The sequence below is a fragment of the Macaca mulatta genome, chromosome 11 (genome assembly GCF_049350105.2).
Source record: "Macaca mulatta isolate MMU2019108-1 chromosome 11, T2T-MMU8v2.0, whole genome shotgun sequence".
NCBI classification, from domain to species: domain Eukaryota; kingdom Metazoa; phylum Chordata; class Mammalia; order Primates; family Cercopithecidae; genus Macaca; species Macaca mulatta.
Window position 1 is genome coordinate 13,133,625 of NC_133416.1, and position 143,521 is coordinate 13,277,145.

General features: G+C 49.8%; 1 protein-coding gene and 1 long non-coding RNA gene across 20 annotated transcripts; one reads left to right on the forward strand and one right to left on the reverse strand.

Moving 5' to 3' along the window:
* The first annotated feature begins 262 nt into the window (after positions 1–262).
* On the forward strand, positions 263–5,804 carry LOC144332793 (uncharacterized). Of its 2 annotated transcripts, XR_013400904.1 has the most exons (3): positions 263–699; positions 879–993; positions 2,125–5,804. It is a non-coding gene; the product is annotated as an uncharacterized LOC144332793 (long non-coding RNA). The 2 variants fall into 2 exon arrangements; XR_013400905.1 differs by lacking the exon at positions 879–993 and having other exon boundaries at positions 478–699.
* Positions 5,805–17,104: 11,300 nt separating this feature from the next.
* On the reverse strand, positions 17,105–82,460 carry LOC144329480 (SH3 domain and tetratricopeptide repeat-containing protein 1-like). Of its 18 annotated transcripts, none has more exons than XM_077953640.1 (8): positions 82,224–82,356; positions 41,912–41,953; positions 38,621–40,209; positions 35,901–36,051; positions 34,471–34,591; positions 33,634–33,783; positions 32,371–32,606; positions 29,285–29,674 (listed from the first exon to the last, which is right to left on the reverse strand). In XM_077953640.1, exons 4-8 carry the CDS (start codon positions 35,937–35,939, stop codon positions 29,345–29,347), a joined length of 876 nt encoding a protein of 291 aa, XP_077809766.1. In that variant the 5' UTR covers positions 35,940–36,051; positions 38,621–40,209; positions 41,912–41,953; positions 82,224–82,356; the 3' UTR covers positions 29,285–29,344. The 18 variants fall into 18 exon arrangements, with proteins under 18 accessions (XP_077809765.1, XP_077809764.1, XP_077809763.1 ...); XM_077953642.1 differs by lacking the exon at positions 82,224–82,356 and adding an exon at positions 78,203–78,319; XM_077953641.1 differs by lacking the exon at positions 82,224–82,356 and adding an exon at positions 51,809–52,017 and having other exon boundaries at positions 38,621–40,228.
* Positions 82,461–143,521: the final 61,061 nt, after the last annotated feature.

Below are 143,521 nucleotides of genomic sequence, written 5' to 3' on the forward strand. Positions count from 1 at the left end.
TCCTGGTTCCCATCTGTGAGATAAGGGCCATGAGATGGCCTAGAAGGTTCAGACTGTGGAGATTGAATGGATCTGCCCACTCCTGGGAAGCCTCGAGTCTAACTCGACTTGGGCTGGTTTTACGGAGATGTCGGCAGCGCTGTCCTCACGGGTCACTGGCAGGGGCTCTGGCACCGTCCCCGTCAGGTGTCTCATGATCAGCCCAGCTTGCCCATCTTAGAAGCTGCTGGTCGTGTTCTCGTTCCTGTTGTTTGTTGCTTAGGTTCTGTTCATGTGGAGACCTAGGAAGTTCCACAGTGAGAGGAGAGCTGCTGAGCCGCCTTCCTGCCTGGACGCCAGCCCCACAGAGGACCGTGACTGCTTGAGGTTGGCTTCTGCCCCCGGCGTCACCTGTGGACGCAGTGGTAGTTTCTAAGCTCCTGGGGCACACAGCACGGTTGTGTGGATCCACAGGACACTCTGGCGTTCAAGCTCGTGCCTCCCGGAGGAGAGGACCCTGTGGGCGCTGATGCTGGGAGCTGGCCGAGAGTCCAGTGCGTAAGACTCCCTGTGACGTGCACAGCTGCCATCTGCGCAGCCCCTCCTGATACCAAGATGGTCGTGCGATAAACGCACAAAGCGCATCTCCAGCAAAAGGCCGCAGAGTTTCCACATCCAGGATATCTACCGCGGTGGCTTTTTGGTGTTAATACGATGAATGTGAGCAGCAGGTGGCCTGCGTTCTGGGGGGGTGTGACTGTGCCACTGCAGTTTTGTTCTCATGTCTTGATGAGCATGAACGGCTCCTGACGAGGGTAGGTAGGGATGCTGGGACCGGAGACTCTGCGGGATTGTAGCTTCAGGAACAAAAGAGGTTTTCTCTCTTGCAAACCCTTCAGGGAGGAAGTTCCAGGCTGGTGACTACTCCATGAGGTATTTGGGGATCCAAGTTCCTTCCAGACCCCTGCTTTGCGTTCCCAAGGACACGGCTGTCCTTGCTGTGGTTGGGACTGGGTGAGTGCCACGCTGGCAGAGTGGGGTGTGGGTGTGAGGCTTAGGGTGAGAGTGGCCATGATTTGCCTAATCTACATAATGACAGGGAGCTGGGAGTAAAGTGTAGCCATGGTCTGGAGGACGGATGTTGGTGAAGGACTGGCTGCACTCACTGCAGCTGGCCCAGGGATGGGGAAGGATGGCTGATCATGCCACTCAACGGTGCCTGGTTCTTTCAGATTTGACCTTCTTATGGATTTTCTGCTATAAAGAGGAGAGAGCCTGTGGTTCTAGGCCAAGCATCTCACTCATCTCAAAACATCTTATATCCCTTAGCCAACATTTATGTCAAGTTTTAGAAGTCCTACAAACTGGCAAGCATTTCTCAATCTGGTTTAACCATTGGATTTTATATCTGTGTCTGCATCTCTATTTACATCTATGTGGTTATTTGACACTCTGTAGTACATTTGTAATAGGTTCTATTCGTTGGAAGTTACTTTCAGCAAACCCTTGCTGCTGCTAGAATTTTCAAGGTTGCAAGTAGAAAGGAGAGAATAAAAACCACATCTTCTCTAATTTTAAAATGTGTTGTTCCTCAAATCACACCAGAAGTACAAATATTACAAATTACAAAAGCAGCCAGAATCAAGAGATTTCTGGGTGATTCTGGCTAATCAGCAGTATTTGCTGAGGTGTGTGAAGCAGAGCAACACACCAAGAAGCCCTGGATGGGGGAGAGTTGGGAGGCCAGGCTGTGACTCCAGAGGTGCTGTTGCCTCAGGGAGAGGAGCTAGATGCAGAGAGGATAAATGGCCGCAGGTGCGACCACCGCCGTCCTTGCTGCGGTACGGGGGCCTTTGTACGGGGGCGTTTGTATGGGGGCCTTTGTATGGGGTCCTTTGTGAGCTGGGTTATGAACCAGGTGAAGGTCGTGCAGGCGTCAGAAAATCGAGGCCAGACATGACGGGTGGAGGCTTGGTGGAGGTGAGGAGCCAGACAGCCTCGCTAAATGTGCAGTGGCTCACTGCAGACAGCGTCCATCAGTCGCTAGACAGGCTTGATCTTCAGCCCCTACGACAGCTGCCTTTATCCTGTCTGCCTCCACCTTCTGAGGCCTATAGGCATCTCAAATGTGTGTTTCTTAAACAGATTTGGATGAGTTGCTTTCTGCACAACACACCTGGACAGACGGAGGCTGGTTCTCCACAATGGCACCAGGGACTTGGCGGAGACTGGCGGGACAGAGGCACAGCACCAGCTCCCTGGGAGAAGGCAGTGCCTGCGGGATGGAGGAAAGAAGAGGCACACAGTGCTGAGGTGTGAACTCTAGTTTGCTCTTAGACATGACACACATGCTTTCTGGAGGTTTCCACGAAGCACCGTTAAAGCCACCAGTGTGGACAGGTCCTAAGATCAGGAGACCCAGAACATACGTGTATTTGAAATCCTTCATGTGCTGCAATCTCTTCAAAGAGGACCACAAGTCATCTCTAATAATGTTGTCAAATTAATTTTTTAATAAGTGCCATGGCTTTTTTTTTTTTTTTTTTTTTTTTGTGGGGTAGGGCTGGTCTGTGACAGTAAAACAGATGCAGTGGCACAGCTGGTGGGTGTTGGTTCTGGGCCCCAGTTAGGCAGTTGTATGAAAACAAACCAAAAAGTCTCCACAGTGGTATGAACCGAAACACCTGGATTACGTGTTTTCATGTATTTAACATAAATGCACACATTTGTATTCTAAACACACATTTTTCTATATGTAATAAAATTCACACCTTTAAGTATTTAGCATAGAAACAGCTGTGCAGCATCTTCTCCATGCCCGCAGACACCCGGATGTTCTGAGTGGAAACCGCACTGCTGTGGACTTTGTGAGTGGTGAGCCGTGCACAGATATGTGCTGTGTTTGCTGTGTCCGCTGACGCAAGCCCTGGTCAGTCCTGTTTCAGGTGGATGTTTTCCCTTGTAGTTCCCTTCTCTTGTTCTGTTGTAAGTTCAGTAAACTCGGGACCAATGGTGAGAGTAGGCGTAGAGGAGCACGGTGTCGGCAATTAAGGAAAATCCACGCCAGACCTTGCAGAAGGAGGAGGCGTGTGGAGTTCCAATGCCTGTGTGAGCCATGACTGGTGAGGGTCTCTGGGTAGCAGCTCATCTGGGCTACTTGGAAATGCAGATTCCTGGGCACAGACCTGAGAGGCCCTGGAGTGACCACCCTCCAGGGATTCCGCCCAAACTTGGCCATCTTGTCTTTTGGCAGATCACCCGTGCCCAGCTGTCTCATTGAGATGCCCGGCTATCACAGTTATCTGCACAGCTGGTGTGGGTGTGCCGATGGGTGTACGGGACTGGCCTGTCTTCCTTTCTCCCCCTGTGAAGTGTTTGAAGGTCTGTTATCCTACCCTGTTCTCTCCCTGTCCTCAGTGGGCAAGCAGGAGGTTCATTTTCACTTGCAGATGAGGAAAATTCTTAAAGTCTCATAAAGCAGGGAGGATCATCTTCAGAATCTTCTTTGTTGCAATCAGCTCTGATATTTTCAGTTGGAAAGACTTTTCCTCAAACACTTTGCATTCGTTCTGTATGAGAAGTGCTGTAGACTTTCCTGTTGTTTTAGTAATTAGGATCTGTTCTGTTGTCCATTACAAACGTATATATTTTCATTCTGAGACACGCTGAGTCAGTCTTTGCAGTCCAGAGGGATTTCATGTGCATTCATAGAAGCTTCCATCAGAAACCACATGCCAAATAGCTGTGGACATACAACCTGCTTGTGACTTTGGGAATTGCCAAAGTCAAATTCTCTCTCGATTTGAGGCTTTAGGAGCTTTAGAAATCTTGAAATTATAAAATGAAGATGTGACAAAATTAAGTGTATGTCAAACAAAAGAGATACTATACTGCGGGTTTTAAGGGCTGTGGTACATTATTTGGTTATCTTTAAGGATGTCGTGTTCCACCCAAGTTACAAATACATGAAATTTAAATATAAGGTGACCCCTTCAGAACATCCTGGATTTGGTCTTGATCTTCTGCCCTTGAAAATGAGATTTTTTTTTTTCTTGAAAATGTAATTCTTTTTTTTTTTTTCTTGAAAATGTGATGGTCTTAAACTGTGTGTCTAGACCATCTCATCTGAATTGCTTTGGAAACATCTGCACGGGCATCTTTCTATTCTTGGGTATAGAGAGAACGACATCATTATGCTTTAAAATAGCAAAAGTCCCGTAGAGCAGTTTTTCTTAAACTAATGAGCTATTGTTGGAAATCAGGGTGTGTAGCAAGTTATAGAATCTCTCAGTGAAAGTGATTATTTAAAATAGAAATCTTAGTTTTTAAAATAAAATGCTAATAGAGAACCTTTTGTTCACAAGAATCTAAAATGTTACGTCTTTGTTTAGAATTTAAGGATAGTAATTTGCTTCTGAGATCTTTAACTACGGGTTATCAATGTTTTATATATATGCATGTATGGATATATATATGTAAGGTATATAAAACGAAAATAAGCATGCATGTATTTACATTTATATACCCTTCTATAATGTGTATACTTCTAGTCACACAGAGGTCTAAGTGACTATGACTTTATTTGATGACCAAGAGGATAATTAAATAATTTTCCTGCTCTTAGCCTTGCTTTTGCATCTGATCAGGGACCCTGCGAAGTGTGCCTCCCATGTTCCAGGCCTCACACAGCCCGTGCCAGGTTTTGGAAGCAGGAGTTTGTCTGCAGCCACTTCGGGAAGCAGGTGGTTGCCAGGATTGCCTAGAGCTCCAGGCTGTCTCCAGTCCAAGCCTCCCTGGGTAGAAGCTGCCCCACTAGGGGCCTGGACATGGATGTTGGGGCCTGGAGCCAGGGACTGCTCCGGAAGAAGCGCTCCTGTCACTGCTGGGCATGAGAACCGAGGACAGGAGGTGGAACCAGCCTCGGGCCAGTGCACGGCCTCCCGGGAGTGCTTGCGGGAAGCCCCAACCACCCTTTCCTGACTCCAAAGCCAGCACCAAACTGTGAGATCCCCTTGGCCCACCCCTCAGGTTCCTAAAATGGTTAGGGTTTCCTGGGCTGTGAATTTTTAAGTCTAGGCTAAAAAGTCCTGGGACAGACTCACTGGGTTCTTCATGTAGAAACGACGAGGGTGCTGGTGACTCAGAGCAGGCACTGCACCTCACTCCAGGGTCCTTTGCGCCAGGTGGAAACGAGCGTGTGGGTCACACAGAGTCCCTGTATCCTCGCTCCAGGCATTGCTCTTTGGTTTCTTAATTAATAAGCCTTGATAATGAAAATGTGTTCTCCCCAGAGTAGAGTTTCCGGTTACGGAGGCTCACCTGTAAATGCCGTGCCAGGTCACATATGCTGAGATCTGGGCCAGGTCCTGCTTCCTGCCCATGGCCAAGGCAGGTGCTTCATTTGGGAGGTGACCCAGAGGGACATCTGAGAGGCCTGCCTGTCCCCGAAGGATGAAGCCGCTGGCCTTCACACTCTGCTCCGGCCTCCATCAGCTCCCTGCTATCTGCAAACTGCCTGCTTTTATGTTGCCATCGTTGGAGATATGTTAGGAACTTCGTATGGAGAAACCCCCTTAGGACGAGCAGATCGTGGAAAGGTGGGAACCAGGGCTGGGAGGGTGGTGACCACGGCCAAAATGAGAACCGCGGTGGGCTGGGAGGTCCATCTTCTGTCTAAAATGTTTTTTAAAATAGTGTCTCAGGAGCATGAGAGGGCAGGCCACAGACGAGGAGAACGTATCTGTAAAAGACTCATCTGATAAAGGCTGTTATCCAAACCGTGCAAGGAACTCTCAAAACAAGAAAATGAACAACCTGATTAAAAATGGAGAAAAGACCTGGACAGATACCCCAACAAAGAAGATACACAGATGGCAAATCTACACGTGGAAAGATGGCCCGTGTCTTATGTCATAGGGCGAGGCGCCACTGCACACCCACCAGCCTGGTCAATACTGGAACTCCGACACGACCGTGAGCTGGTGGATGTGTGGGTGTCAGGACCGTCACTCGTCGCTGGGGGAAGTGGGGCAGCTGCTGTGGGAGGCAGCGTGGCGGTTTTCCATGGAACTAAGCACTCCGACCACAGGAGCAATGACAGTCCTGGACGTTCACTCAGAGGAGCTGAAAATTTACTTCCACGAGGAAATGTGCACACAGATGTTGACAGCAGCTTTATAGCTTTATTTACAATTGCCAAAACTAGAAAGCAACCAAGATGTGCTTCAGTAAGTGAACGGATAAACTGTGTTACGTCAGAAACTGGGATATTATTCAGCACTAAAAAGAACTGGACCACTAAGCCATGAAAAGACACGGATCTTAAACGCATGTTGCTAAGTGAGTCTCCAATCTGGAAAGGCTGCCTGCTGTGTGAGTCCAACCGCAGGGCAGTCTGGAAAAGGCAAAGCTGTGGAGACAGTAAAATGGCCAGCGGCTGCCAGGGGTTGGGGAAGGGAGGGATGAATAGGAGGAGCATAGGGGGATGTGTAGGTTGGGGAAGCAACTCCGGATGGGGCTTTCATGGGGGATCCATGCCGTTCCATGTCTGTGAAACCCACAGAGTGAGCAGCAGCAGGCCGAGCCCTCATGTGAGCTGTGGACTCTGGGTGGTGGTGCCGCGTTGATGCGGGTCTGTCGGTCATACAGAAGTGTGCTGCTCCGGTGGGGGCAGGAGAATGATGGAGACTCTGCCTGTGCTGGGGAAGGAGATATGTGAGGACTCTGTACTTTCCTCCTGATTTGGCTTTGAACTGAAAACTGCTTTTAAAAACGTCTATTGAAAAGGCAAACAAGAAAGAATGCTAGCCAAAGAGTGCTAGCCAGATAGCATCTGTGTGAGGGTGTGGCCTGTGTTCTACGTTCAGGATTTCCGTGTTAGAATACACATATCTGAATTACTCAGAAGTTAAACCTTTGCATTAAGTAACTCACTACAAAGTTACAGTATCAGCTTGAGCACTGCCAGGATAGCCAGGATCCTGTATCCTGACCAGCTTCTCCCCTTACAGGTGCAGTGACACCCACAGCCGCACCCCAGTGAGCAGCAGGGCTGGGACCAGGAGTCAGGCTTTGGGGGGCGGAGAGGAAGTGAGATCTGTAAGCCCATGGCAGGGAGGAGCCCATGGCAGGGAGCCGGCATGGATGATTTTTTTTTTTTTTTTTTTTGGCTAGTTTTCCTTATCACTGAGGCCTTCTTAGACTTGGGGAGTCGGGAGTCCCCACTTTCGGGCACCTCAGAAACCAAAGACTGCTCCTAATTCTCATGTTCCAGATGCCTCAGGGGGAGGTACCTGGGTTGTTGGGTACAGTTCATTATTTGCTGCTCGGTGGAATTTGCCCCCAGCATTTCTGGTGGTTTTTAAGAGCTGATGCTTGAGCTGCTTAAAATCACACATGGATATTGATTTACCTGTAAAAGTTAAGAATGGAATTTTGAGTTCAAAGGTTTGTGAAAATGTTCAAGTTTGTGTACTAATTATATACGTTACATTTCTGGAAATATCTAAAAGTCCAGGATTTATATTAAACACTTCTCTTGATTTTTGTAATACCTACCTCTCATATTTCCATTTGGATAATAGATGTCAGAGGGCTTAAATTTTGAGTGCCTGAATTCACTGAATTTAAGACTTCTTACCTCAAATGTAATTAATCTGAATGTAGCCAACAGTATTATAAGTTTTGATTAAAATATATATATAAGCACATATCCATGAGCATGCAGATGGGGGCAACATATTAAACCATGGAAGTAGAATTAGTGTTCTTTGTTTTCTGAGAAGACAAATTTTTAAAAAACCAAGGGGTCTTACAACTTTTTAGTTTCCAACTTATTTACCCTAACGTGAAAGTTTGGCAGGAGAAGATTGACAGCAGCAGAAGAGTAGATCCTGGGCAAGTGTAGGCTCTGGGAACAGCGGGGTGAGTGCTGGAAGGAGCTGGCTGGAGGCAGAGCAGGGAGGTGCTCAGACAGGTCAGGATGGCCTCAGGGAACGCGGCTCAGTGAGAAAGGGTTCATATTTCCTGGAGAGCCCTTGTCTCTGCCCATGGAAAACCCAGACTCCTTCCAACTGGGATGTGCATCTCATGTAAAAGTTACTACTCCCAGAAAGGAAGCCAGTGGATATAGAATTTTTTTTTGTATGCAGAAATTACTTTAAATTTGTTTTTAATCTTATCCTTTTCTTCCCCCATCTTAGTGTCTAGTGACTTCCTGCAGGTAACGTACACATCTTAGGAGAGCGCTGTATTTCAGTTGCTGTTGGCTCTGATGTGACTTTGTGGTGTCAGAGGTTCTGCCCAGAGCGAGGCGCTCTCTGCTGAGCGTTGCTTGTTGAAGGCCCGTGTGGAAACTTTGCCTGTAAGCTCGTCGACCCCAGCAGTCTTGGTTCAGAAACCTTTGGACTTGCTGAGACTTCACAGGGCCTGCTAAACTTTCTTGCGTGACCTTTTCGTTTTAGTGTTCCCTATTAATTCAGATGTTTTCCAGAAGGTAAGTAAGCTGCTGAATGCAGGGTGGGGGGGTGTCCTCCATTAGCCCTGGGGAGAAGCATCGCTGTTTCTCCGGGTGGAGCTTCCCTCCCACCATGGTGTGCTCCAAGATGGAGTAGGGTTCTTTGGCAGAAGTAACCGTCAAAGGCCCGCCTCTCAGCGGCAGTGTGGCTGTGGGTGTGCGGCCTCGCGGCCATACGGGCCCCTCCCTGTCAATGGCACCAAGGAGAGGAGCAGGGGGAGGCCTGGGATCTGTGCTTCCCAGACTGTGTCGTCCGTTTGTAACTAGACGTGCAGAGAAAATGTTGGAGATAAGCAGGCGACAGTGTCTGTCCCTAATGAGCTCAGGCGTGCCGTCTGAAATGGCCCCCTTCCCAGGCTGGCTGTGCCAGCTGGGCGCCCAGGCCTGACCTCCCGCCAGAACAGAGGCCCCGTGTATGTGGTGGGGGGAGGGTGGGGGTGAGGGTCTTGCTTTATTGCGATATCCAACGCCACGGGGGGTCAGCGATTGAGTTCAGAAACCTCAAACCTCAGCAGTGCAGACTTTGGACATGACCCGTCCAGCCCTGGGGCTCTTTCTCTGAATTTCCTTCCATGGCATCCTCATCCCAGAGGCTCCTGTCCCCGCACGGCTGTTGGCAGCTTCACAGCTTCCTCTGCCTCCCCTCCCAGGCCCTGGTGTGGCTGGGGCAGCTGGTGGCTGTGCAGACCCCACAGCCAGTAGGTGGTTGGTGCCAATGGCTTGGGTCTGGGTTACCTGAGCCAAGGACTCCAGTGCACGGCTGAGCTCACCTTGAATGGCTGGATTGGAAGGCCTTGGGTTGTAGAGAGGCAACCAGAAGATTGCGGATTGAAGGACAATCTGCAAAGGAGAAGGGGAAATAGGTGTGCTGGATGGGCAACTGGAGAAGTCTGTGCAGAGCCTGGGACCCGGTACAGATGCAGAGCTGGCATGGGGAATCCGGTGACACGGCCACCGTGGAAGTGGACAAAGTCAAATGCTTCAGACCGACATGGAGGGGCTGGTCTAAAACGATCCTCCTTTTCCTTTAATCGTAGCATCTGCTGGCTTACGGGGTGGGGGAATGAGATCTGTGGTGGCAGCGAGGAGAGACAGGGATTTTAATTAAACCCCTCTTTCTGGGAGAGGGGAGTAGCCGTCTCTATAGGACGGTGAGTATTGTCACCTCAGGCAGCTCAGGCTGCTGCAACGAAACACCATTGACTGAGTGGCTTATGAACAACAGAAATTTGTTTCTCGTAGTTTTAGAGGCTGGAAGGCGGGATCAGGGTGCCGTACGGGTGGGTTCTGGTGTGGGCCCCTTCCTGGTTCACACACACCTTCTCTCCGGCCCTGACACAGTGGGAGGGTGACAGATTTGCTGGGCTCCTTGTCTGAGGCACAAACTCCATTCATGGGGCTCCAGCCTCGGGAACTCATCACCTCGCAAAGACCTCCTGACAGCATCGCACTGAGGGTGAGGATTTCAACCTGTGTTTTGGGGGACAGGCAGGCGGTTCATAACCGTCAGCCTCTTTGTGTATTTCTGACTCAACATTGAGTCTGCATTGGGCTGTCCAGGGGACAGAGCCTATGTGGACACTGAGCGAGGTCAGAGCTGCAAGCATGTACACATCGGGGGTAGGGGAGCTGCCAGGGCTGTGAGAAGGGGGTTTCAGCGTCAATCAGAGCTGCTTTCCTGGTAAATGTACTCATAAGCTATCCTGGCAACATTTGCTTTTCATGAAGAGTCGGTCAGGCAGGGCAGCAGGCAATGTTGCCAGAAGCTTAGAACTGATGGGCAGCAGAGAAGGGGGGCAGAAGCCATGACCTTGGGGTGGTCAGCAGTGCCAGGTGTCTGCCCTCCAGGCCTCACACCTGTGACTGCAGAGACTGAGCCGACCGGGGCTTGCCGGCCAGTGTGACTCTCATGCAGGTGATTATCGGGGTGTGCTTTCTATGTAATGTTCCCTCAACCCTATCCCCACCCTTCCAGTTTCTGTGCCTAGCAGAAATCATGCTGCTCTCCTTGAAGAAGCATTGAGTTTCCTGTGGAGGTGTAGGAAGAGCACGATTTGGCTCACGTCAAAATACTTTGCAGTGAAGCTGCACGGAAGAGGATTTTAGGCTTCCATTTGACGTTTCAGACAATGCCTGAGTGTTACAGGATCCTCTTGCTTGTTAAAAAAGCACCAGATGAGAAAGGCTACTGGTTAATAAGGGACACTTTTTACATTAGCACAGAGAGGGTGGCTTGAGATAAATTCAGTGTAACGTAGGTGTGTTTGTAAGCCGTGAAAGGGACCATCTCTCTGCTGGCGACATATGTTTTCTGGTATGGATTTTGTTCTGAAAAAGGATGACTGGCATTCGGTAGAATCATTCCAAAATTCACCTGGAAGGCATCCACATGGTGCCTTGTTTTCTCCTGACATTCTGGGCACCACGAGGAATTATTCTTGTCTTCAGCACTAGCAGGAGACTTTTCCTGAACACCTGCTCCTCTTTGGAGTTGTGGGTGCGAAGGGGTCAGAGTGACCCCGTCTTCATGGAGCTTTCGGACACCATGGGGACTGTGTGGCACGATGTCGGGCTTGGGTGGGATGGAGGCTTTCCCCAGAAAACAGCTGCCGATTCCAGGGCGGCCCTCGACCCCTCCTCCCTCTGTTCCTCCAGGTCATGTCTGAATTAAGGCTGTTCTATCATAGCGGGGGTGTCATGTTAACTGGAAGTGTGCTTTTGTAAATAAATTAATGGTACATTTGCCAAGGACAGCGAGATGTGATTTGATGAATCCAGTGTGGAAAAGGAGAAGGGGCTTGGCGGGGTGGGGACATGTGTGATGGCAGCAGAAAGGAGCAGCCATGAAGGCTGGTGGGATGGAGGGGTCGCGCCCGCATTTCCATGGGGTCTGTCGATGTTTGTGCCACTAGACCTGAACCTCTGTCTCCACTTCTAAAACCTGCATGGTGAGGAAGCCCCTGATGGGCCTGAGTTGTTACTTCCCATGGCCATTGCTGGGAAGGGCCCCAGACGCCTCTCCTGGCCGGTGACGGCCCCGGGACTAGACACTGGCTTCGTCCTGACCTCTGCGAGGGGCTTGGGCTCCACACACAGCAGGTACCTGCGCATGCCTTTGGACGTGAGATGTTGGCGCTTGGCTTGGAGGCCACCGCGATCTGGTTGTGGTGAGGACTGGCTCATCCTTTGGGGAGAGAGCACCTGCCCGGGGGCTTCTCTGAGGTGCATAGCCCTGCAGTGCCCTCACAGGATGCCCTGTCCTGCGGGGACTTCCTGCCACTCCCCTGGACCCTCAGGTGTGGAAGCCAAGTGTGGTGTGTGTGTGTCCCGGGTGGGGGTGCTGAGGACACCACGTGCCTGCTCGTGCGAAGACCCGAGGCACTGCATGGGCTCATTTCCAGGGGCCTGTTGGCATCTGGGGGCCTGTGGGTGTCTTTCCACTGGCAGGAAATAATGGGTGGCCCATGTTACCTTTTTTGTCTTTTTTTTTTTTTTTTTTTTTTTTTTTGCCAAAAAGCCCTAATGCCAACGTTGCAGTCCCGCTGTGGGAACCACCCATCTCAGGCTCACTGGCCCTTCTGTTTCTGGGCTGTTGCAGTGTTGTGTTGGGATAACTGTGTTAACTTCGTTTGAGTTTTCTTCCTGTTCCTTTGGAATAAGTGTCGATAGTTTGTGCTGCTTGTTCACCCCAGAGGCAAGGGTGTCCTTTAGGCCTGGCAGAGCACAGCGGTGCAGGGAGGTGCTGGGCCTCGGCCTCCCTTGTCCGCAGCCTCCCTTGTCCGCAGCCTCCCTTGTCCGCAGCCTCCCTTGTCCGCAGCCTCCCTTGTCCGCAGCCCTCACTGCACGTCTGCTCTTCGCTCCTCGTGCACACGGCCGGGGTCACGGGCTGCTCACTCTGCTGTTTGAGATCCTCTGAAAAGGAGATCCACTGAAGGGAGATTGGGGGTGTGCGGCTGATTTTCAATAGGAGGAAATGACGGTAACAGAATGAGCAATGCCTAGCACTTAGTCTCAGGCCTGAGAAATTGTGTTTTAGAAGCAAGGTATCCTCAACTCCGGTTTTCTTCAAATTAAATCTTTTAAAGGGTCCACAAATAACAAATAGTTAAAGCCTAAAACTATGTAACAGAGGGCCTAGAGCCCAAGCCACTGCCACCTCTGATTCCAAGACACCTCAGCAACTTGGTCCTCTTCCTCAGAGAACCCCGCTTCTGCTCCTCCCTCCACGCTCCTCTTCCTCCCCCTGCCCCTCCCTTTCCCTTGGACAGCCCTCCCCTTCCCCTACTTCCTCGGACAGCTTTCTTCCTCTTCTTCTCCCTGCCTGTCCTTGGGCAACCTCCTTGGAACTCCAGTTGAAATTCCCTGGTCTGTGGGGCCGCCCATTTGACAGACGAGCATGCTGAGGCCAAGGCACAAGTGAGTGACTCAGACCTGCCCAGAGGCTGACCCAGAGGCCGTACCAACGGGTTGTCCCTAATGCAAGAGAAGCAATGATGCGGCTTCACTGATCTCCAGGGAAAGCAGGTCGATAACAGGTTATAAACATGGGAACATTTTGGAAAAGCCGTCGTCCACCTGTCAGCTCCATCTCTCTTGCCCGGAAGATGTAGGGAGAACCTGCCTTCAGCCCACCCTCATCCCGTAACAGGACAGAGGACAAGGGCAGAGACCCAAGTCCTGTCAGTGCCCTCAGGAAACCCCCGTTTCCTCCTCATGGTGGAAGTGGAAACCATCCCGCTGGATGATCTTCCCGGGGAGACCCTCCACCCTCAAAGCGAGGAATCTGGTGTGAGCGCACACACATTCTTGGTGCCATCACTTTCTGCAGCTGAACACTGTGTACGTGGCCCATTATTCTTGCTAGTCCGGTGTTACTGGGTCCTGGGAGTTTCTGTGGGCTGATGGCAAGTGTTTACCATTGTGTTTAGAGAGAACAGAACTTTTTTGTGTCGAAATCAGATGATAACCATTGCCATGTGATTCCTTGGGTTGATTGGGGCGGGGGATGCTCAAGTTTTTTCTGAGGTCTAAGTGCTTGTTTGAGACAGTCTCACTTTGTCACCCAGGCTGGAGTGCAGTGGTGCGATCTTCGCTCGCTGCAACCTTTGCCTCCTGTGTCAAGCAGTTCTCCCTGCCTCAGCCTCCCGAGTAGCTGGGATTATAGGTGTGTGCCACCACGCTTGGCTAATTACAAAAATTTCTAATACAAGAAGGGTTTTGCTGTATTGGCCAGGCTGGTCTCGAACTCCTTACCTCAAGAGATTGGCCCACCTTGGCCTCCTAAAATGCTGGGATTACAGGCTTGAGCCACTGTGCCCGGCCCAATCCTGACATCTTTTAAAGCTGCCTTCATGTACCAAAAGGCAGTCTATGTTTGAAAATCAGCCTTGTTGAAGAGCCTAAGAGGAGAGGGATATACTTCAGCTAGGTAAATAACTATGCATATGTTAAAAATATGAGCCAAAATCTATCCCAAATATTAACTCTTCTGCTTTGTGTTTTATATCCATTAATGGTTATTCTTTCAGTATTAAAGATTCTTTTGATAATTGTGGACAAATTACTATTAAAACTCAGCTGCATTTGTAACACTTTAAAGAACTAACTGATGACATTATTTTTCTCGGAGGCATTTTGGATAGTTATATAATTGTTTATCTCTTTGCCAGAAATCTTTTTTTTTTTTTTCCAGAGCAGAAACCTGAAAAGAAACATTCCTTTGCATTAAGTGCTATTTCACTGTGTGACAATCAAGTTTTGAATGTGAGAACAAGATCATCGTGTATTTTTGGGATAATTCTTGCTTAATAGTGATAATGCTAAGTGTTAAAATTATGGAACAGTTTGTTTCTTTGAAAATTACTATTTGCCTGCTCACCAGATGGGAGCTGATGAGAATGTGGATGTAAAAATTAAATTGTATTTAGCTTGTATAAAAGAAGTTTAAAAAAGCTTTTTTGTTTTGTGCTACTACTGAAGTTGCTTAGCTGTGGAAATGAGGTGATTGCAGGCACCTAGAATTTGATCTCCTTCACTTCCACGATGGGAAGAAATTCTCCAAGAAGCACAGGAATCTGACTTTCTGATATTGAGACTCCTAGGCGTCAAGCCCCATGGAAGGGGTGGTGATTACATGAGCGTTGGCGTTGATGTGGGCATCCTCCAAGCCGGACGCAGGGAGCAGGGAAGGGCAGAAAGAACAGGCCCCTCAGGAGCCATGAGAAAATAAAGTGTTGGCAGCAGTGGTGAGGGTTGGTGTCAGGGGCCAGGAAGAGGTGGCGAAGGGGGAGCATGTGCCTCAAGGCAGCCCTGGAACCCGCAGCCCCTGCAGTGAGGTCTGATCTGCAGGGGACATGGACGGCCAAGCGGCAAGGCCCACAGACAGCCTGGACTCTGCTGCCTCAGAACTCTGGTGGACGTTGCAAACGGCCCCACAGGGTTGCAGTGCACATTCCTCGGACAGAAAGAAGACGCTTGGAACTGTTCCCGGCACGAAGCCAGTGCCCTGTGAACAGTGGCTGCTGCTGTCGTGACTGAGTGCCGTCCAACTGGGGACATTTGCTCTGCTCAGTTCACTGCCTTCAACAAGCTTGACGCATTGAACGAGGGCTCAGTCGATAATGTACTCTGTAAATACTCTCTCCCGGCTAGAGTGAGCAAAGCCCAGGGAGCGGGTGGTTCTTCAGTATTACTCAGGTGTTTGTGGCAGGGCCAGCTGTGCGGCTGCCAGAGCGAATGTGACCAGGAAGCCTCTGTCTCCCCGAGGTGGTCAGCGATCCTGTTACATGTGCCATAGGCAGAAGGTGGGCACTGCTGGGGAACTTGCTCATGTTCCTGTTTTCTGATTGGAAATTCAAGGTTTCTGAGCATCCTACTTCGAATTTGTACATTGCTGAGACTTGTACACATTTCAACGCTTGTTTTTCTCTGCTTTTCAGATCTATACAACCTGGCGTTTGGCCGTGGCTTCCAGGACAGGCTGGATGCAGAGTGAAGTCCTCTCCTCACTGTCAATGTTTGAAGATGTCTTCTTGTATAAACTTCGTATTTCTTGAGACTTTCAATTAGGTTTTTACTTAACTGGACTTGTAAAATTGCCATGCACATAACTCTACCAGTTACAATCTTGAGCTAACATGGGTTTTTGGTTTTTGGTTTTTGGTTTTACTTTGATGAATGTTTAACATTTGCATGCTGGATGTGGGGGTGGAGGTCATTTATCTGCTTTTCATTGCCTTCTTGGTTATACTTAGTGACTTTCAGGTAAGGTGTGGAAGGCGTGGTACAGGGTGAATTGCAGGCCGCACTGTGGCGCCGTGGAGGACAGGTGCGGGCTGCAGTGGTGTGCACAGTGGATGAGAGACAAGAGGAGACTTCCATCCTTGAGGGAAACACACAACAATTTAAAAAACTGATCGTCTAGCTTACATGAGGTCCAACAAATTCAGTTTGCAAAGTTTAACTTCCAAGTTAATTTAGTAATTTTTCCCCTAAGTCATTAATTTAGTAGCTTATGTTTAAATATATTTCTTTTGTCTAAAGGAGGCCATAAATTTTAAAATGAATGACTAAACATGTAATAATTTAGGCATACAGCACCTGAAGGGAAAACTGCCAGTATGCTACAATATTGGATACAGATGCTTTTAAAAAATATAATGTAGCATTCTTACAATGCATGTGCTCTTAGCGTGTAACTTGGTGGGTAGTTTTGAACTATATTTGTGGGAATGTGTATCTTGAATACTTGAGGCTACCACTGCAGATGTGTGTGTGAGATGTATAAATACTGAATGTTATTCTCCCTTCCCTTAAATGGAAAACATTAGCTCCCTTTTATTTTCATTTTTATTTTTAATTTTTTGAAGTGGACTCTTGCTCTCGTTGCCCAGGCTGGAGTGCAATGGAACAATCTCGGCCCACTGCAATTTCTGCTTCCCGGGTTGAAGTGATTCTCCTCTCTCAGCCTCCTGAGTAGCTGGGACTACAGGCACCCGCCACCACGCCCAGCTAATTTTTGTATTTTTATTAGAGATGGAGTTTTGCCATATTGGCCAGGCTGGTCTTAAACTCCTGACTTCAGGTGATCTGCCCACCCCGACCTCCCAAAGTGCTGGGATTACAGGCGTGAGTCACCGTGCCCAGCCAGCTCCCTTCTGTAATGATTTTTTATACAGTTGTTTTTGCTTTTTGTTTTTTTGAGACGGGGTCTCACTGTCACCCAAGCTGGAGTGCAGTGATGCAAATCTAGGCTGACTGCAGCCTTCACCTCCTGGGCTCAGGTGATCCTCCCACCTCAGCTTCCTGAGTAGCTGGGAATAGACACATGTCACCACGCCCAGCTAATTTTTTTTTTTTTTTTTTGTATTTTTAGTAGAGACAGGGTTTTGCCATGTTTTCCAGGCTGGTCTCGAGCTCCTGGGCTCAAGCGATCTGCCCGCCTCAGCCTCCCAAACTGCTGGGATTACAGGCGTGAGCACCACATCTGGCCCATTTTTTTTTTTCCCCTTCCAGGATTAGAAGTCGACTTTCAGAAAACCCTTCAACCTTGCAAACTTAATTTTCCATAACAATATGCCTCTAGGATAAAAACAAGACAGAAAGAAAGTATGTGTGGACTGCAATTAAAAATTTTCTACACAGCATAGCTTAGGAGAGTTGACATTTACAAAGAGCAGGAGGCCCCTTCAGTGCCTTCTAGGCATTGGGAATGGCGGTCTGTGGGCGACCCTAACGTGTGCGGCATCCTGAGACTTGATCGTGGTGCTCACGCTTTTCCCGAGGGCCCACCGGGAGTACCAGAGACTCTTCTTCTGCAGTCGGCCAGCCAGGCAGCAGCTGCTGGAGAAGGAACAAACAGTAAAAGACAGATGTACACGGTGTTGTTGTGGCAGAGAGGTTAAAACCAGGCTCACTCTGTTCTTACAGTTTTAAAAAAAACTAATAATGAAGTCCTTGAATATGTATTGCATTTCAGGATTTTAAAGCAGTTATGGGTGTGTCTGTGTGTCTCTCTAGCTCCCGTTCGGGTGCTCCCTGTGAAGAGAGCTCAGAGACGCCACCTTTCCTTGCTGAGGTGACAGGGTCTGGAGAGGTGTGAACCCCGTGGTGAGGGGGGTGACTGACCTGGGGGGAGGCTGGGTCAGCGGTGGGGATCCACCCCCACTACACGTTTCTGTAGGGAATCCACAGTTCTAAGTCTTTATGATATGGGTAACATGAACCTGGAAGAGGTGTTATTTTTTAAGAAGTAAGTGCCATGCTCTTTTTTCCTCATACTTCCCCATGTTTAAGCAGCATTGAAGGATAAGGCACTAGTAGCATGTTGGTTTGGAAACAATCTTGTTGGTTATTTTACCTTGAATCCGATACTAAGGTTGCCTGGTAACAGAAGTTTTCCTTTAACAACATGGAACTCTGTTGAATCTGTTGCCCCATTGGCTGAGCAGTCTGAAGTCAGTGCCCTGGCAGCTAAAGAGGCCTTAGAGGAAGGCCTTGGAGGAAGCCGCTGGATGGGCAGGAGGCACCCCCCTTGATTGAGGGAGAGAGGTGCAGTTTGCAGGGACCCCACGTGGCACTTGTGGCTCTCTCCTGCCCCCTGCTGGCTGCCAAGCAGCCTCGCCACAGTGTGCCTCAGCGTGAATGTTCACGGGGCAGGCCAAGGCTTTTGTTGCAGAAACACTGACTTCAGAAACCGCAGGCTGTGTGTGTTGAGCATGGCAAGAAAGACTTACGTGTGTCTTAAACCTCTTGAACAAAGCAAGTTGATGTTTCAAATGCATCTCCAAGGCTAATGACTTTGCTATGGTCAATATTCAGGAGCAAATAGGGTTTGATGAAATAGAAGCACAGGAGTGGCAAGTGAGGTGCTTGTGCCCCGTATGACTAAGCAATGTCCTGGCCGTTCCACACCATGGCCTCTGAGCAGCCAGCGTGCAGATACTGGGTCAATTTAGATGGGACTCCTGGAGCTGTCGGCCGTCCGGGAGAAGTACGAGGAGTTGTGCCTATGATCATGGTTCCCGCTACTGTGTCTAGCAATGTGCCGCGTTCCGATTTCAGCATCAGGGCAGACACAGCCCTGAACACTATCACTGAGGTAAGTCCCAGTGCGCCCCGCCAGGTGGGCGCCCGCTGACGCTAACCCGATGGCCCCGGCCATTATTATCTACCAGTGCGCTAGAAACAGCCTTTTACAAATACCCTGAATGAGAGCTTCTCGTTCTTTTCTCCCCCCTGGAAAAGTAGGTTTTTAGACTGAACATTTTTGATCTCACTCCCAAAAAAGTTTTATCGCCTCTTCTGTGTGGCCACCGGCCCGGACTTAGCGTGGCCAAGACCCCAGATGTGCCCGTGAGTACCTGCAGCGCTGAGGATGGCTGGGCCGCAGTCTCCTGTGATTGCACCAGCATTAAAATCCGCTTTTTTTTTTTTTTTTAAATGTTGAGCCTAAATTTTCTTTGAGCCTCCAATTCCCATTATGAGGAACCCCTACCTTGATGCTGAGGGTAGAAATTGAACTGAATGTTTTATAATTGTAGTCATTGTCCTGAACGCACCACTGCATTTGTTATCTCTTTGGTCTTGGCTGTTGACCTCATTTTCCCCTTTGTAAACTGGGGATGTTAAATTACATCTAAGGCAATATTGGGACTAGTTTAGTTTTTTTGCCAAGAGACAATACTGAAACATACTCTTCTGTTTGTTTTTTTCTTTGTGAGACAAGGTCTTACTCTGTCACCCAGGCTTGAGTGCAGTGGTGTGATCTCGGCTCACTGCAGCCTCAACCTCCTGGGCTCAGGTGATCCTCCCACCTCAGCCTCCCGAGTACCTGGGACCACAGGCACATACCGCTATTCTGGGCTAAAAGAAATATATGCCTATCCTCATGTTTGTGTGTCACACTTGGTGATTCACGTGGGAATCTGAAGATCCGTACCTAACGCAGGAAGCATTTCATTTTTTTTTAAACTTGATGTCTAAAATTTTCCAGAAATTCTCAAGTTTTGATTTTTCTTGTGCGACTTAGTTCTCACGAATATTTTTCAAAGTTTTTTTTTTTTTTGTAAACCCTTGGCATGCAACTTATTTTGAGCACTGGTAATTAAAATAACAAGATTTTAACATACAGCTCAAATGGTTAGAAATGCTTAGCACTCATTTCTTGCTTTTCTGAGTGTCTTAAACTTTCTTCACTTTCTTTGTGAAGGAAACCTGCCCAGGTTTTCCCGTGTTCACTGGCTTTGGGGGCAACTTTCACCTTATTTTTGGCAGTCACTAATCTCTGATCTAGACATTGCTTCTGTAATCCTGGTGACGGGCGTCACGGCTTTGCTGCTGTGGGTCCAGCCCGGCTCTGGGCTGACCTTCACGCTGGGAACGTGAACATGAGTGTCTGTTTCACAGAGGGGGGATTCCAGCATGGCTTTCACTGCTCTTTCACCAGCTTTAGCTGGATTTTTGAGTCTGTGAAAGTTGGGTATGCAATGGGAGGGATTGAAGCTTCTTTTTTCCCTAATCGTTACCTAATTGGCGCTTGCCCAGAGGGAATGGGTGGGGAATTTGAGAGCAGTCACTGCAGTTAGCTGAGCATCTGAAGATGTGGGACAAAGCTGGTGTTGATCTCCCTGTGACACTTTATTTTCAAGTTTCCACACAAAGCATAGATGCTTGTGGTATGTGATGTACACTTTCATTCAGGAAGAAAATCTCTCTTTAATTCCAGCGTCCTCTGCTATAAATAACTTTTTTTTTTTTTAGATTGTAAATATGTAACAAATGTGTAGGGTCAAAATTTCAAAACCAAAACACATGAGGCAAACACCCCACAAATGGTCAGTTCCACCCGCTTTGAGGGACTGTGTGATTTTATTATGCGATTGTTTTAAATTCAGTTTTTCATTCATTCGAGTTTCTGAAAGCTAGGTTAAATAATTTTGTTTTCTTTCTTTTTTTTTTTTTTTTTTTTTTTTTTTTTTTTTTTTTTTTTGGAGACAGGGCCTCACTCTGTTTCCCAGGCTGGAGTGCAGTGGTGAAATCATGATTCACTGCAGCCTCGACCTCCCAGGCTTAGGTGATCCTCCCACCTCAGCCGCCTGAGTAGCTGGGACTATACGTGCATGCCACCGTGCGTGGCTAATTTTTTGTATTTCTACAGAGACGAGGTCTCCCTGTGTTGCCTGGGCTGGTCTCGAACTTCTGGGCTCAAGCAATCCCCCTGTCTTGGCCTCTCAAAGCACGGCGGTTACAGGGATGAGCCACTGTGTCGGACCTTAAGTTAACTGATTACAATAGAGAAAGAACTGGAGCGTGTAGTTAGTTGAGCCTCCCGTTGGCCAGGCAGAGCCACCTTAGTGTGTTTGTGTGTGTCCTCATTGCCCTTCTGATCCTGAGCTCCGAGGAATGAGGCTGTCTTGGGAGTGCTGTGGTTCTAGTCTCGTGATGGGTGAGTGACGCCGGCTGAGCTGATCGAGGTCACCCTGGCAAATGCTGCAGCTGCTCAGGAGCCGGGGCAGGGACGAGAAAGCCGCCGAGGATCGATCCCTCTGTGGACCCCTGAAGGGAGAGGGACCGAGATGTGGACATGGCAGCTGTTTTCTTCAGAGCCCTGTTTACTGACGGCCAAACAGGGTGAATCCTGAGAAGGTTTGAATTTGGGTCTGAACTGGGCTCGTCTGGCCGTAGAACAGGAGCTGGTGGCGAACTCAAAAAATGAGGGCATGAGGCAACTTGACGTGGGTGACTCCAGGTCACTCCAGCCACTGTCCTGAAGCCGTCAGAGGCTGAGGACGTGTGGGAGTGAGCGTCTCTTCCCTGTCTGGCCACACACCCTCTGTGACCCGTGACTCCTGACCTAGCCCTCGGCAGCATTTATGTTTGGGGTCTGTGGATGGCTCCAGTTGTTCAGTCAATTTGGTGATTCTCATGGGGTGATTGTGCCCCAGGGGATGTTTGCACCGTCCAGGGAGGTTTCTGGTTAGAATTGGGAGAAGGGATGCTTCCAGCACCTGGGACTGGAGACAAGGGACGCTGCGGAAAGTTCCTCCAAGCACAGGGCGAGCTCCATAGTAGGCGTCTGGCTCAGGACGTGGCCATGTTGCGCTTCAGAAGTCCTGGGCGGATCTGATGTGGTGAAGTCGTCATCTGCTTTGGACACGTGCGTCCTCATCCTCATCCTCACTGATGATTTGCTTCTTGCCAGCATTGATGCTTAGCTGACGCCATAGCCCCTCAGAATCTATGCGGTGCTGGCGAGTGGGTCTTCCGGGCAGAACAGAATGAATGGAATATCTCAGAGCAGGTGTTACACATTCTCAGGATGTGGCTGCAGGGATTTTCGGTTGCACTCTTCATTCCTTAGCGCTGGCTGGTGCATTACTCTGTCCTGTAAGCTTGATCAGGTCACATCAGAAACACAGTAGGTGGGTGCCATGCTGCTGTCAGGTGTCGTGAAGGTGGCGGTGACCACAGCCTTGTAATTCCTTGTCATAGTGGCCCCACCACAGACCCAGGGGCCCGGCTGTGTTTGGTCTTGAGAGTTTTATGCTTTTCTGGGCAGGGTCTCCCCTGTCTTGAAGCTTCCCTGCCCTTTTTTGGAGACTGATGGAAGGGAAGAGGGGAGAGAGGATTTGCAGCAATGTGGCCATTCCCACAGATTTCAATGTGGAGTTAAGGAGCTGGGACCCCCCCACCTGCCCTCTTGTGTGCCTCAGGCCCCTCCTGGCCCCAGGTCACCCACAGCCTCTGGCTTCCAGCAAGGGCTTCTTGGAGAAGCAGCCAGCTCCCCGCAGCCAGTCTTGGTCCAGCCAGTCTTGGTCAGTCCTGAGCTAGGGTATTCCACAGTAAAGGAGTGACGTCACCTCTCTGAAAAGCATAAGGAGCCCCGCATGTGGTGGTCCTGAGGGGGCCACATCCTGGGCACCAGGCCAGTGAGTATCCCCAGATGAGTGTTTCTGGCTGGGAAGCAGGCTGGCATTCGGATTGAAGTCCTGCAAAGACTGCCATGGCCAGAGCCTGTACAGAGCAGCCCAAGAGCTGGGCATATGCTGGGCCTGGGTGGATGTGGAGGCTGTGCCATGGGGGCACGGGGGCCCCTGCTCACAGCTCACCTCGTGGTCACCCAGCACTGACCCACCCACCTTACCCTCCTACCCACCACACTGTGAACTCACCTGCCACGGATCTCTACTCACTGTCCAAAGCCCTCTGCCCACACACGGGCTCCTGGCCTTGGGATGCTTTGGGTTGCACCAGGGCTGCAGAGCCTGGGTCGCTCACTGCCCAACTCTCCTGGGGAGATGTGGGCCCCGCCCTATGTCCCAACAGTAGCATTTCTGCAGCAGATGTGGGGATATTCACAGGAAGAGGGACACATCCAAGTCCATAAATAGTTGGTTTTGCCACCAAGTGGATGACAAAACACCTTGCTGTGTGGGGCCGCTTGGAGGTGGGAACAGTGGGCGTGTGGACCTGTCCGGCTGTTACCTTGGTTAACACCCTGAGGTGGAGTCTGAAAAACCCCGGTGCACACAAGCTTGAGAACTGCTCCCATTTCTGACACCAGAGCCCATTTCCCAGTGGAACCCCAGAGCAGCAACTCAGGTTCTTGCTCGCGTGTGTGGCTTTGTGTGCGGCTTCCCGCAGGAGAGCAGAGATGCGGCCCGGGGCTGAGTGTGGCCCCCCGGTTATCCAGCTGCCTGCCTCCTTCCCTGCCTGCACGTGGAGGCCGCCTCTGCACGATGATGGCGGTCACTTGGTGTGGTCCTTACAGCTGTGGGCCCCATCCCACTCATCCTTGCCTGCCTGCAGAAAGCTACAGGACTGGCTTTGCCTTTAAACGTCCTGACCGCCCTGGCCTCCCTTACCCACAATGAGATGCCGAGAGCTGAGCTGTCCCGCTCGTGACTAACTCGCCACTGCCTGCAACCTGCTCTGCTGCTTGCCTCACACCCACCCTGCTGTGCTGCCTGCAGGCCTCCCCTTTCATGAGGACCTGGGCTGTGCCCAGGCAGCCCCGTGTCACTGAGGCCTGTCCTGCTCCCACATGACCTCCAGAGCTCCCCTGGGCCCCTTTACTCGCACGAACGGGCTTTCCCTGGTGACTGAGGCCCTTCCTGTCGCTTCCTGGACCTCAGCGCAGGCCCTGGGGCTGGCAGGTGAGCACCCAGCACCCCCGCTAACCGCTTGGCCCTGCTGCTTCATGCTTACAAGAGCACGTGTGACATGGCCAAGGCATGAGGCCACCACCAGGAGCTTTGCATCCCCCGTGTGTGGTGCCAGCCACGATTAGCAACAATGTCCCGGGGACAGAAATAAGCCTGGGCACGGACACTGGCCTGAATGCTGTTGTCCAGGTAAGAGAACCCCGTTTCCTCCCATTGCTTTCTTTCCTTTATTTTAGCAACTTGTTTCTTCTGTGCTAAGAATGAGCCAGATTTATTATTACTCTTTCCCCCCAACCCTTTGCTAGCTTGGCTTTATGTCGGTCATACTGGCCAGAACAGGGTAAATTTTTAGCTTCTCTGCCTTAGGGAGAGCCTGTCTTTATTGATTGAAAGTGAGATGATATATCCAGTCCTTGGGGTCCCGTTTCTATGCCACCTAGACTAGGGGAGCGTTAGCACCATTTCTGTGGAGCCGGCCTCTCCTGCCTGCGTTGACGAGCGAGGCTGCAGGGCCAGCTGCGGGAGCCTGCAGGAAGGGGTTTGAGTGCCTGGTACCTACGAGCTCTGGGACAGAGCCGTGCCCACTGGGGGCCGCTGCCTGGAACCATAGCCTTCCTGGTGAGATGAGAGAGGTTCTTTAGAGAGCTGAAATCATGCCCTCCTCGGCAGGCAGCTTCACCAACATGTGCTGTGGGGGGAGTGGATTCTGCCGGTCATGGGCATGGTGCTGACACCCGCATGGTGGCCCCTCCAGTCCCTGATAAGCTGATCCACCTCTATGGTCAGGTAGTTCCACAGGCCTTTGCTGCAGAGAGGGTCCTCACTCAGCTGCAGACGGGATGGCGGCCACCTTGGCACGTTGGGGTCACGTCAGTGGCTTGGCTGCCTGGCGCCTCCTGGAGAGCAGCCGCTGGCCTTTACCTTAGATGTTCACATCCAAAAGGGCTCCAGAGTTTGTGGTGAAAACTCCCAGCCCTGTTGAAGACTCCTTAGTTCAGCGTGGCACAGAACCTCGGAAAACAGTAGTTCTGCTCCGGGTTCTTCCTTCAGAACTGAGTTCCAGTGCAGGGAAGGGAGCAGAGGGGCCATGAGGTCAGCTGAAGCCTCCTGTGCCTCCCACTTGAGCTGAGGGCCATCTCTCTCCTGGGCTTTTCCCTGTTGCGTTCCCTAGTGCTATGCTGGCCTTGCCGAGGCTGGCCCCGGCTGGTTTCCTGGACTTCCTTGGGCCCCACGCTTGACTCCTGTTCGTTGAATGCCATTAGGGTCCGGTCATCACTGGCTTCACTCTCCTTCAGCACCTTGTAGATGTCCACACGTGCTTCCACCCTCGCACCCCGCAGGTGGTGCAGCATTACCCCGGCCAGCCAATTTTTTGGTCAGACACTGTTTATCAGGCCGTCATAGGAGATTCCATAGAAAGGCCACAGGTCGAAGAGGCTATTACTCCCAATATCCCAGGGGCCGTGGCTCTACACCCCTCCTGTGATATTGTTAATATCCTAGGGAAGAGAGGATTATACTACACCCAATATCGCAGGGGGTGTACCCCCACCCAGTGATATTGTTCTTAATGTAATCCACCCCCCACCACCAGGGATATCGTTCTTAATATCCAGGGGAAGACAGGATAACATTATGCCCAATATTGCAGGACAGTGTATACACCCTCTGTGATGATGTTCCTAGTATCCAAAGGTAGAGACGATGATATTACTGGCCATATCGCAGGGGGTGTACACCCTTCTGGGATGTTGTTTTTGACATTCAGTGGGGGAGAGGATAACATTAATCCCAATATCGCAGAAGGTGTACAGACCCCTGTGATGTAGTTCCTACTGTACAGGAGAAAGAATATTGCTCTCAGTATGCAGGGGGTGTAACCACACTGCCCCCCAAATATTGTTCCTAATATGCAGCGGAGTGGAGGCTGATAGTACTCCCAATATCCCAGAAGGTGCACACACACCTGTGATAGAGTTCCTAATATCCAGCGGGAAAGAGGCTGATTTTACTTTCGATATCGCAGTGGGTGTACACCGCCCCCAACCCTGGGGCATCGTTCCTAATATCCAGGCGGGAAGAAGATGACACGGCTGACAATATCGAAGGGGGTGGACAATTCTTCTGTGATATGGTTCCTCTTATCCAGGGGGTGAGTGGACGATATTACTCCCAATAAAGTAGGAACCTTACAGCCACCCTGGGATTTTGTCCTTAATATCCACAGGGGGGAGGTGATATTACTACCAATATTACAAGGGGTGTACACCCCTCCTGTGATACTGTTTCTTATATCCAGGAAAGGAGAAGATGGTGTTACTACCAATATTGAAGAGATGTACAACCCCCATGGGATATTGTTCTAAAGATACAGGTTGAAAGAGGTTGAGATTTCATCCAATATAACAAGGGGTGTACACCCCGCCTGTGGTATGCATCGTAAAACCTAGAAGAGAGAATGACATTGCTTCCAAAAACACGGTGTGTACACCCACCCTGTGATATTGTTCCTGTCATCTAAAGGAAGAGATGATGATGCTACTCCCACTACCAGAGAAGGTACACACCCCCCTGTGATACTGTTCCTCATAACTTGTGGGCGAGAGCATGATATTACTTCCAATATGACAGTGGCTTGACAGCCAGTCTGTGACATTGGTTCTGCACACCAACTCCGTGCCCCTCGTTTCCCATGCGTTCTCTCCTCACTGTTGGAACCTCGGGGGAGGCTTTGTCTTTGGTTACAGATGAAGAGATGAAGGGTCTGAGAGGTTAAGTAAGTTACTGGAAAGGGGTCCCGATCCAGACCCCAAGAGAGGGTTCTTGGATCTCACAGAAGAAAGAATTCGGGGCAAGTTCATAAAGTGAAAGCAAGTTTATTAGGAAAGAAAAGAATTAAAAGCATGGCTACTCTGGTCGGGCGCAGTGGCTTACTCCTGTAATCCCATAACTTTGGGATGCCGAGGCAGGTGGATCATCTGAGGTGAGAACTTCGAGACCAGCCTGGTCCAACATGGCAAAACCCTGTCTCCACTAAAATACAAAAGATTAGCTGGGTGTGGTGGCAGGTGCTTGTAGTCCCAGCTACTAGGAAGGCTGAGGCAGGAGAATCGCTTGAACCCAGGAGGCGGAGGTGGTAGTAAGCCAAGATCACACCACTGCATTCCAGTCTGGGCAACCTCCAAAAAAAAAAAAAAAAAAAAAAAAAAAAAAAAAAAAAAGAATGGCTGCTCCATAGGCAGAGTGGCCCCAAAGGCTGCTGGTTGCCCATTTTCATGGTTATTTCTTGATCATACGCTAAACAAGGGTTGGACTATTCATGAGTGTTCCAGGAAAGGGGTTCCAGTAATTCCCAAAACTGAGAGTTTCTGTCCTTTCCTTTTTAGACCATGTAGGGTAACCTCCAGATGTTGCCATGGCATCTGTAAACTGATGGCGCTGGTGGGAGTGTCTTTTAGCAGCTAATGCATTATAATTAACACATAATGAGCTATGAGGACAATCAGAGGTCACTCTCGTGGTCATCTTGGGTTTGGTGGGCTTTGGCTGGCTTCTGTACTGCAACCTGCTTTATCAGCAAGGTCTTTATAACCTGTATCTTGTGCCGACCTCCTATCTCATCCTGTGACTAAGAATGCCTAGCCTCCTGGAAATGCGGCCCAGCAGGTCTCAGCCTCCCTTTACCCAGCCCCCATTCAAGATGGAGTTGCTCTGGTTCACGTGCCTCTGACAAGTTGGCATGGGTTGAATGTTCTCTAGTGTGTGGTTGTTGGAGCTGTTCCTAGGAGTAAGAAGTATTGTCAGTAGGAAATAGGCCTCTATTAGCCCTGGAGCTGGCAGTCTGCCCCAGTAGGTCGACCTCATTTTAGTGGTGACCAAACTGGGGCTCAGAGAAATCAACTCCCTCACCCCGTACCCCCAGACTGAGTGGTGTGCTGGGGTTTGAATGTGTGGCTTGAAGACCCATCATCTCCTCTGGTCCCCCAGTCTCTGCTGCCCAAGAGGAACAGGATCCCAGGATCCAGGCCCCTCATGGCACTAGCCACGGTGGGTGGAGATGGGGAGGCACAGTTCCAAAGTCCCCCAGACTCTGAGGCGTGTCGGGGGCCGAGAGCAACCCGGACCTGCGGACCCCACCCTGAGAAGAATGGCTGCAGGCTCGGCCCAGCGGGCAGGAGGTCTGTGTCCTCAGTAAACGTGACGGCGCTTCCCGCTGCTCCAGCCAGGCCGAGCCGTCTTCATGTTTCCAATCATGCGGCCTCCAATTCCCAAGATCAACCCACAGAGACAGCGATCTGGGGTCAACAGGAATGAGGCTTGTCAGCAGATCTGACCCACTGCTTCCCGCCAGCCCGGCGGCAGGTTCTGGAAAGCTCTCTGCTGCCCCCTGGTGGGGAGGCTCCGGGCAGGGCTCTGGCTCTCCCAGAACCTCCAGGCTCTGTCACCTCTGCTGGGTGGAAAACCAAACCAGGACTGAAGCAGCAGATGGGTGCCTGATTCCTTCTCAGAGCTCCGCCCACTGGCAAGTCTCTCTCCGGGCCTCAGTTTCCCCTTTCATTAAACGAGGGGCTTGGGGGATACCAAGGGGAGGGGTAACTGCTTAGTGAGGATGGGAGGTTTCTTCTGGGGAGATGAAAACATTTTGAAACTAGATGGTGTGAGTGGTTGCACAGGACTGTGAATGCACAATTGCCACCACATGATTTGTGTTGAAATAGTTAATCACATGCGATGTGAATGTCACCTAATTTAAAGTGTTTAAAAGAGGGGCCCGGGAGAGTACAGTGTGTGTGAGAATCACGTGGGACACCCACAGTCTCTGAACCTCGGTTTCCTTGCTGTAAACTGGCAAAGAGACCGTGTGAGCCGTGTTCCCTGGGGCCAAGAGATTCCAAGAAGGAAAACCTGGATTCCTGGGACTGGGATGAGGGCCGGGGGCCGGAAGAGGAGGGGCATGTGGGGACGGCTTGGGGGGCAGCCCAGATAAGGCTTTCAACACTGGGCAGCGGCGTCTACATAGGCAGTCTGTGTAGATCCCTGCATCTCACTTCCCGCAGGGCTGATCAGTGGCCAAAGGTGGGACTGGCCAGGCTCGGCCCAGCCAAGTCTGGGAGCAGAGGACACTGAGTGAGGGATCCCCGGGGCCACCCTCACTGGCCTGTGGCTCTCCTGACACCACAAGAGAGGATCAGGAGCTGTCCTAATGGGGGACACCTTCCTGGCAGCAGGCTGGCAGGGTGGTGTGTTGGTCAGTGTACTGGGCTCTGTCTCCGCCCCTACCTGCTTTGTGACGGTGGGCCAGACACTTAACCTCTCTGTGCCTCTGTTTCTTCAATGGTGAACAGGGGCACTAGCAGCCCCCACATCCGGGCACAGTGGCCTGAAGGTTAAAGGCAAGGGTGGCATGAGACCTACAGCAAAAGCTCTGAGCAGGGAGCTGCCCAGGGAGTTCACCATCTCCCTTCTGGCCACCAAGGAAACCGAGGCTCATGGTGACTTGGCCCAGGTGTGTTGGACTCAGGGTCCTTCCCATCCCGAAGATCAGAGGGCTGCCACCAGGGAAGGAGCTGGCCCCTAGACACACGCCAGGAAGCACACAGGGAAGGATGCCCCGGGGACTTCGGTAGGTTATTGCAAAAAAAAAAAAAAAAAAAAAAAAAACTTTATTGCTGTTTGACCCCTGCTTTCATGCCTCCATTTCCCAGAAAATGAGCCACGGGAGGCAGGAGACCACCCTCCTTGCACAAAACCCACTCCCTCGGATGCTGTCCTCAGCGAGGGTGGCTGGGGGCCAACCTAAGGGGGCCCACCCGCAGAGTGGCAGAGGAGGCAGGTTGACCCTGCGGACGTTGAGCTCTGTGGCGAAGGTCCTGGCCTTCTGGTAGAAGAAGAGCGACTTCTCGCGGTCCAGGAGAAAGTTGTGGTAGATGGTGGCCAGCCGTGTGTAGATCTTCAGCTGTGCCTCCTTGTTGCCCAGGTCCACAGTGGCCGCCAGTGCCAGCTTGGTAGTACCTGGCTGCATCAAACGGGTCCTGAAGGGGACTCAGAGTCTGTCTTCCCAGAGGCCGTTCCTGTCTCCGGGTCCTTCCGTATGTCCAGCCAATCCTGGCTCACCCCAGGAGCCCTGAAGCCTGTGACACTGCTGTGGTCTCAGCTGCAGGAGGTGGGGATGACCCTGACACCCCTGGAATACTTCCTGAGTGTCCCTACGCCCCCACTCACATGAAGCCTCCTGCCCCAGTCCCACCCTCTCTGCAGGCAGTGGCTGCTTTCCCCATGGACTGAGGTCAGGGCCGATCCTGCCTGCTCTGAGAGTTCCATGCAGGACCCATGGCTCCAAGCCCCAGCAGGGGCACAGCGTTGAGTGACCCAGGCTCCCCTCTGGCCCCTGTCCTTGCTGACCATTTCCAGGCCCTCCAAGGGCCAGGCCAGGTACACAACCATCTCCCAGGTGTCCTCTCTGGCAATGTTCCCTGAAATATTGACGGAGTGTGACTCCCCAGACATCCACTCCTGTTTTCAATGCATCTTTGGCTCAAACTCACCATCCCTGGGTTGGCCTCCCATACCTCCTCCTTGACCGTCCCATCCCCCACCCGGCTTCTCCCCAGATGCCGCCTCCACATGCGGGTCACCCAAGGGACCTAAGACTCGAGCCTGGCCTGTCCCTCTTTACCATCTCAAGATGGCTCCCAGGGCCAAGGACAAAGTCCAAGATGCAGCAGACCATTCCCTGACTGCCACACCCCACACACGGAGCAGGGGCGTGAGAAGGCCCTGAGTCACCGCCCAGCCAAACACTGGACTCTGTGCTGGGTGTATGGCTGAGCCTAACATCCTTGCTCCCAGGCTGAGGGACCTGGGAGTGAACACTGACCATACAGGGTGGCCCGGGCTGTGGTAGAGGGAAGCCCAGAAGCCTGTGGGAGGCCCAGGAGGCCCCAGACTCAGCCAGGGGTGGGAGGCAAGGGCTTCCTGAAGGAGTGGGGGCATCCCAAGTAAACAGGAAGGAGCCAGGCAAAGCATATGTCTCTGCGTATGCGTGTGTGTGCGCCTGTGTGTGTCCTCCAGGAAGGAGTTGTTCAGTGCAGGCAGGCCTGTGTGTGTGTGTGTGTGCCTGAGTGTGCGTGCCTGAGTGTGCGTGTGCCTGTACATGTCAATGTGCCTGTAGTGTGTGCAGCAGCTAGTGAGTGGCAGGCTGAGCCAGGACACACCTAATCCACCCTATTCCAGGGCTCATTCTCATGTGTAGACTAAAGGGGACCCCATTTTAGAGGCAATCGACAAGGATGCCCATTTACCCCTGCCTCTCCGCCAGCCTTCCAGGCCCCATCCAGCCCGGCTTTCTCTCCCACTCCTCTGGGCCCTGGGTCCAGAGCCTCCTATACAAGGAGGAGGGTGTGGCCTTGGAAAGACAGCCTCCCTTGGGAATTCCAAGGGGGCCTTCCTGTGGACAGCATAGTCACGATGAGGCCCAGAGGGCTGTGCATGGGAAGGAGGTTGAAGGAGGCCTCTGCCCCTCGACCCCAACCGTGGACGTTGGCATCTCAGGTACTACTTGGCCCTTTCCTTCCTCCTGGGCAGGCGGAGTGGGCGGCAGGCTTGACCAAGAGAGAGAAAGGCCCCTTCTGGGAGGCCCGTCCCCTGGATCCCAGGTGAGCCCCTGAGCAGTGAGCAGTGTCCCTCTGGGCCTGACACCTGGCACCTCCTTGTCTGGCTGGAACCTGGGAGGCCACCGTGACAGCTTTTGAGCACCAGGTGTCGCCAGCACTGGGCGGGGGCCTCCTGGGCAGCCCCAGGCCTGTGGTGGGGGATTCGGGGTGGGGTCTTAAGGCTGCCCCAGCTCCTCATGTTGTTCTAAGGTCCCCAAGATCTCAGTCCCTGGACTGGAGCGCCCTGGCCCCTCAGCCCATAAGGAGCACTGATGCGGTGCCAGTGCGATGCTGAGGAGGGGTGGGCACCTGCTGGCCAGAGGGGTGCAGACATCCCAGGTCTGAGTCTGCCACTCCCAGCTCTCCACTCCTCCAGGGCTGGGGGCAGAGGGAGTACAGGTCCCAGCACCTTCCCTCGAGACAGACCCGACCCAGCAAGGCCTCAGTCTGGCTGGCTTGGGCCCCACCCCATTGCACCTGCCCTACGCTGGGGTTTCCCTGTCTGTGAAGCACACGGTAAGACACTGGCCCCACCCCACCCTTCCTGGGTGATGTGAAGATTCAAGGTGTCTCGGGACTCCAGGAAGGAGTTGCTCGGTGCAGGCTGGCACCCTGGGCAGACTTCCTAGAGGAGGCGCTGGGATTTGGGTTGGATCTTGCAACGTGGATTCAACGTGAGGATGATGCCATCCTCCTAAATGTCCTCCTCCCGACCCTGTTTTTGTCAAATGCAACTTGACACTTGACTGTCAAGACTCAGCTTTGGTGTCACCTCCTCCAGGAGGGCCTCCCGACTACGATCCCCCTTTACCCAGAGGCCACCATTGCCCGCTCATGTGTCAGCCTCCTTGGCTGAGACTGAGTTCTTGGTGGGGCCTGGCCAGCTTGGGAGCTGGGTTGTGTCTGCTAACCTTGCCGGCTCCTCCAGCCAGGTGCAGAGCTCCCGGGAGGCCACTGGGCCATTCCTAAGGAAGGCTGGAACCCAGGCCTCTGGGGTCTGGGTGGAGATCCCACTCCAAGGGGGCCGGGAACACCCCGAGCCCTGCCCCTCCCCACCCACCTTCAGGTCGTAGATGATGTCGCCGAGCACCAGGTACACCTTCAGGTGGTAGAGGGTCTCCTCGTTGAACTCCAGCGGCGAGTTGCAGAGCGACAGGGCCTTGAGGTAGAAGTGCTCCGCCAGCTCGCTATCGCCCAGCCGGTGGTGCAGGGCGGCCAGCCGGTGGTAGGCCATGCACTCATTCAGCCAGTCCCCTGGGGTGTAGGCCAAAGGGGCAGGTGTGAGGACGTGGTTTCCTGGGGCAGGCAGGGCACAGGCCCCTTAGGAGCAGGTATGCAGACCCCGGGCAGCCCCTGGCTTGCCTCCAGGCACCTGCAGTCACCTGGGCAGCTCTGGCCAGTCCCTTCCGGGTTCCCAGACTCAGTTTCCCATCTGCAAAGCAGAACTAATAAGGCCTGCCCCCGTCTACTGTGAGGCTTTGGCAAAGTCGGACTTGGATGGCCCAGCTCTGCCTACACATAGCCACCTGCCTTTGCTCACTGGTTTTAACCAGGGGAGCCCAAAAGCCATGCAGTCCAGGTGCTCCCGGGCACCAGGGCTCCAGGCAACCCACAGACGTGACATCCGACTCTTGGGTGTGTCACGATCAGAGCCCCCTACCCTGGGGAGTCACTGCGTGCCTCAGCTCCAGGTCCCCCCACAGATGTGCAAACCCACCTCGGCTGTCTCCGATATCTTTCCCTTTTCAGGGCGAGTGCCGTGGAGCCTGCATTCAATGCATTCCCACACAGCTGCACACCTACTGTGTACTGGGCCCGGGGCACAAGGCGCTGGGGCATGCGGCCTGCCCACGGCTCCCTGTCTCTGGAGGCAGACAGACAACCCTGGCACAGCACCAGGGGATGCCCGACCTTAAAGGGCAGGCTGCTGGAAGGGGAACTGGGACTTCATCAGCCAGAGAGCTCTGTGCTTGATGAGGGTGGGAAGGGCACAAGAGAAAGGGAATATGCCATTCAGCCAGGCACAGGGGCCAACGAGATGCCTGGCATGTCTGGAAGGCACAGGCCACACTGGGCAGCCCTTGTGGTCAGCAGCGGGAAGAGGCAGAGGAAGCAGAGCTCAGTCAGGCAGGGGACTCTGCACCGCGTGAGAGACCTCGGGATGTGCCCCACGGCCAGACGGGGAAGCCAGCCGGCCAGATCTGCCTGCCTGGGCAGAAGACCAGGAAAATCTGGCAGGTGTTTCAGCTCCTTCCCTGAAGACCTGGAGGCTGGGCTCTGGCAAAGTGTGGGTCCTGGCAGGGTGGGGGCTCAGGGGACTTACCCAGAGTGATGCTGAGTGCTAGGGCCATGTGGGCAAACTCCAAGCCCTCCTGGGGTTCCTCCAGCGTGGCCAGCAGTGCCACCAGCTTGTTGCACAGCCACAGCTCCGCCTTGCAGTTGCCCGTAGTCACTGCCGGGGCAGGGCCCGGTCCTACCACACAGGCAGGTGGGGTCAGGCTTCCCGCAGCACCCACCTTCCCAAGCGCCCCCCTCAGAGCCCGAACATGTGCTTGGAGCTTCCCACGCCCCAGCTACCCCTGGATCTCGACGCAGCTCTGTGCTCTCAGATAAAGCACAATTCAAACACCCAAGTTGGGGGCTGAAGAGTCACCCGAGGCCCATCCAGCTACACCCGGCAGCCTCAGACCCAGCCTCTTCCACTTGGGCACCGGGGGTCTGACTGAGGGGAGCCAGCACTCCTCTCTAAAAACATATTTATCTGTGCCCAGGACTGAGCCACACCGTGAGCTCAGAGGAAAGGAGAAGCCGTCCCCGCTTTGGGATGCATGCAGTCCTGGACCTCCCACTGACATGCTGTGTCCTTTGACATGTCCCTGTGCCTCTCTGAGCCTCAGTTTCCTCATTTGTAAGATGGGGACAGGACTTCCTGCTCATGGTTGCTTGAGAGCGTCAGGTGCAAGGGTAAGGCCATTCCCCTGTCCAGGCCCCAAGCATTTGTCCCGGGCACAGTATCATTCCCGGTGAGACCACTAGGAAACCAAGCATGTGCATGGGAGGCCCTGCCTCCAGGTGCGAGGCCTCTGCCCTGCCACACCTGTGCCTCAGCCCTCCAGGTGCCCTCTGAGGCTCACCCACATCAGCCCACAGGCCAGCTCACCCGGTAGAAGGACGCGGCTTTCTCCCGCTCCCAGGCCCATTGAAAAAGATGTCTCCAGCTGCCTCAAACAGATCCAGCCCCAGGTTGGGGTCGCCTGTGTACAGGGCCACATTCTGTGCCCCTGAAAGGAGGCAGAAGTTCCCTCAAGACCCACACCTGGCGAGGTGGCCACGCCCACCTTCGCCAGCCTCCTTCCTGTCACACACTGCAGGTACACCTGAGCATTTTTCAGACCCTGGGCATTAGGGCTGCCCCCACCACTGGCATGAGGACAATGAACTGATGAACCTGAGTGCCAGGAGGTGACTGAGCAGCTGCAGCCCGGGAGCCCGACACCTGTGAATCCTACCACCAGGGCTAGCCCTAGCCCACTCTCCCTGCATTCAAACCAGTCTCCGTGGCCCCCAGCTTGCTGGGAGCCCATCCCCTGGCTCCTTTCTGCATTGCCACATCCCTGCCACAGCTCCGGACTGCACACCAACAGTGTGTGTGGGTGGGCCTGGTCCCCTCTTGGCCATGAGCTCTTGATCCCTCTCCTCAGCTCAAGGAGGTATACAGCAGGTGCTCAATGATGAAAGCTTCACCAGGTTCATGGGCTTCACAAGTTGTTCCAGATCACACTGTTTGGGAAAGCCTCTGAAAACAGCCGCTACGATAGATGCATTTTGTAAGGAGATGTGCCACGTGTCGCCTGGAGCAGGTTCTTCTGTGTGTTAACTGAGTGGCCACATTATTTGAGCATGTGCTGTACACCAGCAGGTGCTGGGCACTGTGAGGGGCCCCGCCTCTGCCCTCAGGGAGAAGATGCTGGCCATTGGGGGAGGATATGAGGGAACCAGTTGGACAGAGGGAAAAGGCATACAACAGATGCTCAGCAGTGGCTTAGGAATGAGTGGATGGATGGATCAGTAGATGTATAGACATGGATGGATGGATGGACAGATGAATGGGTGGGTGGTTAGAATGATGTGCGTATGTATGGGTAGGTAGACAATGTATGGATGGGTGGAGGGTAGATGATGTATGTGCATATGGATGGATAGATGGGTGGATAGACCAATGTATGGATAAACAAATGGACATGAATGGAGGGATGTATTAATAGGTAGATTGGTGGGTGGATGGATAATGGAAAAATGGATGAACAGGTGAATGGATGGACGAACAGGTGAACAGAAGGATGGATAGAAGGATGAACAGAAGGATGAACAGTTGGATGGATGATGGATGGACCCACAGGTGGATGGGTAGATGATGGAAGGATGGATGGATGAACAGGTAAACATGATGGACGGATGAATGGATGGGTGGATGGACACGTGAATGGATGGATAGACGGGTGAATAGATGGATGATAAAAGGATGGATGAATGGATGGACAGACAGACAGTGAACAGCACAGGGGCCCTCCTGCAGCCCTTGCCACTCACCTGGATGTACAGGTCCACCAACTCGCTCTGCTGCTGCATGTAATAGATCTTTCCTGCTTGCAGCCAGGCATGTGCCGCCACCTCTTTCTTCTGGAGGTCAATGAAAATCCCCAGACTTCATTTGGTGTAGTCCAGAGCGGATTTGTAGGCCCTGGAATCAGACACAGGTGTCAGAACAAGGGCTCTCATCCTCCTGGAACCAGTCTGCCTCCTCCCGTGGGTCTGGTGACAGATGAATCTGGAATGTGGGGACTGGGAATGGCCCCCTTGTGTGTGCAGTGTTCTGCCCTTCCCAAGCTGCTGGGAGGGCCAGGGTGAACACACACGGCATGGAAAAGATGAAGGACATCCTTCTGAGGGAATCGAGCATCATGCTGCCCTGTGGCAGGAGGAGGGTGCTAGTCCATCTCCCCTGCCTCCCAGACATGGCCTCTGTCTTCTCCAGACGCACCAGGAGACGTTAGTATTCAGAGGCTATCTAGGCCGATGGTTCTCAAGATGTGCAGGCATCGCAGTCACCCCGAGGCCTGTCTGTATAGCTTGCTGGCCCTGCCCCCAGACCTTCTGGCTCCACAGGCCTGGGCCAGGCCCTAGAACTCCCACTTGCCACAAGCTCCTAGGTGACATGGATGCTGCTCTGCTGGTCCAGGCACCATACTTTGAGAAGCATGGCTCTAGCACACTGGCCCATTTTCCTTCTGTGAACCTGAGGCCAAGACTGGAGCCAGTCTCCTAGGTCCCCATGGAATCTGGCTCCTTCCCTGCTCTCTCAGTAAGTCCGACAGTCGAGAGGGTGTGACTGCAGCAATGTCACCGGGCCCTGTGAGTGGGGTGGCCAGGGCCATGGTTACCCCACCAGGTCAGGATGCTCGGGGGAAGCCAAGTGGGCCACATATGGGACGTGAGACCTTGAAACCCTGCCCCAGGGAAGAGGGTGACACAACGGGCTCTGGCTGCTGTGGTCACATTTAAGGGGACAGATGAAGGCCAGGAGTGAAGACTCGGGGCAGGCAGAGGTCAGATGATGAAAGCCACCCTAGTAGGAAGAATAGCCCAGACTGCACGTACTGCCTCTGCTGGGGTTGAGATGACCTTTGGGGAGGTGTGCAGGCAGGGATGGGAAGACGTGTCACCCAACAAGAGAGGCTCAAGCTGGGACTTGGGCCATCCGCAGCCCTAGGACGACCCCAGGCCCAGCAGCTCAAAGAATCTGATGCCAAGAAACCAGATGATCCCAAGGACAGGGGCTGCTGAGGCCATGGGCCAGCTTCCCTGTGCTCCCCTCCCTGCCCTGCCCCCCCCCTCCCTCTTTGTGCCCCTCCCCGCAGTGGGGGCTTGGGCGCTGGGTTTCTGGAGGGTCTCCTCCTAGTCAGAGAATGCCCCTGGGGAAGAAGCCTGGGTCTGAACCCCCCACCCCTCCTTGGGCAGATGTGTGGGACCGGGGCCCCTTCACATGGTCCTCTCCAAAATCTCATCCCTCCTAGGGCCAGGAGTGGGTGACAGGCCTGTGCTGGGAAATGGGCAGATTTGGCCACAGCCCCTGGGGCTCTGGGCCAGGCCACAGGAGGCACCTCTGAGTGGTCTCACTATGCCATGACGTCTATCCTGGGAGGATGGACAAAGCGCTGCAAGGCAGAGGGGATCCACAACAGCATCCCTTGTCTTGGTCATTTCCCTAGACTCAACTTCCTCATCTATCCTATATCCTATTCCTGCGGCCTAGCTTTCGGACAGCCCTGCCCACCTACTGTCCGTTCACTGCTCAGTCTGCAGTGACTGTTCTGTAGCACTCCATGGCTCCCCAGTGCTCTTGGGGAAAAGGCCAAGCCACAGCCTGAGGCCCCAGGCCCTGCTTAGCTCTCCAGAAGAGCTTCTCACCATCCAGCACCCAACCCACCCACTCCCAACTCTGCACCTCCCTGTGTCAGCCCGGCTCACACCCCCGCTCGCTCACCACCATTCACCCACCGCCATCATCCTCACTAGCTCACCCCTGGGCCTTCACACAGGCTGCACCACCAGCCCCTCTCCCCTACCACCACCATCTATTACTTGACTAAATCCTCTCAACCCTCTGGTCCCACACTAAAGAGGCTTCCCTAACCCGGGGCCAAGTGCTGCCCCGCCATCACGCCACTCACCCTTTTGTGGCTTCTCTGGCCTGAAGCTCACATTCCCATGTTCAGCCCCTGCCACCCGAGGACCCCACAAGCCCCATTTGTGGGTGGGGCCTGGCCCACTCTGCACAACAAACTGCTTTTGCATGAACCGCTCTGCGGCTTTGGGCAATCACCTGCCCCGTGTCCTCTGTGAAGTGGGATGACAGGTGCACAGGCTGCCGCTATACCAAGCAGATAACATGGGCACAAGAACCGGCGTTCCAGGCCTGGCTCATGGAGGGGCCCCAAGTCCCAGCTCAGCAGAGCCTGCCTCGACCCCAGGGTTATGTCTAGGGATTCCCAGCATGCAGGACTTTCAGTGCTCAAGGCAGGATGGTCCCTGGGCAAACCGGGAAGAGCTGGCTGCCCCAGTCGGACACAGAGGGCCTGCCCCTGCATGGGAACGGCCTGTCTCCAGGGCGCTTGCCAACATCTGCTGTTGGCCATGACGCAGCACTTTCGATGGTGGGAAAACCATCACTTGTTTCTGAATCACAAACCCCAGGTGTGCTCTGACCCAGGTGGCCCCAGAAGGTGCACAGGAGGAACTGGGGCACTCACTCTCCACGTGGCCCATCTCCACGGCGACCAGACGAGCCCACTCATAGTAGCCCTTGCCCTGCTGAGCCAGGCCCTGGTGGGTGCAGAGGTGGCCCAGCTGCAGGAACACGTGGGTGAAGTCCCGGCCACACTCTCCACAGGGCAGCCTCGAGAACAGCCTCATGGCCTCCAGGAGGTCGTGCTGGGCCAGCCTGCTGGCACCCACATGCAGGCACCGGGCCCCGAAGTTGGCCAGCACCACTGCCTGGTTCCTCCGCTGGCCCAGGTCCCGAGCCACCCGTAGGGCACGGTAGTAGCCCTCGGCTGCCTGCCTCATCCGACCCGTCCTCTTCAGAGCCACGGCCCCCATGTTGGCAATCACGCCCTCCTGGTCCTCGCTGGCCACCACTGGACAGACTGCAGGATGTCCAGGCCACTGGGCTCTGCCCATGAAGCACGTGCAGGCAGTCCACGATGGCACGGACTCCGGCAACAGCACTGGCTTCCACCGCCTGCGTCAGGAAGGTGATGGCCGGGCCGTGGTAGCCACGGTGGCTGTACAGCTGGGCCAGGCTGGCGTGGAGAAGGCCGCGCAGCGCCTGGCCTGTGCCCGGGGTTAGGGAGGCCAGCGCTCGCCTGAGGTAGTGGGAAGTCTGGGTGGGCAGGCTGTGGGGCTGGAGGACGTTCTGGAGCACCAGGTTCATGCTCCTCAGCGAGTCCTGTGCCCTCAATGAGGCCACCTTGACACAGCTCAGCACCAGGTGGGGCAGGCACTTGCAGCTGTAGATGTCAGCTAGGAGTAGGTGACAGTCTGAGAGCCACGCAGCCTCTGGGGCTCCCGAGTCCCTGTGCAAAAGCAGCAGCTGCTCTAGGAAGGGCAGGGCCTCCTCGGGCTGCTTGAGGTGCACGTGGTGCCTGGCCAGCAGGAAGCAGGCCCGGGCCTCGGGCTGCAGGCTCTGGCCACCCACCGCCTGCCGCAGCGCCAGCTGTAGGAGATCTCCCTCCACCTCAGTGCTGCAGATGTGGCCAGGTGTCCCCAGGAGCAGGGCCATGGCTTTGGGAACCACCTGTGTACACTTCTCTCGGTTCTTCTGCTTCCAGTAAATGCTGGCCAGGTTGGCATACACAGCCACCACCAGGAACAGGTCCCCAAAGCTCCCCTCCAGGGCCCCCGGTGCTTCCTCAAAATACACCCAGGCCTGGGACAGCTTGAGTCTCCTGCTGCACAGCCGCCCCAGGAGGAAGCAGAGTCTGCCCAGGGCCATGACGAGGCCAGCTTTCTTGGCCGCCCCTCGGGCCTGTGCCAGGTGCCCAGTCAGCTCCTCGTCGCTAAAGCTGCAGAACACGCTGCTCAGCCATGGCAGCGCCATGTCAGCTGGCCTTGTACCCGGGGGCGTTCAGGAACAGCAGCAGTGAGCTCAGGGCCTCTGGGTCCTCCCAGTCATCCTCAGCTTCCAAGCAGAAGCAGGGCTCCTCGGGGTCCTGCAAGCTCACGTTGCTGGATGCTGGCTCCTGGGGGCAGCCTGGGCAGGTCTTACATTGTTCCAGAACATTCTTCATCTTCCGCAGGGTCTCCTGTGGCTCCGGGCCCAGGCAAGGTGGAGGTACTTCTGCAAGTCACAAAAACACCTAGACAGATTAGAGTCCAGCAGTGAGTCCTTGGTCCACTGGGGACAGGGTCCCCGCATCCCTGCCCCCTGTATCCCTGGTGCAGCTTGCCATGAGCCCTTGAGAATTATGTGCAATACAAACCCGGGACCTGGAGCACGTAGGAACTCCGGCACTATGGGGACAGAACACGCAGGCCCGACACCCGACTATCCTACAAAATCACTCTCCCGTCCTGCTTTGTCGCCCACCTGACAGCACGGTTTTAGGGCACTATGTCAGCTCAGTGATCCCTCAGAGATGCCTTTCCCTTTAGAAAGCAAGCCTAACTGGACCTATGTATATGCAGCACTACAACTACAAATGTAACTTTTGTCAGCATATCCGGCCCCCCGATGGGGTAAAGGAATCCATGAAATCCCCAACAGCCAATCAGCTATTGATCAGCTCAAAAGTTGCTATGCAAAATTGGTAAAGCCACCGACAGCACAGGACAGGGATGTTGTACCCATGTACCCAGCTCCGTGCACGGAAACGGACCATCCCTGCAGGAAGGATGGGAAAGCTTCCAGGCCCCTGTGGCCACCTTCACCTTGGATGGTCTGAAAACCTGAACCCCACAGTTCCTAAAGGGTTAACAAAGGCCATGCTGCTCAAGCAGCCCGCTGGCATCTGCTGGCTTCTTAGCCAAAGCCCCCTCCCAGAGGTGAGCAAACAAGCGCATTTCCTGTTGGAAAACCTGGGATGAAAGGAGGCATTACTGGGAAAGAAAAAACCTAGATTTAAACAGACTCTGTTTCAAGCTCACATGTAAAAAGTATTTTCAATACAGTCTCCTTATTCATCTGTAAAGCCTTGGAATTAAAAAAATAAATATGATTTAGAGACAAATGTCTGACTTGACTACACTAGATTAGCTAAGAAATCTCCCCACCCGGCAGAGGCACACAGCCCCTCCCAGCCACTACCCTGGCCTCGAGGGCAGCTGGAAAGCCACGTGCCTTTGCTCCAGGGACTTTGGCAGAGGGTGGAACCACCCCCTACCGGAGGCAAACCTTCAACAGCCTTCCCTTCCCCACTGGCTTCGCGGGCCGCCTCTGGGACCTTGTGCCTGCATTCCAAATGTACTGGGATGGATCCCATTCCCAGGGAACTTCCAAGGGCCCTTGGGGTGTCCACATCACCAGACTGTCCACATGTGGACCCTGTGTGAGGGGAAGAGACAAAGCCGTAGAGGGGAGACGGGAGGGTCTCCCTGAATCAGCCCCCCAGGAAAGAGCAGACCCTTCAGGGACCTCAGTTGAGGCCCCTGCAACCTAAGACTCTGAATTCTGCCACCCACTGAGGGCAGTGTGGCCTCCCACCTCTGAGGCAGAGCACAGGGCGAGCTGAAGCTTCTCTAGGTCATGAGAAAGGAACCCACAGCTACACGTGGGTCCCAGCAGTGGAAAGGATGCCCCGCCTCTGTCGGGGACCAGGCGGGGGCCAGCATGTTCACTGGAAGAAGTGTGGGACCCCACAGCCTCTAGTGCCAGAGTAGATGGCAGGTTCAGGCCCACTTCAGGCGACGTCCCCCCAGCCCACACCACAGAGGGGTAACAGCCGGATCCAATGCCCACCGTACTCAGCTCTGTCACCTCCCCCGGCATTACCCCAAGGCCCAGCTCATAACCAGAGGAAGCCTGAGCCACGGGCAAAACCCACCTCGTTCCTGCGGCTGCTCGGTCTCAGCTTCCTCTACTGAGTCTGGCAAGGGAGAAAAGAGAAGCCATCAACACCCCCAGCCAGCGCCTCTGGTCCCATGTCAGCTTGAGTTGGTGTCGGTGTTGCAGGGTGAGAGCATTGCAGGGTGCAGGGGTTGAAAGTAATATCATCCTCTTCCCTCCTGGATCATGGGAACAACATCACTGGGGGGTGTACACTTTCTGCGATATTGGGAGTAACATCATCTTCTGTGCCTTGGAATATTAAGGACAATATCACGGGGGGGGGGCGTGTACATCTTCTGCAATATTGGGAATAATATTATCCTCTCTCCCCCTGCAAATTCGGAAAGCTATCACAGAGTGGGTGTTCACCTCCTGCGATATGGGGATTAATACCATCTTCTCCCCTTCCGGATATCAGGAAGAGTGTCACATGGGGGTGTACAGTGTCTGCGATACTGGGAGTAATAGCAACCTCTCGGCCTTGAGATATTAGGAACAATATCCCAGACTGGGTGTACGCCTCCTGCTCTATGGGGAGTCATATCATCCTCTCCCTTGCAGGATACTAATAACAATATCTCATGGCGAGTGAACACAGCCTGCGATACTGTAATTATTATCCTCCTCTCCCCCTCCGGATACTAGGAACAATATCACAGAAGAGCTGTACCCTCCCTGTGATATTGGGAGTAATATCATACACTTCTTCTGTGAATATTAGCAGCAATATGACCGGGTGGCTGTCCGTTCATTGCTATGTTGGGAGTCATTTCATACTCTACCCCCCTGGATATCAGGATCAGTGTCACAGGGTGAGTGTACACCTACTGCGATATTAAAACTAATATCATGCTCTCTGTCCCTGGATATTAGGAATGACATCACAGGTAGGTGTACACCCCCAGCGGTATTACAAGCAATAATATTATAAATTATTAAACATCAATGATTGATTTTAATAATTATCAGGCTGGTCTCGAACTCTTGACCTCAGGTGATCTGCCCGCCTCAGCCTCCCAAAGTGCTGGAATTACAGGCATGAGCCACCACGCCCGGCCAACACTTCTTGACATCTCTTTTTGGACCTCAAATTTAGCATGCCCAAAACGCACTTTTGATTCCCCCTGCTATAACCCACTCCTCCCAGTTTTCCCAATCCCAATAACAGCATCTCTAGTCTTCCAGTTACTCAGACTAAAATCCTTGACATCATCCTTAAAACTTCTTTTTCTCTCTCTTGTCATCCAACCCATTTAAACTCTCCTTTCAAAACATATGCCAGACCTAACAACTTCTCACCTTCCTCATCATTTCCAACCAGGTCCAGCCCTCATCATAGCGCTCTGGGTAACTGCAAAAGCCTCCCAATCGCCAGGCACAGTGCCTCACGCCTGTAATCCCAGCACTTTGGTCGGCCAAGGCAGGTGATCATCAGAGGTCAGGAGTTCAAGACCAGCCTGGCCAACATGGTGAAAACCCTCTACTAAAAATACAAAAAATTGGCCGAGCATGGTAGTGGGCGCCTGTAATCCCAGCTATTTGGGAGGCTGAAGCAGGAGAATCACTTGAACTCAGAAGGCAGAGGTTACAGTCAGCCGAGATCGTGCCATTGCACTCCAGCCTGGGAGACAAGAGCGAAACTCCATCTCAGAAGGTTTAAAAAAAAAAGCCTCCCAACCCACCTCTCTCCTTCCGCCTTTCGCCCTACCCTGCATTCTACCTTCCACTCTCAAACATTTCAGAAAAAAAAAAATTATGTCCACAGAGAGAGAAAGAGAAAGTACAAATGGGGTGAAGTGTTTGGGGAATCTGAGGGAAGAGCATACGGTAATTCTCTCTACTATTTTTGCAACTTTCCAAAATTCTGGATTATTTCGAATTCAAGAGTTAAAGAAAGAAAAACAAAAAAACAAAAAAGCCACTATCTACCTTTGTGAATCCATCCTGTCTTTCCCCTGGCAACTTAAGGACGCTCTCAACTAAACACATCTATTTTTTCATGAACAGTAAAAGAATCCTTGCCTAGTTTTGTCTTTCTGTGCTTGGCAGTAGAAGTGTGTGTGAGTGTGTGTGTGTGTGTTTCATATATATGTGTGTGTATATACGTGTGTGTGGTGTGTGTATATATAGAAATATATATGTGTGTATATATATAAAAATATATATTGTATATTGACAATGGTAACGTATATATATAAATATAGGTGTGTGTGTATATATATGTAATACATACCCCATAGCCTGTCCTTAACCAGTTCTAAACTTAGTGGGAAAAATACATACCTAAGCAGAGAATTTCAAAATAATATGATGAATATTTTGACAGAGGGATGCGTTGCTATGGAACACGCTGCTAAGACACAAAACCTCCTAGATGGGACAAGGAATGAACTAAGTTTTGCACCTATAGGCACCCCCACTGATATCCTCACAAACTTTTATAGTTATATGCATTTGCTTCCCCCGGGACCCCCATTTCATAAGGGTTAGTCCTAGAGCCTAGTAAGTTCCTACTACAGCTGGCACACGTATGCCATTCAAGAAACAGTGGCTGAGTGAATGACGAGTTAAGAACCATTTGTCAGCCAGTGCTCAGTAATACAACACGCACTGGTATGCAAATTATATTTGTGTTGAAAGCAAGGGCAGGATCACAAATTGTCTTTCCAGAGAAAGCAAACCTCAAAAACTTCTTTACCCTACTAAAGCACGTTATAAGAAGCTCCCCTTATATAACAGAAAACCTCCTCATTCGTTACCAATGGCACGTAAACCTAGTACGCCTCCGCCTCTGATGACATCTCTTCCATCCCCAGGGCTAGATAAAGGAGGTTCCGGAAACCCTGGTAGTTGTGAAGGTGGCTCCCAGCTCTGACAGTCTTGAACCCTGCGGCGCGGAGGTCACACAGCAGAAGAACAACCGAGGGAAGCATCAGCAGGCTCCGAATATCTTTGAACCAGAGAAGGCAAATAGGCTGCAACCAACTGAAAACACCAGAGACTCACGGTGGCCACCTGAGGGGTTGTGCTCTTAAAAAACAAAAATTAAAAATAAAAAGTAAAAAAGTGGAAAAGGAAGGGGTCAAGAATCCATCAGGTCTGACTGAGACATGTATCAGTGACTAACACCTCATATGGCAAAAGCACTCCGGTGCGCTTTGGGTCCCCACAGCTTCAGCAGTATTCAAAGGCGTGTGCTGCCCTAAGACTAAGCCACGGGAATACCCCCAGCAACTCTGCCAGGAGAAACAGCTCACGTGGATTTGGCTAGAAATACAGTTGTCTTTAACAAATTAACACTGAATAAATCCTGACTTATTAGAGCCTGCGAGAATGACATTCTCAATGATAACAGTTATCACTACAATCTCCAAACATCTGCGATCCTGCAAGGAGGAACTGTGACAGCGCAGGCCACATGTCCAGAATGCTTCCCAGACTGCCTGTTACAGAATAAAAGAAATGAAACCCCCCCTAAGAATGTCTTCACTCACAATTAGCCAGTTGTTCCTTTGTGTATCTCTGTGCTAAAATGGCCATTCTTCCCCACAGCCTGAAGTCATATGCTAAAATAAATGAGACTCGCATGAAGCCAGAAACGTGCAGATGCGAGGAAACCCGCACAAACGAAATGGGCTGGAGAGTGTGGCCAGGAGGATGGTACTTCCCAGGAAGCAATTACTTCATCTCTGCCCACGAAGCAGGCAGCTGTCACTGTCCCCCAGGCCCACGCCAGCCACTCGAAGTAGGTTCTAACCGAACTACCTCCAACAATCAATGTAAATACACCACACAATTGGCTTCTGAAAGGACACCTTGTAAACAACAAGAAACTGTAAGCACAACTTTGAAAAACTGTGCAACTAAAAACCTTGGAAAGGGATAAACACTGCCACATTTTGACTCAAATACTGTTACATGGTAGCACTGCAATAATTCACTGAAATGAAAGAATGAATGAGGAATATGTTTACATAGGAATCAGGGGAAGTATGACTAATCATTTAAAGAAATAGGTCAAGGAACTGCTAGGTAGGCCGGGCGCGGTGGCTCAAGCCTGTAATCCCAGCACTTTGGGAGGCCGAGGCGGGCGGATCACAAGGTCAGGAGATCGAGACCACAGTGAAACCCCGTCTCTACTAAAAATACAAAAAATTAGCCGGGCGCGGTGGCGGGCGCCTGTAGTCCTAGCTACTCAGGAGGCTGAGGCAGGAGAGTGGCGTGAACCCAGGAGGCGGAGCTTGCAGTGAGCCGAGATCGCGCCACTGCACTCCAGCCTGGGCAACAGCGTGAGACTCCGTCTCAAAAAAAAAAAAAAAAAAAAAAAAAACAAAAAGAAACTGCTAGGTTCAGATGCTACCGTGAGACACTGTCAGGGCCTTAGGCAAATTCACTTCTCTTGGTCCTGTTTCTAGGCTCATCGAAAACCACCTTTGGACTAGGGAATCTGTTGCTTTCCAATGCCTTCCTTCTGCGATTCCAGCCCAGATTTTAGGACTGCTCTCCCACTTGGTATTATGAAAGCGCTTTCAGTGTATAATAGCAAGAGTACATTTCTGTGTTGAATGCGGTCTGGGACCTACTCTATGAGGAAGAATATCACCATGTAACTTTAAGCATCATGACAAGGCGCACTCTAGAGAAGGATAACACATAAGATGTGGCCACACGCCTCTGCGTGCCTGGCAGGCAGATGGGGAAGTCTCATTTAGTGAGGCCAGGGGGGCCGGTTGTACCTTAACATCCTCAGTCCACGTCAAGTTCACAACGTCCTTCTGACATCAAACCACAGGTATCACATACTTTTCCATCCTTTCTACCCAAGATTAAAATATGCAGAGCACTGTGATAAAGACGCCTCCATCACCAGCATGTTGGCTCTCGTTCTGTAGAATTACATACTTTCGGTGCAAAATGATCACCAGGCTGCAGCGGCAAGCAAGACTGGCCTCCGTGGGGACAGCAGGCCCTGCAGCAGCCACCACTCCTGTCGCCACAGTCTGATGCAGCTGCAGAGAAGCTGTGGCTGAGGCCATTCACTTTGTGAGAGAACCGCACAGGAGGGAAAAGGTAGGGAAGGTCGGGAAGAGGGCCATGTCGGCCTCTGAGTCCAAGCCAAGCCATCGCATCCCCTGTGACTTACACGTATATGCCCAGATGGCCTGAAGTAACTGAAGAATCACAAAAGAAGTGCAAATGCCCTGCCCCGCCTTAACTGATGACATTCCACCACAAAAGAAGTGAAAATGGCCAGTCCTTGCCTTAAGAGATGATATTATCTTGTGAAATTCCTTTTCCTGGCTCATCGTGGTTCAAAAACCTCCCCCACTGAGTACCTTGTGACCCCCCCCACTCCTGCCCGCCAGAGAACAACCCCCTTTGACTGTAATTTTCCTTTACCTACCCAAATCCTATAAAACAGCCCCACCCTCATCTGGGTGACTCACTGACTCTCTTTTCGGACTCAGCCCGCCTGCACCCAGGTGATTAAAGAGCTTTACTGCTGACAGAAAGCCTGTTTGGTGGTCTCTTCACATGGACGCGCATGACAGGCAGGTGCAGAGCCAGGGAAGGACCTGTGATGAGAACAGAAAGGAATGCACCTCCCTGTACGCACACTCGGATTTTATGGCAATGTGGGCAGGGCACTGAACTGGATGCCTGAAAACATTCCTCCGAGTTCTTTTGCTGATTTTCTAAATATTGGTGTAAAATCTGAACTCAGACAAAATTTTTTTAAATCGCTTCAATCAACATATTTGTTTGGTGCTCAGCATCATGTCTACATGATCATCTAGAAAACCAACTTCTGTTCTAAGGCTCACATCTTCCTATAAAGTCCCAGGGATTTTACAAGGGAATGCACCTCTCATTCGCATCAAGAACACACACAACCACCATTAAAGAAATGCTTAATTTGTTTACATCATTTTTTAAACACCCAGATTTGAAATACAATTGAGAAGACAACTTTTTGATAGCTCTGCTTTCGAACTGTGAACTGCGGGTGGAGAAAATAACCTGCCATGATTTCTAACCAGTCAACAACCCGTCTTCCCTGGCTGCAGTAGGAGCAATCTTTCTGAGCTCAGGATGAAAAAGAACCCAGCTGGTTAGGGGACAGATAATCATCAGTTGTCAGCGGGCTTCCCGGGTCCCAAATCCCCATGTGATAAGTGGAAGTAAAAAGCTATCAGTGACCAAGCATCTTATCCCACCTCGCCAACTGCTTCTCCTGCCATGTAAATTTAAAATTAATAAGCCTGCTATTAGAGAACAGAGTTGGCGCTGCATCTGTCTTCCTAAAATTATGGATAATTACCAGCCCACAATGGCTTCTAATCAGATTTGAGTAGTCCCTTAGACAGGAAGCTAAAGTGCCTCAGCCCTAAACTGAGAAGAAAACAGAAACTGGAATGCTCTAGGTTTGATTTTTTCCCCCTTGTTCTAAAGTTGCTGTTCCCGAAACTCCTTCTACTGTCTTGTTTATAAAATGTATGAGAAACGGGGAAATTTAAAGACACTATAGAAATGGCCACTTTTTCTAGGTACAAACTTTGTGAACATGATTTTCAGCTGCTGGGCTTTTTCTCCACAAACTGTGAGCCTGGAGTACATTTTCTCCCTCGTGGTTACACATTCAGAGTCAGGGAAGGTGATTTTAGCAGTAAAGAGGGGACTGCAGTGAGAAGTGACCGGACACTGAGAAGGGCAGACAGGGAGTCCACCTCGGTGGCCTGCAGTGCTCCTGGGCCTCGGCCTTTACTTTTCTATCTGTACAAGGGATCTAAAGGCCCGTGATTCTAGGCCACGACAGCTCTTCATACACACATACGCAAACATCACACGCCTATGTGAAAAGCTGTGACACTTGGCTGATTTCCTGAAGAAGTTATCTTGTATCATTTCTACTCAAGTACTCCACCTCCTTCCAGACAAGTATCTGAGGATGATGGGCTATCCCACAGCAATGTGTGTAACCTCTCCTGCTCACGATCCCTGTTCACACAGCATTTCCCAAAAGCATTTGGCATGAAATGACAGAAGAAAAAAGAATAAGGTTCTTTCAGCCCATTCATTCATTCATTCATTCAACAAATATTGACTAATTATCTACGTGCCAGGCACTGGTATATCACCAGGGAGATATAGATATAGATATAGATATAGATATAGATATAGATAGATAGATCTCAGATATAACAGGGAGATATATATAGATAGATAGATATAGATATAGATAGATAGACAGATCTCAGATGTAACAGGGAACATATATTTTTGTAGGTGGAGACAGACAACCAAAAAGCATGTTCAAGAGTGACCAATGCTGTAGAGGAAAATACACCAGGAACCAGGAAAGAACACCCCTAGCCACCTTACACTGGGGTGATGCTAGCGTTACAAAATGGAAACAGCAGCCAGGCGCAGTGGCTCACACCTGTAATCTCAGCTCTTTGGGAGGCTGAGGCAGGCAGATCACCTGAGTTCCAAGATCAGCCTCACCAACACGGCGAAACCCTGTCTCTACTAGAAACACAAAAATTAGCTGGGCATGGTGGCACACGCCTGTAATCCCAGTTACTCAGGAAGCTGAGGCACAAGAATCACTTGCACCTGGGAGGCAGAGGTTGTAGTGAGCTGAGATCGCACCACTGCACTCCAGCCTGAGCCGAGATCGCACCACTGCACTCCAGCCTGGGTGACAGAGCAAGACTCTGTCTCAAAAAATAAAAAATAAAAATACAATGTAAACAGAGAATAAGATACCAAAAGAAAGAACATGAAAGATTAATTGTAACAAAAGGCTTTGTAAAAGCTGATACTTTCCTTTCTTGTCCCTTACAAATGGAAAAAAAGGGCGGGTAGGGGGTAGCATCAAAATGATGGTGATGTTTTAAGCTGGCTTCGGGTTTCAGATGTCTGACAGCCATACTCATGTACTTCAAGGAAAAAGCTCTGTAAGCCATCTGGGCAATGATTTAATGTCTTTTTTTTTTTTTTTTTTTTTTTTTTTTTTCAGAGAGTTTTTAAAATACAGGAAAACATGTGTGTTTCTTTGGCTGCTCTGTGCCCGCACATGTTCAAACTGTGCTAACAGATTTTTCCACGTTTTGCTGAATTTGCCAGCTTGCCATAAACAGGCTTCCATGTCTTTTCTTAATTGTCTATAAATAGCACAAACACCCAAAAATGCAAATCAAGACAAGCTGTCCCTTCAACTGCTGCTGCCATGATGACAGCGAGCGACAATTGGCCAAATCAATACGCGGAGACCGAAGCTGTCCGGCAGAGAGCACAGGGCCGACAGCTTTTCCCATAGCGTTTAAAGAAACAAGCGGAAACGGCTCTCCACACAGGACAGACACGTCCTTTGTTCTTTGAATAAATACTGCCAATGCCCAAAATACTTTCTCCATCACACTATCTATATGGAATTCAAGTTCCTTCCAATACCACGAGTAACGCCAGTGATAGACTATGTTTAGCCATAATGACCCATTAGCATTCTTTTTCCTCTAAAATGTTGAAAGAACAACATTGAGTGTGCACTCACGAGGTGCCAGGCTCTGAGTTTTATCTCGTTTAGTTCTTGTTGAAATCCTGTAAGATCAGTATTATATTCTCTCATTTTTCATCAGTGAGGAAACTGAGGCCTAGAAAGGCTAAGTAAGTTGTCCATGGTCACAGGTTATTTAGGAACTTTTCTCCAAACTTTCAAAAGTTAACTACTGTCACTATTACAAATGGGTTTGTCTTTGTTAGTTTGTTTTGAAACAGGGTCTTGCTCTGACCAGGCTGGAGTGCAGTGGCGTGATGATGGTTCACTGCAGCCTTGACCTCCCGGGCTCAAGTGATTCTTGCATCTCAGTCTCTCCAGTAGCTGGGATTACAGGCATGAGCCACCACACCTGGCTAATTTTTTAATTTTCATTTTTTGTAGGGATGGGGTTTCACCATGTTGCCCAGAGACTGGTTCTGAACTCTGGGCTCAAGAGATCCTCCCAGGTCGGCCTCCCAAAGTGCTGGGATTACAGGTGTGAGCCACTGTGCACAGCCCTACAAATGTGACTTGTACAAAGTCCGAGCAGTGACAGGAAGAGAACAGAGACTTCAGAGAGTCTCCTGGCTGTTGCAACACCATATCCCTCCTCCATACCGTAACGTGTCTACACCCACCAAGCTCCTAGACGTTGAAGGCAGGCCAGCTCAGAGACGAAACAGCAGTAAAGAAAGAGAAGGTGCAGACATGTGTCTTGATTTCAGCGCCAGCGTGCCTCTCTGCCCTGCAGCTGCACAGGCAGAAACCAGGGGCCGGGAGTCTGAGACAGTGCGTTTGGTTCCTGGCAGGTAATCTTTTGGGAGACCATCCCATACAATTAGTGTTACACTTCTCAAAAAGGAAGTGTGACTTTTATAGAAAAATCGCTTCCATTTGGGAGAAAGGTTTAATAAAACCACAAAAGGATAATACATTCATACAACAAATTAAATTCATCCGCCACAAACTGAAATCCCAAAGCTCTCTGGGCTGCTTTTCTGAGCTGAAATTCAACTCCAGTTGAGAAACAGGTCAACTTTCCTAAAAAGATTTCTTTTCCACATGTCTTAAATAAAAATTCCTTTCTCTCACTTGTCATTTTCCAGATTTAATGGCTCTGTTGGCCTTCCTCTCATTTAGGCCATGAGCACTGACTGCATGTCGGCTACGGCCAGGACTCCAAGGGAGGCACCCTGGGGAACACAGATGACCACAGCACAGTGACACCCTCAGGGAACACACACGGGGAAGGCAAGATGATACAATCGCAGCCTTCACACAGAAAAGAACTTGGCATCCATACCCCGTCCCATTTCTAGAAAACAACGATGCTGAGTCAGAAACATTTACCGAACAGCCTGCAGTGTGGAGGCAGCACGAGGGGGTCCATGCGGGGAAGAGCACCTTCAGAAGGGGGCATGCAAACAACCTGGAGGCAGGAGACGCCCCCACGCACAAGGGCCAGCCTGGGGCCCTGCGGAAATGCCCATGCATCTGGGAGGAGGGAAAGAGGACAAGATACTTAAATGCTCCAAAATGAATAGAAACCTCCCAAGAACCTCCTCCGAAATGGGGCAGGGATTTACAAAAGACCAAAGCAAGAATGCGCAGTTATGCGCTCCTGAGCATAGCGCCACGAGAGCGAGCTATCGAGGAAGAAACAGGGTCCCTAGAAGCCTGAGCCTCTACTCCCAGCTCTGTGACTCATTCACCCTATGACCTTGGTGAAGGCTCTTAGCTTCTGCGAGCCACAAGAGAATCATGGGAAAACAGAAGATATGAAAACTGCTCTTTTTCACAGAACTGCTGAGGGAATAAAATCAGATAATGGATTTTAAAATTCTCTGTGAATTACGAAGCAAAATACAAACATATGAAATCATTCTTACCATTAATAACAGCACTGTAAAATTAAGAGCAGAGTTAAGACTGCAGCACTTTGCACCCCCAGACTCCCCAGAGAAATGGTGAGTCCAGCCGATGTATTCGGGCAACCCCAGTATCTAGGCTTCGAGAGCCTCAAACAGCTCATGAACTCTGACAATATCACTCCAGTCCAGTGCTCATTAAGTTCTCCAAGACAGCCAACTGACAGAAAATACTACAGCTTTTTCAGCTGGGCTTGAAGCGCTGCAAGCTCACAGCACAGCTAAACAATGAAGAGGTTTTCTGCCACTAGACTCAAAAGCTGGCTTTTGTAGATTCCCATAGAAAGAACATTCAAGGCCAGGCGTGGCGGCTCACGCCTGTAATCCCAGCACTTTGGGAAGCCGAGGCCGGAGGATCACCTGAGGTCAGAAGTTCAAGAACAGCATGGCCACTATGGCGAAGCCCTGTCTCTACTAAAAATAGAAAAATTAGCCAGGCATGCTGGTGGACACCTGTAATCCCAGCCACTCGGGAGGCTGAGGCAGGAGAATCGCTTGAACTCAGGAGGCCGAGGTTGCAGTGAGCCGAGATCACGCCACTGCGCTCCAGCCTGGGCGACAAGAGCGAAATTCCATCTCAAAAAAAAAAGGGCATTCTTTTTTGCTGATGTTAAATTTCCTGTGCTTAACACAGAGAAATCATACAACACTGAAATCCTGAAAAACTTATCATAAAAAGCATTTAGTGACTGAAAAGACATTCAATATAATCTGTAACAGTGAGTTCCTCTCCTCTTTCCAGCCAGCTCCACTAACGCTGTGACCCTTAACAATGCTTTCACTAACACAGAGGAAAATTAATAGGACCGCTTACCCCTCTCAGCTGACAGTTAAAGCAGTGCTTCTCCCTGGGCTCACTAAAGATGACCTTTACCCAAAACCAGGCTGCAACGACCCCGTAAATGTTGACTAACAATTTCAAAATTCCCATGTTCTTTGTCCACTCCTAAGGAAGATGAACTAAAGCCAGGTGTCTCCAAGTCAGAACTAACAGAGGCCTTAAACATCAGATGGCCCATCCCCTTCTTTCATAACTGGGGGATCTAAACCCGAGATTATGGAAGAAAACAGCCTGTTTAGTAACAAAGCAAAAACCAAAGCCTAGTCACCTAACCTCTGGTCCAGAACTCCTGCAGCAGTCCAGCACCCACAAAGGATGAGTCTCCCTAACCAGAAACTCCGAAATCCACAACTTTTTGAGTGCCGACGTGATGCTCAACGAAATGTTCATTGGAGCAGCTCAGACTCTGGATTTTTGAATTCAGGATGCTCAACTAGCAAGTATAATACAAATATTCAAAAATCCAAAAATGTAAAAAAAGTCTGAGACACTTCTGGTTCCAAGATGTTTGGATGAGGGATATTCAGCCTGCATTTTTTTTTCCCCCTCTAATGAAGGAAATTAAAAATGAGGCCCGAGCAAAGCCATTCAATCCATACTAAAGCCATTGAATAGTTTAATTAGTACCCATTGAAAGTTAAGTGCTACCCACAGATATTTAAAAGGATGAATACATACATGCCCATAATCCCAGAATTTGGAAGGCCAAGGCGGGAGGATCACCTGATGTCAGGAGTTCAAGACCAGCCCAGCCAGCATGGTGAAACTCCATCTCTACTAAAAATGCAAAAATTAGCCGGGTCTGGTGGCTCACACCTGTAATCCCAGCTACTCGGGAGGCTGAGACACGAGAATCGCTTGAACCTGGGGGGAGCATGTTGCAGTGAGCCAAGATCACACCACTGTACTCCAGCCTGGACGACAGAGCAAGACTCTGTCTCAAAAAAAAAAAAAAAAAAAAATTAATTTAAATTGTGTTTTCACATGGAGCGCATGTTCCCAGAACACAAGCCCTGCCCTATGCTCCAAGGGCACACAGGGTGCCCCTTTATCTTAATACTCACCATATTCTATGGCAGCCGTTGGCGCGTGTCTGTACGTCACACTAGACTTCCTGCGCATGAGGCAGGGATCATATATTATTACCTCTCTGTCCCCAATGTCTGGCCTAGAAGACACTCAGTAAATGATTACTGAACTAAGTCAGTTACTAAGACATTTTAAACTTGTATTAACAAAATTGATTTAATAAGTTTGCCAATGCAGCGTTCATACCGCACAGCTTAAATCTCAACCTGCAGATTTATCTTGTGTTCTGCTAGATTATCACCTATTAACATTCAGGAGGCACCTAGTGTGTGCTAGGCATTACTATTTGCTGGGGACCTAGCAGTGACAAAACAAAATTCCTTGTTTAAAGAGAAGTTCTAGTGAAAAGAGGAATAGAAGGAACAGGCTAGATTGATGAGAGAGCTAAGAAAAGGACAGGCTGCCATGGGAAGCACCTGGTCTTGTCTGGATGGTACACAGTTAACGAAGTCTGAGTGCTTCGTACAGCGTAAGATCATCTCCTCCAAAGAAGCTAATGAAGCTTTGATTCCCCAGTACCACAAGTCACCACAAAGGTGCGCATTCAAGGTATTCAAGAGGCCAATATTTAAGTGATAAATTAACTCAATCACTTAAAACTAGTCTTTGGTTCAAGAGGTAAGGGTATACTACCTTTTACAAATTTATTAGCTCTTAATATTTACATTTAAATATGATGATGACGGTGTAATAATAACTTCACTGATTAGTTTCTATGTGTTAGGCACCAAACTAAGCACTTTACACACACATTTGCACAATCCTGTGAGATGATAATGACCCCTTGTCATCCCATTTCACAGATGAAAGTCAAGTTTACATAAGCTTAAAAACTTGCCCCAAATGACATAGCTAGTTAGCAAAACCCAGGCAGCCTGTCTCCGTAGGCCTTGCTTAAAGAAATAATATTTATAAACTGTCTAGCACAGCGGTGGTACAAACAAGAGTTTAATAAATGCCTAACGAGCACTTCATATCCAAAATCATTTCCTGCCAATCAAACGAGACTTACTCTGGTTCTGCATAACCAACTGTCAAATTATTGTTCCATGAAGAAAAGGTGGAATGGGTAGAGGTCACAACAGAGTGAATAACTGGTAAATATACTTCATGGCAGGTAGTAACAGGATGTGGCATTTAGGCTATTTCCACATTTGTTTGCATAACACTTTTTTTCACAGTTCTAAAGCACAAGAGCCATTTTAAGCTGGTGAAAGCATAAGGCATGTCTACGATCCAGGACTCCAATTCACTGTGGATCAGTGGATCTCAACCTTTACGGTATATCAGAACCACCTGGGGGATTTTAACAGCACTATAGCTGCCCAGGCTCCATTTCTGCAGATTCTATTTCAACTGGTTGGGAGTAAGCAACGCATGCTTTTTTCACAGCCCCCCAGATGCAGCTAGGTTTGCAAACCACTGTCCAAGACGCTCTCACACTTCCGCTCAGTTCAACACACACTCGCTGAGATTCTAAGCACTACGAATCGGGCTAAGTTAACAAGTCAGGCTCCACTCCCTAATAATATTGGCAAAGAAACCAATATCAGAGATTTATTCCAGTCCAAACCAAATAAATTGCCAGGTGAAAAAAATGCCCTGGTATAGTTTGTCATACAAAACAACTTCCTGTATCTTCCCAGTCAGTAGCCTAGGGACTGACTCTGAGCGATGAGAATTCAGAACCAGGGGAAAATGCCAGTCTGAGGCATCTGCCACACTCCTAGCACACCCCCAAAAGCGCCCAGCTACACTTCACATCCACTGTCCTAACAAGGGTCAAAATAGAGAAGAGCAGTGCAATACAGAAAACAGAGCCTGCTGGACATCAAAAGGCTGGGGAATTCCAGTCCTAGCCCTGCTACCAATCAGTCTGGTCACTTCTCTCTGGTCTTGGTGTGGCCAACAGTTACGCGAGAGGGTGAGGCATAAAAACACAGATGTTAGGCAACCTCCAGCATCCAAAATACATAGAAATTAAAAAGCATTAAGGTCATATCAAGGAATGTATGCCATCAACCAGAAAAGTAACTGAAGTATTCCTTTTCCCTTTTCTTTTTTTGAGACGGAGTCTCGCTCTGTCACCCAGGCTGGAGTGCAGTGGCCAGATCTCAGCTCACTGCAAGCTCCGCCTCCTGGGTTCACGCCATTCTCCAGCCTCAGCCTCCTGAGTACCTGGGACTACAGGCGCCCACCACCTCGCTCGGCTAGTTTTTTGTATTTTTTAGTAGAGACGGGGTTTTACCGTGTTAGCCAGGATGGTCTCGATCTCCTGACCTCGTGATCCACCCGTCTCGGCCTCCCAAAGTGCTGGGATTACAGGCTTGAGCCCCCGCGCCCGGCCCCTGCTTTTCCCATTCTTAGGAAATCAAAAGTGGAAGCAGAAAATTGAGCAATCAGCCTACCAAGTTGACTGGGGCAACAAAATACACTCACGGATTCTGCTCATAACAGCGGGGGTGACAAACCAACAGGAGAACTGCAGAGCGTCCCTCTCTCCTCTGTCCACCCATGCCACGAGCCCGTGAGTGCGTCCACATGCAGCGCCCAGTCTCCTGTTCCACTGACGCCAGTGTCCACTCACCGCAAGCCTACTATGTGCCACATGTGCTATGATGCTCCCTCATCTCATCACCATAGACATCCCTGCTGGAGGTGAGTATGTGACAGACGAAAATCACGGAGGCCTAGGGAGGTTGAGACCAGCATTCCCACTGCAGTGAGGGCGTGCTTCAGAGGGGACTCCACGGCTGGGCCCTCCATGCCGCTCTCCTCAGTGTTCACTCCCAGACCAGAGCAGCCAGGGTGGATTGTCTTCCTCTATTTTCAGCCCCTTGGCTGACCCAGTATTCCCCAGAAAGCTATGGAGTCCTGCCAGCTCTGAGGCCACAAAGCCATAAACGCACGGGACACACAGCCCATCTGTCTCTAACAGGTCTTTTACTTGTCATGCTGGTCATTTCTAAGAGCAGATGGGTTAAGAAAGACTTGGCAAGTTACCATGAAATGACCCCTCCACTCCTCCTCCCTGGGGGAAGTCCGACTAGCGAGCAGTCAGGCCGGCTTTCTTCCCCCACTCCCTGCATTCCTGTCCCCAAGGAGCCAGAGAAAATCTCACCAAATATAGGCAGGAGACAGCGGCCTCCTTCCTACAGCTGGAGTGGGGAAGGGTCCTCTCGGGCCTTTCAAACTGCATGAGAAGCAAACTGTGAGCTGTGCTGACCCGGGCCTCGCCCATGTTGCAGGCATGTACAACACAGGCTCTCAGTGGTATCATCAGGCAGAACTACGAATGTACTTTCCATTGTTTTCATACAATGATTCCAGAACCGCTATCCACACAGCTCCACTTCTCACACATACGACGTGCTTCACGGATTACACAGCATTTTCACCATGCCCCTCATCCGCTCCTCCCAGCAGCCTTGTGTGATCCCTTGAGTATGCTTCCTCATCTCCATTTCTTAAGAAATGGAGTTTCTGAGGTTATGAAACCAAAACTTTCCCAAGAACATCCAGCTAGAATTAGAACCAGGATATGAGGGCTTCTGATTCTAGAACCAGTATTTGTGCCACTGTTCCACATGGGCCCCTCCAGGGATTTCTGCCTGATCTTAAAATGCAGACAGCAAATCCGTCTCTCTAGAGTCCTGGGGTTCCCAATACACAAGAAGTCAAACTTCTAACAGAAAGCTTGTACTTATTTGGAAGGCTACCTGGGATATTTCTTTTAAGTTAGTTTGTTCATGTTTTGGAAAGATTGTTCCAATGGCAATGCAGGGAATGAAGTGTAGAAAGGATTCCATGATGAGGCAGAGAAACAATTCGGTGGCTCTTACAACAGTCCAAATGAGGCATGAGGCGCAACCAGAAAGGACGGAGGGAAAATGCATTGGAAAGAAATGCAAAATGAAGTCCACTCAGACCCAGGATGGAAAAAAGGAGATTAAGCATGATGGTGGTTTCTAGTTTGAAAGACTGATGAACAAGGATGTCACTAACTACTGCAGAGTGGTATCTGGGGCCTGGGTGCACCAGTTTGTTTAACCATTCACCTGCTGAGCAGTCTCTGGGCTGTTTCCAGTTTCTAGCCTTTATAAATAATGCTGCTATGAACAGATACATAGAGGCTTTTGTGTGAACATAAGTCTTCATTTCTCTGGGATAACCGCCCATGAATGTGAGTGCTGCATCCTACGGCAATTGCACGTTTATTTTTTAAGAAACTGTCAAACTGTTTTTCAGAATGGCTGTACCATCTTCCATTCCCACCAGCCAAGTGTAAGTGATCCCGTTTCCCCGCATCCTCACCAGCATTGGTCTTGTTACTACTTTTTATTTTAGCCATTCTGGCACTTGTATAGTGACTTGGCTTTAATGTGCATTTTTCTGATGGCTGATGACGTTGAACATCTTTTCATGTGCTTATATGTTATCTGAAATGTCTCTTCTGGTCTTTTATTCATTTTCAAAGTAGATGGTTTGGTTTCACTGCTGAATTTTGATCGTTCTTTATAAATTATAAATATGAGTCCTTTATCAGACATGTGGTTTGCAAATAGTTTCTCCCAGTCTCTAGCTCCTCTTTTCATGTTTATTTTGCATTTTACAATTTGGTCCATGATCCATTTTGAGTTAATTTTTGTACGAGGTATGAGGTTTAGATCAGAGTTCAGGTTTTTTTCCTATGAATAATCAGGTAGCCAGTAATTTTTTTTAAGAGACAAGGTTTCACTCTGTCACCCAGGCTGGAATGCAATGACAAGATCAGAGCTCACTGCAGCCTCGACTCCTGGGCTCAAGTTATTCTCCTGCCTCAGCCTCCTGGAGTAGCTGGGACCATAGGCAGGTGCCACCATGCCCAGTTAATTTTTTTAGTTTTTGTAGAGACAGGGTCTTGTACCATGTTACCCGGGCTGGTGTGGAACTCCTAGGCTCAAGTCATCATCCCACTTATATGGGGCCAGGCAGTGGCACATGCCTGTAATCACAGCACTTTGGGAGGATGAAGCAGGAGAATCACTTGAACCCAGGAATTCCACACCAGCCTGAGCAACAGAGGGAGGCCCTGTCTCTGCAAAAAATTTTAAACATTAGCTGGGCATGGTGTTGTACACCTGAGGTCCCAGCTACTTGGGAGGCTCAGGTGGGAGGATCTCTCAAACCCATGAGGCTGAGGCTGCAGTGAGCCATGATCACACCACTACACTCCAGCCTGGGAGACAGTGAGACCCTGTCTCAAAAAAAAAAAAAAAAAAAAAAAGCTAGAGCATCACCCATATTAAAGACAGGTATTGTCTTTTTGAAAATTTATTACTGTTATACAATGGACATGTAAAATGTCCAGTTTGAAAGTCTGAAAATATATAAGTCTAAGTATTCTTACCTTAAAATTCTGATTCCTATCTAAGATATCACATACTGTTTACATAAGTATCACAATGTCTGGACAACAACTAAAAATGTGTACGAGGGAGAAAAATGAGCATATATGCCTATTAATTAAGGTACATTTCCCCCTTATTACATAAAAAAGTCATCACTGCAAACCCCTGTGACTGTATCCAAAGCAAGCCTACAGTTTTACTTCTCTGTATTATAAAATGCAAGGCTAAAATTCAAATACTCTACATTTCCTGAAGCCAAGGGTAGTTTACTTAAAATAAATGCCTAGGGTCTATATCAAAAATATGAAAAAGCTAGCTACTTCATAGCTATTCCAATCTAAGTTCAGCTTTTTCTTTTTTAATTGACATGTAATTGTGTCCTGTACATATGTATGGAGTACCCATAGTGATGTTATAATACATGTAATGTATGTGATCAGCGTAATTAGCATATCCACCATCTCAAACATTTATCATTTCTTCATGTTGGTAACGTTCAATGACCTTCCTCCAATTATCTGGAACTATATATTCTTTTTTTTTTTTTTTTTTTTTTTTTTTTTTTGAGACAAAGTGTCGCTTTGTTACCCAGGCTGGAGTGCAGTGGTGCGATCTCGGCTTGCTCACTGTAGCATCCGCCCCCCGGGTTCCAGTGGTTCTCATGCCTCAGCCTCCCAAGTAGCTGGGATTACGGGCGCCCGCCACTGCACCCGGCAAATTTTTGTATTTTTTAGTAGAGGTGGGGTTTCACCACATTGACCAGGCTGGTCTTGAACTCCTGGCCTCAAGTGATCCACCCACCTCAGCCACCCAACAGTGCTGAGATTACAGGTGTGATCCACTGCGCCCAGATAATTTTTGTGTTTTTAGTAGAGACGGGGTTTCACCATGTTGGCCAGGTTGGTTTCAAACTCCTGACACCAGGTGATCTGCCTGCCTCGGCCTACCAAAGCGCTGGGATATCAGCGAGCGCCCCGCGCCCAGCCAGCTGCTCTAGTTTACACTCCCCTACAGTGTGTAAGAGCTCCCTTGTCTCCATATCCTCGCCAGCACTTGTTATTTTTTGTCTTTTTGATAATACCTATCCTAACAGGTGACATGATACCTCACTGCAGTTTTGATTTGCATTTCTCTGATTATAAGTGATACTGAGCATTTTTTGCACATATTTTTTGGCCATTTGCATGTCTTCTTTCAAGAAATGTCTGTTCGGTTGGGTATGGTCACACAAACTTGTAAGCCCAGCACTCAGAACGCTAAGGTAGGAGGACAGCTTGAGCCTAGACCAGGCTAGGCAGCATAGCAAAACCCTAGCTCAAAAAAAAAAAAAAAAAAAAAAAGGAAGAAGAAGAAGAAGAAGAAGAGGAAGAAGAAGAAGAAGAAGAAGGAAGAAGGAAGAAGAAAGAAGAAAGAAGAAAGAAGAAAGAAGAAGAAAGAAGATAGAAGAAAGAAGAAGAAGAAAGAAGAAAGAAGAAAGAAGAAGAAAGAAGAAAGAAGAAGAAAGAAGAAGGAAGAAGAAAGAAGAAAGAAGAAGGAAGAAGAAAGAAGAAAGAAGAAGAAAGAAAGAAGAAAGAAGAAGAAAAGAAGAAGAAGAAGAAGAAGAAGAAGAAGAAGAAGAAGAAGAAGAAGAAGAAGAAGAAGAAGAAGAAGAAGAAGAAGAAGAAGAAGAAGAAGAAGAAGAAGAAGAAGAAGAAGAAGAAGAAGAAGAAGAAGAAGAAGAAGAAGAAGGAGGAGGAGGAGGAGGAGGAGGAGGAGGAGGAGGAGGAGGAGGAGGAGGAGGAGGAGGAGGAGGAGGAGGAGGAGGAGGAGGAGGAGGAGGAGGAAATATCTTTGTCTGTTCAGCTTTTTGACCTCCAAAAATTAACAGCCCATTTTGGAATTGGATGACCTGTCTGATTCAGAGACAATCTGTGTTTGGTTCTAATCTGCTACTTCCTATGTGACTTTGGGAAGTTCCCTTAGCCACTTTGAGCTCAACTTCCCCAATATTAACCAGGAATAAGTACCACCTGCCTCTGCTGGTTAACGCTGAGGACTGAAAGGAGAACCTCCACAACGCCACTTGACAATGCTGCCTGGCGGAAGCCCCTCAATGCGGGACTGCTAGGATCATCTGAAGCCAAGTACAACCTTCCTTTCCACTTTCCCAGGCTCACTCTACATACGATTAGCAAGGAATAGCGAATAAAGGAAACCAAAATAATTGCTTCATTTTTAATAAGAAATTTTTTAAAAGTGGGGGTGGTGTAAAAGTAGGAGGGAGAGGAGGGGAAGGAAAAGCAGCCAGTCACAAGTTCTAGTCCAGGGCTCATCCCCGGCCTCCTGACTCAGGTAATCACCAGTCCCCACCTCCTGGGGAGGGGTACTTTCTCGGCTGGCTTCAGCCACATGGAAGGCACTGCCACAGGTGTTCAGAAACCAGGAGCACCTTGAAATGGGCAATGTGCTTTGGGTAGCAATTTCCCTAAAGAAACCACGGCACAAAAGTGACCCACATAGGAGGCACCAACGGCTGTAAATACTTGGTGGCAAAAACTGATGTCATACCTTCTGTACAGGAGACACACACCCAAATACAACTTGCCAAAATAGCAGAGAAAAAAATACAGCAGACATCCAGTGCCATTCTGTTACAGAAATATTTATATCCCAAAGACAGGGACCTCTCTGGAACACTGTCTTTATTTCCACGTTTCATGGAAGATGTTTGAGTGCACTCACCGGTGTCTCAACAAACTTCCAGCCCCTGCTCTAAACCCTGTGGCTCCTCAGCAAAACCCAAAAACAAGTACCAGTTTTCCTTCCAAATGGGAAATTTCCTGACCTAGCGAAACCAGCATCAAAACCACTTATGAGATAGCTGATTCCAGGCGAAGCCCTCTAGTCCAGGATGACTCCCCTCCTGCAGGAGCGGGAAGGGTGGGCACAGCACTGGCCTGCCAGACCACATCTCCAGGCAGTTTGAAACCATGGCTGCTCAGGTGAGCCATGACAAAAATCAAAACCAAGTATCTCTGAAAAGTATGTATGTCAAGAACCAGACCTGGGACCAGACTCAGCAGAAATGGATGTTGCAAGGCTTGTTCAGACACCTCCTCTCCATGCCCCCTCTCCCCGGGACCTCCCTCCTTTCACTACGGGCCCAGGGCCAATGGACCGCTCCCTTTACCTCTAGTCCAGTGCAATTTCAGGCTGTACCAGACCCTGAAATGTATTCACTGAATGCACTATTTCTTGAAATGATCGTAAATCACCTGACTACAACAACAATTGTTTTAAAAGTGTTCTCTCTCTCTCGGGAATCGTGCCATGAGTTTGAGCAAGCAGCTTTGCTTCTCTCTACTGCAATTCTATCATTTGCAAAATGTTAACAATTACTGTGTTCACCCATAGCATTGTTGTAAAAAGCCTTAAGACCCACTTATGTAGCCTGCCTGGAACACAGACCCTGTCACACGGCAAACGTCCACTGAAGGTGAGTTATCTGTAGCTATTATTACCTAGCACTCCAGCGAACAAAAGGAGTCGATCAGGTCTCATTGTATCACCATGAAAGGATGTCCACGTAGACTGCGGAGTGGGAGTGGGGGGGACTCAATGTTTATCAGGTACTATTTTGTTTTTTACAAAGTGTACATATACATTTGTAGGTACACTGGAAAAGTTCTGGAAGGAAATACACCCAGTGTTAATAGTGACTACCCCAAAGACACATTCATCCAAACACACAACAGAAAAACACTTTCTTTCTGTCTTCCATATCATTTGAACTATTTTCCATAAGCATCTATGGCTTTTGTAAAGTTTTTGAAAGGAATTTATTGCAATTTTTTCTGGAGAAACAAGCAGGAGCATGAAAAAAGTGGAAACAGAAGGTAAAATGGAATGGGACTCAATGGAATTGAGTCCAAGCCAGGCTCAGCAGGCACACGAACCACACACCTCTCACTACAACTCAACACCAGCTCTCTCTTCTCTTGGTCCAATGGCCCAAGACTTAGAGACAAAATGTCTATTGTGATCACATCAATCACACCAAGGGGCTTGGAACCACCCTTCCAAACTCCTGTGGTTCTGTGTACCTGCCCGGGGCTGTTAGCTTTCCTCCTGTGTCTTCGGCTGGCCTGTAGCCCCCTAGTGGTGGAAATGCACCCTGACACTTAGCCATCATCCCCGCAACACTCAGCACCGCAGAGACCAGGGCAGTGATGCCCACTCGGACTGTGATTCTACTTATAAAGCAAAGGACCAGGGGCCAGATGCGACTTGTCTGTGGTAACTCACCAGCTGTTGCTTGAACCAGAACAAAGCCAGGTCTCCTGATGCCCAGAAAAGAGCTAGTGCCTGTTCCGCTAGAAACGTGGTGAAAATGTTTTGCTTGCTGTGAAAAGATGCACTACTGGAGAAGATGGGTGCAACTTCTCATGGAGCCGCTCGGCCCAGATCACCAGGCAACAGGGCTGCCGGATGAGACACTCGGCCCAGATCACCAGGAAACACGGCTGCCAGATGAGACACTCGGCCCAGATCACCAGGAAACATGGCTGCCAGATGGGACACTCGGCCCAGATCACCAGGAAACAGGGCTGCCAGATGAGACACTCGGCCCAGATCACCAGGAAACAGGGCTGCCGGATGAGACACTCGGCCCAGATCACTAGGAAACAGGGCTGCCGGATGAGACACTCGGCCCAGATCCCCGGAAGCAGGGCTGCCGGATGAGACATGGGGCCCAGATCACCCGGAAACAGGGCTGCTGGATGAGACACTCAGCCCAGGTCACCAGGACACAGGGCTGCCGGATGAGACACTCGGCCCAGATCACCCGGAAACAGGGCTGCCGGATGAGACTCTCGGCCCAGATCACCCGGAAACAGGGCTGCTGGATGAGACACTCAGCCCAGGTCACCCGGACACAGGGCTGCCGGATGAGACACTCGGTCCAGATCACCCGGAAACAGGGCTGCCGGATGAGACACTAAGCCCGTCCACCGGAAAGGAAATCTGGCTGGGCAGTGGAGGGAAATTCACACAGGTTACCCCAGCCTAACAGCAGCAACAACATGAACAAAGCAAAAAATACCTGACTGGAAAGTCGTAGCCTGGCTAGCAAATTCGAAACAGAGCCACAATCCTAGCAGCACACATCACTGCAACACAGAGCTTCCATCAGTGTGTGCACACTTCAATTAGAAATGTAAAATGTCCATGTTTTTGGAACAAGGGGGCTATTTGTGTGTGAGTGTGATGTTAAACAAAACAGCTCAGAAGAAACTGTTGGCAAGGAAATAGAAGTAGGCACCCTTATACGTTGACAGTGAGATAACGGTATGGCCCTAACGGAAGGGAATCCAGGAACACCCATCAACATTTAAAATGCGCAGAACCCTGGATCCCACAATTCCATTTCTAGCAAAGCATCCTATGAACATATTCACGTAAATATGCAAGAATTATGTACAACTCAGCATTGATTAATCCAAATGGCTGGGAACAACCTAAATAGTTACCAGTGGGGAACTGGTGGAGAACAGTGTTTATCTTATGCCAACATCTATGTTTTTAAAAAGAAGACACATACGCTGGGCACAGTGGCTCACGCGTGTAATCCCAGCACTGAGAGGCTGAGGCAGGCGGATCATGAAGCCAAGATATCCAGACCATCCTGACCAACATGATGAAACCCCGTCTCTACTAAAAATACAAAAATTATCTGGGTGTGGTGGTGCACGCCTGTAGTCCCAGCTACTCAGGAGGTTGAGGCAGGAGAATCGCTTGAACCCGGGAGGTGGAGGTTGCAGCGAGCTGAGATCATGCCAGCCTGGTGACAGAGCAAGACTCTGTCTTGGAAAAACAAACAAACAAACAAAAACTGGCAACAGTGGTCACAGGGCGGTGATGGGAGTAGGACTTCCTTTCACTCTCCAGGACCTTTTGAATGCCGCTCATATTACATATTCAAACTATATGACTACAGTAAATATTTTCAAAGTAACTATGAAAAACTGGGGGAATAATAATATCTAACACACAGGACTGCTGTATAAAGGATGAAAAACATTAAGCACTATCAGAGTTCAAAGGAAGCAAGATTAATTCTAGCTTGGATGTCAGAGCGAGGATCATGTAAAGGAAGTATTTCAAGTCTTGAAGGAGGGAGAAGATTTAAAGAGGCAGAAGTGTGAAGAAGATGTCCCAGATGGAGATAAGAACACAGGTGAAGAAGATGAAGAGATGAGAAGGTATAAATTCTAAGTGCAGTTTTCAGGCTGGGCTTCAGAACAGGGCTTAGGCAACAAGCTGGAGTGCAAGGCTGGTGGTGGGAATGGAAACACTGAAACCCAAACTTGCATATCACGCCCAGATCATGAGCCTTGAATGCCAAGCCAGGGAACCCGTCCTCGATCATAACAACAAAAAAGTCACTGGGCCGGGTGCGGCGGCTCATGCCTGTAATCCAGTGCTTTGAGAGGCTGAGGCGAGAGGACTGCTTGAGGCCAGGAGTTTGAAACCACTCTGGACAACACAGCAAGACTCTGTCCTTACAAAAAATTTAAAAATTAGCTAGGCAGGATAGCAAACCTGTAGTCCCAGCTACTCAGGAGGCTGAGGCGGGAGGATCACTTGACCCCAGGAATTTAGGGTTACAGTGAGTTGTGATGGCACCTGCATTCCAGCCTGAGCAACAGAGCAAGGGCATGTCTCAAAAATCAAATAAAATGAAATTAAATCACTAAAAGTTTGTATAGACATAAAGTATAAAATCATACCATATATGATTTAATCCAGATATATAATATAAATTAGAGGGGGAAAAGAGAAATTAGGAAGCTATTATAAGAAGACAAGACACAACTAAGACATGAGCAAAGGCCCTGGGCTCACAGTGCTATCTTTATATAAAGGAATGAACTACCACATTTATTTTCATGGCATCACCAACTTAAATACAGACTACATTATTCTGGAACCATCTCTGCATCAGTCAAATCAGATGGCCATAATACCATAGGCAAATACCATAAAAAACACCATAGGCTGTGTGGTTTAAACATTAGTTTATTTGTCCAAGATCAAGGTGTCGGCCAACTCAGTTCTGGGACAGGGACCTCTTCCTGGCTTGCAGACAGCCACCTTTCTTCTTGTTTCCTCACACCAGGGCAGTGGGAGCTCTCTGCTTTCTCCTCTTCTTTTTTTTTTTTTTGAGACAGAGTCTCGCTCTGTCACCAGGCTGGAGTGCAGTGGCACAATCTCAGCTCACTGCAACCTCTGACTCCCTGGTTCAAGCAACTCTCCTGCCTCAGCCTCCCGAGTAGCTGGGATTACAGGCACGTGCCACCACACCAAACTAATTTTTGTATTTTTAGTAGAAACAGGGTTTCAGGATGGTCTCAATCTCCTGACCTCATGATCTGCCCACCTCGGCCTCCCAAAGTGCTGGGATTACAGGTGTGAGCCACCATACCTGGCCTGGTTTCTCTTCTTCTAAGGACACTAATCCTGTCAGACCAGGGCCCACGCTCATGACCTCATCTAACCCTAATCACCTCCCAAAGGTCCTATCCCCTAATACCATCACACTGGCAGTTAGGGCTCCAGTACAAGAATCTGGGGGAGACATCAACATTCAGTTTATAGCAAGGTCTTTTCAATCCTGTTGAAAAAACAACCAACTGAGTAGGCGAAGAAGTACCTTATATGTAAGCAAGTCAGGATTTTTCATATTTCTGCTAACACATTAAAGTCAATTTAAAATGTCTGATAACAAGAGTCAGAAGCAGAGATAAATGGAAGTTAGTTACTCTGCATTTTAGGCCCACATTGAGCTGTCTTTCAATGACATTGTGGCACAAAGAACATTACTTTCTATTCCTGGTTTTGCCACCAAAAAAGCTGGAACATTTCCCTGTATTTCCATTTATCTCTAAAATCACTGGGCTCACCTAGCAGACCTCCAAGGTCCCTTCCATTCACAAACTCCACAAATAACTTCCTACCAACAGAGGCTACACAAATAAACTACACTGACGAGGGGGAAAGCTAACACTAGCAAACAATGAGATGCACACAAGACAAGACGTATAGAGAACTGGGTCAACCACAAACTGGTGGATGATGAGCCGGCGGGGGATAAAAACACATTCCCTAACGATGGACAGAGAGGCAGTGGCGCCGAGGTAGTATTGTTGAAGATTTCCTGTTTTAAATCTTCAAGATAAATGGCCCAATTGTTTATATTCATTCTGATTAAATGTGAACGTGAAAACTTCCTCCAGGGGACACAGACATCTAAAAAGTTCCCAATGTATCCAATCCGTCATTTGATATTTTTAATGACAAGAAAAATGAGGGACTGAATATACAAACAGACCATGCCTGATCATATGTATAATGACAGAACTCAGACCACAACCTGCAGCTGCCCACCCAGGAAACCAATCCCCTATCTACAGTCAACAGCCAGGAGGCCAGCCAGGCTAGCACATCAGACAGGAAGCCAGACTGCTCTCTCTCCACAACCCAGAAACTAAACCACAACTCTGTCCCACGTGGCCAGGACTTGACTCAAAACTAACAGCCACCCTAATTTTGGCCCCTGTTTCCCAGGTAGGATCATTCAGAGAAAGCCAAATACGCCCCTAACCAATCACATAGGACACCCCGCTTCTGCACAGCCACGTCCAGCCCCCACAACAGCCGCCACTGGGAGCCGTTCTTTTCCATCTTGAAGCTTCCCCACTCCTCATCTGCCACTCACTTGCATGTCAGTCTCTGCCACACGCAAGTGACGGTGCCGACTCCCTTACCACAGCAGCTCTGAGAAAGTCGCCTCTGCCTGTCTCATGTGGGCGGCCTTCTTTTTTTTCCCCCAAAGAGTAAGTCTTAAATGAGGGGCTTCTCTCTATATGGCCAAGCTATGGCAGATTCCAAGCCTGGAAAGACCATACACCTCTCAGGTCCTCTTTCCACAAAACACAGCTTCCTTGAGTTCTTCAGTTACTCCCCACCAACCAGGGATGGAACCACGTGTTATGGGAAGATCAAGGGCCTTGAAGTCAAACTTCTAAGTTCATCAAGTACTTCATCTTTCCATTTAATAGATTACATGGTCTTGGCCAGGCATGGTGACTCACACCTGTAATCCCAGCACTTTGGGAGGCTGAGTCAGGCGGATCACCCGAGGTTGGGAGTTCAAGACCATCCTAACCAACATGGAAAAACTCCGTCCCTGCTAAAAATACAAAATCAGCCTGGTGTGGTGGTGCATGCCTGTCATCCCAGCTACTCGGGAGGCTGAGGCAGGAGAATCACTTGAACCTGGGAAGCAGAGGTTGTGGTGAGCTGAGATTGCACCATTGCACTCCAGCCTGGGTAAGAAGAGCAAAACTCTCTCAAAAAAAAAAAAAAAAAAAAAAAATGACGTGACCTTGAATAATCTTCTTAACTTCTCTAAGCCTCTATCTTCATCTTCAATAAAATAATTTTACCTCCAAGATTGCATTAAATGGAATCCCACATGTAAAACAGCTGATAAATATTAGGGGCCTAACAGCTGTGCGCTCCTACTGCTGCCCCACTTTACCACAAGGGAGAAGCGCAAGACGTCCAGAAAAAGCCTGTTGACCCCTACACCTCAGCATCCTGTGTTCACACAAGGCACAGTGGCATCCAGACTTACCGGGGTCGCCCAAATACAAGACATGTTTTGATTTTTCAACTTAGATACACATGGCTTCTAACGTTCACCATATATGATCCATAATTTAGAAGAGATTTTCCTACACTACCCCGCGGTTCTATTTTAGCAGACTTAGATGTGCCATAATAGCTCACTCTCTTAAGCCCTCTTCAGTATCAAAAACAAAACTTTAATCTGTAACACAGTTATCAGCAGTGAAAGTGGAAAAGGTACCTATGAGTCAAAATGACCCTCTGGCCCGCCCCGCCCCACCGTACAAAAAGCCGTTCAGGAGGATTTGGGCCGATTAAGAGAATGCTGTCTGTATTCCCAGGGACAGACAAACGCCTACCCTGGTTAGAAGCTGTGCTGCTCAGCCTCCAGGGTAGAAAGCTCCCCACACCCTCTACCCAAGGAGAAGAGAAGCACATGGGGTGGCCAGGCTCCAGCATGTGGACTGCTGAGTGTGGTTTCTGCAGTCCAGGTCACCGCCCTGGGTGAAGCTCTTCCTTCCTTCTTTTCCACCCAAGTGGCCAAGGTCGTACGGCTGCTGTAGGGCCTCTTCCCTAGGATGAGTCAGCCCAGCCATTCCCCTTCCCCTTCCTTTTTTTTTTTTTCTTTTTTTTTGAGGCGGAGTCTCCCTCTGTCATCCAAGCTGGAGTAGTACAGTGGCGCAATCTTAGCTCACTGCCACCTCTGCCTCCTGGGTTCAAGCAATTCTCCTGCCTTGGCCTCCCAAGTACCTGGGATTACAGGCGCCCGCCAACACACCCAGCTAATTTTTATATTTTTAGTAGAGACAGAGTTTCAACTGGTTGGCCAGGCTGCTCTCGAACTCCCGACCTCAGGTGATCCACCTGCCTCAGCCTCCCAAAGTGCTGGGATTACAGGCATGAGCCACTGCGTCTGGCCGAGTCAGTCCAACCATCCTAACTTTTTGTTCTGGCAAAATTACTCTCTTCCACGTCTACCTTCCAAGTAGCTACATCTGAGATCTGGCCTTGGGGCAGGCTTGAAGAATCCCCGTTTTTGGTCCTCAAGAGGTCCTACCAGGGTCTGGGACAATTCCAAGGCTTGTGTTCTTAAAGAGGAAAGAAACCTCACATACACAGCTCTCACAGAGCTCAGGCGAGCACGTATCGGAGGCAAGGCTTGGGAGGCGGCCCTAAGGTTTGGGTGTGCATCTATGATAACAGCTAAGAGATCTGAAGCCAGCTGTCTGGGTTCAAACCTCAATTCCAACAGCACTGGCTGTGTGATGTTAGACAACGTCCCCAGCCTCTCTGTGGTTCCGTTTCCTCACTGTAAAAGGGTCACAATAATAGAGCTGCTCTAAAAATTAAGTGAATTCGTGCATATAAGGTATTCAGAACAATGCTTGGCACATGGAGGAGTTCAACAGACACGTATTGAACAGAGTAACTTAGCAATTAGTAAATATACTCATGCAGGCCAGGGGCGGTGGCTCACACCTGTAATTCCAAAACTTTGGGAGGCTGAGGCCAGAGGGTCACTTGAGCTCAGGAGTTTGAGACTAGCATGGGCAACACAGCAATATTCCATCTCTAAAACTGTGTTTGTGTAACATATATGTATATATACACTCATATATTCACAGTGTATTTATAATATACAAAATAGTTGGAATACAGACTTAACTATTCACAATGGTTACTTCTAGAGAAGGGGGAATGCAAATTTCAGCTTTTTATCCCACACATATATTCTTGTATCATCTGAAATATTTAAGCCAATTGTATGTATAAATTTGCCCCGAAACACATAGCAGAACACTGTAGTTTTGACTCAAAAATCTTCAAATCATGATGGAATTGTTCTGTGAAAGTAAAGTTAGAGAGATGAAAAGTCTCCCTCCAGCCTAAATGCTCTTTCATCTGACCTATATTACACACACCAATGCAGACGCCCCAATCCTTTCCCCACTGTCACAAGAATTTTTCAGAGAACTGCATTCCCCTTTACAAACTAGATGATAGTTAGAGTTACCAGGCAAGAACGTGGATCCAGTTCTGCTTTTTCAAAGCCCAATGTTCCTCACATAATAGCAATGCATTCTTCAACCGGTCAACTGCCCCCAACACCTGAGCTCTCTGTTGTACACAACTCAACCAGGCCTGGGAGAAAGCAGGTGCAAATTTCACTTACTCAGTAACAACACATCCCGCCTGATTCTTCTGCTGGGCTAGTTCTCAAGTCATCTTTTCCTAAGCTTTCATTCGGCTCTACCACACGTACCCAGGCTGGGTAAAATACTTTACCAGGTTTTTTTTTTTTTTTTTTTTAGACGGAGTTTCACTCTGTCACCCAGGCTGGAGTGCAGTGATGCCATCTCAGCTCACTGCAACCTCTGCCTCCCGGGTTCAAACAATTCTCCTGCTTCAGCCTCCCAAGTAGCTGGGACTACAGGCGTGCCACCACACCCAGCTAATTTTTGTATTTTTGGTAAAGATGGGGTTTCACCATATTGGCCAGGCTGGTCTCAAACTCCTGACCTCGTGATCCACCCGCCTCTGCCTCCCAAAGTGCTGGGATTACAGGCCTGAGTCACTGCACCTGCCCTACTTTACCAGTTTTATTCCTGAATTAAACCTGTTATTACTATCAATAATGTCAATCAGTGCCATTTCATTCACCGTATGACACACACACACAAAGCACTTCATACTCGCTCCACCTATCTGCTTTTCTGCAATGGCCACAGTGTTCCCCATCTTACATGAGAGGCACAGACAAAGACAATGACTTCTCCAAGGTTCTGTAATTCACAATCAGTGGCAGAACCAACATGCCCAACCAGGTCTGGCCAAAGCCTGTGTTTCAGCCACACCACCTGGTTGCTGCCCCGAAGGTTCATTGGGCAAGTAACAGATCACTCCGATGGCAGAGGCTTCAGAAATGCCTTCCACCATGGTACAAGGGACGGTTCGCTCTCAGGAGGGGAGGCAGGGGTGGGAATCAGCACACAGTTCCGCTAGGTTTCTCATGCAGGGCACAGACTACGTATTTTGTGCCTTGCTTTGCAGGTGAAATGTCTCCTGCCCCCTGTACAACAGCTTTCTTTGTCCTCTCCACATAAAAGTACAACTGAGTTCCTCAGGGGCAGGCAGTGATCACTGCCCTGTGCCACACCTGACTGATGTCCAAACAGGCGGACACACAGGCTCTTCTCTTATGGCCCAGGCTGCCCCCATCTGCTAAGCATCGAAAACTACACACAGGATTGGCAGAACATGAATGACATGGAGGTGACTGCTTTATCTCTGTTGAAAACTTACTGCACTATACTAAAAAAGAGAATTCAGGAAAAGCTGAGCATTTGAGCCTGGCTGGCTGTAATCTTCAGCTGCTGAGAAAGCCTCAGCTGCTCGGTTCCACTTTGGAAATCCAACTCCTCCCTCAAAGTCCAACTCAAGTACATCTCCTCTGCGATACCCGCCCCCTTCCTCCCTTTCACAAGCATGTGTTCTCTCTGCAGTCCCAGAGCATTCTATCGTCACCTCTGGAGCCACACTGTCCCAGCCTACAGCCAGCTCAGTGCACAGCTGCCTCTCCCTGTGTGTACCTGCAGGCCCCACCTGGGCTGGAAGGCTGCCTCCTTCTCCTCCACACAGAGGTGGCACTCAGGAACTACTGAAGGAGGGAGGGAGTGGATGAGGAAGATCACCCAAGGGCCACAGGGAGTGGCCTGCAGCTCCCAGCAGGAACAGCCCCTGCCCTGCCAATCCGGAGGTGCTGGCTCTGTTCTCAGCAGGGCCGCTAAAAGCTCCGTTATAACAGCTCTAGGCCACAACGGTCAACTTGGTGTCAGGCCCTAGAGACACCAAAACTCCTAACAAATAAAGAGGCCGCGTATGCAGCTTGCTGGTTAAAAGCACAGGCTTTGGAGTCAGAGCTTCAATTCCACTTATTCCTTGAGCAAGTTACTCAATGTATCAATCTCATTTTGTCACTGGCAAAATGAGGACATTATCTGCCACACAGTGTTGCTGAAAAAGTTAAGAGAGGTGACAGACGCAAAGTGCTTGGCACTTACTTACTCTTACTGGTTTATTACAAAGAAGAGAACACAGGAACAGCCAAATGTAAGAGACGCACAGGGCACACCACGGGGCAGAGAGGTCGGGGCTCCCATGCCGTCCCTGGAAGTGCCGCCGTCCCTGGAAGTTCCACCTCCCCAGCACCAAATGAGTTCACCAAACCAGAAGCTCTCCAAACCCAATATTTAGAGGGTTTTATGGAGTTTTCATAACATAGACATGATTAAGTCATTGGCTACTCGTGACTAGCTCAATCTCCAGCCTGTCTCGTCTCCCCTCCCAGAGGTAGGGGTGGGGCTGATATGTCCAACTCTTTACTCATGACTCATCTTTCTGGCAACCAGCCCTAATCCTGAACCTGTCCAGGGGCCCGAAGCCACCTGTCATCTCATCATACAAAAGACACTCCTAACACCCCAGAGATTCCAAAAGTCTTAGAAGCTCTTGTGTCAGGTATTGAAACCTAAGACCAAATATTATAACCAATGATGTTCCTATCACTCAGGAAATTACAAGCGTTTTAGAAGCTCTGGGCCAAAAACCGGGAAGAATACTAAATACATACACTATTGTACTATGTAGCCCACATCACAATAATTTTTTTTTTTTGAGAGAGTCTACCTCTGTTGCCCAGGTTGGAGTACAGTGGTGCAATCTCAGCTCACTGCAACCTCCACCTCCCAGGTTCAAGCAATTCTTGTGCCTCACCCTCCTGAGTAGCTGGGACTACAGGTGTGCGACACTACAACTGACTAATTTTTGTATTTTTTAGTAGAGACGGGGTTTCACTGTGTTGGCCAGGCTGGCCTTCAACACCTGGCCTCAAGTGATCTTCCTGCCTCGGCCTCCCAAAAATCTGGGATAAGTCACAAGCCACCATGCCTGGCCTCACCACCACAATAATTATACTGAGAGGATGGGGGAGAAAAACGTGGGCGCCGGGCGCGGTGGCTCAAGCCTGTAATCCCAGCACTTTGGGAGGCCGAGACGGGCAGATCACGAGGTCAGGAGATCGAGACCATCCTGGCTAACACGGTGAAACCCCGTCTCTACTAAAAAATTCAAAAAACTAGCCGGGCGACGTGGCGGGCTCCTGTAGTCCCAGCTACTTGGGAGGCTGAGGCAGGAGAATGGCGTAAACCCGGGAGGCGGAGCTTGCAGTGAGCTGAGATCCGGCCACTGCACTCCAGCCTGGGAGACAGAGCAAGACTCCGCCTCAAAAAAAAAAAAAAAAAAAAAAAAAAAACCTGGGCAACAGGAGCAGGGGGGAGGGTAAGCAACCTGAATCCTTGTCTTCCACAGTAGGACATCTCCCTGTCTTTCACACAATCTAGAAGCACCAGCTAAAACATAAACATAGTAACCTCCAAGGAGCAGGGATCAGGGTGAAGAAGGGTAAGGTAGGGGATTGCTGGGTTTTGTTCTAAGCCTTGTTAATTTCTGATTCTTAGAGCTGTATGCCTGTACACCTTTGCTAAAAATGAGTATTTACCTGTAATCCCAGCACTTTGGGAAGCCAAGGTGGGCGGATCACGAAGTCAGGAGATGGAGACCATCCTGGCTAACACGGTGAAACCTCGTCTCTACTAAAAATACCAAATATTAGCCGGACGTGGTGGCGGGCGCCTGTAGTCCCAGCTACTCAGGAGGCTGAGGCAGGTGAATGGTGTGAACCTGGGAGGCAGAGCTTGCAATGAGCTGAGACCACGCCACTGCACTCCAGCCTGGGTGACAGAGCGAGACTCCGTCTCAAAAAAAAAAAAAAGAGAGAGAGAGAATTTAATGTTTAAACAAAATCTGATACTTGACCAACAACAATGGTATATTAAGTGATATGGTTTTTTGTTTTTGTTTGAGAGAGGGCCTTGCTCTGTTGCCCAGGCTGGAGTGCCGTGGTGCAATTCTAACTTACTGCAGCCTCAAATTATTGGGATCAGGTGATCAACTTCCTGAGCAGCTAGAACCAAAAGTGTGCACCACCACGCCCAGCACTTTTTTTTTTTTGGTAGAGGTGGAAGTCTCGCTATGTTGCTGGTCTTAAACTCCTGACCTCAGTGGATCCTACTGCCTCAGCCTCCCTAAGTGCTGGGATTACAGATGTGAGCCACCACACCAGGCTCAAGTGGTGTATCTAAAATTTTTTGGAATCCAACCACTTTGAAAATGTATGGAGAGCTATAAATAGTCTCCCCATAAACACACATGGATGCATATACACAAAATTGTTGCACAGGATTTTGGGGACTTCATAAATTTCTGAAAGCCAGGTTAAAAACCTTAGGATTATAGATTCTGGTTTCTCTTTTTTTTTTTTTTCCTTTTCTTTGTTGTTTTTCTTTTTTTTGAGACAGAGTCTCACTCTGTCGTCCAAGCTGGAGTGCAGGGGCCTGATCTCAACTCACTGCAAGCTCCGCCTCCCATGCATTCTCCTCCCTCAGCCTCCCGAGTAGCTGGGACTACAGGTGCCCGCCACCTCGCCCGGCTAATTTTTTGTATTTTTAGTAGAGGCAGGGTTTCACCATAGCCAGGATGGTCTCAATCTCCTGACCTCGTGATCTGCCCTCCTTGGCCTACCAAAGTCTGGGATTACAGGCGTGAGCCACCGCGCCTGGCCCTAGATTCTGGTTTATTAAAGGAAATGTATTTCAAGTCAGAGCTTGTCATTTATTGCATAGGAAAATAAAAACTTAGTTAAAAAAATCAAAAACACCCACATGATAAAATGAGGTCCTGCTTGGTTTTAAACTACTTGGTGACCATCAGTTGTTTTCTTGACCACGGGATGCACCTAATTCCTAACTATGAATAAAGGTGCAAACATTGTTTATTGGGCTTTTGGCTTCAGCCTTGAAACAATCAGATTCTCTCAAACTCAAGAATGTGAATCGCTGTTGGGTTGATGCAGCTGTTTGCATTCTAGAAATGGACCTGGAATCATGTACTTTTCGCCCATGAAGAGTCCTTTGTGTAAAACTTGAAAAGGCAAGGTCCCAAATTCCCCATATGGGTGTTTCTTCCAGTAGAGGAATTACTCTAATGACTTCTTAGCAAAACTTACATAATCAGAGCAGGCCATCAAAATACTCCAAAACACAAAGTTTAGCTCCGTTTCTGATGGACCTCTCTCCACTGCTATGAATCTCACCAACAGCCTCACATCAAGTCAGAGGAATGGTTTTTTCATTTAAGAAGGATCTTCCTGGCTGGGTGCGGTGGCTCACGCCTGTAATCCCAGCACTTTGGGAGGCCAAGGTGGGCGGATCATGAGGTAAGGAGTTTGTGACCAGCTTGGCCAACAAAGTGAAACCCCGTCTCTACTAAAAATACAAAAATTAGCCGAGCTTGGTGGCACGTGCCTGTAGTCCCAGCTACTCAGGAGACTGAGGCAGGAGAACTGCTTGAACCCGGGAGGTGGAAGTTGTGGTGAGCCAAGATCGTGCCACTGCACTCCAGCCCGGGCAAGAGAATGAGACTCCGTCTCAGAAAAAAAAAAAGAGGGATCTTCACGTTCCTGCCAATTTGCAAAAAAAAAAAAAAAAAAAATTGGTATCTCTTAACCAGAGACAATGAAAAGCACCTCCCAGGCTGCTGTAGTAAGTGGATCGGTAACTGTGGTGGGAGATTCCAACCCCCTAGACCTGTGACTATGTCACACAGCAAAAGAGCTTTGCCACAGGAGGAGTATCCTGGGCTATCCAGGGAGGTCCAATCTAATCCCATGAGCCTCTAAGAGCATAGAACTGGCCAGGCACGGTGGCTCACGCCTGTAATCTCCACACTTTGGGAGACTAAGGCGAGTGGATCACGAGATCAAGAGATGGAGACCATCCTGGCTAAAATGGTGAAACCCCATCTCTACTAAAAATATAAAAATTAGTCGGGCGTCATGGCGGGCATCTGTAGTCCCAGCTACTCAGGAGACTGAAGCAGGAGAATCACTTAAACCCGGGAGGTAGAAGTTGCAGTGAGCTGAGATCATGCCACCGCACTTCAGCCTGGGCAACAGTGCAAGACTCCATCTCAAAAAAAATTTTTTAAATAGGGCATAGAACTTTCTCCGAGTGGAAGAAGAGAAATGCACACACGGGAACTGGAGAGCCTGACCAGGTCCCTGGCCTAGCTAGTCCTGAGCTGATGGGAGCACATGCAAAGACCAGATAGAGGCCTCAGGAGCTGAGGGCAGCTCCCAACAGATGGCCGGCAAGGGAACAGACACCTCAGTCCTGCAACCACAAGGAACTATATTTGGCCAAAAGCACTTGGAAACTGTTCTATAGTGAGGAATGCAGCCCAGCCCACGTGGTGATTTTTGCCCAGTGACACCCACGTCAGACCTCTGCCCCACAGAACTGTGAGATGATACAATTTCGATTGTTTTAAGCCACTAAATTTGTGGAAATGTGGTAAAGCAGCAACAGAAATGAATACAGTGATTTACGTGGAAACCCCTAGAAGAGTGTCTGGCACGGTGTTGACACGTGACAAGCGTTTCCTGATTTCCTTACATCGCAAGGCAAGGCTGGCCACACTCCATCCAAAACAATAGATGATAGACTTGTTCTGACAAAACAGATTCAGTGAATTATAAATGGCCCAGAACACCTACAGATTTTAGGTTTCAGGTCAGTGATTGCCTTTCCTTTCACTTAGAAACCTCCCAATGCTCATCTTACTGATAAACTCTAAGTACCATGCAGGAGACTAAACACCAGACAAACCCAGCCCCAGATGTCCCGAGGGAGCCCATCCCAGCACTCACTCCGTTGCACTGAAATGATGTCCAGGTCAGTTGATCCCACTAGAACAAGAACTCCAGCTCTCCATGTGTGAGTCACCAGTGCTGCCTCTGCATCTCTGCTTCTAGGATGGTGCTTCTGCACTTCACAGGAAATCTGTATCAATGTTTGTCAACACTATGTATGACAGTGTCACTTAATATCTACACAGAAAACATCAATTCTCTGAGGACCAGGGCTGGGTTTATTAGCCTTTGTACTCCCACTGCCACTGTCTGGGACATCAGAGGCACTCGGTAGAAGTAGGTGAAGAGAAAGAAAAGGCAGAGGAGAGAGGAAAGCAGGACCAACACTGCAGACACAGATTCTGAGGTGGCTGGAGGACAGACAGTGCAGAGAAACTTCCTGGATGCTGGAATGGGGTTCACTGTGATACCTGCTGCTGGATTTCAAATGTCAAAGGTGATGCTTTGCTGACCTTGACCTCTGACTGCCCTTCAGCTTTCCCAACCTCAAGACAGGGCACTTAGAAACTGCAATGTCAAGAAATTATGCTTCATTAAAGCATGGGAATGTTATTTATATGGATGTTCATTACTTCATTTTTTACGTGGGAATGTAAATAATTGAAGAGATTGTTAAAGACTAAATCATGCACATTCAATAACTTTGTAAAATATTAATGATACCTGAAACACAAATATTGATGTTCCCCAAAAATGATAAAATATAAAACAATACTGGCCAATTAAAGATAGAAAACAATCCTAATGAAGCTCCCCAACAGACACATTAAAACTTCTCTGTACATTAAACACTTGGGATTTCAAAGGAAAACCCAGATTCATTCCATTCTTAAATACAGTGTTTTTGTTTTGTTTTGTTTTGTTTTAATCTTAGGTAATACAATATTTCATTTAAAATTTACAAAATTCCATTACATTCATGATTTCATTTGATCCTCAAAACAATCTCCTGAGTTAGGCAGAATAGATATTATTAACAACTAACTCCATTTTATAGGTAAGGGAACTGAAGTTCAGAAAGTATTTGGACTTAACAAAAGCTTTAATAGGGCCACATATCGAAACCAAATCCTCTGCTCAAAAGAACTAGAGTAAGTTTTTTGTATTTTTAGTGGAGATGGGGTCTCACCGTGTTAGCCAGGATGGTCTCCATCTTCTAACCTCGTGATCTGCCTGCCTTGCCCTCCCAAAGTGTTGGGATTACAGGTGTGAGCCACCACACTCGGCCACAAGTGGTAATTTTAAACTATGCTTCAAACCATTACACAAAGCCAAGTACATCTACTCAAGGCACTCTCAAATTTCCATTTATTCCCATTTTACTCAACCAAATAAAATGTTAAATTAGAACATATTTCACATGACACTTAAAAGGTCAACAAACTGCTCCTGAAAAGTTCTGAGCTCAACAACTCCATTAATGAGAAAAAAACAAACCAACTGGATATAGTGAAGATGCTGCACATAAAACACAATTGTGAAGAATATGCAAGATATTGCCAAAAAGCTGCTTAAGCTTTCATCATAGATACTTGTCCTTAACTCCGAGATAAAGTATATACTCATGTAACTAAACTCGTTTAAAAGGAAAAAAAGGGGAAGAAGAAAAAGAATTTCCATTTTAGAATCCACATTTTCAAAGGCCTCCATTACTTACACCATTGCCGGGAAGAGAATTTTTCTCTGCTATATTTGCTTGAAAGAATTAAAGGTGTAGGGCAAAGATTCTTGGAACTTATGTAGTTTGCCATCCTCAAAAGTAAGAAAAATGAAGCCCAGAAGAGAAGGCCTTCCAGGAAAATTCCAGAGCCGGAGGTAGACCCAGTACATTGTTTTTGTTTTTGTTTTGAGACGAAGTCTCACTCTATGGCCCAGGCTGGAGTGCAGTGGAGCCATTTCGACTCACTGCAACCTCCGCCTCCTCGGTTCAAGCTATTTCCTGCCTCAGCCTCCTGAGTAGCTGCGATTACAGGCGCCCACCACCACGCCCAAGTAATTTTTGTATTTTTAGTAGAGACAGGGTTTCATCATGTTGGCCAGGTTGGTCTCGAGCTCCTGACCTCAAGTGATCCGCCTGCCTAGACCTCCCAAAGTCCTGGGATTACAGGCGTGAGCCACAGCGCCCGGCAGACCTGGTAAGTTTTAATCAAGTACTCCGAACTATGCAACAAACACTAGGAACTAATAGAAAAAAAAATTAATCTAAAAGCCCTCTGGAGAGTCAAAGAATTGCAGATTTAAAATAGCATGAATACTTGGATTCATGGTATTGAAAAAGGACCTCGCATTTACCCTCATGTACAAACTGCCTGCCCACCTCTATCAGAGCATTTTTCAAGCTGTGCTACAGTTAACTATGTACTACCCAAAGCCAATCTGTCCCTGCAGATCATAAGCTCTTAAAGACCAGGACTTCAGGAGAACAAGCAAAACTTCAGAGAGAAGGGAGCCACCGAAGCAGAGTTCATAGCAATGGGTCCGCAGGAGCTGATGACTGGAGGTGCGCGTAGTGTTGGGGTCTGGGACAGTGGAGGGCAGAGAAGGCAAAAGGGTCTGCATGACACGCTACAGGGCTAGGAGCCACAGCTGCGGTGATTAGTTCAGTTTTCTCTTGTATGCCTGTTATTTATACACCATCTCTTGTTCAGAAAGAACTTCAGGTTGAGTATTTGGACTCCTTGAACCTTCTGCTGTTTGTCTCCGGGACGTTTAACACTCTTAAAAGGGGGAAACTGTCTAGTTTGATTTTGCTTCCTGGGACATTACAGGTTTTTCAAAAGTTTGATGAAAGCATTCACTAAGGAGTGATTCCACTTTCTTTGGTGGCTGAGAAATACAGCGTCTGAGGGGCAGCATCAGGTCTTCCCATCAAGCTGAGGTCGGAGTCTCCCCACCCATGGACCTCACCCTGGCTCTCTCCTCATAAATCTGACCTCTAGCTGTAACTGCCTTGGCCTCATTCCCTGCGTGTGGATGCTCCTGCCTGAAACGCATTTTCCGGCCCGCCAAATTTTGGGGAGAGTTTCTACCACTCTCCAGGCGCTGAGAGCTACAAAGTTTAATCTGGCTTTCCAGATTTTTTTTTCTTCCCATTACTAACGGAAGAAATCAAGAAGCGCCAGGCAGAAGGGCCCTGCTTCCTCCAATCAGAGCTCAGCCCGGGGCCAGAGCTGGAAGCGCGGCGGTGGGACGCGGTGACAGCCCCTCGCCCCCCCCCCGGACGCGCCAGCCAGGGCAGAGGTCTGTGCGGCCGCTGCGCGACAGCTTCGGGCGCGCGCCTCTCGCTTCCTCCCGCCCGGCATGTGAGAGGATAAATCACGGGTTGGGGGCAGTGCGCCCCGACCAACAGCGCCCCCAGGGCACAGACAACCACTACACCCGCGTCCCAGGTGGGGTCGACCCAGACGAGCCACGGGGCGGCGCACAGCCCCACTAGCAGGGCGGCCAGGACCCACGCGCGCGGGTCCACGCAGCCACCTATACAGGTGACAAAACACTCAGGAAGCCGTCATGCGGGCCGGGAAAGAGCCCCCACCCAGAGTCATGGACTCCCTCGTTCGAGGGTCCGCGCAGTCCCTTCGGTGATAGCCAAGCAGTCTCGCTGCGAGGGAGGGCGGGGAGGGCGATGGAGTGTCCCACTCGCGGTGACCCGGACCCGTCCCACGAGTGGGTCCTCGCAGGACGCCCTCTGCCGCACACGGGGACCAGCCACGCCGCGGGGGTACCGGGCAGAAGTCAGCGCCCGGGTCCATGCAGTCCCCTCCGCGGCAGACGCGGGGAGCCGGGGAGCAGTGGGGACCGGCCCCCACCCGCAGGGCGACCGGGACCACCGCGCGGGCCCACGCGGTGTCGCAGGAGGCGCGAAGCCCCCGGTGGCACCAGAGGCCGAGACAAAGCCCAGGCGCACGGACCCCGGATCCCGACCCCGGACCCTAAGGAGCCCAGCTCGAAGCAGCCACGCCTGGGGCAGAGACCCCCGCCCGGTCCGGAGACCCGGTAGCCGGTCGCGCCGTCTCACCTCAGGCCGCCGCCTCGCAGCCCTCGCTCCTAGCCGCGGCGCCTGGGCCGACTGGAGGGCAGCTGAGCAGCCGACAGAGCCGCGGCAGCCTCAACAATGAAGCCCCGGGGCGGGGCCGCAGCCTCCGATTCAGCCCGTGTTCCCCGCTCAGGATCACTGAGCTGCAGCTGGCGCTGGGCTGCCGCGGGGACACACACACAGCGCAGGCCACACGGCCCAGACCGCCGCCCCGCCCCCAGTGGAGCCGGGCGCCCAGGGCCCGCCCCCCGGCCAATGGGGAGCGAGCTGCGCGGAGAGGGCGGGGCCTGGGGAACAAAGGGAAGTTGGGAGGGGGCGGCGCTGGGACTGGGCGTGCGGGGTCCCTCGGGAGGACCGGACCCTAGAGCTGGCCGGATTCTGGCCTTCTAGAAGACCCAGCTAAACGTCCACTTGGAGTCTGCTCTACGGGACGCGCTCATCTCAAGCCCAGAACTCAGGCTTTTAGGGCAGAGAGCGAGATACAGGCTTGCTTTACAAAAAGGGAAACTGAGGTCCAAGGAATAGGATTGCCTGCTGCCCAAAGTCACCTAGTCCCATTCACTCGTTCACCTTGTCATTCAGCAAACATTTGGAAGCACGTATGGTGGGCGTTAGGAGTGAAGTAGGGCCGGGCACGGTTACTCGCGCCTGTAATCTCAGCACTTTGTGGGGCCGAGGCAGGTGGATCACTTGAGGCCAGGAGTTGGAAACCAGCCTGGCCAACAAGATGAAACCCCGTCTCTACTAAAAAGACAAAAACTTAGCCGATCGTGGTGGCACGTACCTGTGGTCCCAGCTACTGGGGAGGCTGAGGGAGGAGAATCGTTTGAACCCGGGAGGTGGAAGTTGCAGTGAGCTGAGATTGTGCCACTGCGTGCACTCCAGCCTGGGCGACAGAGTGAGACTCTGTCTCCAAAAAAAAAAAGAAAATTAATAGATGGGAAGTAGAAGCGAACTTAGGCCTTCCCTGAAGGAGCTCGGCCAAAGAGTACCTGAAATGTCTCTGCATCTCTTTAAGGTCTGATAAAGGAACGAGGAGCGAGCACTAATCACTTCCCTTTCCTGCCTCAGAGCTTTCATGTGTTTGCTGTTCCCTGCCTGAAATGCCAAGTACCAATGATATTTATTTGTTTATGGAAATGGGGTCTCCCTATGTTGCCCAGGCTGGTCTCAAACTCCTGGCCTCAAGCTATCCTCTTGTCTGAGCCTCCCAAAGTGTTGGGATTACAGGCATGATCCACTGTCCCCAGCCCTGATCGTTTTTAAAACCTCTTTCCTCATCTTATTTGAGCTTCCTGCATCATGTGACCCCACACCCTTGGTTTTCCTGTACCTCTATAGCGGCTCCTCTGTGGGTGCCGGGGACCCACCCCTTTCTCTGCCCAACTTGTATATGTCTGGGCTCACGTCAAATGCCCTTCCATTTGCAGTGGGCACTGCTACAGGAAATCTCTTGCCCTTCCGGGCTTCACAAACCATCCACATGCTCTGCTGCCTGCCAGAGACATCCATCCCGGTCAGATGCCCAGCCCTGACCTTTCCCAAAGCCCCAGCTGGACACAGGGAAGCATCTCAAATTTTCTGCGGGCCAAAACAGAGTGCTTTATTAGTGCCCTAACCTGCTCATCCACATTCTTGTGATTCTCTGTAAACAGCCCCTCCATCCACCCACCTGCTCAGGTGAAAAATCTCACATCCTCCTTCAGTCCTTCCTCCCCGAACCTCTCAGCAGCCCTCTGCCTTCCTAGGACGCTGAGCACCCCTCACTCCCAGCGCCAGCTGGGGTGCTGTCTGAGTGGCTGCCTCCCACGTGGCATGAAGTGTGACCTCTCGCCCAGTGTGGTGGCTTACACCTGTAATCACAGCACTTTGGGAGGCTGAGGCGGGCAGATCGCTTGAGGCCAGGACACTGGGACCAGCCTGGCCAATATGGTGAAACTAAAATACAACAATTAGCCAGGCATGGTAATGCATGCCTATCATCCCAGCTACCCTACCCAGGAGGCTGAGGCAGGAAAATTACTTGAACCTGGGAGGCAGAGGTTGCAGTGAGCCAAGGTCACACCACTACACTCCAGCCTGGGCAACAGAGTGAGACTGTCGCAAATTTAAAAAAAAAAAAAAAAAAGAAGAAGAAGAAGAAGGAGAAGAAGTGTAACCTCTCTAAGGCAAGGCAGTGTCCCACTCTGATTCACTTCCATGTGCAAAACAGGACCTGCACCCTGAAGGCACTCTGTCAGGGAGGCTGCTGGGATGGGTGGATGCACAGTTAAGGTCTTCATGGTGGCTGGGGCTGACCCCATCCCCATCGCTCTTCCCACACACACCTGCACACTCATCACTGCCACACTTGCACCCACCACTGAAAGCCTGGCCCCTAATCTGATTTGCCTAACAAAGTCCCCGGATGAACAACACATGCTTCCCTACATCTCCCCTGCTAGGGCCCCACCGTGTTCTGGGATGTACTCAGGGATCAGGAGAACAAAACCTCAGGGAGTGAAAGGACATTCCAGGGTGCAGGCCTCTGCATCCCCCTCCATGCCCTCACCCCTGCCTGACACACCCTCACCCCTGTACCTGGCCAGCTCCTACCAACCCTTAAAGTCTCACCAAGTTCAATGGTGGCAGCCACACCCTAAAGTGACTGACCCCCCAATGACCTATGCCCTTACATAGTCTTCCTGACCTTGGGTAGGAGCAAAACCGGTGACTGGCTTCTAACCCACAGAGCCTGGCAAAAGCAATGGGATGTCACTGTCACAGTGCATCACCTTCGCACACTAGAGAGAGAGGTTCCGCCTGCAGGCGCTGCAGGAGGGAGATGCTGTGCTGAGAAAGGACCTTTGAGGGGGCCCCGTAGGCAAGGAAGCAAAAAGCTGGGCCCTTGCCAAGCGGGTCCGAGGAAATGAATTCTGCCAATAACCTCAGCGGACCTGGAAATGGATTCTGCCCTGGTTGAGCCTCAGATGAGGATGCAGCCCAGCTGCTTAGCGTGAGATCCCAAGCAGAGGACCTGCTAAAATGTGCTCAACTCCTATCTTGCCAAAATTGGCTTAAAGGTGTGTGTTGTTTTAAGCTTCTAAGTGTTTAGTTATTGCCTATGAAAGTGTTAAAGTATGAGACAATAACTTAGGTCCCCTCCCCATCACACACACTCTTCTTTCTGGCATTCATCACAGTTACACTTATTGATTTAAAATCTCCCTCTTGGCTGGGCACAGTGGCTCAGGAGTTCCAGACCAGCCTGGCCAACATGGTGAAAATCCATCTCTACTAAAAATACAAAAATTAGCTAGGCGTGGTGGTGCATACCTGTAATCCCAGCTACTCAGAAGGCTGAGACAGGAGAATTGCTTGAATCCAGGAGGCAGAGGTTGTAGTAAGCCGAGATTACACCATTGCACTCCAGCCTGAGTGACAAGAACAAAACCCTGTCAAAAAAAAAAAAAAAAAAAAAATTGTCTCTTGCCACTAGCATGAAGGTCCCATGAGAAGAAAAATGGAAACTCTTGCTCGTAACAGTGCCCCAAATGCCCAGCACGGTGTAGCTCTAGGGCAGTTGGTCGATGGTGGACGCTGCTGGTTGGAGGGCCTAGCTGGCCCTCCCAGCTGCCTTCTTCCTGGTCACATTCCATTATAGAGAACAGAATAGTTTCTTGCCTTTTCAGAGTCCCTCTTAGTGGGGATTGGCCAAGTGACATTGTCCTGCCCCGGGAGACATAAGTGGAAGTTGGCTGAAAGGTTTCTAGCTGTGGTGTGCTGGGGCGATTTGAACCAGGACATGAGAGCTGACCGTCCATTGTTCGGGAATTCTGCAAGATGGCTGTTCAACACATTCAGTACTTAAAAATATTAAATAATATAAACTCACAAACTAAAAAATGCATTAGACCAGATGCAGTGGCCCACGTCTAACACATTGGAAGGCTGAGGCAGGAAGATCAGTTGAGCCCAGGAGTTTAAGACCAGCTTAGGCAAAAAGGGAAGACCCTGTCTCTACAAAGAATTTTAAAATTAGCTAGGCATGGTGGGGTGTGCGTACAATCCTAGCCACTCAGGAGGCTGAGGTGGGGGCATCGCTTGAGCCATCTGTGCAAGGTTCCAATGAGCTATGATAGTGTCACTGCACTCCAGCCTGGGTGACAGAGCCAGACCTTGTCTCAGAAATAAACATATTTTATATATTAATAAATTTATAATAAATGTATTTTATATATACATTTGTGTATTATAATTATATATTTAGACATAAATATATATTTTTTGTTTTATTTATTTATTCATTTCGAGATGGAGTTTAACCCTCTTTGCCCAGACTGGAGTGCAATGATGCAATCTGGGCTCACCGCAACCTCCATCTCCCGGGTTCAAGTGATTTTCCTGCCTCAGTCTCCTGAGTAGCTGGGATTATAGGCACGCACCACCACGCCTGGCTAATTTTGTATTTTTAGTAGAGATGGGGTTTCTCCATGTTGGTCAGGCTAGTCTCGAACTCCTGACCTCAGGTGATCTGCCCACCTCGGCCTCCCAAATTGCTGGGATTACAGGTGTGAGCGACCGTGTGCAGCCTATATTATATATTTATATATTATAATTATGTATATTAATTTTATGTAATTATATATAAATATAAATATAAATATAAAAACTTTCCCTGCCTTCTCTTGTTTCTACCTACAGTAAGTCCCATGACTTCAAATACTATCCACACGTAGTAATTTTAAATGTATATTTTACATATATACATATATATATATATATATATTTTTTTTTTTTTTTTTTTGAGACGGAGTCTCGCCCTGTCGCCAGGCTGGAGTGCAATGGTGCAGTCTCCGCTCACTGCAACCTCTGACTCCCGGGTTTAAGTGATTCTCCTGCCTCAGCCTCCCAAGTAGCCGGGCTTATAGGTGCCCACCACCATGTCCAGCTAATTTTTGTATTTTTAGTAGAGACAGGGTTTTGGCATGTTGGCTAGGTTGGTTTCGAACTCCTGACCTTAATTGATCACCCGCCTCGGCCTCCTAAAACGCTGGGATTTCAGGCGTGAGCCACTTTGACCAAAATATTTTTCTGTTTCCAAACATTTTACATGACAGGAAAGCGGAGAATAAATCATCTGACACTCTACTGTAAAAAAGTCTTTGCGCCTCTCTTCTTTTCATCTTTCCTAAGTGTACATATTACCAAAATGTCTTTAGGTTGAGGTCCCCCTGTGAAAACTTTACAGGGTGTTGTGTCCTCAACCACCCTCCTGTCTTTTCCTAGTCCTGGCATTTTAGAACTGTCTGGGGATGACCCAGGATACCCACTGTGGCCATGTCTATTGGAGGGTCTAGTGAGTATGAGTATCAGCCCCGGGGTCATCTCATCGCCAAGGACAGCCTGAGGTAGGGGGTAGAGTCTCTCAGGGGAGCAGCTGGATGCTCTTGGCCTTAGAGGAATCTCCTGGTATAGTTTCATCTACAGTGGTGACCCCTTAGGGTCATTAAAATTTGAGGACATTAAAATTATGGACAATACAATGTAATGTCATTAAAGTTAGGTCTTTAAAGTTGTTCCTCCAGCCCGAGTTTTTATTCCTCGGAGACACGTTGATGGTCTGCCAATCGGATGCTGACATTGAGAGGAAAAGGCAGAAATGATTTCTGCTCTCTAGATTGTCCCAGACTTGTGAAGAGAGAAAAACTGTCCCAAAGGACAAGGAAAACCCACCCCAGAGAGGATGTACAAGAACCTGAATATTCAAATGCACTTAAGGCACACAGGAGGACAAAGAGCAGTGCCAGTGCCTCCTAGGTGGTCACTGAGTACTTTACTGAACAGGATGGGTGTCCCGAGGGATAGAATGGCCTGCCGTGACACTTAGAAAGGTCTGCGTTGGAGTCAGCACTGCCTCTCCCTGAGTTAGTTACCTTGAAAAGGCTTGTCCGCTTATTTGAGTTTCAGTTTTTCATTGACTGTAAGATACATTTTGTCAGTACAGCTTGAAAGATAAAAATACTATTTCCAAAGAAGCAAGGTAAAATGATATATTTTATTTGCTAAAAATCCATATTTATTTCTTCCCCAGAGTGAGTGTAGTAAGTTTTAAAGGTCTGTTCTATTTATGGATAATTTCAAATGGAATTGTATTACTTAGCTTTGTAAATGCTACTAGTGAAATAAAAGTGTGATAGATAAATTGATGATTTACAAAGATTCACCAAAATGTCACTTCCCCTCTTGTAGCGTGGTGAAGAATTTATAAGAGTGGACACATCTGTATCCTCTTATCTGGATATATGAGGGTTTTTGTTTTGTTTTGTTTTGTTTTTTTGAGACAGAGCCTCATTCAGTCACCCAGCCTGGAGTGCAGTGGCATGATCTCAGCTCACTGCATCCTCTGTCTCCCGGGTTCAAGCAATTCTCCTGCCTCAGCCTCCCAAGAAGGTGGGATTACAGGTGCCCACCATCACACATGGATAATTTTTCATATTTTTAGTGGAGACGGGGTTTCACCATGTTGGCCAGGCTGGTCTTGAACTCCTGACCTCAGGTAATCCAACCGCCTTGGCCTCCCTTAGTGCTGGGATTACAGGTGTGAGCCACTGTGCCCGGCCTCTGAGGGTTTTTGTTGTTGTTGTTGTTTGTTTTTTTGGAGATGCTGTCTTTCTCTGTAGCCCAGCTAGGGTGCAGTGGCGCCATCTCTGCTTACTGCAACCTCCGCCTCCCAGGTTCAAGTGATTCTCCTGTGTCAGCCTCCCAAGGAACTGGGATTATAGGCACCCACTACCACACCTAGCTAATTTTTGTATTTTTAGTAAACACGGGGTTTTAGGCCCGGCACAGTGGCTCATGCGTATAATCCCAGCACTTTGGGAGGCCAAGGTGGGTGGATCACGAGGTCAGGAGTTCCAGACCAGCCTGGCCAACATGGTGAAAACCTGTCTCTACTAAAAATACAAAAAAATTAGCTGAGCATGGTGACAGGCACCTGTAATCCCAGCTACTCAGGAGGCTGAGGCAAGAGAATTGCTTGAACCCGGGAGGTGGAGGTTGCAATGAGCCAAGATCTTGCCACTGCACCCCAGCCCAAACGACAATGCGACAATGCGAGACTCTGTCTCAAAAAACAAACAAACGAACAACAAAAAGACGGGGTTTTGCCATGTTGGCCAGGCTGGTCTCAACCTCCTGACCTCAGGTGATCGTCCGCCTCAGCCTCCCAAGGTGCTGGGATTACAAGCGTGAGCCACCACTCCCGGCCCATTCCATTTTCTTTTTATTCCCTAAATTTTAATATGTTTGAGTTTGTCTGTTCCTTTATCACTTTTTTCTTACATAAAAAAAATTCTGCCTAATCCTTCATAAAAAAAAAATGTTGCTGTGACTTCTGAAAGTGTTTTGGTTTTTTTTATCTTTCATATTTGAATATATAATAAGTTGACTATTGTTCATGGAATAGAGAAGAATGCAATGCATTTTCCCAAGTAGATGCTAGCCTGGTTTGCCTCATATTTTAATGTGCATGTGATTTCTTTTTCTATTCTACAGTGCCTATTCTCTCATTCATCAACTTTCCATATAAATGCTGGGACATTAAGACTTTCTCTTCCCTTGGTCTGCTTGCTCATCTCTCTGCTAATACTGTGCTGTCCTGAATATTTTCGTTTGAAAATCTTAGAAGTATGTTAGACAAGCAATCACTCTTTTTTTAGATGACTAAAAATCATTAGACATTTGTCATTTTTACTCTGTATGAAAAAGTAGTTTTTCTTGCCTAAAACAACCTGATTTGGGAATTTATGTGATTTCATAGGATTAACATCTGGAAGTGGTGACATTAATGTCATTTTAAAAAACATGTGTCATATTTCCTCTTATTCCTTTCTGCCTTGACATTGTGCAATACAAATTTTAAAAATTATTGTATTAGTATTATTAAATATCAACTATTGGTTTTATTTTCTTCTCAATTGAATTTAATAAGCCTATTCTCTCTTGGTGTAATCACATGGAATGGGCTCAACTGCCCAGTTAACAAGAGACAGCACATGTAAAATATTGTCTACCAGGGAAAGTCATTGAACACTTACTGTTCAGACTGTGTTTTGGCGTCTGGTTCCCTAAGCACCACTGCAGTGACACAAAATAATAGATCTTCAGCAGAAAAAGTTCTGGCAAATATATTGCATAAGTAATTCTTATTCTTATTACTTGGGTTGGTGGAATCCCTTTCAAAATGTAAGTTACTAATACAAACGAAGATTGAACTTTGTGAGCAGGCATTTTTAAGAATAAGTAGTCTCAGGACTGATAATATTAACTCACTTATGCACATCAGGTAGGACTTTATTATGGCACATACTAGAAATGTACAAAGTGAAGTTACAAGGTAACTCCTGGCAGCACATCTTACTCCCTGGATTCTCTAATGAGATGGGTGTTTCTACTTTGCTGTTGTCTTTTTGAAGAGTTCAATTCTAGCATTAGTACTGCTGTGTGGGAGGGAGTATGTGTGAACAGAGTAAGAGTTGTGACAATCAAGTCATAGAATATATGCTTGGAAATTTTAGAATCATGTACATAGCTTATGAATTGAGTATAGGTTCCCAGTGCTGTCAGTCTCACCTATCCTTCTATACATATGTGTGGAATGTTCTAGGACTCCGTGGCTTTTGAGGATGTGGCTGTGAACTTTACCCAGGAGGAATGGGCTTTGCTAGATTCTTCTTAGAAGAATCTCTACAGAGAAATGATGCAGGAAATCTGCAGGAATCTGGCTTCTGTAGGTGAGAATGACAACACATTTCACTTAATTACAGAAGTATTTCCCTATCATCAGTGCTATTTGTGATTTGGAATGTGGCAAGGGAATGATTTGGTGAAGAAATCAGGCATGGGCACTGTGTACAATGAACATGAAATCTAGTAATGTTTCTACAGTTTGTAATAATTCATGATAATTTTGTGGGTCTGCATTTTAGGAAACAAATGGAAAGACCAGTATATTGAAGATCACTTCGAAAAACCTGGGAAAGATATAAGATAATTTGCACTGAGAAGAGGAAATAAAGTCCTCTGAAAGAATCTTAGCATGTCATGAACTTAAAAACAAGCAATCAAAACAAATAAGAGTCACTGTAAATTTATTTCTTTTTAGAAAAATTTCACCCAAAATGTAACGTACTTCAGTGTAGCAGTCAGTGTTTGGAAAAGTTTACTTGAAAATAGTGCTACAAAATTGTGTATATGAATCTTACTATGTTGGTCATAGCCATGCAGGTGGTAGCTCTGTTTTCAGTAGTAACCCATTTAGTTTCAAATAATTCGGTCATGGCAAAAAAAAAAAAAAAAAAAAAAGAAAAAAAAATGCATTTTCCCTGGTATTGGCAGCAGTGTAAGTCCAAGACCTATTAATAAGTAGAAAGTTACTAAACCAAGCAATAAAAATGTGCTTGTCATTTTTTCACAGAAATCATATGGCACAGAGACTGTGTGAAAGCAAAGAAGGTAGTCAGTATGATGGACAAGTTGTCAGCCAAATTCCAAATCTTGATCTGAATGAGAACATTTCTACTGGATGAAAGCAATGTGAATGTAGTATTTGTGGAAAAGTCTTTGTACGTCATTCCCTCCTTAATAGGCACATCCTAGCTCACTCAGGATACAAACCATATGGGGAGAAGCAATATAAATGTGAACAGTGTGGGAAATTCTTCGTTTCTGTTCCAGGTGTTAGAAGACACATGATAATGTACAGTGGAAATCCAGCTTATAAATGTACGATATGTGGGAAAGCTTTTCATTTTCTCAATTCAGTTGAAAGACATCAGAGAACTCACACAGGAGAAAAACCCTATAAATGTAAACAATGTGGTAAAGCGTTCACTGTTTCCGGTTCTTGTCTAATACATGAATGAACTCACACTGGAGAGAAACCCTACGAATGTAAGGAATGTGGGAAAACATTCAGATTTTCTTGTTCTTTTAAGATGCATGAAAGGACTCACACTGGAGAAACACCCCATAAATGTACCAAATGTGATAAAGCCTTCAGCTGTTCCACTTCCCTTCGTTACCATGGAAGCATTCATACTGGAGAGAGACCCTAGGAATGTAAACAATGTGGCAAAGCCTTTAGTCGATTGAGTTCCCTTTGTAACCATAGAAGTACTCATACTGGAGAGAAAGCCTATGAATGTAAACAGTGTGACCAAGCCTTCAATCGCCTCAGTTCCCTTCACCTCCAGGAAAGAATTCATACTGGAGAAAAACCCTATGAATGTAAGAGGTGCGGTAAAGCCTACACTCGTTCCAGTCACCATACTCGCCATGAAAGGAGTCATGATATAGAGGCTGCGTGTAGTGACTCAGCCTATAATCCCAGCAATTTGGGAAGCTAAGGTGTGTGTATTGCTGGAGCCCAGGAGTTCATAACTAGCCTGGATTGAAACAATGTGAAACAACCTGGGGAACATGGTGAAACCCTGTCTCTACAAAAACTAAAATAATGCCGGGCACGGCGGCTCCCTCCAGGTACTCAGGAGGCTGAGGCAGAAGAATGGCGTGAATCCAGGAGGCGGAGCTTGCAGTGAGCCGAGATTGCACCACTGCACTCCAGCCTGGGCAACAGAGCGAGATTCCATCTTGAAAGAAAGAAAGAAAGAAAGAAAGAAAGAAAGAAAGAAAGAAAGAAAGAAAGAAAGAAAGAAAGAAAGAAAGAAAGAAAGAAAGAAAGAAAGAAAGAAAGAAAGAAAGAAAGAAAGAAAGAAAGAAAGAAAGAAAGAAAGAAAGAAAGAAAGAAAGAAAGAAAGAAAGAAAGAAAGAAAGAAAGAAAGAAAGAAAGAAAGAAAGAAAGAAAGAAAGAAAGAAAGAAAGAAAGAAAGAAAGAAAATAATTAGCTGGGCATGGTGGCACATTTCAGTTGTCTTAGCTCTTTTTCAAGGACATAAAAAGCCACGGGGGGTTGGGGGGAAATCCTGTGCATGCCGATCACGGGGTCAGGAGATCGAGACCATTCTGGCCAACATGATGAAACCTCGTGTCTGCTAAAAATACAAAAATTAGCTAGGTGTGGTAGCATATGCTTACAATCCCAGCTACTCAGGAGACTGAGGCAGGAGAATCACTTGAACCCAGGAGGCGGAGGTTGCAGTGAGCCGAGATTGTGCCATGGCACTCCAGCCTGGCGACAGAGTGAGACATCATCTCAAAAATAAATAAATAAATAAATAAATAAATAAATAAATAAAGCCCCTTGAATGTAAGAAATGTGGTAAAACATTTACTCTTTCCCATTCCCTCAAAAACATGAAAGAGCTCACACTGCAGAGAAACCTTAAGAATGTAGGAAATGTGGTCAAACCTTCAGATTTTCCTGTTTTTGAAGATTTGGGAGGACTCAGAGTGGAGAAAAGCCTTTTTAATTTTAAAAATTTTAAAAATTTTAAAAATTTAAATTTGTGGTAAGGCCTTCAGTTGTGTTAGTTCCATTTGAAGACATCAGCTCATTCCTGAGAAAAACCCTATGAATGTCCCGAATGTGGGAATGTTTCATTTCCCTCATACCCACTGAAGGACATATGAAAATGCACACTGTAGCTGGCTGGACCTTGTAAATACAAGAACGTATACAGGATTAAAACTCTAATAGTTTAGAAACTGCAAGAATATTTTCAGTTTTCAGATTTACTTGAAAAGTCATGTGAAAACTCCCACTGGAAAGAAGTTCTATAAGTGAAGCTTTTCTAATTTGGAAAGCCTGATGCAAATTAATTATCGTGCAGTGCTTGAAAAAAATGTATGAAATTTAACACAAGTTACAAGTGTATTGTTTTTATCAGTGGCTTATTCTTAAAGAGTCTTGAGTATGCATTTCACCTTGTTTTGCAGGGAAACCTTGAGGTGAGAGTTCTGTCAATGCTCTTTAAGCAGTAGTACTTGAATTTCAGAGATAATGATATTTTTTTAAGTTTGTTGGTAGAATGTTTGTCTCCTCATTTGATAATGTGCTGGATTCATGGTTGAATTTTGATGTTTTTCTAATATGTAAATAAGTTTAATTTTTTTTTTTTTTTTTTTTTTGAGATGGAGTCTCACTCTGTTGCCCAGGCTGAAGTGTGGTGGTGTGATCTTGGCTCACTACAACCTCCGCCTCCTGGGTTTAAGTGATTCTCCTGCCTCAGCCTCCTGAGTAGCTGGGACTACAGGTGCCCACCACTACGTCCAGCTAATTCTTTGTATTTTTAGTAGAGACAGGGTTTCGCCATGTTGGCTATGCTGGTCTTGAACTCCTGACCTCATGATTTGCCCGCCTTGGCCTCCCAAAGTGCTGGGATTGCAGGCATGAGCCACCGCACCCGACCAGATAAGTTTCATTTGTATGTATTGTCCTCTGATTAATGGACCAGTGAACAATGATTGTGAATTGTTAGGATTGTCTTACTAGCCTCATTTGGCAAATTTTGGTTATCCCTTGTCCATTACACATATTCCACCATTTTTTTATTAAAGGAAAAACTACTCTTGATGTAAAGATGTTTATTTTTTGCTAATAATGAGTTGGTATTAATTCCTAAGTACATAAACTTTACCATAGAGTATCATCTCGTGAGTTCTTTGCATCTGTTGCCCTTTATTCTTTATGATTTCTGTCGTTATTTGGATCGTTCACTTTGAATGAAGGAGAGAGAATTGAAATAGGACAATATGTTGCAACCAATCAGAGGGAAGAAACATTCAGTCTCTCAGTCACATATGATAGTGTTGGGCTTTTCATCGATGCCTTTGGTATTGTAGTAGATAGTATTACACCATTATGGTATTATAATTTATATACTGTATTTTATAGTATTACAGTCTTACCAGTCAGTGTCACATGATTCAGTTCCCTACCAGCCAACAGACAAGCCAATCACATCCTCCTGTAGGAACAAAGGAGCATGCTCGGCCGGGTGCTGTGGCTCACGCCTGTAATCCCAGCACTTTGAGGGGCTGAGGCGGGCGGATCAGGAGGTCAGGAGTTTGAGACCAACCTGACCAACATGGTGAAATCCCATCTCTACTAAAACTACAAAAATTAGTCGGGCGTGGTGGCATGTGCCTGTCCTCCCAGCTACTCAAGAGGCTGAGGCAGGAGAATCTCTTGAACCCAGGAGGCAGAGGTTGCAGTGAGCTGAGATTGTACCTTTACACTCTGGCCTGGGTGACAGAATGAGATTGTCTAAAAAAAAAAAAAAAGAAACCATTACAATGAACACATTTTTGCCAATGAGAAATAAACTTGTTTATTCCATGTTTTCAGGGTTCAATGAACTCTTGGAAAGCATTTTCTGCATCCTGCTGGTTGTGTAAGTGTTTTCCCTGCAAAAAGTTGTCAAGATGCTTAAAGAAGTGGTAGTTGGTTGGCGAGAGGTCAGATGAATACGGCAGATGAGGCAAAACTTCATAGCCCAGTTTATTCAACTTTTGAAGCCCTGGTTGTATGACATGTGGTCAGGCGTTGTGCAGAACTGGGCCCTTCCTGTTGACCAGTACTGGCTCCAGATGCTGTAGTTTTCTGTGCATCTCATCGAATGGCTTGGCATACTTCTCAGATGTAATGATTTCACCAGGATTCAAAAACTGTAGTGGATCAGAAGACAAGCAGCTGACCACCAAACAGTGACCATGACCATTTTGGTGCAAGCTGGACTTTGGGAAGTGGTTTGGAGCTTCTTCTCAGTTCAACCACTGAGCTGGCTGTTGTATGAAATCCACTTTTCGTGGCATGTCATAATCTGATCAAGAAATGGTTCATTGTTGTTTCACAGAATAAGAGAAAATGGCACTTGAAAAGGATGCTTTTTAAAATATTTGGTCAGCTCATGAGGCACCCACTTATCAAGCTTTTCCAACTTTCCAACTGGCTTCAAATGCCAGATGACCATAGAATGGTCGACATTCAGTTGTTTGCCAACTTCTCGTGTGGCTGTAAGAAGATCAAATTCACTGGTTGCTCTCAATTGGTCGTTATCAACTTCCGGCGGCTGCTCACTACGCTCCTCATCTTCAAGGCTCTCTCCTCCTTTGCAAAATTTCTTGAACGACTGCGCTGTACATTACTTAGCAGTTCCTGGGCCAAATGCGTTCATATTGTGAGTTGTCTCCCCTGCTTTAGGACCCATTTTGAACTCAAATAAGAAGGTTGCTTGAATTTGCTTTTTGCCTGACATCATTTCTATAGTCTAAAATAAATAAGTCATTAGAAAAAAAAAAAAAGACAAGAAATGCCAATTAAAATGATGAATAACATAACCACATTTATTTAAGAGTGTATTCCAGTATCAAACAGCAAATTCCAAGAATGCAAAAACTGCCATTACTTTTGTACTCACCTTATAGTAATTTGTGTGATTTCTTCTTTTCTTTGTTAGCCTGGCTTCATAGTGACCAATTTTGTTGATCTTCATGAAGAAACAGCTTTGTTCTATTGCGTTCTTCTGTTGATTTTCTGTTTTCAGTGCCATTGACTTCTCATCTTGTTCTTATTTCTTTTGAGTGAATTTGGCTTATATTGTTCTTTTTCTTTTTCTTTCTTCGTTTTTTTTTTTTTTTTTTTTTGAGACTTAGTTTCTCTCTGTCGTCCAGGCGACCTTGCTCTGTCGCATGAGGTCAGGAGATCAAGACCATCCGGGCTAACAAGGTGAAACCCCGTCTCTACTAAAAATACAAAAAATTAGCCGGGCGTGGTGTCAGGCGCCGGTAGTCCCAGCTACTCAGGAGGCTGAGGCAGGAGAATAGCATGAACCCAGGAGTTGGAAATTGCAGTGAGCCGAGATCGTGCCACTGCACTCCAGCATGGGTGACAGAGCAAGATTCCGTCTCAAGAAAAGAAAAAAAAGAAAATGTATTAGCTGGGCATGGCGGTGCATGCCTGTAATCTCAGCTATTCGGGAGGCTGAGGCAGGAGAATTTCTTGAACTGAGAGCCGGGAGGCAGAGGTTGCAGTGAGCCGAGATCATGCCACTGCAGGCCAGTGTGGGCTACAGAGCGAGACTCTCTCTCAGAAAAAAAATAATAATAACATATATATATATACACACACACACAGACACACACACATTTTTACATATATATATATATGAAGTATATCCTATGAGAGCAGGTGTTCCAGAAAACCTCATTTACACACAGAATCTGAATGGGGGCCCATGTCACACCTACCATTTTTTCATCTTTGCGGCTGGGCGTTTCTCCTCTTCTCTGCTGGACTCTGCTGTTTCCCACAAGGTCTTCAGATAGTCTGCCCTGAATCCTACAACTAGGAGATGAGAAACACAGAGTGACACCAGCAGGAGAACATAAACATGCGGTGATAGTTGTCCTCCTCCTGCAGAGTCCAGTGCAGCTGGTGCCCTAGCTAAGCCTGGGGGCCAGCATGCCCGATGGTAGTCTGGGAGTGCTGCAGTCAGGGTCCCCACAATGGGCACCCAGCCTGTGCCCTTGCACTCTGCATGACCGTGACCATTGTCACCTCAAAGTCCCTGGGTACAGATCAATGCATCCTACCAGAGCTGCATGTGAGGAAGGACCACGTGAGTCCAGGGAAAGAGCTGAGGCCCTGCAGGGGGAGGTGGCCAGGACCTAGACCTGATACCTGTGTGGAGAATCGTCTGTGGGTGTGAGTGGCACTGTGGGGTCAACTCCCGGGTTCTGCTGCTCCCCCTCCTCAAAGATTAGGTCCTGAGCTGGGGCTGGCGTGTGTGTGGCACCTGGAACTGTAGGGCCACCACCCATGTGTGAGGCCATCATGGGGACCTGAACACGGTGTCGTCTGCAGACCCCACCCGTCCATTGGCCCCAATTCCTGGCCAGCTTCTGCCAAGGTGAGAAGGTGGAATTTGGAAGGTGGGTGTAAGCTGAAGCCTGTCCCCCAGTGGCTGACATACAGGGTGACACTCTCTGTGTGGGGGAAAGAGAGATCAGACTGTTATTGTGTCTATGGAGAAAGATGAAGACATAAGAAAGTCCATTTTGATCTGTACTAAGAAAAATTCTTCTGCCTCGAGATGCTGTTCATCTGTAACCCCAGCCCCAATCCTGTGCTCACAGAAGCATGTGCTGTGTTGACTCAAGGTTGAATGGATTTAGGGCTATGCAGGATGTGCCTTAGTGAAAATGTGTTTGCAGGCAGCATGCTTGATAAAAGTCATCACCATTCTCCAGTCTTGAGTACCCAGGGACACAGTGCACTGCGGAAAGCGTCGGGGACCTCTGCCCAAGAAAGCCTCGGTATTGTCCAAGGTTTCTCCCCACTGAGGCAGCCTGAGATATGGCCTCCTGGAAAGAGAAAGACCTGACCATCCCCCAGTCCGACCCCCATAAAGGGTCTGTGCTGAGGAGGATTGGTGAAAGAGGAAGGCCTTTTTGCCCTTCAAGAGAAGGCATCTGTCTCCTGCTCATCCCTGGGAATGGAATGTCTCGGGGTAAAACTTGACCATACATTCTATTTACTGAGATAGGAGAAAACCGTCTTATGGCTGGAGGTGAGACATACTGGCGGCAATACTGCTCTTTACTGTATGGAGATGTTTGTGTAAAGTCAAACATCAATCTGGCCAACGTGCACATTGAGGCACAGCACCTTTCCTTAAACTTATTTATGACACAGAGTCCTTTGCTCACATGTTTTCCTGCTGACCCTCTCCCCACCACTACCCTGTAATCCTGCCACATCCCCCTTGCTGAGATAGTAGAGATAGTGATCAATAAATACTGAGGGAACTCCAGAGACTGGTGCCGGTGCGGGTCCTCCATATGCTAAGCGCAGGTCCCCTGGGCCCACTTTTCATCCTCTATACTTTGTCTCTGCATCTTATTTCTTTTCTCAGTCTCTCGTCTCCACCTTTTGAGAAATACCCACAGGTGTGGAGGGGCAGGCCCCCTTCACTCATGCCACCCTTGCCCTCACCTAGCTCTCTCATACCTGGGATTCTAAGGGGTCTGCCCCAGGGTTGCATGCCCACTGCCAATCAGAGGTGAGCACGTCGATGCCTCCTGGATGTGGGGTTACTGGTGGTCAAGGCCTGGCAGTGTGTGGAGGATCTTCTCAGAGGGGTCATGGGGCCAGGGATGGGGCACTAACTCCACCCTGCACAGGAACCACAGTCCCCAGCCAAGCCGGCCCAAGTATTCCAGGTGCTGTCCACTCCGCATGCACACGTCCAGGCTCCAGGTGGCCTGGCAGAGAGGGATGGCCTGGTGGGCAGCTGAGAAGCCAGAATGAAGGGGACGTGCACTGCCATCCGCAGTCTGGCAGCCAGGAGCAGGGAGGCTGTGGTCTGGTGAGCGAGGGGGATTGGGGAAGAGCGGGCAGCCCAGTCGGCCTGATTTACCAGTGAATGAGCTGTGGGCGGAGCTGCTCCTGGCTGAGGGCTTGGGTTGGGGCAGTATGTTTGGACCTCCTGGGCTCCAGGCTGCCAGGTGTCTACCCAGGGTCTGAATGTCCTACTGTGACCTATTTCCTCACCTGGCCCAGAGGACAGATAGGGAAGGCTTCTTTTGAGGATAAGGCAGGGTGATCCTTGTAGGCCCTCATTAGCTTGCCTATCCTCCAGGTCTTTTTGATTTCTTTTTTCTCTTCTTTGTTATGAAACTCTGGAGAATTGTCCTCCAGCCTGTCTTCAGCTGGGGAGGTGGAAAGGCTGGACCTTGCCCTTGGCTTCAGGGCCCCTTCTGGGTGCCCCCTCCTCCTAGGGTTTTTAAAAGCATATACTTGGCAACATACCCTGTACCTGAGAGAGCTGCAGAGAACCTCTTGCGTGTCCAAACCAGAACACTTTGTTCCCTGACCCTCATCACACCCCAAAGCCCAAATCCTTTCAGGTGGCCAGCTTCAGACAAGAGTCTGAACTCAATGCTTGTTTTCTGGGGTCTACACAGGCCCGTATGATGGGGCTATCTCCATTCTACCCCTGTGCCTCCCCCAATCCATTAGGAGCCTCAATTCCAGTGATCCCTAACTGGGAGCAAGGTTCCCCAGGCAAGGAATGCAGCCCTCCCCAGGATGCTGGCCTGGCCATGTCCCAGTGGACATCAGTCCTGGAGCAAGAGGTCCAAGGCAGGGAGTTTCACCCCCCATTTCACCAGGTGTGGTGACCTTTCTGGGTTCCTAGCCTTCAAGATGGGATTTTTACACTGTACCACAGTGGGGGAAACTGAGGCACAGGGCTGGTGAGCAGTAAAGAAAGAAAACCTCTGTGACTAGGAAACATGTCCCTTGCCCAGCACAGCCACTCCAGGATAGCACCCTTTGGGATGTACCGCTGAGCTGTTCTTGGCACGTGGCATGGCAGCTTGTGGAGTTGGGGGTGGGGGTGTGGCAGGAGCAGGTAATTTTGGACCCACCATGGGGAGGAATGGGACATTGCCCCTTTCCCCACACCTTGGGCACAGCAGCAATTTTCTTCTCTGATGTGTGTGGGCACCAATGCCTATGTGGGTGTGGGTGCGTCCTCCCCTTTTGTTGATGAAGAACCTTCCCGCAGCCGTTGGGGTGGGTATGGGCACCAGGTGTGCCTGGCAGCAGGGTGGTGCCTGTGGAGGCTTGGCTGCTATATATCTCACTGCCACCTCCCCAGGGGAAGCAGACCCTGTGCCCTTAGTGCCCCTCATGCCCAGTCCCTCACATTCTTCACTTGGCATCCCCGTGCCTGATTCTCCCAACTCAGCCCCTGCCAGGTTTCTCCAGGGGCTGTGGGCCCTGGGATGGGATCAAAGGAGGCAGCAACTGTGCTGCCTGCCTCTACCTGAAGTCGGGGATTCCTGGCCGCTACTGGCATCTGGTGGGCATGGTAGGTGGGGAGGTCAGGGGTCAGTTTTTCCACTCCCCAGCCGGCACTGCCTACGTCACTAGGTGTAACTGGCCTGGAGGCTGATCTGTGTCCTCCACAGTCCCTTGATGCATTATATTGAAGCCAGCCCTTGTGTGAATGACAAGACCTGTTGTTACCACCCGGATGAAACCAGAACCGAAAGACTGTTGCACTTGGGCCCAGAGCCTGGGGCTGAGGCTGCCATGACCACCCTGTTCTCTTCCTTCTGGGGTCCCCAGGAAGCTCCCAGGACTGAATGATCTCCATAAAACACAGTGGCCAGGATGGGAGGGCTGGAGATCAACTGCCCCCCCGCCCCTACCACCGCAACCAAGAGGCCCCCATGGAGGTTGGCCCTGAGCTGTGGGTCCCTGTGGGATGCAGGCTCCCACGGATACTTCAGGGGATGAGCATGGGTCCTCCTGACTGACAGGAGCCTGGTGGGCACTGGGTGTGTGGGGTCTGTGTAGGTGGGTTGGACAGCACTGGGCCTAGCCAGGGAGCCAAGGACTAGTGTGGCCAAAGTGGGCAGCAATATGTTGCCAGAACCAAAACTACAGTGCAACCAGCCCAGCTGGTAGGGAGAAGGAGGCCTGCCTAGCAGGACCATCCACTCCTGTCCCGGTCCCAAGCCCAGACTGCCTGCCTGTACTGGACATTGCCTGGTCCAGGAGGCCTGGGTATGATGGTCAGGTGGTGTGTTCCTGGGTTCCAGGCCTGGGTGTTCCCTTGGGAGCTGAGCATCCTCTGGGCAGAAGGAGGGTCTGTGGTCCACTGTTTGCATCTGCCCCTGGGGGTTTGCCCCCACCTCAGCTTCTCAGCCCACATGGGGATGTGGCCAGGGCTCCTCACCTGCTCTGTGGCTCCAGTTCTGATTAGCTCACTTGGTGACTCTGAAAGCTTCCTCCCCAAAGCTTGGGTCCTCATCTGTGGGAATGGGGTGTCCCAGGCCCCCTGCAGGCAGGAACCCACCCCCAGCTTCTCTGGTGGGCCCTCCTGGGCTTTCTTACCTACTGGCTTCTGAGACCCAGCTGGCCAAGCTTGGTGTCCTATTTTTATTTTGGCCTTTTTCTCAGTGTGTGTTTTCTATAACTACTGCTGTGTAGAACCTCTATATGAGTTTTAGGTAGAGAATCTTGCCCATCTAGAGGTCCCCCACACCAGAGAGCCTCCATTCAGCACCCCTGGGCTGGTCCTGCCTGTGCTCCGCTTGGTGTGAATGTTGAGTGTGACTAATCCACATGGCTGTTTGACCCTGCATCTCCTTCTTTCTTGTTGCTGAGGCCAGTTCTGTTCTCTCTTTCTCCACCTGAACTGCACTTGAAGGTAAGATGAAGGATGAGAAGTGGTTGCTAAGAAGGATCCTCCTGCAGTGAATCTACCGTGAGGAGGCTGCACTGGCCCAGCCTGTCCTTTCCTTCTCTAAGCTCATTCCAGAGGTCGGCAAGGGGCAGCCTGTCCCTGCCTGCTCTTCTGGTCCGTAAATCAAGAATGGATTTTACATTTCCAAATGGTTGAACAAATAAAAAATTAACACTTCATGACACTGAGACGTTTCCATGTCCATAAGTAAAGTTTGATGGGGGTGCAGTCATGCCCATCTCTTCACAGGCCACCTGCAGAAGCTGCTGTCGTTCAGCCAGGGCAGAGATGCATTCCTGAGACAAAGATCAGCTGGCAAAGCTGAAAATACTGACTCCTGGCTCTTTAGGGAAACAGTTTCCAGTCCCTGGTTTAAAGGCTGTGTGGCAGGAAACCAGGATCTTGGTCAGATTGTTCCTCATTCAGAGCCTGCTGTGGCCTTCGCTAGTATGTCTGCAAAGTTTGAGTGCTATGGTGCCTCTCATGGGGGCGTTGAGCTCTGTCGTGCTAGATTTCAGGGTGTCTGCCTCATGGTCATGTCTCACCTACAGAGACCCTGTGGCTAGATTCAAACTAGCAGGAACAGTTGGTCTTTGGCAGCAGGGATAGCTTAGAGCTGAGCTGCCACCCACCCTGAGGTGGTCCCATGACACCCACTGTCTGGGTCAAGGTTGGGGCAGGGCTAGTGTCCTGAGCTGCTGTGCGATGTGGATCGTAATAGCCAGGGGGGGAGAGGGGGCTGCTATTACTCCCCATATCGCGGGGGGTGCCTCCCCCCCCCGCGATGTGGATCGTAATAGCCAATCACTCCCCCTTGCAATGTGTGTCCATTATTAGCAGTCTCTTTTATTCAGGATATTAGGAACAATTTCACAGGTTGTGTGTACACAGCCTGCGATTGGAGAACAAGTACCATAATCTGCACCTCCGGATATTAGGAAACATATCACACAATGGGTGTACACTTTTTGGGAGATTTGGGGTAATGTCGTCCTGTGTTTCCCTGAATATTCGGAGACACATCACAGGGCGGCTGTATACTCACTACTCTCTTGGCAGGAACATCATACTTTACCTACTGGAAATTAGGAGCAATATCACAGACTGGGTGTCAAGCCACTGTCATATTGGAAGTAATATCATGCTCTTCCCCACACGTTATGAGGAACAATATCACAGGGTGGTGTGTACCTTCTCTGGTAGTGGGAGTAGTATCATCATTTCTTCCTTTAGATGACAGGAACAATATCACAGGGTGAGTGTACACCCCGTGTGTTTTTGGAAGCAACGCCATTATCTCTTCTTCTAGGTTTTACGATTCATATCACAGGTGGGGTGTATACCCCTTGTTATATTGGATGGAATCTCATTCTCTTTCAACCTGTATCTTTAGAACAATATCCCATAGGGGCTGTCCATCCCTTCAATATTTGTACTACTACCATCTTCTCCTTTCCTGGATATAAGAAACAATATCACAGGAGGGGTGTACACCCCTCGCAATACTGGTAATAATATCACCTCTCCCCTGTGGTTATTAAGGAGAAAATACCAGGGTGGCTGTAAGGTTCCTACTTTATTGGGAGTAATATCATCCATTCACCCCCTGGATAAGAGGAGCCGTATCACTGAAGAAGTGTCCACCCTCTTTGATATTGTCAGTCGTGTCATCTTCTTCCCGCCTGGATATTAGGAATGATACCCCAGGGTTGGGGGCGGTGTACACCCACTGCCATATCGAAAGTAAAATCAGCCTCTTTCCCGCTGGATATTAGGAACTATATCACAGGTGTGTGTGCACCTTCTGGGATATTGGGAGTACTATCAGCCTCCACCCCGCTGCATATTAGAAACAATATACGGGGGGCAGGGAGGTTACAGCCCCTGAGATATTGAGAGCAATATTCTTCTCTTTCCCCTGTACAGTAGGAACTACATCACCGGGGTCTGTACACCTTCTGCGATATTGGGATTAATGTTATCGTCTCCCCCACTGAATGTCAAAAACAGTATCACAGGAGGGTGTACACTCCTCGGGATATGTCCAGTAATGTCATCGTCTCTACCTTTGGATACTAGGAACAACATCACAGAGGGTATGTACACTGCCCTGCAATATTGGGCATAATGTTATCCTCTCTTCCCCTGGATATTAGGAACGATATCCCTGGTGGTGGGAGGTGGAGTACATTAAGAACAATATCACTGGGTGGGTGTACACCTCCTGTGATATTGGGTGCAGTATCATCCTCTGTTCCCTAGGATATTAAGAACAATATCACAGGAGGGGTGTACAGCCACAGCCCCTGCATTATTGAGAGCAATAGCATCTTCTCCACTCTTGATATAAGGAACAATATCCCAGGGTGGGTGTACATCACCTGCAACACTGGGCATAATGTCATCATCTCCCAATATGGATATTGGGCATAGTGTCACAGGGGGGTGTATGCCTTCTTCGATATTGGGAGCAATATCATCCTCTCCCCTCAGGATTGTAGGCAAAATACCGAAGGGGGTTTACAACTCGTGCAATATGGGCAGTAATATCATCCTCTCCCCACCTAGATGTTAGGAACTATATCACAGGCGGCTGTACATGTCTTGCGATATTGGGAGTCATATCATCCTTTCCCATCATGGATATTAAGAACAATATTACAAAGGTGGTGTACACGCCCTGCATATTGAGAGAAATATTATGCTCTCCACTTCGGGATATTAAGAACAATATCGCAGGAGGTGTGTACAACCACTGCGATATTGGGAGTAATATCATCCTCTCCCCCTGAATATAAGAAACAATATCACAGGAGGATGTACACCCCTTGTGATATTGGGAGTCATATCATTTTCTCTCCCTCTGGATATTGGGAACAATATCACAGTGGGTGTGTACACCCCCTACGATATTACTGCTAGTATCATCGTCTCCCTCCCAGGATATAGGGAACAATATCACAAGGGGCTGTAAACCCCCTGCAATATTGGGAGTAATATCTTCCTCTCCCCCGCTGGCTATTAGGAGCAATGTCACAGAAGGGGTGTACACCTCCTGCTCTATTGCGAGTGATATCGTCCTCTCCGTCCCTGGATATTAGGAACCACATCACTAGGGAGAGTAGACCTCCTGCAATATTGAGACTAATATCATCTTCTCGCCCCCTGGATATTAGGAACCATATCACAGGGGTGGTGTACACCCCCTGCGAAATCGGAAGAAATATCATCCTCTCCACCTTTGGAACACTTTTTAACAGAGCTTTGTATGTGGGGAAGACTCGAGTGATTAATCGAATGTTTCATCAGGTGTGGTTCTTCTGTTTCCCAGTTTTGACACAACATTTGGTGAAATTTCCAGAGACTTCTGTGGTCAGCCTCACGGTTTCACTCTGTCACTTTCTAATGCAGTATACTTTGGGAGTTTTTAAATTAAGCGCCGTCATTTAAAAATAAGTTTTATAATATGCAGTTTCAGGTTAAATCTTTACCTTTGTGTATCAGGCGGTGGCTCCCCACCAGTGAGTAGTCAGAAAGGTTCACGCAGTTTTCCAGGGCGGCCTTTGCATTTCCTGGAACTATTAAGAGCGCGTTCCCACTTCCGTGGCGATTGGCACGCAGTGTACGTGAGGCCTTGCGTGGCTTAGCCTCTTCTGCAGGCTTAGAGGTCACTTTCTGTTCCTCCCCAAGCCTGCTCTGCTGTGTCAAGTGTTCACTGCAGGCGACGGTCACACTGTCTGGCACAGGCCACCGAGGCCACAGGGCAGACTCCACGTAGTGGAGCCTGCAGAATGGCCGAGCCCGGCCCCCTCGCCGCCCTTCAGAGGGAGTAGAAAGCGCAAGCCTGTGATCAGAGCTGTGCTAGCCCAGAAAGCCTTCGAACAGGTTTAATCGAGGAATCGGCTCCTACCAACTGCCCATGTTTAGGATGTGTCTGAGTGTTTGTGATTTTTCCTGCACTGAAGCTACTGGGCTGACTCTGAGTCACTGTCATGGGATTTCACGTTGCTCCGAAAGGAAGCGGCGGGAGAGGTGGGCCGCACAGAGTCTTGTGGCAGTGATAATGAAGGGCTTGTTGCTTCTTGGGAGAGCGAGTTCAAGCTTTTTGTAATTGTCGGCGTAAACAGTGACCCGCTGAAGACACGGCTGTAATTCAGGGTTGCATGATTGATTGTCATCCTTGGTATCAGGTACCTGCCTCTAAAGTGACGGTAATCATAGTCCTGCACCAGGAGGGCAGCTCCTGCCAAACACGCATGCCCCTGGGCCCCTGCATCCAAGGTCTTGCTGCCAGCCAGGCCTGTAGCTGTGGGTGCAGCGGGGTCTTCATGGCAGTGAGCGCCTCTCTCGTTTGCTTGTGGGGCCCAGCCCTCTTTCCCTCCCTGTCCCCAGTGCAGCTCCTATGTCCACCCCCGCGATGGGCCCCCCGGCAGCCGTGGGTGCGGGTGGGGGCGGCTGCCGGGGGGCCGATCGCGGGGGGTGTCCCACCCCCCGTCGATGGGTCCCCCGGCAGCCGTGGGTGCGGGTGGGGGCGGCTGCCGGGGGGCCGATCGCGGGGGGTGTCCCACCCCCCGTCGATGGGTCCCCCGGCAGCCGTGGGTGCGGGTGGGGGCGGCTGCCGGGGGGCCGATCGCGGGGGGTGTCCCACCCCCCGTCGATGGGTCCCCCGGCAGCCGTGGGTGCGGGTGGGGGCGGCTGCCGGGGGGCCGATCGCGGGGGGTGTCCCACCCCCCGTCGATGGGTCCCCCGGCAGCCGTGGGTGCGGGTGGGGGCGGCTGCCGGGGGGCCGATCGCGGGGGGTGTCCCACCCCCCGTCGATGGGTCCCCCGGCAGCCGTGGGTGCGGGTGGGGGCGGCTGCCGGGGGGCCGATCGCGGGGGGTGTCCCACCCCCCGTCGATGGGTCCCCCGGCAGCCGTGGGTGCGGGTGGGGGCGGCTGCCGGGGGGCCGATCGCGGGGGGTGTCCCACCCCCCGTCGATGGGTCCCCCGGCAGCCGTGGGTGCGGGTGGGGGCGGCTGCCGGGGGGCCGATCGCGGGGGGTGTCCCACCCCCCGTCGATGGGTCCCCCGGCAGCCGTGGGTGCGGGTGGGGGCGGCTGCCGGGGGGCCGATCGCGGGGGGTGTCCCACCCCCCGTCGATGGGTCCCCCGGCAGCCGTGGGTGCGGGTGGGGGCGGCTGCCGGGGGGCCGATCGCGGGGGGTGTCCCACCCCCCGTCGATGGGTCCCCCGGCAGCCGTGGGTGCGGGTGGGGGCGGCTGCCGGGGGGCCGATCGCGGGGGGTGTCCCACCCCCCGTCGATGGGTCCCCCGGCAGCCGTGGGTGCGGGTGGGGGCGGCTGCCGGGGGGCCGATCGCGGGGGGTGTCCCACCCCCCGTCGATGGGTCCCCCGGCAGCCGTGGGTGCGGGTGGGGGCGGCTGCCGGGGGGCCGATCGCGGGGGGTGTCCCACCCCCCGTCGATGGGTCCCCCGGCAGCCGTGGGTGCGGGTGGGGGCGGCTGCCGGGGGGCCGATCGCGGGGGGTGTCCCACCCCCCGTCGATGGGTCCCCCGGCAGCCGTGGGTGCGGGTGGGGGCGGCTGCCGGGGGGCCGATCGCGGGGGGTGTCCCACCCCCCGTCGATGGGTCCCCCGGCAGCCGTGGGTGCGGGTGGGGGCGGCTGCCGGGGGGCCGATCGCGGGGGGTGTCCCACCCCCCGTCGATGGGTCCCCCGGCAGCCGTGGGTGCGGGTGGGGGCGGCTGCCGGGGGGCCGATCGCGGGGGGTGTCCCACCCCCCGTCGATGGGTCCCCCGGCAGCCGTGGGTGCGGGTGGGGGCGGCTGCCGGGGGGCCGATCGCGGGGGGTGTCCCACCCCCCGTCGATGGGTCCCCCGGCAGCCGTGGGTGCGGGTGGGGGCGGCTGCCGGGGGGCCGATCGCGGGGGGTGTCCCACCCCCCGTCGATGGGTCCCCCGGCAGCCGTGGGTGCGGGTGGGGGCGGCTGCCGGGGGGCCGATCGCGGGGGGTGTCCCACCCCCCGTCGATGGGTCCCCCGGCAGCCGTGGGTGCGGGTGGGGGCGGCTGCCGGGGGGCCGATCGCGGGGGGTGTCCCACCCCCCGTCGATGGGTCCCCCGGCAGCCGTGGGTGCGGGTGGGGGCGGCTGCCGGGGGGCCGATCGCGGGGGGTGTCCCACCCCCCGTCGATGGGTCCCCCGGCAGCCGTGGGTGCGGGTGGGGGCGGCTGCCGGGGGGCCGATCGCGGGGGGTGTCCCACCCCCCGTCGATGGGTCCCCCGGCAGCCGTGGGTGCGGGTGGGGGCGGCTGCCGGGGGGCCGATCGCGGGGGGTGTCCCACCCCCCGTCGATGGGTCCCCCGGCAGCCGTGGGTGCGGGTGGGGGCGGCTGCCGGGGGGCCGATCGCGGGGGGTGTCCCACCCCCCGTCGATGGGTCCCCCGGCAGCCGTGGGTGCGGGTGGGGGCGGCTGCCGGGGGGCCGATCGCGGGGGGTGTCCCACCCCCCGTCGATGGGTCCCCCGGCAGCCGTGGGTGCGGGTGGGGGCGGCTGCCGGGGGGCCGATCGCGGGGGGTGTCCCACCCCCCGTCGATGGGTCCCCCGGCAGCCGTGGGTGCGGGTGGGGGCGGCTGCCGGGGGGCCGATCGCGGGGGGTGTCCCACCCCCCGTCGATGGGTCCCCCGGCAGCCGTGGGTGCGGGTGGGGGCGGCTGCCGGGGGGCCGATCGCGGGGGGTGTCCCACCCCCCGTCGATGGGTCCCCCGGCAGCCGTGGGTGCGGGTGGGGGCGGCTGCCGGGGGGCCGATCGCGGGGGGTGTCCCACCCCCCGTCGATGGGTCCCCCGGCAGCCGTGGGTGCGGGTGGGGGCGGCTGCCGGGGGGCCGATCGCGGGGGGTGTCCCACCCCCCGTCGATGGGTCCCCCGGCAGCCGTGGGTGCGGGTGGGGGCGGCTGCCGGGGGGCCGATCGCGGGGGGTGTCCCACCCCCCGTCGATGGGTCCCCCGGCAGCCGTGGGTGCGGGTGGGGGCGGCTGCCGGGGGGCCGATCGCGGGGGGTGTCCCACCCCCCGTCGATGGGTCCCCCGGCAGCCGTGGGTGCGGGTGGGGGCGGCTGCCGGGGGGCCGATCGCGGGGGGTGTCCCACCCCCCGTCGATGGGTCCCCCGGCAGCCGTGGGTGCGGGTGGGGGCGGCTGCCGGGGGGCCGATCGCGGGGGGTGTCCCACCCCCCGTCGATGGGTCCCCCGGCAGCCGTGGGTGCGGGTGGGGGCGGCTGCCGGGGGGCCGATCGCGGGGGGTGTCCCACCCCCCGTCGATGGGTCCCCCGGCAGCCGTGGGTGCGGGTGGGGGCGGCTGCCGGGGGGCCGATCGCGGGGGGTGTCCCACCCCCCGTCGATGGGTCCCCCGGCAGCCGTGGGTGCGGGTGGGGGCGGCTGCCGGGGGGCCGATCGCGGGGGGTGTCCCACCCCCCGTCGATGGGTCCCCCGGCAGCCGTGGGTGCGGGTGGGGGCGGCTGCCGGGGGGCCGATCGCGGGGGGTGTCCCACCCCCCGTCGATGGGTCCCCCGGCAGCCGTGGGTGCGGGTGGGGGCGGCTGCCGGGGGGCCGATCGCGGGGGGTGTCCCACCCCCCGTCGATGGGTCCCCCGGCAGCCGTGGGTGCGGGTGGGGGCGGCTGCCGGGGGGCCGATCGCGGGGGGTGTCCCACCCCCCGTCGATGGGTCCCCCGGCAGCCGTGGGTGCGGGTGGGGGCGGCTGCCGGGGGGCCGATCGCGGGGGGTGTCCCACTACCCGTCGATGGGTCCCCCGGCAGCCGGGGGCAATGGGTGGCAGCTGTTGGTTTTGAGATTACTAGGGGTGCCTTGCAGATATCACAGAATTTATGTTCACCTGTTACCCTAAGGGGATTAGTGGCGTCCTCTCCCTTTCCTGATATCTGGAAGAATATCACAGGTTGTACCACTGTGTCTTCCATTCTGGGAGTAAGATGGAGCTGTCGGCCTTGGAATATTAATTAGAATGTTCCAAGGTGGATGTACACCCTCTGCCATGTTGGGAGTTACTTCAACCTCTCCCCTCCATGGATATTAGGAACAATATCCCAGGCTGGGTGTTACCCTCCTGCTATACGGTATGTAATAACACCCTCTCCCTTCCACGATATTAATAGTGATATCGCCGGGGTAGTGAACACAGCCTGTGCATTATTATCATCCTCCACCTCTCCAGGTACTGGAAACAATATCACAGAAGATCTGTACACTTCCTGCGATACCTGGAGGAATAGCCTAGACGTCTTCCGGGAATATTAGGAGTAATATTTCCTTGTGGTTGTCCATTCATTGCTATGTTGGGAGTCATGTCATACTCTTCATCCCTGGATATTAATATCAGTGTCACGGGGTGAGTGTACACCTACTGCGATATTAAAACTAAAGTCTTGTTCTCCGTCCCTGGATATCAGGAACCATATCACAGGTAGGTGTACACTCCCCGTGGTATTAGGAGTAATAATATGGTTATTAATCATCAATGATCGATTTTAATAATTATCAATGATTCTAATTATTAATTGGATACAATTATTAATTGTGGATAATTCTTTTAAACACATGATTAGGCATGCCTGAAATTAATTATTAATATTAATGTCATTGAACAATATTATTAGTCTCTAATACTAATTATTATTTCCTTACCTGCATCAATGTGTATTGATTTAAGGAGCATTAGTTGTTGATATCATTATTTAATTATTAATAGTCATATTGTTATTAATTATTATGACAAATCTTTAATATATGAAACCAGTATTAATTTTTACTATGTTTTCTGTGATCATTAATATTGATAACTACTAATAATTTTTATAACATTTATTAATATTAATAATTAATAGACTTGTTCCTGATATCCACTGGGGAGAAGATGATATTACTTTCAATATCACAGAAGGTGTACACGCCCCCTGTGATAGTACTACCAATTTCCGTGTGGGAGGGGATGATATGATACCCAATATAACAGGGAGCAGGTACTCTCCCGGGATAGTGTTCTGAATAATCAGGGAGGAAGAGGTTGATATGACATCTGATACACCTGGTGAGGGTGGACACATTGAGGGTCTACACCTGTCTGTGAAAGACATCATAATTTGCAGAGGGGATGCTATAACTCATAACTCACAATATCAGAAACAGGATGTGAGGGCACTATGGCCTGCAGCCGTTGGGGGGGCGGGTAGGGGCAGCTGCTGGGAGGCCGATTGCGGGGTGTGGCCGATGCCCCGGTGATGGGGCCCCCAGCAGCTGGGGAATCGGTTGGGGGCAGCTGCTGGGAGGCCGATTGGGGGGCGTGTCCCACCCTCCGTCGATGGGTCCCCCAGCAGCCGGGGGGTTGGGTGGGGGCGGCTGCTGGGAGGCCTATCGGGGGGCGTGGCCCAACCCCCCCCCCCCCCCGGTGATGGGGCCCCCAGCAGCCGTGGGCAATGGGTGGCAGCTGTTGGTTTTGAGATCACTAGGGTTGCCTTGCAGGTATCACAGAATTTATGTTCACCTGTTACCGTAAGGGGATTGGTAGCATCCTCTCCCCTTCCTGATATCTGGAAGAATATCACAGGTTGTACTACTGTGTCTGCCATACTGGCAGTAAGATGGAGCTGTCGGCCTTGGAATATTAATTAGAATGTTCCAAGGTGGATGTACACCCTCTGCCATGTTGGGAGGTACTTCAACCTCTCCCCTCCATGGATATTAGGAACAATATCCCAGGCTGGGTGTTCCCCTCCTGCTATACAGAGTGTAATAACACCCTCTCCCTTCCATGATATTAATAATAATATCGCCAGGGGGGTGAACACAGCCTGTGCATTATTATCATCCTCCACCTCTCCAGGTACTGGAAACAATATCACAGAAGATCTGTACACTTCCTGCGATACCTGGAGGAATAGCCTAGACGTCTTCCGGGAATACTAGGAGTAATATTACCGGGAGGCTGTCCATTCATTGCTATGTTGGGAGTCATGTCATACTCTACACCCCTGGATATTAGGATCAGTGTCGCGGGGTGAGTGTACACCTACTGTGATATTAAAACTAAAGTCTTGCTCTCCGTCCCTGGATATCAGGAACCATATCACAGGTAGGTGTACGCTCCCCGTGGTATTAGGAGTAATAATATGGTTATTAATCATCAATGATCGATTTTAATAATTATCAATGATTCTAATTATTAATTGGATACATTATTAATTATGGATAATTCTTTTAAACACATGATTTGGCATGCCTGAAATTAATTATTAATATTAATGTCATTGAACAATATTATTAGTCTCTAATATTAATTATTATTTCCTTACCTGCATCAATGTGTATTGATTTAAGGAACATTAGTTGCTGATATCATTATTTAGTTATTAGTAGTTATATTATTATTAATTATTATGACAAATCCTTAACATATTAAACCAGTATTAATTTTTACTAAGTTTCCTGTGAGCATTAATATTGATAACTACTAATAATTTTTATTACATTTATTAATATTTATAATTTATAGACTTGTTCCTGATATCCACTGGGGATAAGATGACATTACTTTCAATATCACAGAAGGTGTACACGCCCCCTGTGATAGTACTACCAATTTCCGTGTGGGAGGGCATGATATGATACCCAATATCGCAGGGAGCAGGAACTCTCCCGGGATAGTGTTCTGAATATTCAGGGAGGAAGAGGTTGATATGACACCCGATACACCTGGTGAGGGTGGACACATTGAGGGTCTACATCTGTCTGTGAAAGAGATCATAATTTGCAGAGGGGATGCTATAACTCATAACTCACAATATCAGAAACAGGATGTGAGGGCACTATGGCCCCCAGCAGCCGGGGGATCGGGTGGGGGCGCCTGCTGGGAGGCCGTTCGGGGAGCGTGGCCAACACCCCCCCACCGGTGATGGGGCCCCCTACAGCCAGGGGCAATGGGTGGCAGCTGTTGGTTTTGAGATCACTAGGGTTGCCTCGCAGATATCACAGAATTTATGTTCACCTGTTACCGTAAGGGGATTGGTAGCATCCTCTCCCCTTCCTGATATCTAGAAGAATATCACAGGTTGTACTACTGTGTCTGCCATACTGGGAGTAACATGGAGCTGTCCGCCTTGGAATATTAAGTAGAATGTTCCAGGGTGGATGTACACCCTCTGCCATGTTGGGAGTAATATCAACATCCCCCTCTATGGATATTAGGAACAATATCCCAGGCTGGGTGTACCCCTCCTGCTGTACAGAGTGTAATATCACCCTCTCCCTTCCCCGATATTAATAACAATATCCCTGGGCGTGTGAACACAGCCTGTGAATTATTATCATCCTCCTTCCCTCCGGGTACTAGGAACAATATCACAGAAGAGCTGTACACTCCCTGCGATATTGGTTGAAATAGCCTAGACTTCTTCTGGGAATATTAGGTGCAATATTACCGGGAGGCTGTCCATTCATTGCTATGTTGGGAGTCATGTCATACTGTACACCCCTGGATATTAGGATCAGTGTCACGGGGTGAGTGTACACCTACTGCGATATTAAAACTAAAATCTTGCTCTCCGTCCCTGGATATCAGGAACTATATCACAGGTAGGTGTACATTCCCACTGGTATTAGGAGTAATAATATGGTTATTAAACATCAATGATCGATTTCAATAATTATCAATGATACTAATAATTAATTGGATACCATTATTAATTATGTATAATTCTTTTAAATACATGATTATGCATGCTTGAAATTAATTATTTATATTAATGTCATTGAACAATATTATTAGTCCCTAACACTAATGTTTATTTTATTACCAGCATCACTTTGTATTGATTCAAGGAAGATTAATTGCTGTTATCATTATTTTATTATTAATAGTGATATTACTATTAATTATTATGACAAATCATTAATGTTTTAAACCAGTATTAATTTTCACTAAGTTTACTGTGATCATTAATATCGATAATTACTAATAATTTTTATTAAATTTATTAATATTAATAAGTAATAGACTTGTTCCATCTTCCGGGGAGATGATATTACTTTCAATGTCACAGAAGGTGGACATGCCCCCAGTGATAGTACTATGAATTTCCGTGTGGGAGGGGATGATATGATACCCATTATCGGAGGGAGTAGTAACTCTCCTGAGATAGTGTTTTTAATATTCAGGGAGGAAGAGGACGATATGACTCCCGATACACCCTCTGAGGGTGGACACATTGCGGGTATACACCCATCTGTGAAAGAGGGCGTAATTCCCAGATGGAGAGATGATTTTACTCACAATAGCGGAAACAGGCTGTGAGTCCTCTGTGCCTCCCAATAGCCAAGGGGCGAGGCGGAGTGGCTGTTGGGAGCCAGATCACGGGCGCGCCTCACCAAAGAAAGCTGCGAGGTGCAGAGTGAGAGTGCGAAACAAAGAGAGTGAGTCTCACACACACACACACACACACACACACACACACATACACACACACACACAGAGAGAGAGAGAAAGAAAGAAAGAAACAGGGAGAGTGAGAGAAACCGAGAGAGATAGAAAAAGTCAGAGAAGCAGAGACACAGAGAGACATAGAAACATGGAGAAAGAGATGAGGGGAAGAGAGAAACAGAGACATACACAGAGTCTTAAAAGGATACAGAGAGAGACAGTGCAACCAGGAGAGAGAGGCACACAGGGAGAAACAGAGACAGACAGTGAGAGGCAGAGAGAGATGGAAAGAGAGATGGGGAGAGGGACAGAAAGAGAGAAGCAAAAGCACAACATTCGTTGAATTGCTTCTCCCTGAAGTCAACATTCTATTTCTGCACTTTCAGTCACCACCAAGAATCTTTCTATGTCACCTGTCCTCCTTCCTTCCCCATCTTCCTCATGCCCTCTTACTAAAGCCTCCTGAAATCTGCCTTCCCAATGACAACTCCTCCTTGAAATGTCACTGCTGACTTCCAAACCACCAGCAAATAAAAAAGGTTTTTAAAACAATTACTTCCACCTCTTTCTCAGTTTTGCTAAAGGTTATGGTGCTGTTTCTTAATACCTCTTTCGAAAATCTTTCTCTCTGTTTTTTATTTCTTTGCATGAATTAACATCGAGATAGAGCACAACATATCATAGTGAATATAGACTATAAAGGATGTTTTGTGCATACCTTATTTTTAGTGATATACACTGTATAAGTAATTTATTTTTGCCATTTGTTTCTTACTATGGTTTGAAAGTGTCCCCCAAATTTCAAGTGTTGGAAACTGCATCTCCCATGTAGTAGTGCCGAGGGGAGGGATCTTTAAGGGGTGATCAGGTCATGAGGGTTTCACCCTCGTGAGTGGACTAATGTTGTTATTGGTGTAGTGGGTTCCTTATCACAAGAGTTGGTCTGTTACAAAAGTGAGTTTGACCCCTCTTACTCCTTCATGCTCTCTTGCCCTTCCACCTTCCTGTGGGCTGACACAGCACAAAGATCCTTGCCAGATGCCCGCCACCCCTTAACCTTGGGCTTCCCACTTCCAGGACTGTGAAAAATGAATCTTTGTTTTTGTAAATTACCCAGTCTCAGACACTCTGCTAAGAGAAGCAGAAAACAGGCTAAGACAAAATGTTTTAGGATCCTCTTCCCTCACAGTTGCAGTAAGAAGTTTATAGCTTTGTTTTGCTTTGTGGAAGATACAATGCTAAATAATAGGCATAATTTTGAAGGTTTCTCCTTACATCCAAATATTTGATTCATTTTAAAATTTCTATTACACTGAGCTGTTAACCCTTGCTACTGATGCCTCAGAGATGTCTGGAAGAAAACCACGGAGGAAACCTTGAATGCCATGTAGTCTGTCTTATCTAAGTGCTCTCTGGACTTCAAGAAGGCTCTTTCTGTGAACCAGAGAGCTAACAATGTAGCCCAGCTCAAGACACTTTCCTGGAAAAGCTCTCAGAACATAGCCATTCCCGGGAAGCATCACAGCTTTTAAACTTCACAACAGGCACCAGAGAGCAGTCAGAAGACCATGGAACATTTTGCCTGAATTCCTTCCAGCATTGTGTTCCAGGAACCTTGAAACTCCCTCTCCCTCTACATGGGTCTTAGGTTTCTCTTTCCAAATCCAAACAGACTTGTTTTTAAACAATCCCCAAGAAGACGACATCTTAGCATTACATATAATTGAGTTGTAAATCTTCTAAATTCAGAAAGAAAGAATATGGAAATCATTCAGAAGCCCTTGAGTTTTTAATGAGAAGAATCTGCAGTGAGGGGAAGACTCTTTTTATCCTGCGAATTCCTGGTGTACTTCTTCCACACACGATCCTTGCTTGTGTCTCTCTCCAAACCTCTCTGTGAATAACCCACTCATCCTTCCAAGCTCAACTAACACGCTATGTGACAGAAACAGTTGCTTCAGTATCCATTTCCTCCTCCTCTTGTGACCAAGGCTCTGCACTAAATGCTTCATTCCCCAGCTGTCTTTGTGCACCCATGAGGCCATGTGGGTCCATTCTGGCCCATGTGATATAAGTAGAATTGTTGAGCAGGACGTCCAAAAGGACTCCTTAAAAGGAGCCAAGCTACTGGGTATGGCTCTTTCTTATTTTTTCTTTTTCCTGCTGCTTTGAATGCAGCTGTGATTGCAGGAACAAAGCTGCTATCTTGGGGCATGAGGTGATCTAGAAGATACAACCACCTTCAGTCAAAGTGCCTGAGGGAATGATAGGAGAAGCTGGGCTCTCTGATAAGATCACAGATCCAGTGCACAGGGGAGGATTGCCTGCTTTCAGATTCCGTTCATGTGAAAAGACAGACCTTTATAGGTGTGAGCCTCTGTCAGCTTGAGTCTTCTGTTTTATGCAGCCAAACTTAACCCTAACTGCCACACACCGTCTACTCATATTTTATGATGCTCTCTCTAATCTCTTAGGTAATTGTGTCCCCCCAGAAACCTATGGAGAGCTGAAGGGGTTTTAGGGTCATGGAATCCACCCTCCTCCTTTGGTAAAAGAGGGCAAAGAGCAGAGAGCTGAGCGATGGCTGAGGCATGCGATTGTAAACCAAAAGGTACCTGAGACCGATCTCAATCCATTTAAAAGTTAATTCTGCCAAGGTTAAGGATGTGCTTGGGAGAAAAAAACATGGAATCACAAAAACAGTCTGTGGTCTGTGTCTTCCTCCCAAGACGATTTTGAGGGTTTCAGTAGCTAAAGGGGAAGGGTGGGCTGGAGGGAAGGGTGGGCTGGAGGGGAAGGGTGGGCTGAAGAGGAAGGGTGGGCTGGAGGGAAGGGTGGGCTGGAGGGGAAGGGTGGGCTGGAGGGGAAGGGTGGGCTGGAGGAAAAGGGTGGGCTGGAGGGGAAAGAGAGAGTCTGTGGTCGTCCTCAGGTTGCAAGAGAAAGAGAGCAGGTGGGGAATGGTCAGTTACGTCTTCATCGCACATGCAATAAATCAGTCCTTTACATAAGATAAGGTGAACATAGAACAGCTTCCTGTGGAGATACGTAACCCTTTATCTGTAGCTATCTGCTTAGGAACAAAAGGAAAGGCAGTTTCTCGTATGATTCAGCTTCCAGCTTAATTTTTTCTTCCTTTTTGGCTGTGAATTGGCGTCCCGAGGCTTTATTTTCCCTGCACACTATGTTGTGTGTGAAAATTGTTGTTCGGACCCAGAGTTGTTAACTTCCTCCAGCTACATCCCTTAGCTCAATTTCCATTTGGAGTGGCTTCTGGAAGGCTGGAATTGAAATCCACCAGTGCCCATTTCAAGGTGTTCCCAGCATCGCCCGGATATGCTTCCCTGTGGATGCAGGTCAGTCATCATAATGCACAGAAACAGCGCTGACCTCAGCCTGGAGCCATTGCCCTGAAAGGGGATTCTTCCCAGCTCGGGCCTGAGACTGATCTCTGAGAAGTGGCCGCTCCATCCCTGAACACTTCCTGCTTGTGTCTCCTTACTTCCTAGAGATCACGGCATTCAGGCTCAGAATGCCGCAGGCCTATCCCACTGGAAGCTGCCGAGGTGCCTCCTGGCACACAGGACGCCCGGCACGGCAGCAGCATCAAGGGACCAGCAGGGAAGAGGCTGCAGTGATTTGGGGGAACAGCCTGAAAATCACCTGGAGCCTGGTGGCAGGTGGTCCCACCTCCTCCCAATATTAGGTCCCAGAGAAAATGACAATATGAGCAACTCATGTCACCACTATTAGCAGAGTCTTTTTATTCTTTCCTTAATTTTTTGCCATTAAGTTGAGCTCTATCGGTCCATTCTCTTTTCTTTTCTTTTCTTTCCTTTTTAGACAGAGTCTTGCTCTGTTGCCCAGACTGGAGTGCAGTGACACGATCTCTGCTCACTACAAGCTACACCTCCCGGCTTCACGCCATTCTCCTGCCTCAGCCTCCTGAGTAGCTGGGACTACAGGCGCCCGCCACCATGCCTGGCTAATTTTTTGTATTTTTAGTAGAGACGGGGTTTCACCATGTTAGCCAGGATGGTCTTGATCTCCTGACCCCGTGATCCGCCCGCTTTGACCTTCCAAAGTGCTGGGATTACAGGCTTGAGCCACCCCACCAGGCTTATAGGTCCATTTTCTGCTTTTAATGCCACCAATCCATGAAATTCCAGATCTGCTTCTGTAAAAAAAAGTTTCATTTTCATTATTTTATTATTCATTACATTAATTCTATTATTTTATTCTCTTTGTTTTTTTAAGAAGAATTTCAGCGTGAGAGGGGCTATCCCTGCTGCCTTGTGGCTGCAGAAGGAGAGAGAAGGAGCCTCTCCAAAAAAGGGTTTCATGAAAGCCCTGAGACGAGATATTCACTTTAGAGGGTTCAGGACAAGGACACTCACTTTGTTCTGTGCGGTGTGGAGATGCGGGTGAGCGTTCCTCAGTGGCACCACCTGGTTCCCTCTTGTCCTCAGCTGCCAGTGTGCCCTGGGACATGTCATTTGGACAAAACACTTTTCCATGTCTGCCCTCCATTCCACGGAGGCAGGAGAAAAGGGTCTGGAGGCAGGAACAAAAGTCCGATTCACCCTGACTTCGGAGAATTAATCAAATGGAAACTTTTGGGCTAGGACAGGAAATATCCTCTCCATTTACACAGGGCATACACTGAGTACATGACTTTGTAATTTTACTTCATCCTCTTCATTTACATAGGGTACACATCAAGTAACCAATGGAAACCTCTAAAGGGGATTTGAACCCCAGAAACTTCAGTAACGGGCTCCCTGTGCTCAGGTGCTCCCACCCTGTGGAGTGTGCTTTCATTTTCTGTAAATCTCTAATTTGCTGCTTCATTCTTTCCTTGCTCCATTTTTGCATTGTGTCCAAGTCTTGGTTCAAGACACCAAGAACCTGGACACCGTCGACCAGTAACATTATCTTAATATCTTGTTTTAAAACTGAATTCTGTTTTTCATCTGTTCACCTAGTTTTTAGAAAATTACAGTAAAATACAACTTGGAACTTACCACAGCTTAATACGGGGGTCACTATGAGCTATACAACAAGTTTGATGTTTAAAAGTTTGCAGCATTTTTTATTGCTCTTTCATTTACACACTACAGTAAATATTTTATTTTTTATGTTTAATTATGAAATATATGACACAAAGGAGTCTATAAAATTTGGGTGGGCACGGTGGCTCATGCCTGTAATCCCAGCACTTTCGGAGGCTGAAGCAGGCGGATCATTTGAGGTCAGGTGTTCGAGACCAGCCTGGCCAACCTGGTGAAACCCGTCTCTACTAAAAAAATACAAAAAGTTAGCTGAGCATCATGGCAGGCACCTGTGATCGCAGCTACTCGGGAGGCTGAGGTGGGAGAATTGTTTGAACCCAGGAGACAGAAGTTGCAGTGAGCCGAGATCGTGCCATTACACTCTAGCCTGGGCTACATGAGCAAAACTCCACCTCAAAAACAAACAAACAAAAACTGAATGTATAATCCGATAGATTAATAATTGCGCTGATGTCATCATCCATTAGCATCGAGTGTCTTGAAAGGCTACAATATGCCCTTCCTTGATAACCTGGGTCTCCCTTCTTCACCCAGACATAGGACTAATGTGTCAATGTTTGTCTTGCTTTTCATAAGGTTTATCATTTCTGTGTATATTATTAAGCAATAGCACATACTATGGTTTGTGAACTGTATAGGGAATAGCAGTGTATTTTTCAGTAATTTCCTTTGTTCACTGTAATTTTTCATTGTTGATGCTTCTAAGTGCCGTTCATTTTCACTTCGGTATCATATTCCACAATGTGACTAGGGCAGCTTTTTCCCTTGATAGAGGTGTGTTTGGATGGCTTTCAGGTGTTTTCTATGTCTACAATCACTGCCTAAATATTCTTGCCCCGTATATGTCTCTTGGAGAAGACCGTGCAAGGGCATTTCTAGGGCAGACATGCCGGAGAAGGCAAGTGTGAGGCCACAGAGGGGCGTGTCTAGCTTTTTATGAAATACAGTCTCTTAACAGGAGCAACAGCAGTGGATACTTTGCCAGCAGTTGATCTTTTCCACCTTTTGGATTTTTGTGGCTCTGCTGAATTTGTTTCTTGAATTACTGGATGTATCCACAGTACTTTGTTTACTTAAGTTTTGTAACGTTTTGCACGCGGACTTATCTTCCTTAGAATTTTATGTGGGGAGATATTTTGAGGACAGGGTTGCATTGTTTCAGCAAAGATGTTCACTCACATGGGGTAGGGGTGAAGTGAGCAGCCGCCTGGTGCCGCGTCGATTTGACACATGCTCTCGAGGTCTTCCAGCACAAACTCTTGGAGGACTGCTTCTCATCAGTTCTCAGGGTCAGTGGTTTTCCCCCCAACCCAGCACCAATGCAGGGACAGCTGCTCTCCTTGCTGCTCCTGCTCTGAGGTGGGCTTTTATTTTAAGTCTAAGATGTCAGATTTCTGACCTCATTTTGGAGAGACATCCGGTTTTGTTTCTGATGCCCCATCCTCTGTGCAACTGTCTAAACAGAAAAAAAAATTCCACTTTGGTTCCTGCCAATTGCTTATTGACTGCTGTGGATTCCATCCTTCAATGCCAGCTCAGTAATGCACTTACAAAGATGCATTTTGGTAGGTTTTACTCCCCCTTTCCATCATCTTCATGCTGGGTCCAGGACTTCTTTTCCTCTGTGATTAAGATGCCACAATGGGCTTGGCATGGTGGCTCTTGCCTGTAATCTTAGCACTTTAGGAAGCCAAGGTGGGTGAATCACCCGAGGCCAGGGGTTCAAGACCAACCTTGCCAACATGGTGAAACTCTGTCTCTATTAAAAGTGCAAAAAATTACCCGGCATTATGATGCATGCCTGTAATCTCAGCTATTTGGGAGGCTGAGGCAGGAGAATTGCTTGAACTGGGACCCGGCAGGCGGGGGTTGCAGTGAGCCGAGATCATGCCACTGCACCCCAGCATGGGCTACAGAACGAGACTTTGTCTCAAAAAAAATATATATATATGTATATGTATATTTATATATATATATATTTGAAGTATTATCCAATGAGAGCAGGTGTTCCGGAAGACCTCATTTAAATACAGAATCTGATTGGGGGCCCATGTCACACCTGCCATTTTTTCATCTTTGCAGCTGGGCTTTTCTCCTCTTCTCTGCTGGACTCTGCTGTTTCCCACAAGGTCTTCAGAAAGTTTGCCCTGAATCCTACAACCAGGAGATGAGAAGCACAGAGTGACACCAGCAGGAGAACATAAAGATGCAGTGATAGTTGTCCTCCTTCTGCAGAGTCCAGAGCAGTGCACTCCTACTGCTGGTGCCCTAGCTAAGCCTGGGGGCCAGCATGCCCGATGATAGCCTGGGAGTGCTGCAGTCAGGGTCCCCACAATGGACACCCAGCCTGTGCCCTTGCACTCTACTTGAGCGTGGCCATTGTCACCTCAGAGCCCCTGAGTACAGAGCAATGCATCCTACCAGAGCTGCATGTGAGGAAGGACCACGTGAGTCCCGGGAAAGAGCTGAGGCCCTGCAGGGTGAGGTGGCCAGGACCGAGACCTGATGCCTATGTGGAGAGTCGTCTGTGGGTGTGAGTGGCACTGTGGGGTCAGTTCCCGGGTTCTGTTGCTCCTCCTCCTCAAAGATCAGTGTCTGAGCAGAGGCTGGCGTGTGTGTGGCACCTGGAACTGCAGGGCCACCACTCATGTGTGAGGCCATCATGGGGACCTGAACATGGTGTGGTCTGCAGACCCCACCCATCCATTAGCCCCAATTCCTGGCCAGCTTCTGCCAAGATGAGAGGGTGGAATCTGGAAGGTGGGCGTAAGCTGAAACCTGTCCCCCAGTGGCTGACATACAGGGTGACACTCTCTGTGTGGGGGAAAGAAAGAGAGATCAGACTGTTATTGTGTCTATGTAGAAAGACGAAGACATAAGAAAGTCCATTTTGATCTGTACTGGGAAAAATTCTTCTGCCTTGAGATGCTGTTCATCTGTAACCCCAGCCCCAACCCTGTGCTCACAGAAGCATGTGCTGTGTTGACTCCAGGTTGAATGGATTTAGGGCTGTGCAGGATGTGCCTTAGTGAAAATGTGTTTGCACCTCCTGGGCTCCAGGCTGCCAGCTGCCTGCCCAGGGTCTGAATGTCCTACTGTGACCTGTTTCCTCACCTGGCCCAGAGGACAGATAGGGAAGGCTTGTTTTGAGGATAAAGCAGGGTGATCCCTGTAGGCCCTCATTAGCTTGCCTATCCTCCAGGTCTTTTTGATTTCTTTTTTCTCTTCTTTGTTATGAAACTCTGGAGAATTGTCCTCCAGCCTGTCTTCAGCTGGGGAGGTAGAAAGGCTGGACCTTGCCCTTGACTTCAGGGCCCCATCTGGGTGCCCCCTCCTCCTAGGGTTTTTAAAAGCATATACTTGGCAACATACCCTGTACCTGAGAGAGCTGCAGAGAACCTCCTGCATGTCCAAAGCAGCACACTTTGTTCCGTGACCCCAGGCCCTCATCACACCCCAAAGCGCAAATACTTTCAGGTGGCCAGCTTCAGACAAGAGTCTGAACTCTATGCTTGCTTTCTGGGGTCTACATAGGCCCATATGATGGGGCTACCTCTATTCTACCCCTGTGCCTCCCCCAATCCATTAGGGGCCTCAACTTAGTGATCTCTAACCGGGAGCAATGTTCCCTAGGCAAGGAATGCAGCCCTCCCCAGGATGCTGGCATGGCCATGTCCCAATGGACATCAGTCCTGGAGCAAGAGGTCCAAGTCAGGGAGTTTCACCGCCCGTTTCACCAGGTGTGGTGACCTTTCTTGGTTCCTAGCCTTCAAGATGGGATTTTTACACTGTACCACAGTGGGGGAAACCGAGGCACAGGTCCGGTGAGCGGTAAAGAAGGAAAACCTCTGTGACTAGGAAACATGTCCCTTGCCCAGCACAACCGCTCCAGGATAGTACCCTTTGAGATGTATTGCTGAGCTGTTCTTGGCACGTGGCATGGCACTGTGGTGGAGGTCAACAGCTTGTGGAGTTGGGGGTGGGTGTGCTGGCAGGAGCAGGTAATTTTGGACCCACCATGGGCAGGAAGGGGACATTGCCCCTTTCCCCACAACTTGGGCACAGCAGCAATTTTCTTCTCTGATGTGTGTGGGCACCAATGCCTATGTGGGTGTGGGTGCGTCCTCCCCTTCTGTTGATGAACCTTCCCGCAGCCGTTGGGGTGGGTATGGACACCATGTGTGCCTGGCAGCAGGGTGGTGCCTGCGGAGGCTTGGCTACTATATGTCTCACTGCCACCTCCCCAGGGGAAGGAGACCCTGTGCCCTTAGTGCCCCTCATACCCAGTCCCTCACATTCTTCACTTGGCATCCCCCTGCCTGATTCTCCCAACTCAGCCCCTGCCAGGTTTCTCCAGGGGCTGTGGGCCCTGGGATGGGATCAAAGGAGGCAGCAACTGTGCTGCCTGCCTCTGCCTGAAGTCGGGAATCCCTGGCCGCTACTGGCATCTGGTGGGCAGGGTAGGTGGGGAGGTCAAGGGTCAGCTTTTCCACTCCCCAGCCTGCACTGCCTAAGTCACCAGGTATAACTGGGCTGGAGGCTGATCTGTGTCCTCCACAGTCACTTGATGCATTACATTGAAGCCAATCCTTGTGTAAATGACAAGACCTGTTGTTACTGCCCAAATCAAACCAGAACCTAAAGACTGTTGCACTTGGGCCCAGAGCCTGGGGCTGAGGCTGCCATGACCACTCTGTTCTCTTCCTTCTGTTGCACGTGGGCCCAGAGCCTGGGGCTGAGGCTGCCATGACCACCCTGTTCTCTTCCTTCTGGGGTCCCCAGGAAGCTCCCAGGACTGAATGATCCCCACAAAACACAGTGGCCAGGATGGGAGGGCTGGAGGTCAACTCCCCCACCCTGCCCCTACCACCACAACCAAGAGGCCCCCATGGAGGTTGGCCCCGAGCTGTGGGTCCCTGTGGGATGCGGGCTCCCACGGATACTTCAGGGGATGAGCATGGGTCCTTCTGGCTGACGGGAGCCTGGTGGGCACAGGGTGTGTGGGGTCTGTGTAGGTGGGTTGGACAGCACTGGGTCTAGCCAGGGAACCAGGGACTGGTGTGACCAAAGTGGGCAGCAATATGCTGCCAGAACCAAAACTACAGTGCAACCAGCCCAGCTGGTAGGGAGAAGGAGACCTGCCTAGCAGGACCATCCACCCCTATCCCGGTCCCAAGCCCAGACTGCCTGCCTGTACTGGACATTGCCTGGTCCGGGAGGCCTGGGCATGATGGTCAGGTGGTGTGTCCCTGGGTTCCAGGCCTTGGTGGTCCCTTGGGAGCTGAGCATCCTCTGGGCAGGAGGAAGACTTGCGGTCCACTGTTTGCATCTGCCCCTGGGAGTTTGCCCCCGCCTTAACTTCTCAGCCCATACGGGGATGTGGCCAGGGCTCCTCACCTGCTCTGTGGCTCCAGTTCTGATTAGCTCACTTGGTGACTCTGACAGCTTCCTCCCCAAAGTTTGGGTCCTCATCTGTGGGAATGGGGTGTCCCAGGGACCCTGCAGGCAGGAACCCACCCCCAGCTCCTCTGGTGGGCCGTCCTGGGCTTTCTTACCTACTGGCTTGTGAGACCCAGTTGGCCAAACTTGGTGTCCTATTTTTATTTTGGCCTTTTTCTTAGTGTGTGTTTTCTGTAACTACTGCTGTGTAGAACCTCTATATGAGTTTTAGGTAGAGAATCTTGCCCACCCAGAGGTCCGCCACCCCAGAGAGCCTCCATTCAGCACCCCCGGGCTGGTCCTGCCTGTGCTCCGCTTGGTGTGAATGTTGAGTGTGACCGATCCACACGGCTGCTTGACCCTGCATCTCCTTCCTTCTTGTTCCTGAGGCCAATTCTGTTCTCTCTTTCTCTACCTGAACTGCACTTGAAGCCAAGATGAAGGATGAGAAGTGGTTGCTAAGAAGGACACCTCCTGCAGCGAATCCGCTGTGAGGAGGCTGCACTGGCCCACCCTGTCCTTTCCTTCTCTAAGCTCATTCCAGAGGTCGGCAAGGGGCAGCCTGTCCCTCCCTGCCTGCTCTTGTGGCCCGTAAATCAAGAATGGATTTTACATTTCCAAATGGTTGAACAAATAAAAAAAATAACACTTCATGACACTGAGACGTTTCCATGTCCATAAGTAAAGTTTTATGGGGGTGCAGTCATGCCCATCTCTTCACAGGCCACCTGCAGAAGCTGCTGTCATGCAGCCATGGCAGAGTTGCATCCTTGAGGCAAAGATCACTTGGCAAAGCTGAAAATACTGACTCCTGGCTCTTTAGGGAAACAGTTTCCAGTCCCTGGTTTAAGGGCTATGTGGCAGGACCCCAGGATCTTGGTCAGATTGTTCCTCACTCAGGGCATGCTGTGGCCTTCGCTAGTATGTCTGCAAAGTTTGAGTGCTATGGTGCCTCTCATGGGGGCATTGAGCTGTGTCGTGCTAGATTTCAGGGTGTCTGCCTCATGGTCATCTGTCTCACCAACAGAGACCCTGTGGCCAGATTCAAACAAGCAGGAACTGTTGGTCTTTGGCAACAGGGATACCTTAGAGCTGAGCTGACACCCACCCTGAGGTGGTCCCATGACACCCACTGTCTGGGTCAAGGTTGGGGCAGGGCTGGTGTCCTGAACCGCCGTGCGATGTAGATCATAATAGCCAGCGGGGGAGAGGGAGCTATTACTCCCCACATCGCGGAGGGTGCCTCACTCCCCTGCGATGGGGATCTTAATAGCCAATTAATCCCCACCGCGATGTGTGTCCATTATTAGTAGTCTCTTTTTTTCAGGATATTAGGAACAATTTCACAGGTTGTGTGTACACAGCCTGCGAATGGAGAATGAATACCACAATTTGCACCTCTGGATATTAGGAACCATATCACACAATGGGTGTACACTTTTTGGGAGATTTGGGATAATGTCATCCTGTGTTTCCCTGAATATTCGGAGACATATCACAGGGCGGCTGTACACCCACTACTCTCTTGGCAGGAACATCATACTTTACCTACTGGAAATTAGGAGCAATATCACAGACTGGGTTTCAAGCCACTGTCGTATGGGAAGTTAAATCATGCTCTCCCCCACAAGTTATGAGGAACAATATCACAGGGGGTGTGCACCTTCTCCAGTAGTGGGAGTAGCATCACCATCTCTTCCTTTAGATGACAGGAACAATATCACAGGGTGGGTGTACACCCTGTGTGTTTTTGGAAGGAATGTCATTCTCTCTTCTTCTAGGTTTTACGATTAATATCACAGGCTGGGTGTATACCCCTTGTTGTATTGGATGGAATCTCATCCTCTTTCAACCTGTATCTTTAGAACAATATCCCATGGGGACTGTCCATCCCTTCAATATTGGTACTAATATCATCTTCTCCTTTCCTGGATATAAGAAACAATATCACAGGAGGGGTGTACACCCCTTGCAATACTGGTAATAATATCCCTCTCCCCTGTGGTTATTAAGGACAAAATCCCAGGGTGGCTGTAAGGTTCCTACTTTACTGGGAGTAATGTCATCCACTCACCCCCTGGATAAGAGGAATCATATCACTGAAGAGGTGTCCACCCCCTTCGATATTGTCAGTCGTGTCATCTTCTTCCCGCCTGGATATTAGGAATGATACCCCAGGGTTGGGGGCGGTGTACACCCACTGTGGTATCGAAAGTAAAATCAGCCTCTTTCCCGGTGGATATTAAGAACTATATCAATGGTGTGTGTGCACCTTCTGGGATATTGGGAGTACTATCAGCCTCCACCCCGCTGCATATTAAGACCAATATTCGGGGGGCAGGGTGGTTACAGCCCCTGCAATATTGAAAGTAATATTCTTCTCTTTCCCCTGTACATTAGGGACTACATCACAGGGGTCTGTACACCTTCTGTGATATTGGGATTAATGTTATCTTCTCCCCCACTGAATATCAAAAACAATATCACAGAAGGGTGTACACTCCCTGCGATATGGCCAGTAATATCATCGTCTCTACCTTTGGATAGGAGGAACAGCATCACAGAGGGTGTGTACACTGCCCTGCAATATTGGGTATAATGTTATCCTCTCTTTCCCTGGATATTAGGAACGATATCCCTGGTGGTGGGGGGTGGATTACATTAAGAACAATATCACTGGGTGGGTGTACACCCCCTGCGATATTGGGTGTAGCATCATCCTCTCTTCCGTAGGATATTAAGAACAATATCACAGGACAGGTGTAGAGCCACGGCCCCTGCGTGATTGGGAGCAATAGCATCTTCTCCCCCTCTCTATATAAGGAACAATATCCCAGGGTGGGTGTACATCCCCTGCAATATTGGGCGTAATGTCATCGTCTCCCAACGTGGATATTGGGCATAGTGTCACAGGGGGGTGTATGCCTTCTTCGATATTGGGAGCAATATCATCCTCTCCCCTCAGGATTGTAGGCAAAATATCGAAAGGGTTTTACAACTCGTGTGATATGGGCAGTAATATCATCCTCTCCCCACTTAGATGTTAGGAGCTGCATCACAGGCGGCTGTACACTTCTTGTGATATTGGGAGTCATATCATCCTCTCCCATCATGGATATTAAGAACAATATTACAAAGGAGGTGTACACCCCCTGCCATATTGAGAGAAATATTATGTTCTCCCCTTCGGGATATCAGGAACAATATCGCAGGAGGTGTGTACAACCACTGCGATATTGGGAGTAATATCATCCTCTCCCCCTGAATATAAGAAACAATATCACAGGAGGATGTACACCCCCTGTGATACTGGCAGTCATATCATTTTCTCTCCCTCTGGATATTCGGAACAATATCACAGTGGGTGTGTACACCCCCTGTGATATTACCACTAGTATCATCGTCTCCCTCCCAGGATATAGGGAAGAATATCACAAGAGGCTGTACACCCCCTGCAATATTGGGAGTAATATCTTCCTCTCCCCCGCTGGCTATTAGGAACAATGTCACAGAAAGGGTGTACACCCCCTGCTCTATTGGGAGTGATATCGTCCTCTCCTTGCCTGGATATTAGGAACCATATCACTAGGGAGTGTACACCTCCCACAATAATGAGACTAATATCACCCTCTCTCCCCATGCATATTAGGAATCGTATCACAGGGGTGGTGTACACCCCCTGCGAAATCGGAAGAAATATCATCCTCTCCACCTTTGGAACACTTTTTAACAGAGCTTTGTATGTGGGGAGGACTCGAGTGATTAATCGAATGTTTCATCAGGTGCGGTTCTTCTGTTTCCCAGTTTTGACACAACATTTGGAAAATTTCCAGAGACTCCTGTGGTCAGCCTCACGGTTTCACTCTGTCACTTTCTAATGCAGTATTCTTTGGGAGTCTTTTAAATTAAGCGCCGTCATTTAAAAATAAGTTTTATAATATGCAGTTTCAGGTTAATTCTTTACCTTTGTGTCTCAGGCAGTGGCTCCCCACCTGTGAGTAGCCAGAAAGGTTCACGCAGTTTTACAGGGCGACCTTTGCATTTCCTGGAACTATTAAGAGCTCGTTCCTGCTTCCGCCGCGATTGATACGCAGTGCGCGTGAGGCCGTGCGTGGCTTAGCGTCTTCTGCAGGCTTAGAGGTCACTTTCTGTTCTTCCCCAAGCCTGCTCTGCTGTGCCAAGTGTTCACTGCAGGCGACGGTCACACTGTCTGGCACAGGCCACCGAGACCACAGGGCAGACTCCACGTAGCGGAGCCTGCAGAATGGCAGAGCCCAGCCTCCTTGCCGCCCTTCACAGGGAGCAGAAAGCACAAGCCTGTGATCAGAGCTGTGCTAGCCCAGAAAGCCTCCGAACAGGTTTAATTGAGGAATCGGCTCCGACCAACTGCCCATGTTTAGGATGTGTCTGAGTTTTTGTGATTTTTCCTGCACTGAAGCTACTGGGCTGGCTCTGAGTCACTGTCATGGGACTTCACGTTGCCCCGACAGGAAGCCGCGGGGGAGGAGGTCTGCACAGAGGCTTGCCACCATGATAATGAAGGGCTTGTTGCCTCTTGGGACAGCGAGTTCAAGCTCTTTGTAATTGTCAGTGTAAACAGTGACCCGCTGAGGACACGGCTGTAATTCAGGGTGGCATGTTTGATTGTCATCGTTGGTATCAGGTACCTGCCTCTAAAGTGACGGTACCCGTAGTGCGGCTTCAGGAGGGCAGCTCCTGCCAAACACACGTGCTCCTGGGCCCCTGCAGTCAAGGTCTTGCTGCCAGCCAGGCCTGCTACTGTGGGTGCAGTGGTATCTTCAGGGCACTGAGTGCCTCCCTCATTTGCTTGTGGGGCCCAGCCCTCCATCCCTCCCGGTCCCCAGTGCAGCTCCTCCCTGGGTTCTCCCAGCCCCATGCACACCTCCGTCTTCACAGCTTCCCTAGTTTTCTCGTGGGCGCCATAGGTGGGTGCCTGGGCAGGGTTCGTGTGTTAGTCGAGTTCTCTCCAGCCTTCCCTGGCTCGTGGTTCAGCAGGTCCCTTCAGATGAGTCAGCCAGCTGTGTGCCTGCATGTTCAGGATACTTGTCAGGGGCTCCCTCAGGTCAGAGCAAGACCCAAGCTCACCTCCTCCAGGGGACTTTGGAGCCCGCCCTGGAGAGACACCAGCCACGTCCAGAGGGGCCGCCCAGGTCCCCGCGGGCTGGTGGGAGTGACTTCTGAGCCACTCGAGGCCCCACTTTGTGTTCCTACACCCCACAAAGACACTTAAAGCACCATGTTCTGGTTCTGCGTGCCTCTCCAGTGTGGCACACAAGCCTGGACGGGGATCTGAGCGGGCGCTGCCTTCCTCAGGCTGCGCTTGTGTTTTGGGGCTCCTGGAGCACTCGTGGCTGTGATTCCCGCCGCTGTTTGGGCTCCCCTAGACGGTCTCACCCGCAGCCTGAGGGCCACATCAGCAGCCACCGAGGAGCCGGCAGGTCCGGCGTTGGTCCCACTCAGTCCTTCTCGACTTTGGTCACAGAAGAGACAGCAAAACTTCAGCTGGGAGCCCCAGGCCTTCTCTGCTTGGGGCCCTGGGACTGAGATAGCACAGATCCTGCCATCCACTGCTGGGGGCCCTACTGTGCGTCTCCTTCCTCTGGTCAGGGGCCGCGCCCTTGAGCTGGGCAGCTCCAGGTCCTCACACTCAGGGGCTCGGGGCGGGTCCTGGATGCAGAGAGAAGGAGAAGGGCGGCGTTTTGAGCCCAACTGTGTTGGCTTCATCTTCTGCCTCTTGTCCCTAAATGCATTTGCAAAGTTTTCCAGATGAAAACTCAGACGGGATTTTTAATGACTGGAATCTGTGAATTCCATGGAAGCCAAGTCTGTCCACCTCTTTCACCCACCTCACTTCTCCCCATTGGGGCTGATTTTGGCAGTGTTCATAGGGGCATGGACGAAAGGGGTGGTGGCCAGCCCTCAGCCCTGCGTCCCTCCCCTCCTCCCCTCAGCGCCACAGCATTTCAGTGTCATCCCCTTCCCTGCACGCGTCCTCATGAAAACCAAGTGCAGCTGGAGGGAGATGCCTGTGCCCGCTCCCGTGACCTTCCCGGCCAGCCCGGCTGCAGTGGCCCCTCAGCAAGCATCTGCCTGGTGCTGCCTCCGTGCCCCTCCCATCACCTGACGCTCCTGCTCCTGAATCTTCACGCGTGTGCTCCGTGCAGCCACCTCATGGGCTCCCCAGGAACGGAGACAGTGTCTTACGCAGGTCAGAATGCTCTTCTCTGTCCACTGAATAGTCCAACACAGAATCATTCCTCTGTGATTATTTATGCTTTGTTATGTAGAACTGGAATAAAGAAAAAGTGAATTTAGACATTACAGCCATCAGGTTGAAGCTAGGTAATTGCATTAGGGAATTAAATGAAAGCATTTGAGCTTCTCGAGCTCTAATTCCACATCTTCGTATCTCCATCACCCCATAGCCAGTGTCTAACACAGCTCTTGGTCTAGGAGTTTCTTGATAAATGCTTATTGAATTGAACGGGACTGAGCTTAACATTCCCACCCAGAGTTAGAAGCCAGTCCCTGAGCAAATTGCATTTCGAACGTGAATTCGATGTTACTGTGGTAAGGGGTATCCTACATGTCATAATTCCTAGTCAATATCGGGTATTTAGTCAAATAGACTCAAGTATAGAGAGGCATGGCCCATCTGGTGAAAGGGCAAGGCACAGTGCTTTAGGTCCAAGTCCCCAATATCAACTATGAAAATAAAACATTGTCACCTCCAATTACAGCCCTGTCCTCTGCTGGTCCCTGTTCACGCTACCAATTATAAACAGCTTGAACTTGCTGTCCTGAGAGGCAACACACCCTCCATTCTCTCTGCAGTGCGGCTGCCTTGGTGGATGGAACATGCCCCTCCTCCCTCCCTCCCCCCTCCTCTCTCCCTCCCTCCCCCCTCCTTCTTCCTGTCTTCTGTCACCTTTCTCCTCCAACCTTCTCTCCTGGTCGAGGGGCAGAAGAGAAGAGACCTCCGGAATCTTCTGCTTCATCCAAGCAGCTTGGGGGCAGCATGAACAGCTGCAATTTGGCTGTCGCAGCAGGTGCCTCAGGGCAGCCTTTCTAATGGGAATCCTGGAATCCTGTCTTTCCTTAATGTGTCCTAAAGGCTGGAGGACATGAAGTGAAACAATGTTCCATGCTCAGTCCTATGATTTTGTGTATTTATTGGACTTACTTTGAAATTAAACTAAATGATACCCAAGGTAGAGCATTAAAAAAAAAAGAAAAAACAGGCTATGGTGTTTGAAAAAAAAACAAAGCCATTTGGTTTGTTGGTTTGTTCTTAGATCTTCACAGGCTCCTAGGTCACACGTTTCAGTTTCTCAGCGAGTGACATTCTCTGCAGAAGCCGTGTCAGCCTCTTGTTTGATGATGTCAGCCACAGCAGAAAGAAGCACTCCGTAGGCCTCGTGCTCAGCACCTTGGCGTGAGCTCCTGCTGTCTTCTGTTCATGCTCATCACAGCTCTGTGCAGTGGGCGTCCTCCTGATCCATGTGGGAGGGTAGAGGATGGAGGTGGAAGGGTGAGTGACGGCAGGATCACATGAGGGGTCTCTCCCGAGGTAGAGAGGGGAACCGGCCCAGGGCCTCAGTGCCCATCGAGTCCTTCCTCCTCCTCCTATGATTCTCTGTGACTGTTTGACTCAGGCTGCAGGGACAGACGTGAGTATGTGCAGAGTGTGTGTGCACTCCTGGGGTGTGTGCTCATATTGGCTGGGAGGGATGTGAGCGTGTACAGAGCATGTGTGCACACCTTGGGGGTATGTGCTGGCGTTGGCAGGGACAGATGTGAGCATGTACAGAATGTGTGTGCACACCTTGGGGATATGTGGTGGCATTGGCAGGGACAGATGTGTACAGAGCGTGTGTGCACACCTCGGGGGTGTGTGCTGTCGTTGGCATGGACAGACTTGAGCACGTACACAATGTGTGTGCACACCTTGGGGATATGTGGTGGCATTGGCAGGGACAGTTGTGTACAGAGCGTGTGTGCACACCTAGGGGTTGTGTGTTGGTGTTGGCACGGACAGACGTGAGCGTGTACAGAGAATGTGTGCACACCTGGGAGTGTTTGCTGGTGCTGGCACGGACAGACGTGAGCGTGTACAGAGCGTGTGTGCACACCTGGGGGTGTGTGCTTATGTTGTTTTGTAAGCGGCAAATACGTGGCCCATTGCCTAGGGCGGCCCTGCGCCCGTGCTGAGTCCAACAGTGGCCCTCGGGTTGGGGCCTCCATCTCCCCAGACAGCACTCGAGTGTCTTGAGGTTTCAGATTCTTCCTCTCCGGGTACTTGGGCCTCCTCAGGACCAAGCATCAGAACCAGCCAACTGCAAACTGCAAGAACGTTCAAATGCATCTTCAGTAGGAAAATCAAAAGCAATTGGAATAATTTTCCAACATGACCCCGTGGTTAAGCCGTTAGAAGCTCCAGACAAGAGATTGAGTCACTTTAAAATTCACACCAATTAAAATGGTTTTGAGAGTTGCAGAGCTTTACCGCTAAACCTTGAAATAATTGAAGCGTTCTGCTCCGCTTGCTTACAAACTAGGGTTGGGGATAACTTTCAGTCCAAAGTAGCAACCTTCTAAATCCAGCTTAGATGTGAGGCTCCCGCTGACACAGGAAGAGACAGTGGCCCTTGTTTATTCTCCTGTGTTCAGATACTTTGTCATTTTTTCTTTGTATCCTGATCATCACTTCTGCTTTTCCAATTCAAACTAAAGGGAGTTTAGTTCTGTTTTAGAGAAGCTGTGGTTAGTGGTCTCTTTTCATGGTTTGCTTAATCTCTTCAGTTTGGTGCTTCCATTTACCCAAATGGACTTTTCTTTAGTAAGACGGTGCCGTAGCCCAGGGCTTCTCCTTCCATATCTGCTCCCCAGGAGGCCCCCCAGGAATGGGAGCTGGAGATCCAGCCCCTCTCCGTGTGCCGTTTTCTTTGAGTCCAATGGAGGTTTGGCTCAGAGAAGAAAACAGGCCTCCGGGTTGGGTGCCTCTGACTGCTTGCTTGTGAAATGTGTAATGATAAGGCACCTTCCAAACTAATTTTACACATTGATAGTTGTAGCTTGAAGTATCGCTGCAGTCATAAGAATAAGAAACACTCCCATAAAGTAGATAAACAGAAAAAAGCCATAAAAGTTTAATAAAGGGCAAATAAAATGGTGTTGTAAGAAGGTACAGTGGGAAATGCTCTCAGTCCACCCAGATCGGCTGTGGCGTCCTCCTGTAAATACATTCAGCTACGTGTGGCCCTGATAACAATCACTACTGTGAATCGTGATCCAGAATGTTCTTGGGGGCGGATGCCTGGACTGTGCCAGCAGCTGAGTCTGATTGGGCGTCACGGCAGTGATGTGCTTAGCGCGGCCAGCTGGGCTGAGGGGTGGCCACCCGTGCACTCGCCACGTGCAGCCACTATTCTGGTGATGGAGTTGCACGCTTCACAGCTTGTCCACCTGGGCTCCTTAAAGTACCGGGAACCCAACCGCAGGTGGGTGCCTCCCGACATGGGAGCTTTCTTTTTTATCCAGGGCCCTCTGGCGCTGCAGACCCCAGCCACTGGTCCCTTGAGCCCACGGGGAGGCACCACAGGACTCCGCTGGGCCATGGAGGTCCCCGAGCAGGTGGTCATTTGTTGCTTATGAAGTGGTCCATGGCCTGTGAGTTTATTCCCGGGGTCTGTGTGGGCGAGAGTAACCAGTTCACAGCTGGGCACTTACCCCTTACACAGGTGACACTAGTTGAAGTGGAATCTATATTAGCTCGTACGGGAGTACGTGAGGAGCTAGGAGGGTGGGGAGGCATGGCCCTAGCGTTAGAGTCCGGGCTCCTGACGTTCTGTGTCTTCCTGTTGAGGGGCCGTCAGGGCCGCTGTGGGTCCTGAAGACAGTGGGTGCCATATGGACCAGGGGGTGCGGAAGCCTCTAGAGGTTGCGGGAGGCAAGGAGACGGTCGCTTTCCCAGAGCCAGCCCTGCCGACACCTCGATGTTAGGTGGTGGGACCTGTTTTGGACTCCAGCTTCCAGAAATGTGAGAAAATAAGTCAGTGTTTAGGGCGCTAAATTTGGGGTGATTTAGTGGAGAAATAGAAAACTAGTCCACGAAGGTGCACGCATTGAAATGTGCTCTGTCCAGGTGTTCACAGTGGCGTGAGGGGGATGGCATCAGGGTTCTGGGAACCGTGCAGTTTTACTGAAGGAAGGGAGCTCGCCACGCCTTTCCTCATGTAACTGAAGGTATGTATGCCTGCCACACCGCCCAGGAGACAGGGACTAGAATTCTGACTTTATTTCTTATGGGAACCAAGCCACAGTCAGAACACAGTGAGGGCTGAAATGAGCTTCCTACAGCCTGAACTGGGAAGAGGAATGGCAAGTAGTTTGTGTTTTTCTACACAGACCTGTCCTTTCAGGTTTTAAGTTCTGGAAAAAGGGAGAAGCCACACACCTCGGCGAGGGACAGTGCTTCAGCCAGAACGTGGCCATGTGGCTGGGAGGCTCAGAAACTGCCCTCCAAGGGCACTCATCTGTTCCTTATTGCACTAATACCTCATTTATAGAAATCCACAGAAATTCCAGAGCAGTGCGGGAGGCCTCTGGTCTGGATGGGTTTGTGTGGACCGAGGGCACGGGGTGTTGTCCCAAGTGCTTATCCTGATCTGGCAGAGGTTCTGTTCCCAAATAATCATTCCACAGTTTCAGAGCCTATATGTGAGGGATAGTCTTGTAACTTTGTTGCATATAAAGGAAACAAAGTATGTCTTGAGGGTCCAAAAATCCATTTAGTAGTCATGGCTGTAAACTCACACATGGGGCTTTGGGATGGAGTGAAAAGCACCGTCACCTGGCGTGGACGCTGCGTGGTATTTGTAGTGTGGTGGCTTGCTCGTGCCTTGAGCTCCATCTGCGGTGTGAGCAACAGCTGTGCAGTTGAGAGATGTGGGCAGGTCAGCTTGATCCTCCAGGTGCGTGCAGGCATCCGGGTGAGGGGCCTGGGATGAGGCCACGTCAGTGGCAAGGAGCTTGGTTGTGTCAGCAGATATGTCTGCCTCTACGGTCCAGCAAGCCAGCCAGAACCCAGTTTTCCTTTGGTCATCTAATGCCAGAAAAAAAAATTGTTTCTTAGAGATTCTCATAGTTTATATTAATGAACCATTTGACTATACATAAAATGTTATAAATGAATGAGGCTTTACAACTTGGCAGATATGTAACTCACATGTTATGATTGAATCAAACTGTTGAAGATACTGGTTTCACTTGAAGGTTTTTAGCATTTTATGCACAAACCAAATGCCAATAGCATTTTGAAAGAGTATTTTGGAATTTTAAACAGAGTGAGACAGTACTGGGTCTCTGGGATGCTGGTGAGGTGGACATGACCTCAAGCTCTTGGAGCTTGCAAGCAAGCAGGATTCCTAAATTGTCACACCTGCAGTGCTGGAAGTCAAAGTGGATTTCTGTAAACGAGGTATTAGTGCAATAAGGAACAGATGAGTGTCCTTGGAGGGCAGTTTCTGAGCCTCCCAGACACCCCAGGGGGAAGTAGGGGAGGGGTGCAGTTACCCACCAGAACCTGGACGGTGGAGCCGGGTTTGCAGGTGGCCCTACGTGGCAGGTGATTACGTGCAATAAGGAACAAGTGAGCGCCCTTGAGGGCGGTTTCTCAGCCCTCTTCGGAACCGCAAGTGGAAGAAGACCCAAGGTGGGGGGTGGGGGGTCAGTTATTCCCTGGAGCCTGGATTGTGGCGCCAGGTTTGCTGGTGGTCCTGCGTGGCAGGTCATTACGTGCAATAAGGAACAGGTGAGTGCCCTTGAAGGCAGTTTCTCGGACTGCTTCAGAACTGCAAGTGGAAGACGCCCCAAAGTGGGGGGGGGGATGGTCAGTTATCCAGTGGGACCGCGTTTGCTGGTGGCCGCTGCATGGCAGGTCACCGCGTGGAGCCATGGGAGGTGAGTGGAGTGGGAATGGAGGACGCACCCTCCACAGCTACTTCTGGGAGTTGACTCTGGTAGCAAAGGGGGCATAGAGGGATTCCCATCAGGGGCAACACGGCTGGTGTCCCACGTGTACTGGACGCCGAGGTGTGGCTATATGTGATCTCAGTCTCCACAGTCACCCTGGGACGTGGGTTCAGTTACCTTTCCATTTCTCATTTGAGAAATCTCACAGGCTCACATCACAGCTGGGTGGGTTAGAACTCATGTCTCAGGCAGGACGTTGGTCCCAGAGCCCAGCTCTTACCCCACCTGCTCTTTTCAGTCCACCAGTCTTGAGAGGGGTGTGTGGTGGTGGTGATGGGCGGCCGAGAAACCAAAACAGTAGAAGGGAGGGCAGGAAATAAACCAGGCAGGAGACACAGGCAGTGCTTGGGAGGTCTGCGTGGGGTCTGGGTGTGGGGGGGCACCTCTGGGCCTGTGAACCCCATTCTGTGCTCCTGGCTTGCCCAACCTTGGCCCTCAGCCACATGCTGCACACTTCAGGTGAAATCTCAGTCCCTCGCGTGGTGTGGGCATCTTTTCTCCCTGGCTTTGCCTCTCCTTAAATCACAGTCTCAGTGGGGGTGGCAGGGTGGTTGGTGGTCCCTGTAATTTGCCTTCCACCTCCCCATCCTTGTCCTATCTGGCCTTTTACCAGAATCTGTCTCTTCAGAGCCTGCAAATGAGTGGAGGCCACGGCAGCCTCTCACTGACCGGCCTCTCAAACTTGTTTATTCATCAGAGTTGTGTTAAATGCTGATTCCTAGGCACCCCATTAGACACTCTACGCCTGCCTGGCATGGGTACTTTGAGGAAAGTACAGAGGGTTGTTGGGCTGTTGCAGGAGGGAATTTGCATTTGTAGAATGTCCACTGTGGTCCTTCCAGCAGTCTGCACGCACACGTGGCATTAAGCCTGGAAGGACCTCTGGGTGCTGTGCTGGTGAGGAAGCCTCAGCTGGACGAAGGGCTGCTGGGGCTCGGACTTGATTCGTGGACTGGGGGCTGCGGGCTTGTTCTCTTCAGTGGGCCTGCTGATGGGATGCCCTGGGAAGTCCTGCTGTGCACTCTGCGGAAGGTGCAGAGACAGGCTCAGGGAATACAGACCATGGATTTAAAAATTCCTACTGGAAAATCTTTTATGAGCAAATTTGCATCTGACTGAAGACAATCATTGCTTGAATAGTTGGTTTATTTACAAAATTGATCCTATGAACAAACAGATTAAAGTTATCATTCATGCCTTGTCTATAATGTAAATAGGAGCTATTACCACAAACTAAATTAGCTTTACATTTTGTATCAGATTGCAGTCCAGATTATAAACGGCTGCTTGATAATCTAATTGAGAAAATGGAGGAATTTAGTACTTGGAACCCAGAGTGAAGAGAACAGAATTGCTTTGATTTCTCAAAAGTGTGTGACTGAGGGGGTGACCTGGGTTGAAGAGAAGTGGGTGGAGCCATTACACTGGAGGAGATGATCTGCCCCAGCCTTTCTCAGCTGTCTTCTCGATAAAACAAAGGGGCGATAAGTGGAAAAATTTAGCACTGAGTTCGTCTATGCCCTGAGCTTCTCATACGGTCATTAATGTGACCGGGCTGTATCTGTGAAGCCTCCATAGAGGCACAAAGGAATTAGGCTGGAGTAAGGCAGCCGGCGGCCTCTGGCGTTTGGACCGCGTGTCATTTCCTAAAGCCCTTTTGGGTGAAATGACAGTCACAATGTCTGTTCAGAGGAGTGTAATATCACATATGAGATGCAGAATTTAAACACAAAAGCCAGGAAGCTTGGTGGGAGTGGCTGTCTCCCAAGTGCTTTTCTGTGCTGTCGTGGATGAGGCCTGGATGTGTCATCTGTTGGTGAGATCCACTGGTGAAGGGGCTAAGCAAACCCTGGGGGGTGGGGGGGTGGTGTGTGAAGTTACATCTTTTCTGGCATCCCAAGTAAATACATTTTGTAAAACTTGTGAATTTGACCCTGACCCTAACCCTGAGTGTTGAAGTCTGGTGCAGTGTCTTGAGCCCTCTTCTGCATTGAGGGTGAGTGACTGTAAATGACCGATTCCTCAGTGGTGAAGGTTCAAATTTAGCTTCCCTGAGGAAGCCAGACCTCAGTCACACGTATCTCCATTGTAAACACTGCGGCCCCTACGCAGGTGGCTGCAAGTTTCCAGGCCCCCCTCGGAGAAGCAGCCATGCGGTGCTTGGTGACTTGATAACATCAGCTACCTTCTATCTTCTGTCTAATCACGGTACTAAATGATTCTCCTACAAGGAAACGGATCTGGTTTCTTCCCCAATCGTTGGAAGAAGCAGCCTGCCTAGGGACTGCACCGTCCTCTGCACTTTCACAGCGAAGCTTGTGTCTGTCTCTGAGGAGTGTCACGTGTGTCGTGGGAATCGCGGGAATTGCTGCCTTAATTCTTGCTTTTGAGGGCTCAGGCAGCTCTGCCTGTTTCACCCAGGATGAGCAGCGGGTGGTCTCTGGCTGCTGTGGGACTAGGGCTTGGGGTGCCTCATCACATCCGGTGGCCTGTCCAGGTGGGCATCATTGTCTTTTGCCTGTTGGCTGAGGCAGCTGTGATGCCATGGGGGTCATGCTTGTGTCAGGGCCAACCCAGTTCTTCCCATGCACACCTCTCCTGCTGGAGTGCCTGTCCTTATGATGACGTGTTGAATTAGCGTGGAGAATACAGAGAGGCTCTGGGCCACTCCTTCCCATTCTTACTCCCTGGAGCTGTGATGCCCGACAAGGGAGCCCATAGCCTGAGACTCCTTTAATTGGAATAAAGATTTGATTACATAGCTAATCACACTGGAAAAGAACTTCACAGGTTAAATTCCAGATTCAGCCCTTTGGGTCTAGTGGCCACGTTTCGGGGCTCAGCAGCTGTAGGTGGCTGTTGCCTTTGAGTTGGCTGAGCAGTTTGGGACGTTTCCAGTTCAGCAGGCAGTTCTCTTGCATGGCTCTGCCTGTGGTGAGGGCACCTCAGCTGGAGACCCTTGTGGGGATCCCTTAGGCATCTGGCTGCAGCCAGGCTGCACGGTTCCTGTGCCCCGGGTCCTCTGCAGGCCCAGATGGATCCCACCACAGAGCCAGCACTGCTAGACTTGTGGTACTGTGTGCAGACTCCAGAGGGGCAGGTCCAGGCCTTGCAGGGGCTGGGGTGACTGGCCTCTTTGGCCAGGCTCCTGTCTCCGAGTCTTCATGGGAAATGCATCCACTATCCACAACATGCACCAGAGGAAAACTGCAGGCTTCTCTGTGGATGGTGAAGTGAGATCATACAGAGTGACTAGGCTTGGGCTCCTGACCAGCGTGGAACCTGATGATACCTTTAGGTGGAACCTGACATGCCTCCGTGTGTACATGGCAAAGAGAATGCAGCATTGTCAGTTTGAATCCAGATGTGCTCCCGTTTTGAGGTGGAAGGTTCTGGGAGTATTGACCGTTGGTGATTGTCCTCCGTGGAGGACTTTGAATGCAGGCACTGGTTTAGGATAACCCTGGTTTCCTGGTCCTGTATGTGGGTATCCCTGAATATCCCGGGCTGGAGAAAGGCAGGGCAGATGGGAGGGTGATAAGCGGTCAGGTGTTTCCAGCTGTGGGGAGTGATGCCATCAGATGGCAGAGAGCAGGAGGGTGGTGGCCGGGGGACCAAAGCAGGGGTGCGTGGAAATGCCATGTTTCCTGGGGCGTGGGGAGGACCTGTTGAACTCTATTCCTGGGCAACAGTTCTTCCATTCTCAGGAATCGGTGCCATTGTAAATGAGTAGCAAATTCTGTAATTGCTCTAATTACTTACTGTTAAGTCCCCATCCCAATTACCATAAATTAGCAACAGTGATAACAGCTTGCCTGGTCAAGCCTTGCCAAGAAAAACAGTGGAACTGGTTTTAGTTGCCTTGAGTTCCCTCCAAATCAGATTCCTTAGCGGCTTGTGTCCCCACAGCTGCTGCAGTTCCTCCTGGGCGTGGCAGGCACATTCCAGACATTCACATCTCAGCTCAGATGCAGGCGTGCACGTTATTTATAGAAAATCGCACTGCGCTGTGATTGGCTTGAGCTGACATTTTCTAGGTGGGAGGTGGAGGCCAAGGACCTGTGAGGGACTGTCCTCGTGTCCGAGTGTCCTCTCATTGGAGCAGGTGCACATCTGTTATTCAGTTCTAATGGGATGAAATTAGAAATATGAATTTTTAAAATTCACGTGTTATGAACTCTTCAGTGATTTCCTCTGAAATGAGAGACTATTTGTGGACAAGGCACTTAGCCTGCAGCTCTCCTGAGAACTGTCCTAGACCTCGATGCTGTCCTATGGCCTCTTCCTGGGTGTGGGGTGCTCTGCTTGAAGCAAAACCAAAGGAAAGAACATGGTCATTGTGCATCACTACTGCAGCCAGCTCAATGCACACCCACTGGGAGGGGGGCCGGACCACTTAACATTTTAAATGCATTTAACATTAAACCAGCAAGTCAGCCAGTGCTTTCTGTAACCAAGCTGCCTGGCTCATGGGAGCCTGACACTTTTTGGAAGAGAATACTTGTGTCTGTGGAGTGTCTATTTGTCTCATTTCTTGAGACTTTGTTCGAAGTGATGAACGTGTGTAAATTAGGACATTTTTGTGTAAATTGGGCCACAGAGCTCTCTAGGCACAGTCAGGGGAGTAAACGGCTGTGAAAGATGCCGCCTGATGTGAACCATGGCCAGGCACTTTGGAACCTGGGATCCCATCTCCAGCCTTTCAAAGGACGTAGAGGAATATAAAATGCAGATGGGAGAGTTCATATTTTGGGCATCTCTGTTCTTTTGAAATTAAAGTGCAAAGAAAAAGTTTGCCTTGAGTTCTTGCCCCATACTTGTTTTTCTCCTGAGGTTTTAAAATTTTCTTAACTGTGTTTTTTTCTCCCCCGATCCTTGGGGAACTTCTATCTTCATATCTTCTTAAAAGATATGGTTAAATTCAACACTGAAATTTAAAAACATGGTTTCATACTATTTTTCTTTTAACCGATGTATCTGACATTGGTGAAGATGTGAAGACGTAAGTGGATGTGTTGGTTTATTTTTACTTTTTTGTGAGAGTCTTGCTGTGGTGCCCAGGCTGGAATGCAGTGGTGTGATCTTGGCTCACTGCAGCCTCACCTCCTGGTTCACACCATTCTCGTGCCTCAGCCTCCTGAGTAGCTGGGATTGTAAGTGCCTGCCACCATGGCTGGTTCATTTTTGTATTAGTAAAGATGGGGTTTCAACATGTTGGTCAGGCTGGTCTTGAACTCCTGACCTCAGGTGATTCGCTCACCTTGGCCTCCCAAAGTGCTGGGATTACAGGCAAGAGCCACCACACTCGGCCTGGGATATTCTTAATTGTAACTGTAACAGATCCCTTTAATAAAAACAAAACAGAACAACAACAAAAAAAAAACCAGCTGTCTGAAAAGTCCCAAAATTAAAGAGCTCACTTGGACACGGATTTGGACACCAGTGGAGTGGCCCAAAACAAACCATAGTTACATGGGCCATTCGGCCTGTTAGATCCTTAGGGTATTGGAGGTCGTGGGGATATTTGCATTTCTGCCTCTGGATATCGTGCTAGTATGAATTCGACTAGTGTTTGAGGGCCAGGCTCAGATCTGGGAAAACAAGAGCCCCTGTCCTCATGGTTCTTCTCTTCTGTGTGTGTGTGTCTTAGGAAAATAGAAAGCATAAGAGATTTTTTTTCAATGAACTGGGAAGATGGAAAAACAAGCTTAAGATGTTTACTTATTCAGAAGAAGGGAAGTGCAAGGAATACTCAGATTTGCTGCTACAAAAAGAGACCCCTGGCGGAGGCTGTTTCAGAGGTGGGATCTCTCTGAGAAAGGTGGTAAGAGGCAAATAGGATGCCCCATCTGGTTTGCCAGAGATGGGAAAAGTTAGTATCCCCAAAACAGCCTCAGCATTCTGGAAAAGGCTTCGGAAAACCAGCTACGGTGTGGGACCTTGTTGGCCGCTGGGTAGAAGGAAAACATTGCTGGTCCTGAGGACTGTACTGTTCTTCAACTGCTATAAAGAGCTACTTGAGGCTGGGTAATAAGGAAAATAAGGTTTAAT

Excerpts from the sequence above, each read along its gene's own strand:
- LOC144329480 (XM_077953627.1), bottom strand. The coding sequence starts at position 39,969 with ATGGCGCTGCCATGGCTGAGCAGCGTGTTCTGCAGCTTTAGCGACGAG.